Source organism: Oncorhynchus mykiss, chromosome 22 (genome assembly GCF_013265735.2).
Source record: "Oncorhynchus mykiss isolate Arlee chromosome 22, USDA_OmykA_1.1, whole genome shotgun sequence".
Classification (NCBI taxonomy): domain Eukaryota; kingdom Metazoa; phylum Chordata; class Actinopteri; order Salmoniformes; family Salmonidae; genus Oncorhynchus; species Oncorhynchus mykiss.
The window spans coordinates 7,062,561-7,206,739 of record NC_048586.1 but is presented as its reverse complement, the minus strand read 5'-3'; the positions used below and the strand labels follow the sequence as shown (position 1 = coordinate 7,206,739).

At 42.0% G+C, this 144,179-nt stretch overlaps 1 protein-coding gene across 5 annotated transcripts; it reads left to right on the top strand.

The window, feature by feature from the left end:
* The first annotated feature begins 38,357 nt into the window (after window positions 1-38,357).
* slc39a10 (solute carrier family 39 member 10) lies at window positions 38,358-103,163 on the top strand. 5 transcript variants are annotated; one of them, XM_021578737.2, is made up of 12 exons: window positions 38,358-38,514; window positions 56,465-56,545; window positions 57,204-57,232; window positions 64,993-66,204; window positions 66,362-66,539; window positions 72,143-72,318; window positions 79,322-79,501; window positions 89,348-89,468; window positions 89,753-90,064; window positions 90,220-90,300; window positions 98,523-98,713; window positions 99,849-103,163. In XM_021578737.2, the coding sequence occupies exons 3-12, from the start codon at window positions 57,230-57,232 to the stop codon at window positions 99,999-100,001; spliced, it is 2,607 nt and encodes an 868-aa protein (XP_021434412.1). In that variant the 5' UTR covers window positions 38,358-38,514; window positions 56,465-56,545; window positions 57,204-57,229; the 3' UTR covers window positions 100,002-103,163. The 5 variants fall into 5 exon arrangements, with proteins under 5 accessions (XP_021434412.1, XP_036814464.1, XP_021434415.1 ...); XM_036958568.1 differs by lacking the exon at window positions 38,358-38,514 and adding an exon at window positions 40,698-40,747; XM_036958567.1 differs by lacking the exon at window positions 38,358-38,514 and adding an exon at window positions 48,765-48,967.
* Window positions 103,164-144,179: the final 41,016 nt, after the last annotated feature.

The window sequence follows — 144,179 nt, the reverse complement described above, 5'->3', positions numbered from 1 at the left end:
TTCAAAATAAAAGCCTGAAACTATGTATTGTGACACTAGACACATTAGGGAAGCCATAGAAAAAGGAATCTGGTTGATATCTCATTCACTGCTCAAAAGGGACGCAGAGCCTTCTAAATAAGAGTCCCTTCCTGTTTGGATTTTTCTCAGGCTTTCGCCTGCAACATCAGTTCTGTTATACTCACAGACAATATTTTTACAGTTTTGGAAACTTTAGTGTTTTCTATCCTAAGCTGTCAATTATATGCATATTCTAGCATCTTGTCCTGACAAAATATCCCATTTACTACGGGAACGTTATTTTTCCAAAAATGAAAATACTGCCCCCTAGTCACAAGGTTTTAAGCCATTTGAGAGACCAAGATGCCTATGCAATAAAATGTTGGACAACATCATGCAAATTGTTTTTACAAATTGAAAACCTTTCTCAAATAAAAGGATAAAGAACAAGGAGTTGGCTTACTTTGTGAAGGGTCGTCCTCACTGTCATTACTTGGTGGCCTGTTTTAGTCTTTTGCTTCTTGGTAGCAGTGGCACTGGTTTTCTAGTGATTTGGGGCATATTTTGGTGGGGGCTTAGGGAGACCTTTGCCTGAAAATAGTGTAAAATAACATCCAGACCTTTTCTACACACAATGTGTTTAATTTTTATTGAAGTGGAAGAAGACTTAAACTTTAAACCAAAATTCTCCCAAACGATTACCCCTTAGCCTCAGACTCAGTTTCACATTTGTTTCACTGCACTAACAATGGTGAAACATGGAGTGATTCCATCTGGGTTGAGGCTACGATTTGCTAGATTTTGCACGCCCAATTTTTCAGTTTTTGATTTGTTAAAAAAGTTTGAAATATCCAATAAATGTCGTTCCACTTCATGATTGTGTCCCACTTGTTGTTGATTCTTCACAAAAAAATACAGTTTTATATCTTTATGTTTGAAGCCTGAAATGTGGCAAAAGGTCGCAAAGTTCAAGGGGGCCGAATACTTTCGCAAGGCACTGTATATATATAGAGAGAGAGAGTTGAAGGTTGAATATATTAGGTTTAATATATTATTACCTGCTAGATCTACTGTGTCTTTTATATTATGACATATCAGCTAGATCTACTGTCTCTATTATGTTATGACAGACCCGCAAGATATACTGTCTTTCTATTACAACAGACCAGCTGTATCTACTGTCTCCATTTCACTTTGGCCATTGATGTGGTCCTGCCCTCTCCTCAACAGCCTCAAATAGGCTATTTCATGTGGGTTGGGGTAGGGCGGCAGACACACGCATCACACATTTCATGACATTACATGTTTATATATTGCTTCTAAAATTAAAAAAAAATCAAATATTTTATATTATTAATTTCAAACAAGGGCATTAGCATGATAAGAACTTACCAGTCCAAAACGATGTCCTCTCCCGTTCAAAAAATATTCCTCCACAATCACTAAATGAAGCGTCCTACAACAATCTCTGTCTCACCTTCCCAATCAATTTATTCTAAAATTGTGTGTACATCTGTATATCTAGACTTAGATTTAGCTTTCCCTGACTTAGTCGCCATAATGATTGATATATAAACAGCTGAATCTGCACGTTCACCAAACAATGCAGTGCATAATATGTGCTTCTCCTTCCAGGATGAAACTTCAATATCGAATAACTCTCGTTACGCTGGAGCTTACTACATGGGTTGGTCTTGCAACCCATAAACATGGCGTATTGCCGTTTAGCTCAGCTCATTGGCTATCTACCCAGCTAGATTTAAAGACGATCAGTGGTCATTGGGTTAAAAGACAGTCAATCAACGAAACAGCGGGCAAATCATTGGTGCACAATGATGTCATGACTTGTCTTCAAATCGGTTTCTTTCAGTCAATACGTCCCACGACATGGCCCATCACGTTTGATTGTGTTACAAACAAACCAGTTGATTCCAGTGAATCCAAACATGACTGGAAAAGTCACGTTCTGTGTGGGTTATTTACCTGGAATGAGACGGAATTCACGACACAAGCGGTTCACAAAATGTTTTGTGTTAGGCTATAAAAACGGATTTTACCAAACAAAAGATCATTCATTGTGTAACAACGAGCATTGGAATTGCAAACAGACGAAGATTGTCAAAGGTAAACTATTTATTTTAACCTTTTGTAACTAGGGGGCAGTATTTTCATTTTTGGATAAAAAACTTTCCCGTTTTAAACAAGATATTTTGTCACGAAAAGATGCTCGACTATGCATATAATTCAAATCAAATCAAATCAAATGTATTTATATAGCCCTTCGTACATCAACTGATATCCCAAAGTGCTGTACAGAAACCCAGCCTAAAAACCCAAACAGCAAGCAATGCAGGTGTAGAAGCACGGTGGCTAGGAAAAACTCCCTAGAAAGGCCAAAACCTAGGAAGAAACCTAGAGAGGAACCAGGCTATGTGGGGTGGCCAGTCCTCTTCTGGCTGTGCCGGGTGGAGATTATAACAGAACATGGCCAAGATGTTCAAATGTTCATAAATGACCAGCATGGTCCAATAATAATAAGGCAGAACAGTTGAAACTGGAGCAGCAGCATGGCCAGGTGGACTGGGGACAGCAAGGAGTCATCATGTCAGGTAGTCCTGAGGCATGATCCTAGCGCTCAGGTCCTCCGAGAGAGAGAAAGAAAGAGAGAATTAGAGAGAGCACACTTAAATTCACACAGGACGCCGAATAGGACAGGAGAAGTACTCCAGATATAACAAACTGATCCTAGCCCCCCGACACATAAACTACTGCAGCATAAATACTGGAGGCTGAGACAGGAGACACTGTGGCCCCATCCGAGGACACCCCCGGACAGGGCCAAACAGGAAGGGTATAACCCCACCCACTTTGCCAAAGCACAGCCCCCACACCACTAGAGGGATGTCTTCAACCACCAACCTACCATCCTGAGACAAGGCCGAGTATAGCCCACAAAGATCTCCGCCACGGCACAACCCAAGGGGGGGGCGCCAACCCAGACAGGAAGATCACATCAGTGACTCAACCCACTCAAGTGACGCACCCCTCCTAGGGACAGTATGAAAGATCCCCAGTAAGCCAGTGACTCAGCCCCTGTAATAGGGTTAGAGCCAGAGAATCTCAGTGGAAAGAGGGGAACCGGCCAGGCAGAGACAGCAAGGGCGGTTTGTTGCTCCAGAGCCTTTCCGTTCACCTTCCCACTCCTGGGCCAGACTACACTCAATCATATGACCCACTGAAGAGATGAGTCTTCAGTAAAGACTTAAAGGTTGAGACCGAGTTTGCGTCTCTTACATGGGTAGGCAGACCATTCCATAAAAATGGAGCTCTATAGGAGAAAGCCCTGCCTCCAGCTGTTTGCTTAGAAATTCTAGGGACAATTAGGAGGCCTGCGTCTTGTGACCGTAATGTACGTGTAGGTATGCACGGCAGGACCAAATCAGAGAGATAGGTAGGAGCAAGCCCATGTAATGCTTTGTAGGTTAGCAGTAAAACCATGAAATCAGCCCTTGCCTTGACAGAAAGCCAGTGTAGGGAGGCTAGCACTGGAGTAATATGATAATTTTTTTTTGGTTCTAGTCAGGATTCTAGCAGCTGTATTTAGCACTAATTGAAGTTTATTTAGTGCTTTATCCGGGTAGCCGGAAAGTAGAGCATTGCAGTAGTCTAACCTAGAAGTGACAGCTTCTATGTAATTGACAGCTTTGGATAGAAAACACTCTGACGTTTCCAAAACTGCAAAGATATTGTCTGTGAGTGCAACAGAACTGTTGTTACAGGCGAAACCCAGATAAAAATCCAATCAGGAAGTGCCGCATGTTTTGAAACCGCCTCATGCCAATGACTCCTTATATGGCTGTGAATGAGCTACGAATGAGCTTACGTTTTCTACGTATTCCCCAAGGTGTCTACAGCATTGTGACGTCTTTTTACGCATTTATGTTGAAGAATAGCCTTAAGGGACCACATTTAGCAAGTGGTCACATGATGGCTCCCGCAGAAAAGTACGCAAGTAGCCATTTTTCCAATCGCTTCTTATGAGAAACCAATTGTCCCGACGGATATATTATCGATGTGAAAAACCTTGAGGATTGATTCTAAACAACGTTTGCCATGTTTATGTCAATATTATGGAGCTAATTTGGAAAAAAGTTTGGCGTTGTAGTGACCGCATTTTCCGGTCGATTTCTCAGCCAAACGTGACGAACAAACGGGAGCTATTTCGCCTACAAAAATAATATTTTTGGAAAAAAGGAACATTTGCTATCTAACTGGGAGTCTCCTGAGTGAAAACATCTGAAGTTCTTCAAAGGTAAATTATTTAATTTGATTGCTTTTCTTATTTTCGTGAAAATGTTGCCTGCTGCCAGCAGAGCCTAGCATAGCATTATGCCATGATAAACTTACACAAATGCTTGTCTAGCGTTGGCTGTAAAGCATATTTAGAAAATCTGAGATGACAGTGTGATTAACAAAATGCTATGCTGTGTCTCAATATATTTCATTTGTGATTTTCATGAATAGGAAGATTTTGTAGGAAGATTTATGTCCGCTGTGTTATGCTAATTCATTTGAGGCTATTACGCTCCCGGATCCAGGTTTGATAGTCGCAAGAAGTTAATGCATTTTGTGATTATGTTACGCCTGTGCTGGTTAAAAAACATTTTTTTAAGGGGCTCTATGCTCAGATAATCGCATCGTATTCTTTCGCAGTAAATCCTTTTTAAAATCTGACAATGCAGTTGGATTAGCAAGATTCTAGGCTTTCGATACATGTGAGACACATCTATTTTCATGAGTGTTTAATATGACTATTTATGTAGCGATCACCGTATGTTGTGGAATTTCAGCCCGCTAGTGGGTTCCGTGCGCAGAGAGGTTAAATGAAGACGTTCTGACGAAAATATTGTAACTTGAAGAGTTTTCATAATGTGTATATGATGTTTACATACTTTACATTGTGGAGAAAATATCCAGATTAAAGATAATGTTTTTGTGATGATGAGACTGTGATTTCAGTTATCTAAATGAGATCATAGTAAATTGTGATACCTTGCCTCATAACGAACTATGCCCCTGGGAACTCAGAATGTGTCATAAAGACAGAAACGCCCCCTTTCTACCAGAGGATGAGTTATGTGAGTTAAGAATTAACATATCAGACTAGGATGACCACTCGCTGCTGCCAAGGTCTATGGACAGTCGTAAACCCGAAATGCAACACGAGGTTGAAGAAGACAAAGAAACCTCTTAACAATCAATGCTACGATTGAGTAGCTGTTCTAAAGCACTGTATCTAAGGTGAATTTAAGCAGAACCATTTGGTTATTCTCTTCAAGTTATCGTTTGTCTACACTGTTTTCATTCCCACGCTGAGATCATCCACAGTTAGCCGTCCTCAGAAGATGACTCCTCCAGAACTAGTATAAGTAAACAGACAACCAAGAGAATGGACATTGTCACATCTTGTGGACAATCAGAGACTTACACCTGAGAACGAAAGAACAGGCCATTCGAAGAAGGCCCAACAGAGATACCCAACGAAGACCTTCAACACGAAAATACATGCATTGCACATCTCACCCATAAGAGTGGCAGTTCGGGGCCAGTTCGGGGTATTAGGGCTAAATGAAGAGTAGTTTACAAATGTATCCAAGTTCTGTTTCGCTTTCTCTCTTGCTCTCTCTCTCTTTAAATCTCCATCTTATGTAACACGTGTCATATTGTGTTGGTCTGCTAGGGACCTGTTGTCATCGTATTAAGTTTCTAATCAATAACCTTTACCGTGTATGTGTATCTTAAGTTATCATTAAGCTTGTTAGTAAATAAATAATCAGATCTATTTGGGTTTCTGCAGATTTACGGATTATACAATGTTCAGAATGAGCCTGATATGAGGAAATAATTTATTATTGACTGTTATGATATCAAGATAGTCTGATATATTCTTGAGTTAAATTGAGAAATGGTAACTCATTAAACAAACTTTTACTGTGGTGCACCAAATTACTAATGAGTTAATTGTTACGTGATTAATTTAATCACGTAATAATTAAACATATTTGATAAATAGCATGTCATCACATTAATGATAGTCATGTCATAATGTAGCGTGGTTCGTTCTGCATTGTGTACTTTTAATTAGGACGCTGCCACAACTGGAGGTCTGCTAGTTGAATTATTTTTATTTGACCTGCACACGAAGAGACAACACACAATATGTTAGCCCTTGGCGCAGTCATAGCTCTCAGGCACCTTGCTATGCCGAAGGTCAGGCAAAAGTGAACGTCAAAAGGAAATAACAGGTGCTGCGTGCACACATTCAGTGCACAACAGCACACCATACAATACAAGTAAAATGATACAGAACATAATTAAGACAAAATAAAAGACATACCTGCACACGAAGAGACAAAACACAATATGTTAGCCCTTGGCACAGTCATAGCTCTCAGGCACCTGCGCAAGCACATGGACACTCACTCAAACACTGTCCCAAGTACTCACAAATTACAATAGATACCTAGTTAGCGAGCTTGGTGAAACTTGTTAACATAAATCTTTATCTTGTCCACATTGTATCAAACTTATGGTTGCATAACAGCACATTGTGTAACATTACCACGGTTTTATATTGAACAATTTCGGAGCCAAGGACAACATACCTTGCTATGCCGAAGGTCAAGCAAAAGAGAACAAAAGGGGGGGTGCGGAAATACAGATAACCCGCGATGGGCCAAACCAAAATATACAAAACTTTTACAATCACATGTATGTACAATGTACACCAAATAATAACATTAGCTATGCAGCTGTAAGTAAATAAAAAACACACTGAATAATCATTATTATTATCAAATTATTAACATCCCTTCTTGACCTGGCCTATTTGAATTGGTCCTTGTGTGCAACTTGGTGCATAATCTTGGGGAACAACTGCTACAATGACACAATCTTAAAAATATTCTTATTATAACCAGACTAGTAGAGTGATGTGTTGAGTTCTGTGTGAATTCCTTAGCGGGAAATCAAAGTGTTTGGAGTGGGTGAGTGACTGGCTGAGCAAGGACCTTTATTTAAAGCTTGTAAGTGAGACTTGCAAAGTTGCTCCGATGTGTTTCTGAGAGGGTGTCACATTAAATCTGTGTGAGGAAAGAAGGTATGTCTCATCAGTTCCTTGAGTAAATGTGGGTATATGAGGTATTTATTAGTTCCACCCTGTGTCACAGGAGGACTGGTATTTTATTAACTTCTTGCACTTCCTGCACGTCCGTGACAGAGTTTTTTTATCACTTCAAAATGTATGCCAAACAAAAACTATTGATATCAAATTAAAATATCCCTTCGTTTTTTATGTGACCAATTTCTCCAAAAACTCTGCTTCAAATTAACAATTAAATATCTGCTTAGAGAGAGAGAGAGAGAGAGAGAGAGAGAGAGGTTCTCAATTTGCATTAATTATTTAGTAAATTGGATGCAACCAGCAAAGTTACATCTATATACAGATGATACAGTCATATATTCATGTGCTCCTTCTCTGGTTCGGGCTGTTTAAGAGCTCCAGACTGATTTTCAGTCACTGCAGGCCTCGTTTCAAAATTCATAAATTTTACAGGAGCTCGAACTCTGCCAGAGAAGGTTAGCATTGACACATCTGGTGGCTTATTCATTGAAAAAGTGTCATCCTACCAATACCTAGGTATATGGTTCGATGACAAGTTGTCCTTTTAAAGTTCATATGGATTATATTGTGTGGAAGCTTAAATTGGCTAGAAAGAAGCTTGTTCAGGCTACTTTTCAAACTGTAATTGATTATGGTGACATGTTGTATATACATGCAACCTACTCCGTCTTACAGAGTCTGGACTCTGTTTATCATGCATCCTTGCACTTTATTACAAATGCCAAGTCAATCACCCACCATTGCACCTTGTACCAAATGATAGGTTAGACCTCACTTTATGTGCGCAGAAAGCTACATTTGTATGTACACATCTACAAAGCCCTTTTGGGTAAACTCCCTCTTTACCGCTGTAGTCTGGTCTCCTTCACCAGTTACCATACCTGGTCTGCTAGGTGGTTGCTACTTAAAATCCCCAGGACATTCACAGTATTAGGCAAGACTGGCTTCTCTTCTTGCACACCAAAGGCATGGAATAGTCTACAATCCGTGCTTCATCTAGATTTCTTAGTACAAATGAATGAATTTAAAATATTGATGGGAGACTTGGTAACAGAGGAGTGTAAATGCTTTTTTTAGGCTGGATCATGTTGTTGTATGTTTTAATTCTGTAATGTATTGATGGTTGCTGCTGCCTTGGTCAGGTCTCCCTTGAAAAGAGACTGGGTCTCTGTAACGGTTTTCTTCCGTTGAAGGAGAGGAGGACCAAAATGCAGTGTGGTTAGTGTTCAACATGTTTAATAAGGACAATAAACGTGAACACTACAAAATACAAAACAACAAATGTGAAAAAAACTAAACAGTCCCATCTGGTGCATAGACACAAAGACAGAAGACAACCACCCACAAAACCCAACACAAAACAGGCTACGTAAATATGGTTCCCAATCAGAGAAAATGACTAACTGATTGAGAACCATATCAGGCCAAACATAGAAATAGACAAACTAGACATACAACATAGAATGCCAACTCAGCTCACGTCCTGACCAACACTAAAACAAAGAAAACACAAAAGAACTATGGTCAGAACGTGACAGTCTCAATGGGCTTTTCCTGGTTAAATAAAGGTTAAATAATAAAATAATGTTTTACGGTCTTGCTTTAACCACCAGACGCCAGAAAGAGAAAAAACGGTTATGATCTGAACATAACAGTATGCCAGTGGAAGGGAGGACAGTAGCAGGTGACCCAACTGTGGTTGTGACTACTATGATTTCCCATTGTAGCCAATTCAATTGCAGTAATTTCTTTGAAACATTTTTGGTAATTCCTTTCCATATTTTCCACTGTCCAACTGCACCAACAACCAGTGAAAAATTAAAGAAAACATCAAGGCCAACTGTATACTTTCCAGTGTATATGATCGTTATAATAACTTGACCACATCTTTATAAGCAAAACAAAACAAAACAAAACAATAAACGAACAGAACAAACTGCTACAATAGTGCTCAAGGGCAACTAAACATAGTCAAGATCCCACAAAGCACAATGGGGAAATGGCTGCCTAAACATGATCCCCAATCAGAGAAAACGATAAACAGCTGCCTCTGATTGGGAACCATACCAGGCCAACATAAATCATTAATCACCTAGATAACCCACCCTAGTCAATGTCACGCCCCAACCAACATAGAGAATAAACAGCTCTCTATGGTCAGGGCATGACACTGGGTGTATGTCCGTTTGTGCGCACATCACAACAAAATAAAATCAATTGTATTTGTCACATACGCCGAATACAACCTTACCGTGAAATGCTTACTTACACACTCTTTAACCAACAATGACATTTTAAGAAAATAGAGTTATTTACTAAATATTATTATTTACTAAATATACTAAAATAAAAAAATACAAATAATAATTATTTACTAAATATACCGGGATACCGGTATTGAGTCAATGTGCGGGGGTACAGGTTAGTCGAGGTAATTTGTACATGTAGGTAGGGGTAAAGTGACTATGCATAGATAATAAACAGCGAGAAGCAGCAGTGTAAAAACAAAGGGGGGGGGGGGGGGGGGGGGTCAATGCAAATAGCCCGGCAGGCCACGTGTGCATTTGAATGCGAGTGTGGATATATGCATGTGTACAAGCACCCGTGCGGCATCAGTCTCAGGCAAATAGGCATTGGGTGTAACAGAGTTGCCCCTCAGTGTCATTCAAACTTACTTTTGTGTTGTTGTTTATTTTGACTTTATTTTTTACTTTTATCTTTGACCATTATTCTGTTCCCTGCCCAGCAACTCCACTCCCGCTTGTCTCCAGTTCCACATCCCAACCTTCAGCCCATCCCAATTGTCACGACTTCCGCCGAGGTCGGTCCCTCTCCTTGTTCGGGCGGCGTTCGGCGGTCGATGTCACCGGTCTTCTAGCCATCGCCGATCCACCTTTCATTTTCCATTTGTTTTGTCTTGTTTTCCCGCACACCTGGTTTGCATTCCCTCATTACTCATTGCATATAACCCTCTGTTTCCCCCCATGTCTGTGTGTGGAATTGTTATGTGTAAATGTATGTGTACTCCAGGCTGGTTTGCACCGGGTTATTGTAACCTGTCTGTGTTTAGTTTTCTGAGTGCCGTGTTTTGTTTGCCTCAATAAAGGGCTCTGTTTGCTACCCATTTCTGCTCTCATGCGCCTGACTTCCCTGCAGCCAGTTACGCACTCCATTACACCAATTATCTCTGCTGTTCACCCTTTTCAGATTTATATGCACCATATTTCTTTCAAATATGTTTTGATGTTTAACATACAATTTGAACCTATCTTATGGAATAGAATCCAATGATAGCGAGTTGAAGATAAATACTTTTACTGAGAGTTTTAGTATATTAGCAATTGACTGATGAGTTCTCTCCAGATCTCCCAACAACACTACTTCTAGGGTAAATTTTAGATTAATTTTATGCTTTGTCAGCCATTCCTGAACTTGAGACCAAAAACAGACTAACAGAGGGCAATACCAGAACAAATGGTCTATTCATTCTGTATCCTCACAACAAAATCTGCTAAGCTGCAATGATTGTATGCCCACAAATATTCAACCTTTTGTTGGTGGCAAGAATTCTGTACAATAATTGTAGCTGAAAAGCACGAAGTCTTGAATCTTGCGTCATTTTATATATCAACTCATACACCCTGTGCCATGGAATCGGCACATCAAACATCTCTTCCGAGCTATTTTGTAATCTGTAAGACACAGCTGTCAACATCCTGGTCCTCAAATGAAACTGGTGTACTTTCCTATTTATGCTATTTTTGTTCCTCCACGATAACTCCATGAAAGGCATAACTGTACCATTCTCATTTACAATATAATTTAAAAATAAAATATCCTTTTCAAACAGATTTTCCATAAATACAGGTATTTTATCAACCAGCACATTTGAGTACAACTATAATATTTTTTTGTAATATTTGTTCTATCTTATAAGGGGGATGACATTGAAATTGTAACCAGCATGTTTGAAAAAGAGAGATACTTTGAACAAGGTTTCATTTTCAATTAATCGAAAATTAAATATGGCAATCTGCACAAAGGCAAAAAGGACATTTTTAAACAATGGATGAGCTTTTCTTAGTCATCTACTTGAGAACCATTTTGGTTTCAAGTAAAACTTTTGTATAAATGAAGCTTTTAGAAAGAGGTTTAGTACTTTTATATTTAATAATCTCAACCCACCCAGTTCCTATTCATTATATAGATAGGCATGCTTTATCTTGTCTGGTTTAGCATCCCAGATAAAGCTAAATATTTTTTGCTCATATGATTTGAAAACTAATCATCAGAAGTAGGGGGCACCATAAGTAAGTGAGTAAACTGAGATGACTTAGGAGTTAATCAATGTAATTTCCCCATAAATAGACAGGTATTTTCATCTCCATGTTTGCAGGATCTTGTCTATTATTCTATTGAAATTCATTGTGGAGAGCTCATTTACATATTTTGTGATATGAATACCAAGTATGTACATGTTCCCTTTTGGCAAAGTCCAAGCCAAGTCTTTTTCACACACATGAATACGTGCACGCACCCGTGCACACACTATTCGTTCCAGATGGTTGACGATCACTCAAGGGCAAACTTTTCCTCTCTTTATTCTCCCCTACTCACTATGTCCTTACCTTTTCACTGCTCTCTTCAGCTATCTTGTCTCTAACAAATTCCCAGACTGTAAGTGGCCCGTCACTCAGTAATTACCCAGGCTCAACTTGACCTTTGGAGGAATAACTCTGGGTTATCTCCTCCACTTCTTGTTTTGGACTTTTATTAATGGACTCAAGCAGAAAGCCTTTTCTTCCAATCCAAATGTCAACTGACATCATGAAACACTTAATGCAGCACTTTTATCCAGCTAAATGTCCTTGCAGGTGTACATACTGTGGTGAATATGTTATAGATGCTAAATGAGATATTAACTTCCCCTACAAATGAGTTGTCTGTTTTGGTGTGTAACCTTATGTTGTCGATGTGAAATAGGTAGCTAGTTAGCGGTACACTAGTTGCGTTCAATCGGTGACATCACACGATGTGAGACTTACAAATAGTTGTTTCCATTGCTCAGCAAGGGCCTTAGCTTTTGTGGCACAACTGGTAATGCTACATGATGTGTTCCGAAGGTCCCTGGTTTGATCCCAGGATAGGGTAAGAAGAGGGATGGAAGAAACACTGTTACACTTACATCTGGTTATTTTGTTGTCATCCTCAATGTGAATTTTGTTTGTATTTGGTGTAAGAATGGCTACTTCAGTTTTTTATATTTCTCATTGCCCGACCTGCTTACTTAAGAAGAGGGATGGAAGAAACACTGTTACACTTACATCGGAGTCTTGGAGCTCGAGGGTTACAAACAGGGGTTCAGGTCAATGGACGTACGTCTCCAGGATTTGTTTCTTTCCTATCAGTTTTTTTGCGGTGTACTTTTTGTGTCCAGTGACTAATGTATTGTTATCTGTGTATGAGGAGGAATAATAATGACGGTTTATGCCCTGCTATTGTTTTAATTTGGATTTTATTTTTGTACCCAAATATACTTTATTATTTTTGGTACAGTTATGCCCTGGTTCTTTTCATATTTGTGTGTACCATCAGGACCACCAATATCTAGTCAGGTCATGTGGGAAAATTCAGAGGGGCTGTCTTCACAAATCAGTCTGGATTTGGCCGTATAAGCTCAAGAAATATTGATTGGCAGTGATCAGGGTTGCAAAGGGAGGGTATATTCCTGAGAAACAGTGGGGCAAAAAAGTATTTAGTCAGTCACCAGTTGTGCAAGTTCTCCCACTTAAAAAGATGAGAGAGGCTTGTAATTTTCATCATAGGTACACTTCAACTATGACAGACAAAAGGATAAAAAAAATCCAGAAAATCACATTGTAGGATTTTTAATGAATTTATTAGCAAATTATGGTGGAAAATAAGTATTTGGTCACCTACAAACAAGCAAGATTTCTGGCTCTCACAGACATGTAACTTCTTCTTTAAGAGGCTCCTCTGTCCTCCACTCGTTACCTGTATTAATGGCACCTGTTTGAACTTGTTATCAGTATAAAAGACAACTGTCCACAACCTCAGTCACACTCCAAACTCCACTATGGCCAAGACCAAAGAGCTGTCAAAGGACACCAGAAACAAAATTGTAGACATGCACCAGGCTGGGAAGACTGAATCTGCAATAGGTAAGCAGCTTGGTTTGAAGAAATCAACTGTGGGAGCAATTATTAGGAAATTATAAGACATACAAGACCACTGATTATCTCCCTTGATCTGGGGCTCCATGCAAGATCTCACCCCGTGGGGTCAAAATGATCACAAGAACGGTGAGCAAAAATCCCAGAACCACACGGGGGGATCTAGTGAATGACCTGCAGAGAGCTGGGACCAATGTAACAAAGCCTACCAATGCAAGGGCATTGAAGATGAAACGTGGCTGGGTCTTTCAGCATGACAATGATCCCAAACACACCACCCGGGCAACGAAGGAGTGGCTTCGTGAGAAGCATTTCAAGGTCCTGGAGTGGCCTAGCCAGTCTCCAGATCTCAACCCCATAGAAAATCTTTGGAGGGAGTTGAAAGTCCGTGTTGCCCAGCAACAGCCCCAAAACATCACTGCTCTAGAGGAGATCTGCATGGAGGAATGGGCCAAAATACCAGCAACAGTGTGAAAACCTTGTGAAGACTTACAGAAAACGTTTGACCTCTGTCATTGCCAACAAAGGGTATATAACAGATTATTGAGATAAACTTTTGTTATTGACCAAATACTTATTTTCCACCATAATTTATAAATAAATTCATTAAAAATCCTACAATGTGATTTTCTGGATTTTCTTTCTCATTTTGTCTGTCATAGTTGCAGTGTACCTATGATGAAAATTACAGGCCTCTCTCATCTTTTTAAGTGGGAGAACTTGTACAATTGGTGGCTGACTAAATACTTTGTTGCCCCACTGTATGTCTAAGTTTACCAGTTAACTACCAGAGTTTATGTAACTTTCAAGGTTTTTTGGAACAACGTCATGTTTTTGTACAATAAGAGTGTATAGAATAAGATTATTTAAAAATGTAAAATAGAATGATATATCTGTAAAACATTATCCTTAATATGAACCTTCAACATAGTGAATACCATTGGTGTTTATTTTAGGGTTTCAGCAAGAAATATCCTTTATATGTATATTTTCAAAAATTACACACTTGGATTTATTTTAACATGTGTCTTTGTTGTAAATGTGTCTCAATATGTCTTTGTTGTAAATGTTATGCCCCCAAACTGATTGCAGCTGTGAAAAAAGTCAATAGTTGGGAGAGTTGCCATTGTTGATTAGATGCTTTTTCTTTTACTGATTTGCCTGTTTTCTCTTGAACCATATGAGCTATCCACCAAAAACTAATTGACAATATGGACACACATACTGTATACAAATTATTATTCAAGTATAAATTACTAAAGTTACCATAGACTGCCTTAGATTACCTATGAATTAAAAAAATTACAGAACATTCCGGTACTAGCTTTGCAACCATAGTACTGATGCATAATGGAGAGGAAGTGGAAATGGTCCCTCTCTCTTTACTCAGCCTCAGGCAAACTCAAAAACACTTTTTTCTATTCCGTCTTTCTCATTTGAGGCTTGAGTAACACATGCAAAACATCTGGTCTCTCTTGGTATATCATAAGACACATGATCGGTGAACGAGATCAATTGACCTTGAATCTTTAATGCTATAAAGATTATCTTAAATCTTTTGACCACTTCAACTTGTATCCATACATTTCCTTGTGAAGTGGCACGTCCACGAGCTGCCTGTGTTGGAAGACATATTCCTTGTTTGTCGGGTCATCCCTGCTCCACGATAGCACCACTGACAGATAATGACGAGGCATCGCCTGCTTATTGAATAACGCTGCCATTGCTCGTGGCTAAGCAGGCTTGTGATCGTTCAAATTTAAATTGATGGATCATGACGGAAGGTGGAAAAATGGATTTGGTGTGTTGGGAGATGGGGCCCTCTGAAAAGAGATTTCCATAACAAATGTGACAGAAAACTCATGAAATTATGATAATGATTGTAGCGTAATGAAATCTGTATATATCAAATGAGCTTTATATCGCTGTGCTGTGGGCCAAGGATGGCTTCTGAGGAGCCTGGTTGAAAGAAGAGAAATTTAGTCTAAATTAAATCTGAGAGTAAGGGTTTAATTGGATAATTTTTTTAATAAGAAATGGATTTTTGATGCAAGTGAAATAGAAATCTTACCTAAAAACCTCATCACGTAGATTCATAATATGTGTATATACTGTATTTTTTGAAAATGTAATCCATCCTACTTTGGATATGAATCAGTTCTTAAATCAGTATAATAAGAATATGATTTTCCAGACATGTGAGTATTATACATAATATACACTCCCAGGCAAGCTTATTAGGTATACCCATCTAGTACGTTGTCGGACCCCCCTTTTTCTCCAGAACAACCTGGATTCTTCAGGCATGGATTCTACAAGTCAGAAACATTCCACAGAGATGTTGGTCCATGCTGACGCGATAGCATCATGCAGTTGCTGCAGATTGGACGGCGGTACAGTTGGCACCAGGCAGGATGGGACCAAGGACTCATGCTGCCTAAGCCAAATCCTGACTCTGCCATCAGCGTGATGCAACAGGAACCGGGATTCGTAGTACCAGGCAACGCTTTTCCAGTCCTCAATTGTCCACTGTTGATGATCGCGTGCCCACTGTAGCCGCTTCTTCTTGTTTTTAGCTGATAGTTGTGGAACCCGATGTGGTTGTCTGCTGCAAGAGCCTATCAGTGACAAGGATCGACGAGTTTTGCATTCTGAGATGCCGTTCTGCACACCACTGTTGTACTGCACCATTACTTGTCTGTTTATGGCACGTCTTTTAGCTTGCACAATTATTGCCATTCTCCTTCGGTCTCGCTCATCAACGAGCCGTTTTCACCCATAGGACTGCCACTGACAGGATGTTTTTGTTTTGTTGCACAATTCTCAAGAAACTCTACAGTGTCGTGCGTGAAAAGCACAGGAGGGCTGCCGTTTCTGAGATACTGAATCCGGCATTCCCGGCATCGATGATCATATCACCCTCAATGTCACTTAGGTCACTTGTTTTGCCCATTCTAACCTTCAATCGAACAGTAACTGAATGACTCAATGCCTGTCTACCTGCTTCATATAGAAAAACACAACCATGTGACTCAGTTGCGGTACATTTTCTTGAACAGAGTGGTGTACCTAATAAACTACTGGTGAGTGTATATGTGGCACATTAAATGCATTATGTGTTCAGTGAAAATGTATTGTTACATGGTGTGTGTCAACACACGCTGCAGAGAGAGAGAGAGAGAGAGAGGATGGGAGCATGAAGAATGACAGGACAAATTCTTCCACTGAGTGACAGATCTCATAAAAAAAAATTGTGTGTGATCTCCAGGGAAACCACAGCTTTGCAGGTGTCTTATAGAAAAATGAGTGCTGGAGAGAGAGGGAGGGAGCAGAGGAAGATTTGCCGCATGGCTTCTGCTTTCTTTGTGATAAATATGGCCTTATCTGTGTATCTAATCGACCAATTTTTTTCTTTTTTGTTTAACCTGTATTTAGCTAGGCAAATGTTCTTGTTTTCTGTTTAGTGTCTGTGCCTGACAGAACTGTTCGCTTTCGTTTTGTTATTTTGTTTGAGTGTTTTTTGATAATAAAATCATGAACACTTTCCACGCTGCACTTTGGTCCACTCCTTTCGACGAGAGCCGTTACATCCACAGATATCTCAAGTTTTGGGGGAGCATGCAATTGGCATGCTGACTGCAGGAATGTCCAACAGAGCTGTTGCCAACCATTGTTTTAGAGAATTTGGCAGAACAGCCAACCGGCCGCACAACCGCAGACCATGTGTAACCATGCCAGCCCAGGACCTCCACATTCGGCTTCTTCACCTGCGGGATCGTCTAAGGAGCGGCGGGTGCTGCTGAGGAATATTTCTGTCTGTCATAAAGTACTTTTGGGGAAAAACTAATTCTGATTGGCTGGGCCTGGCTCCCCAGTGGGTGGGCCTATGCCCCCCAAGGCCCACCCATGGCTGCCCAGTCAGGTGAAATCCATAAATTAGGGCCTGATAAATGTATTTCAAATGACTGATTTTCTTCTATGAACTGTAACTCAGTATAATATTTGAAATTGTTGCATTTATATTTTTGTTCAGTATAGTTACACAAGTATGAGGAAAAATACATCAACAAAGAAGCAGTATTTAGTGTGTGACCTCCACCACCAAAATATTTCTTCCCACAGACTGGCACATCATGCACATAGCACATTTGGTACATGGGAGTACTTAGCTCCGTGCTTAGAATAAAAAATAATTAAATTTTTCCTGAGACTGTATTCCCTGCTCATTATGCTATCATCAAAAGTAAGTGGAGCATATTTCAGCGAGATCGGCTTTAACCTCTCTAGGGTAGGGGGCAGCATTCGGAATTTTGGATGAAAGCATGCCCAAATTAAACGGCCTGCTACTCTGGCCCAGAAGATATGATGTGCATATAACTGGTAGATTTGGATAGAAAACTCTAAAGTTTCCAAAATTGTTAAAATAATGTCTGTGAGTATAACAGAACTGATTTAGCAGGTGAAAACATGAGAAAAATCCATTCAGGAAGTAGTTTTTTGTTTTGTAGTTTCCATTCAATGTCATTACAGTATCCATTGACTTAGGACTCCATTTGCGGTTCCTATGCCTTCCACTAGATGTCAACAGCCTTTAGAAATCGTTTCATGCTTGTATTCTTATAAATGAGGGAGTAAGACCTGTCTGAACGAGTGGACCCTAACGTGATGCAGAGTTTTTTCAGATGCATGTGCATTTCTTGTTTACCTTTTATATTGACAATGTTATTGTCCGGTTGAAATATTATAGATAATTTAGGCAAAAAAAACTACCTGAGGATTGAATATAAACATCATTTGACATGTTTCTATGAACTTTACAGATTCAATTATGATTTTTTGGTCTGATTGTTTTGACTGAGTTTGAGCCTGTGGATTACTGAAGAAAATGCGCTAACAAAACTGAGGTTTTTAATATAAAGAGACTTCATCGAACAAAAGGAACATTTATTGAGTAAATGAATGGCTTCTGATTGCCACCATATGAAGATCATACCTTAAGGGAACATTTTGACATTTGCCATATAGTTAGTGAGAAAGTCCACATTGCAAATGTAAACTAGACGTCCAACAATGTTTCTAAAATTTGCGGACGGCGTCGGGCCGTGCGGCAGGGCCGCATCTTCCAGGAAGTCATCAAACGAACTCTCGGACATTCGGTTTCCATTTTATACAATTTTCACATTTTGGTCATTTTTCCGCTCTCCCGGTATATCCCACAAGAGGGCGAATGGAATCATATTGCAAATGTACAAAACGTCACCAATCACGACGTGGCCTTATCTCCTAAACGGAAAAGATTTCAAAGACGAAACTTGGTGAGCATAGGTTTGGCATAATTGGCCACGAACAAGATGGTGTCTAGGCCTCAACGTTTTTTGAGTTATGGCCATTTTTCTGGGATTAAAGGTCAATGTTACGAATCCCTTTTGGCCCGAAAGTCTAGGGGAGGATGGTAATGAGGCCCGTAACATAACTCATGCAATTTATAATAGTGACAAAGTAAAGTGAGAATGAAATAACCACGACAACCGAAATCTACCGTCAAACTCAGGGTTTATTGGAAAACACACGGTAATGGGGGGGAGCAGGAAAAGGGGCTGAGCTGGACCCAAGGAAAGAAACAATAAGTATTCAAAAACACCCCTAAGCTAGACTAGCCTACTTTAACAACAGCTAACTAACTAACCAAAAATACAGTGGGTGGTCCGCCCAGTTCTGACTGGGGTATTTAACAAAGTTTACCTACGGGTAGTGTATGCCCATGGGCGACTTGTCTTGGTTCCCCCTTTTCCCACCAGCAAACAAACAAACACCATAACCAAAAACAATACTCACAGGTGATGAAAGTGCTAAGTGCAAACAAAAGATAGCTCAATACACAAAGAGAGTGAAACAGAGAGATCTACAGACATGGCATTTTCAGAGAGAGCTCTACAGCAAACAACTGACAGGGTTTTTAAACAAAGGGAAAGGAACGGTGATTGGGTAGGAAACAGGAGGAGGTGTGTCTTCTGATTGATGATTGATGACTGATTGGGGAGTGATGATTTTCACCTGTGAGGGGAGAAGGAGAGAAAAGAAACACACACACAGGATACACACACACAGGATACTTGTATCCGTAACAGTCAACAATGAAAATAGAGCAATAATATTTCCGCTTCACGTCAAAGTAAATGAACCTACGGTGTCAATAAAAAAAGAACAAGCCATTTATCTATCGTCCTTTAAGAGAAATCGTACAATGTCAAATTGGCGATGTTCAAACATATTTTAAAATATAAAATATTTAAAAAATATATATATATTTTTTTAAAGTTACAGATCCAGTCTTTTTAAAGTGTGCTTCGGAGCTCTGCGAGATTTCTGTGATTTTCTGAAATAACACACACTCACTAAACTCTCCGTAAATAAGTCAGTTCTTAACCTGTTGCGTCGAGCAATCCCGTATCCGGGAGCGTAATTATAGCCTCAAGCTCATTACCATAACGCAACGTTAACTATTCATGAAAATCGCAAACGAAATGAAATAAATATATTGGCTCACAAGCTTAGCCTTTTGTTAACAACACTGTCATCTCAGATTTGCAAAATATGCTTTTCAACCATAGCTACACAAGCATTTGTGTAAGAGTATAGCTAGCATAGCATTAAGCTTAGCATTCAGCAGGCAACATTTTCACAAAAACAAGAAAAGCATTCAAATAAAATCATTTACCTTTGAAGAACTTCGGATGTTTTCAACGAGGAGACTCTCAGTTAGATAGCAAATGTTCAGTTTTTCCAAAAATATTATTTGTGTAGGAGAAATCGCTCCGTTTTGTTCATCACGTTTGGCTAAGAAAAAACCCAGAAAATTCAGTCATTACAACGCCGAAGTTTTTTCCAAATTAACTCCATAATATCGACAGAAACATGGCAAACGTTGTTTAGAATCAATCCTCAAGGTGTTTTTCACATATCTATTCGATGATAAGCCATTCCTGGCAGTTTGGTTTCTCCTCTGAAAAATGCACGCACCTGGAGATTACGCAATAGTTTCGACGGAGGACACCGAGCGGACACCTGGTAAATGTAGTCTCTTATGGTCAATTTTCCAATGATATGCCTACAAATACGTCACAATGCTGCAAACACCTTGGGGAAACGACAGAAAGTGTAGGCTCATTCCTTGCGCATTCACAGCCATATAAGGAGACATTGGAAAACAGCGCCTTCAAAATCTGGGGCATTTCCGGTTTGAAATTTTATCTTGGTTTCGCCTGTAGCATCAGTTCTGTGGCACTCACGGGTAATATCTTTGCAGATTTGGAAACGTCAGTGTTTTCTTTCCAAAGCTGTCCACATTTTCGTGAAAAAATATCGCGCTTAAAACGGGAATGTTTTTTTTATCCAAAAATTAAAAGAGCTATATTAAAGAAGTTAAATCTGGAGTATTTATTCTGTCTTATCCAGTGTCCTGTGTGAATGTAAGTATGCTCTCTCTTAATTCTCTCTTTCTTTCTCTCTCTCTCTCGGAGGACCTGAGCCATAGGGCCATGCCTCAGGACTACCTGGCATGATGACTCCTTGCTGTCCCCAGTCCACCTGGCCGTGCTGCTGCTCCAGTTTCAACTGTTCTGCCTGCGGCTATGGAACCCTTACCTGTTCACCGGATGTGCTAACTGTCCCAGACCTGCTGTTTTCAACTCTCTAGAGACAGCAGGAGCAGTAGAGATACTCTCAATGATTGACTATGAAAAGCCAACTGACATTTACTCCTGAGGTGCTGTGATTATTATTATTTGACCATGCTGGTCATTTATGAACATTTGAACATCTTGGCCATGTTCTGTTATCTCCACCCGGCACAGCCAGAAGAGGACTGGTCCACCCCTCATAGCCTGGTTCCTCTCTAGGTTTCTTCCTAGGTTTTGGCCTTTCTAGGGAGTTTTTTTAAGCCACCATGCTTCTACACCTGCATTGCTTGCTGTTTGGGTTTTTAGGCTGGGTCTATGTTCAGCACTTTGATATACTGTATCAGCTGTTGTAAGAAGGGCTATATAAATACATTTGATTTCAACTGTAAAGTTTGGTGGAGGATGAATAATGGTCTGGGGCTGTTTTTCATGGTTCGGGCTTGGCCCCTTAGTTCTAGTGAAGGGAAATCTTAATTATACAGCATACACTGACATTCTAGACAATTCTATACTTCCAACATCGTGGCAACAGTTTAGGGAAGGCCCTTTCCTGTTTCATCATGACAATGCCCCTGTGCACAAAGCGAGGTCCATACAGGAATGGTTTATTGAGATTGGTGTGGAAGAACTTGACTGGCCTGCACAGAGCCCTGACCTCAACCCCATAGAACACCTTTGGGATGAATTGGAATGCCGACTGCGAGCCAGGCCATATTGCCCAATATCAGTGCTCTTGTGGCACTAATGCTCACGTGGCTGAATGGAAGAGTGGAGGCTGTTATGGCAGCAAAGGGGGGACTAACTCCATATTAAGGCCCATGATTTTGGAATGAGATGTTTGACAAGCAGGTGGTGACCACATACTTTTGGTCATGTAGTGTATATAGGGTTTATACATCACAGAGTCTTCATAAGCACATAGATGCTTCACACATTATCTACAAGTTTATGGCATACTGTATAACGGGTGTATAAAGGATGTAGGGCGCATCGAAGAGGAGTCTCTGGAGTAGAGGTCTTCACGGGTCTGGGTGGACCCAAATAGCAGAGACCTGGGCCCGATCTGACAATGCTGTTTGATTGAGTGGACCTGAATCCACCCGACCACGACTCTGCATAGCCTATAGCGTATTTATTTTACACTAATAACACTGCATTTATTGACATATAGAATGCCTAGCCGACATATAAAAACCTATTTGTTAACCAGAAGAGCAAAATTGCTGATAAAGATCAAATCGGGTCTAGGACGAGTTGGAGAGGTTTGTCCGTATTTTCAGAGCACGCCCCCATCCTAAGGTAAGTGCTGTGTGTGAAGAGGGTGGCTGTCATCAGTTGTGATAGTGTCCATTTCTCCATTTCTCAAGCACACCACAACCCTCAGCTCTTAAAAACTGCCTGTGACAACCATAGGCCTGTGGATTAATGCAGGGGTTTCCCGGTGATGAAGCACCTGGTGGGCCCAAATGTCAGAATAAACAAAACAAAAAAAAATATATATACAGTTTCAGTCAAAAGTTGACACGCCAACTCATTCGAAGGTTTTTCTTTATTTTTGGTATTTTCTACATTGCAAAATAGTAGTGAAGACATCAAAACTATGAAATAACACATGGAATCATGTAATAACCAAAAAAAAATGTTAAATAAATCAAAATATATTTTGTATGTGAGATTCTTCAAGTAGCCATCCTTTGCCTCGATGACAGCTTTGCACACTGTTGGTATTCTCTCAACCATCTTCACCTGGAATGCTTTTCCAACAGTCTTGAAGGAGTTCCCACAAATGCTGAGCACACATAATAACCTATAATGACGAAGCGAAAACAGGTTTAGAACTTTTGGCAAACTTAGAAAACATAAAAAAACAAAATACATTTGTTACATAAGTTCAGACCCTTTTCTATGAGACTCGAAATTAAGCTCAGGTGCGTCCTGTTTCCATTAATCATCCTTGAGATGTTTCTACAACTTGGTTGGAGTCCACCTGTGGTAAATTCAATTTATTGGACATGATTTCAAAAATATATGTATTTTACCTTTCTTTAACTAGGCAAGTCAGTTAAGAACAAATTCTTATTTACAAAGACGGCCTTGGAACAGTGGGTTAACTGCCTTGTTCAGAGGCACAACAACAGATTTTTATCTTGTTAGCTCGGGGATTCGATCTAGCAAACTTTCAGTTACTGGCCCAATGCTGTAACCACTAGGCTATCTGCCACACCTGAGCTTGAGAGGCACACACCTGTCTATATAAGGTCCCACAGTTGACAGTGAATTTCAGAGCAAAATTCTGTCTGCAATAAAGCCTTTTTGTGGGAAAAACTCATTCTGATTGGCCGGGACTGGCTCCCCAGTGGGTGGGCCAATGCCCTCCCTGGCTGTGCCCCTGCCCAGTCATGTGAAATCCATAGATTAGGGCCTAACAAATTCATTTCAATTGACTGATTTCCTTCTATGAACTGTAACTCAGTAAAATTTGTGAAATTGTTGCATGTTGTGTTTATATTCTTGTTCAGTTTAAATCTCTATTGTAGCCTAATACCTCTGAACAGCTCACATACAGAATCCATTTCTCAATTGTCTGAAGGCTTAAAAATCCTTCTTTAACTTGCCTCCTACACTTTATTTACACCGATTGAAGTGGATTTAACAAGTATGCAGGTGTCCATAATGTTTTGTACACTCTGTGCAATATACACCATCTGTGTGTCGCTTCACTGTCCTGGGCTATTGTTTGTTTGAATTCAAGACCAGATTGATCTCAGTTCGTCAGTGTCTGAGCAGCCACTTATTTCAGTCATTTGTGTGGTATTAAAAAAAGATTCAGCTACTTCCTTCTGTCATGTAAATTCCGTAGAATTGCATGAAATGCATTTTTAAAAGGCAAACAAAATTTCAGGACCTTGGTAAAAAAAAAAATCCCCATGTGTGGAAATCCTATAAGCGACACTGCTTAACTGTAACGCATGCCACATCGCAAATTGGGGGGGGGGGGGCTAGTTTGCAGACAGAATTAGCATGACAGTTTGTATTTTTACCATCATATCAAAAAGAGGAAGATCAAGGAGTGAGTAATGTAACAGATTTCAAGAGCTCATTTTAGACCCGAGAACATAGGAGCTGACCTTGACATACCTCTTGTTATAGCAGGTACGGTTTCGCTTACTGTGTCCTTTTGTCACATGTAACTAAAAAGCAGCGAAAGTTCCTCCCATTTGACAGATGTGTGTTTCTCATAGCCTTTGGGAGATAATGTTTTACCTCTTGTCATTTGGTACTCTGCAACTTATAGTTGACAACTTTATCTAGCAGCAAAGTAATTTCCCTAACAACAATATATGGGTTACAAATAACTAAAACACTACCTTAATCTCAAGAAAGCACATTTTACACAGGGTACCCACTGAAAGGTCTGTGCACAGCCCTGGCTGTAGGCTATCGCTGGTGGTGGAGTTGCTGGTGGGACTGCTGTGTTTGTGGGTGGCTGGGTGCGAGCAAGCATTTTGAACTGACATTTATTCTGTATCCGGTATTGTTTTTGATAAATTAGAGATAATAGTCAAGTTCACGTGTCACAGCATTAAGACAGGAGGTACCCAGCGATTGTGAGACAGCTAACTGTCCCCAGTTTTCTCTTTCACCAATTCTTATGTGGACATTGTCAGCACCCTTGACACGACTTCCCTAGAATGCTGAACCCCCCCCCAGAGGCCGCTTCTTGGAGGACAGCCATTACCAACAGCACTCCTTGGGCCGACTGGACACCAGTCGGGGAGTGATGAACAGCTCAGGACTTTTCATTCTTGGTTTTGTACCACAGACCTTTAGGGACATTCACATACTGGAGTAAAATACCAATTAAAATGTATCAGCCTCGTCTGGGTTACTTGCTCCCACCAGAATTAAATAACCTGTGTATTTAGTGAGAGTATTGCGTAAGAGTCCTAAACTCTATAAACTTGGTTGCTGACAGTATCAGGTATAGTGAGGTTAGCTGGTTAGTTGAGAGCCAGCGTGAGCATCGTGCGGTGACATCACCCAGCCTGACTTGAAGTAGTGTCGCCCCGTGGCTCTCGTTCAATTAAGAAGTCTGGTTTTGACTAGGGATAGATCTCAATTGCATACTCCTCACATCCTCTTATCTTTCTCCTTCTCAAAACCCATTGGATGAGAAAGCCAGAGATCACCCCCCTCTGACCTCCTCCAATGTGTTTTGAGGAGACGAGGATGCTAGGTTTTTTGACAAGAAGGAAAAGATGGCGGAATTGGACACTGATGTGGATCATCTAATGGCGGTAGAATCATGAAGAATTGGACTATTGTCTAAAATAATGGAGCAAAGTAGCATACAGTGGTGAGAATGTCCCTTGTTTTATAGGGTTATGGTTTGTTAATGAGGAACAGCTGATTGGTAATCCTATCTTGAAGAATCCATTTGAGATCTCAAAACTGTTGGAGAGCATACGGGGTAAAGTGAAGGCTGTGAGGATCACGAGAGGCGGGCTTGTTAAGATCTTTTGTACTTCTGAGGATCAGGCTGAATGTGTTGCGTCTCAACCGATTTGAAAACTTTGACGTGCCGTGTGTGTCTCTTCAGGAACAGGGCAACGCCAAAGGGGGTAATATCTGGTCGATGTTGCAGAGATGAAATATTATTGGATGGATTGATGCATGTCGGATGACTCGTGTGGTGAATAAAGAAAAAGTGATGAGTATCTGTTATTTTGTTTTCTAATATGGAGTCTCTCCCTCAAGTGCAGTTGGTTGTATAAACTAGAGTGTAAGCATTTATCCAAAGACCAATGCAGTGGGATCACTGTAAAGCTTTTGGACATGTTCCAAGTGTTTACAGAAGGGGGAAGCCGAGATCATATGTGTTTTAAAAGTGATGAAAATGTGACATGTTGCAATTGTGGTGGGAAACATGAAGCCATGTTTTTGGAATGCCCAACAAGGGTGAAAGAGAATGAGGTGGCCAAAGTCAGGGCTGCCCAGAGCATTTCCATTTTCAGCAGCTGTTAAAAAGGTTGAGGGTTGAATGGTGCTCCTGAAGAGTCCATGATGGTGGATAGTCCTTCACTGCAGGCTGCTGAGGTTGCCTTTCCATATCAGGACCCAGTTATTTTAAAGGTGGACTTTGTGGCCTTTATAGCTATGGTGATTAATTGCACTGCCAAGGTGGAGAGGAAGTCCAGGAAAATAGAGATCGTTGATGCGGCAGAAAGGTTTCTGGGACTGAAAGACTTCACGGTGGAGGAGTTGCACAGAGTATTGTCACAAGCCGTACCACACTCTCAGGCCCTAGAACAGGCCTTGAGAAGAGAGATATGGAGATTTGAAGGATGGAAGAAGTGGGAGTTTTGTTTTTGTCAGTGTACTATTTTATTTGGGGTGGATTAAGTTCGTTTTCCCTATCACGTATAGATTTTATTTTAATATTTTTAACTCCGTCCAGTTGGTGGTGGCAATAAACCCACAGAAGAGAGGATGTGAGGAGTACGCAATTGAGATCTTCCTAAAGTCTTCAATCACAAAACAGACTGGGAAATCCTTGAGCACCCTATAATTTCCAAAAGATAGCATTGGCTCCTCGAGCGCTGCTGAGGTCAATGGGTCACATGGCCATCCCCACCAGATATTTTTGTGGTGTTAAGCAACATCTTCCACACTTGTAAATCAGGTATTGCGTGAATTCCGTAGACCAGCATAAACCATTCCGTTGACCCCTACAGAAGATTTGCAAAGTGCATTGGTGAATGGTATTTGCACATACCCATCACTGAGCTATAATAAGAACTAGACAACCTCCAACTGTTTTCATCGTAATCTACTCATGGTCGCATACGCCAATCTTGCTAGTTCCAGTTTTACTGGGACTACTCTGCCTGCGCACTAGTACCGGAGCAGTGCGTGCATGAGCAGCAACATCATCACAGGCATGAGTGCAGGAAGCTTTTGGCCATTCTGCCATTGTTTCTGGATGTGAATCTGTGTGGATGTGACAAGTTGGGGAGGGGAAATCTGCTTTTGCAGCACCATTGGTGGGGACCACAACCATGCACTCTAAACATACAAGTTGTATGCAAGTAACTTATTGAGGACTAAATCAAACTTACTCTAGCTAGCTCTATATGTGCACTTCAGGAGCCCTTGCATTTGTATATGTTCTATTCATCACAATGCAATCACAACAATAGATACTTGTTACACAATGAAACATTTGTGAAAGGTTTCTGCAAAAGTTCTGCAGTGACGATTTGCCTGTTAATAATTTGATCTGTGTCCCAACTAATCAATAAGGTTACCTAGTCTATAACATGTACACAAATTCAAAATTATACAGTATTTGATAAAAGTTTTATGTACAAGAAGTATAATATACAAACTCCAGGATTCTAGAAGATGATGACAACATGATATATTTACAGAGCCACTGACATGGTGAGTTATGGCAAACAAATATTAGGAGTGAAATCAGATATACTGCCTTTTCAACATGAGTACGGCACGAGGTCCTTTATTTCTGTTCTGCTATTCAAAAACAAGTGCTGCATCAGAGTAAAAAGGACAAGATAAAGAACCCCTTACAGAAGTGAAAGGTTGTGCACCCTGATGTAAACTACATGCTAATCTGCTTCTACACGTTATCAGTAAATAGTTCAATAAAGTTTTATACTTGTACTGGTCACCTGATTGTTTTCTTTCTTGTTCTACACAAATGCCATCAAGACCTCACAGTGGGGTCAGGTTACTTACCGACTGCTGCTGGTCCGGTCAGTTGATATAAGAGAATGGAGTTGGACGTTTAACATTGCAGCCCTGAGGGATTGGTGGAGGAGGAACTCCACTTCACATGACTACAGGAGATTGTTTAGTAACTCTCCGACCAATCATAATAGAGTGAAATTCCACAGATAATCTATTCATATGTAATAAATAACCAATTATGAGCAGATATTAAACAATGAAAATGTTTAAACTTCAAAACAGCCCGCCAACTAACCTGCCAGCTTCTACGAAACACACACAAAATGTAAAAATACAACAGCTAAAGGATTTGTGCATAAAAACTTTAATCCGTTCGGCTGGGTAGCAAACAGGCCAAATCAAGGGAAAATTGAGCAATGTCTGTTGTCCCTTCCAGAGATTTGACAGTTTGATGAGCTGAACTGGTGATGGCTCTTCTCTGTATCTGGGGGCATAGTGTCCATCAACAGGGCACGGATATGAGAAGCCAGAAGGAGGAGGAGTTAAGGGCTTCCCCAGGCATGCGTGTAAAAAATATACTGGATGGAAATTATAGTGAGCAGACTACGTCATTGTAAGTAAGACATTTGTGCAACTAGAAATATATCACACATCTAAACAGCTGAAGTTGGAAGTTTACATACACCTTAGCCAAATATATTTTCATAATTTTCACAATTCCTGAACTTTAATCCTAGTAAAACTTCACTGTCTTAGATCAGTTAGGATCACCACTTTATTGTAAGAATGTGAAATAATATGTGAAATAATATTAGAGGGAAGGATTTATTTCAGCTTTTATTTCTTTCATCACAATCCCAGTGGGTCACAAGTTTACATACACACAATTAGTATTTGGTAGCATTGCATTTAAATTGTTTAACTTGGGTCAAACGTTTTGGGTAGCCTTCCACAAGCTTCCCACAATAAGTTTGAAGAATTTTGGACATTCCTCCTGACAGAGCTGGTGTAACTGAGTCAGGTTTGTAAGGCCTCCTTGCTCGCACACGCTTTTTCAGTTCTGCCCAAAAATGTTCTATTGGGTTAAGGTCAGGGCTTTGTGATGGCCAGTCCAATACCTTGACTCTGTTGTCCTTAAGTCCTTTTGCCACAACTTTGGAAGTATACTTGGGATCACTGTCCATTTGGAAGACCCATTTGCGACCAAGCTTCAACTTCCTGGCTGATGTCTTGAGATGTTGCTTCAATATATCCACATAATTTTATTTTCTCATGATGCCATCTATTTTGTGAAGTGGACCAGTCCCACCTGCAGCAAAGCAACCCCACAACATGATGATGCCACCCCCGTGCTTCACGGTTGGGATGGTGTTCTTCAGTTTGCAAGCCTCCACCTTTTTCCTCCAAATATAACAAGGGTCATTATGGCCAAACAGTTCTATCAGACCAGAGGACATTTCTCCAAAAAGTACGATCTTTCTCCACATGTGCAGTTGCAAACCGTAGTCTGGCTTTTTTTATGGCAGTGGCTTCTTCCTTGTTGAGCAGCCTTTCAGGTTATGTCAATATAGAACTCGTTTAACTGTGGATATAGATACTTTTGTACCTGTTTCCTCCAGCATCTTCACAAGGTCATTTGCTGTTGTTCTGGGATTGATTTGCACTTTTCGCACCAAAGTACGTTAATCTCTAGGAGACAGAATGCGTCTCCTTCCTGAGCGCTATGACGGCTGTGTGGTCCCATGGTGTTTTTAATTAGATACTATTGTTTAGATTAATGTGGTACCTTCAGGCGTTTGGAAATTGCTCCCAAGGATGAACCAGACTTGTGGAGGTCTACAATATGCGTTTGAAGGTAGGCCTTGAAATACATCCACAGGTACACCTCCAATTGACTCGAATGATGTCAATTAGCCAATCAGAGGCTTCTAACACCATGACATAATTTTCTGGCATTTTCCAAGCTGTTTAAAGGCACAGTCAACTTAGCGTAGGTAAACTTCTGACCAACTGAAATTGTGATACAGTGAAATAATCTGTCTATAAACAATTGTTGGAAAAAATTACTTGTGTCATGCACAAAGTAATGTCCTAACCGACTTGCCAAAACTATAGTTCGTTAACAAGAAATTTGTGGAGTGGTTGAAAAAGTTTTAATGACTCCAACCTAAGTATGTAATCTTCCGACTTAAACTGTATATCCACCATATCTACCATTATGAGCAAAAATCATGTTAAGAATCATCAGAGAATACTGAACACTTTTAACTTGATCAGGAGGGCTGCAATATCCACGTCCTGTAGAGTCTTATTACATACAGCCGGGAGGAATTATTGGATATAAGAGCAACGTCAACTTACCAACATTACGACCAGGAATACAACTTTCCTGAAGCGGATTCTCTGTTTGGACCACCACCCAGGACAATGGATCGGATCCCAGTAGGCGACCCAAAACAACGGCTCAGAAGGGGCAGACGGAGAGGGGCAGACGGAGAGGTCTACTGGTCAGGCTCGATAGACAGGCACATCGCTCACCGCTCCTGAGTATGCTACTCGCCAATGTCCAGTCTCTTGACTACAAGGTATACGAAATTCGAGCAAGGGTTCCCTTCCAGAGAGACGTCAGAGATTGTAACATTCTCTGTTTGTCACGATTGTCGTATGGAGTAGACCAAAGCGCGGCGTGGTTAGAATACATTCTTCTTTATTGAAGGAAGAACACGAAGAACACTTAAACAAAACGATAAGACGAACGTGACCGCTAACGAAACACTGAGCTAACGGGCAACATAACATAGACAATAACCCACGAAATACCCAAAGAAGATGGCTGCCTAAATATGGTTCCCAATCAGAGACAACGATTAACACCTGCCTCTAATTGAGAACCAATCTAGGCAACCTTTGGCATATATAAACACCTAGATGGTAAACAACCCCATAAACCTACAAAACCCTCAGACAGTACAAAAAACACATACATCACCCATGTCACACCCTGACCTAACCAAAACAATAAAGAAAACAAAGAATACTAAGGTCAGGGCGTGACACTGTTTCACTGAAACATGGCTCAATCGGGATATGTGATCAGAGTAGCTACAGCCACCTGGTTTCTTCAGGCATCACGCCGACAGCAACAAACATCTCTCTGGTAAGAAGAAGGGCAGGGGTGAATACCTTATGATTAACGAGTCGTGGTGTGATCATAACAACATACAGGAACTCAAGTCCTTTTGTTCACCTGACCTAAATTCCTTACAATCAAATGCCGACCACATTATCTACCAAGAGAATTCTCTTCGATTATAATCACAGCCGTGTATATCCCCCCAAGCAGACACATCAACGGCCGTGAAAGAACTTCATTTGATTCTATGTAAACGGGAAACAACATACAGTGAGGGAAAAAAGTATTTGATCCCCTGCTGATTTAATGACTTGGAGAAAATCTGCAAAGAGGAAGTGGGACAAAATCCCTCCTGAGATGTGTGCAAAACTGGTAGCCAACTACAAGAAACGTCTGACCTCTGTGATTGTCAACAAGGGTTTTGCCACCAAGTACTAAGTCATGTTTTGCAGGGGGGTCAAATACTTATTTCCCTCATTAAAATGCAAATCAATTTATAACATTTTTGACATGCGTTTTTCAGGATTTTGTTGTTGTTATTCTGTCTCTCACTGTTCAATTAAACCTACCATTAAAATTATAGACGGATGATTTCTTTGTCAGTGGGCAAACGTACAAAATCAGCAGGGGATCAAATACTTTTTTCCCTCACTGTATCCTGAGGCTGCATTTATTGAACCTGGGGATTTTAACAAGGCTAATCTGAAAACATGGCTCCCTAAATTTTATCAGCATATCGAATGCTCGACCCGGGCTGGCAAAATTCTGGATCAATGCTACACTAACTTCCGCGACGCATACAAAGCACTCCCTTGCCCTCCTTTCGGCAAATCTGACCACGACTCCATTTTGTTGCTCCCAGCCTATAGACAGAAACTAAAACAGGAAATGCCCTTGCTCAGGTCTGTTCAACGCTGGTCCGAACAATCTGATTCCACGCTTCAAAATTGCGTTGATCACGTGGACTGGGATATGTTCCGGATCGCCTCAGACAACAACATTGATGTATATGCGGATTCGGTGATCGAGTTTATTAGCAAGTGCATCGGTGATGTTGTACCGACAGTGACTATTAAAACCTTCCCAACCAGAAACCTGGATTGATGGCAGCATTCGAGTAAAACTGAAAGCGCGAACCACTGCTTTTAATCATGGCAAGGCAACTGGAAACATGACCGAATACAAACAGTGTAGCTATTCCCTCTCCAAGGCAATCAAACAAGCTAAGCGTCAGTATAGAGACAAAGTAGAGTCGCAATTCAACGGCTCAGGCAGTGTCTACAGTGAATTGCGGATTACAAAAAGAAAACCAGCCCCGTCACGGACCAGGATGTCTTGCTCCCAGACAAACTAAACAACTTCTTTACTTCTTTGCTCGCTTTGAGGACAATACAGTGCCACTGACACGGCCCGCTACCAAAACCTGCGGGCTCTCCTTCACCGCAGCCAACGTAATTAAAACATTTAAACGTGTTAACCCTCGCAAGGCTGCCGGCCTAGACGGCATCCCTAGCAGCATCCTCAGAGCATGCACAGACCAGCTGGCTGGTGTGTTTATGGACATATTCAATCAACCCTTATCCCAGTCTGCTGTTCTCACATGCTTCAAGAGGGCGACCATTGTTCCTGTTCACAAGAAAGCTAAGGTAACTGAGCTAACTGAGCTAAATGACTCACTTCCGTCAACATTAAGTGCTTTGAGAGACTAGTCAAGGATCATATCACCTCCTCCCTACCTGACACCCTAGACCCACTCCAATTTGCTTACCACCAAAATACGTCCACAGACGACGCAATCACACTGCCCTAACCCATCTGGACAAGAAGAATACCTATGTAAGAATGCTGTTCAGCGATTACAGCTCAGCATTTAACACCATAGTACCCTCCAAACTCGTTATTAAGTTCGAGACCCTGGGTATCGACCCCACCCTGTGGAACTGGGTCATGGACTTTCTGAAGGGGCGCCCCCAGGTGGTGAAGGTAGGAAACAACATCTCCACCCCGCTGATCCTCAACGCTGGGGCCCCACAAGGGTGCGTTCTCAGCCTTCTCCTGTACTCCCTGTTCACCCATGACTGCGTGGCCATGGCAACTCAATCATCAAGTTTGCAGACGACACTACAGTGGTAGGCTTGATTACCAACAACGACGATACGGCCTACAGGGAGGAGGTTTGGGCCCTCGAAGTGTGGTGTCAGGAAAATAACCTCACACTCAATGTCAACAAAACAAAGGAGATGATCGTGGACTTCAGGAAACAGCAGAGGCAGCACCCCCTTATACACATTGACGGGACAGTAGTGGAAAAGGTTTAAGTTCCTCAGTGTACACATCACGGACAAACTGAAATGGTCCACCCACACAGACAGCGTGGTGAAGAAGGAGCAACAGCGCCTCTTCAACCTCAGGAGGCTATAGAAATTTGGCTTGTTAACAAAAACACTCACAAACTTTTACAGATGCACAATCGAGAGCATCCTGTCGGGCTGTATCACCGCCTGGTACGCAACTGCACTGCCATCAACTGCAAGGCTCTCCAGAGGGTGGTCCCGTCTGCACAACGCATCACCAGGGGCAAACTACCTGCCCTCCAGGACACCTACACCACCCGATGTCACAGGAAGGTCAAAAAGATTGTCAAGGACAACAACCACCGAGCCATTGCCTTTTCACCCCATTATCATCCAGAAGGCGAGGTCAGTACAGGTGCATTAAAGCTGGGACCGAGAGACTGAAAAACAACTTCTATCGCAAAGCCATCAGACTGTTAAACAGCCATCACTAACATTGAGTAGCTGCTGCCAACATACTGACTCAAATCACTAGCCACTTTAATAATAAAAAATGGGATGTAATAAATGTATCAATAGTCACTTTAAACAATGCCACATTATATAATGTTCACATACTCTACATTACTCATCTCATATGGATATACTGCACTCTACCATCTACTGCATCTTGCCTATGCCATTCAGCCATAGCTCATCCATATATTTACATGTACATATTCTTATTCATTCCTTTACACTTGTGTGTTTAAGGTAGTTGTTGTGAAATTGTTAGATTACTTGTTAGATATTACTGCATGGTCGGAACTAGAAGCACAAGCATTTCGCTACACTCGCATTAACATCTGCTAACCATGTGTATGTGGCCAATAAAATTTGATTTGATTTGAGGAGACAGGGGAGAGCACAGAAGAGAGAGAGAGGAGAGGGGTGACAGAGAGGATAGGAGTGAGAAAGACAAGAGGACATCATTTAACCTCATCATGACTTGCCCAAAAGTCTGATGACATCCAAGCTATTCCATATCTAGGCTTTCCACAAAGGTCACTTAGATCACAGTGTGGGTGTTTTGACAGAAACCGGTAGTCCAATTCAGTTTCGAGATGGATTATTTCCTGCAGGAAAGGGACCAACACAGTTTTAAAATAACTTTCAGAAAACAGTATGTAAGATTTATGGCTAGCATGATGAAAAGTTTCTGTGTTGTACTTCTAAACCCATATGATGATGGCTCTCATCAAAGATCATAAAACATTTTAGATGCACACAAGCACCATTGTCAATCCAACTGTAGAGAGTAAAAGAGAATCTTCGTATTTAACCAAGAAGCTGTACTACTGTGCCATTGAAGATCTCCAGCATGGTTTGTCGGTATTGGATCCTTTGCTCAGCTGAGGTGTGGGAACATTGCCTGGTGACATCAGCTGTAGTCAGCCAGGTAGCTCTCTAGTAGAGGCAAGGAATCAGCAGCAGCTGGCCTGGAACTGGCATGCGATTACCAATTTTAGCTGGAACACACTCAGTTAAGTGGCATGTGAAAACAAAAGGTAAATGACACCCATGCAATAAAGAAGCATGGAAAAAAAAAAAAAATCACAGCCAAATGAGATGGAGAGCAATGGTTTGTCGTCATTGGATCCACTGAGGTGTGGGAACATCGCCTAGTGACGTCAGAGGCCTGCAGCACCACTGTAATAAGCCATGTAGTTCTCTGGTAGAGGCAAGAAAACAGCAGCGACGGCAGTGTTACTTTGAGACTGAAACACACAGGAGGACCTCGGGTGAGTGGCATGTGAACACAACTGACACTCACAACAATGAAAAATCTTCCCTCTGCAGGGCTTCCTCCTCGGCGGTGTCCTGCCAAGGCAGACACCAGTCAATTCCAGGGCACCTGACTATAACAAAAGTACCTCAGCTTCATCTACGCTACTTACACAGTAAGTGCGATCCTGTGCAGCAGATGATTTTGCATGATCAATGTAGCTACTTACCTCTGTACCTACTGTATTCCTTGTCTTTCCCTGGGGAATTGTGACCACTCAGCGAAGGAAAAAAAATGGTGGGCACAGCAATCGGGATGAGGTAGAATTTTCTCTTGTTATCATGCCCAAAACATTCCTCTTCAAAGTGATGGGCAGAGAGCAGAGTGTTGGGTTGGTTTCCAATTCATCCACCTGACATTTGCTACCAACTGCTGCACCCTGGGATGGTCATTAAATGGGAACCTGTGGAAAAATATTATGTATTTAATAGCAGGCTAGTTCTTAGCCAAGTGTAAACAGTAAATGACAAATATACTAAATATTCCCTATGAACATCATCCCAAGGAACAAATTAAACCACCATCCACTTTTCCTCATAGGGGAGTTTTGTGTAGGCTTTTACCGGGGGGGGGGGGGGCTCTATTTACTATCTACTCTGATTAGAAAAATAGCATCAATGTAGACCTCATGCAAAACTACAAATCCCTGCAAGCTCCTGCCCATTATCGCTAGCTGACACCTGACACCAACAGGTATTGTGTTTATTATATAACTTGCAAGAGGCAGTTCACAGAATTGTCCATTTAAAGAAATGTAGCCAATTTATTAATTACTACATTTAGCTAACAGATAGTTATCCAAAGATTCTTACCTTTGCCTCGATTCGGCAGTCTCGTCCAGATTATCATGGCATTTGTAGTTCTTTATGATAGCCACATCAGCATTTAATTGTTGAGGTAAATACATACAGTGCCTTGCGAAAGTATTCGGCCCCCTTGAACTTTGCGACCTTTTGCCACATTTCAGGCTTCAAACATAAAGATATAAAACTGTATTTTTTTGTGTAGAATCAACAACAAGTGGGACACAATCATGAAGTGGAACGACATTTATTGGATATTTCAAACTTTTTTAACAAATCAAAAACTGAAAAATTGGGCGTGCAAAATTATTCAGCCCCCTTAAGTTAATACTTTGTAGCGCCACCTTTTGCTGCGATTACAGCTGTAAGTCGCTTGGGGTATGTCTCTATCAGTTTTGCACATCGAGAGACTGAAAATTTTTCCCATTCCTCCTTGCAAAACAGCTCGAGCTCAGTGAGGTTGGATGGAGAGCATTTGTGAACAGCAGTTTTCAGTTCTTTCCACAGATTGTCGATTGGATTCAGGTCTGGACTTTGACTTGGCCATTCTAACACTTGGATATGTTTATTATTGAACCATTCCATTGTAGATTTTGCTTTATGTTTTGGATCATTGTCTTGTTGGAAGACAAATCTCCGTCCCAGTCTCAGGTCTTTTGCAGACTCCATCAGGTTTTCTTCCAGAATGGTCCTGTATTTGGCTCCATCCATCTTCCCATCAATTTTAACCATCTTCCCTGTCCCTGCTGAAGAAAAGCAGGCCCAAACCATGATGCTGCCACCACCATGTTTGACAGTGAGGATGGTGCGTTCAGCTGTGTTGCTTTTACGCCAAACATAACGTTTTGCATTGTTGCCAAAAAGTTCCATTTTGGTTTCATCTGACCAGAGCACCTTCTTCCACATGTTTGGTGTGTCTCCCAGGTGGCTTGTGGCAAACTTTAAACAACACTTTTTATGGATATCTTTAAGAAATGGCTTTCTTCTTGCCACTCTTCCATAAAGGCCAGATTTGTGCAATATACGACTGATTGTTGTCCTATGGACAGAGTCTCCCACCTCAGCTGTAGATCTCTGCAGTTCATCCAGAGTGATCATGGGCCTCTTGGCTGCATCTCTGATCAGTCTTCTCCTTGTATGAGCTGAAAGTTTAGAGGGACGGCCAGGTCTTGGTAGATTTGCAGTGGTCTGATACTCCTTCCATTTCAATATTATCGCTTGCACAGTGCTCCTTGGGATGTTTAAAGCTTGGGAAATCTTTTTGTATCCAAATCCGGCTTTAAACTTCTTCACAACAGTATCTCGGACCTGGCTGGTGTGTTCCTTGTTCTTCATGATGCTCTCTGCGCTTTTGATGGACCTCTGACACTATCACAGTGCAGGTGCATTTATACGGAGACTTGATTACACACAGGTGGATTGTATTTATCATCATTAGTCATTTAGGTCAACATTGGATCATTCAGAGATCCTCACTGAACTTCTGGAGAGAGTTTGCTGCACTGAAAGTAAAGGGGCTGAATAATTTTGCACGCCCAATTTTTCAGTTTTTTGATTTGTTAAAAAAGTTTGAAATATCCAATAAATGTCGTTCCACTTCATGATTGTGTCCCACTTGTTGTTGATTCTTCACAAAAAAATACAGTTTTATATCTTTATGTTTGAAGCCTGAAATGTGTCAAAAGGTCGCAAAGTTCAAGGGGGCCGAATACTTTCGCAAGGCACTGTATGAGTTTTCAGTGTGTTTATCTTATTCCGCCACCCTGGTGGGGGTTTCCCGTGCAGTTAGTATATTGAGAAACAGAGAGATGGGGAAGGTATAACACAGAGTACAAGCCAAAATTGCATGGTTAAGCCCAGGCAGACAACAGTCAGTGAATGCGTCATTACATGTTTTAATATGTTATTACAACAGCTGTGCCACCACCAGTCATGCCGCCTGTTTGGTTGCTTATTGACAGCATTTGAATAGTCACTTAGATAATGTCATAATTATCTTATCAAGCATTGTGTTTATAACTACAATAGCACATATTACAAGTAAAACAACCATGAGCGTTTTCAAGATGCCTTGTCAAGATGCTAAAGCTAGCTAACACAAACCACCCATCGATCTTAAAACAGATGCATGACAACATTCATAATAACAAAAAATGCGATCACCAATTTGTGTGTAGATTTTAGACTGAAGTTGAAAGCTGAACATGACAGTACATTCAGGTTTTTGCTGCTTCTCTTCCTATTGCTTTATATTCTTCTGGCAATGTTCAACAGGTGCAAAGAATCCCTCCTCACGAGAACGCGTGAATGATTTCCCTTCAGCGTGTTCATGTGACAGAAGATCGCAACTTCACAGCATGAATCTAAAATGTTAATAACTTAGTCTGTGAATGATGGGGTAAAACCTGCCTCTGAGACAATTACTTGAATAATTCAATTAATGTTTTGTTCACAAAGTTGATGACTAAAGTGTCTTATTTGGAATTAAAAAACGTGACTTCTCTTTCGGGCGGTCTATAAGAATTGTCTTTCTAGGCCTGTAAACTGCAGTACCGAAAAGGCCCTCTTGATTGTCGTGGGAAGCAGGCCCCCTTGGAAACCCATTGGCTGTTTGTGCGTCGCTGCTCAGTGAACGGGTAGCTTTTTTTTTTAGTACGGGGCTGAGAGGAGATGCACACGGCACTCGAGTGAGGTAACTATATAAAAAAAACATTTGTTTTCTTTCACTCCCACAACATGGAACCGGACAGAATTTGCTACAACATGCAGATGTAGCTAGTTGGCTAGCTACATTCATTTATATGTTAAATTAAATAACGTAGCAGAAGTCTTAAACGCCCAGCTTTGTTTAAATGGCTAACGTTAGCTAGCACATTTCATGTGCGTTGTCTGCTAGCTAACCTTAGTTAGCTATTTGGAATTTTGCCTATTGTAGTACTTTGACGTCTTGAAACTAAAATGGCTAGCTTGCTAGCTAACGTTGTCAACTAGGTACATTCATTTACCCAGTGCCACTACGGTATGAGTAGCAACATATTGTGAAAGTAGCTAGCTACGTCTTGTAAAAATATTTAACAGCAAGCTAACTTAGGCACGCTGTGTTGCATGCAGCCATTGCCGGGACCAGACTACGCGTGGTGCACCATAGCTAATGTTAGCTAGCTATTTTACCGGCCTAACTGGTTCCGCTTGGGAGATTAACGCAACTAGCTGGTTAACTAACCACCACAAACTACGTTTCAAACTTTCACCGACCTATGATGGGAAGCCGAGAAACTAAAACGGCAACTAACGTAAACTAGCAACCTACGTTGGTGGCTTGTTTAACGTTATGCAGTCCATGTGTACGGCTGTGCTTGTCTGAACGATAACATTTCCGTTAAATTAAAACGTCGAATAATTTGTTGGTAGGTAAATCAGTCCTTGTTAAAGTAGCTAAGCTAGTGTGCCATAAGCCTGTGTTGTGATTCAGTATTAGCAATGCGCGATAGTTCTATTTGGCTGGCAGCCTAATTTATTAAATGTAGCTCATTTGGTGAGAAATTACAATAGTATCTACGAACTATTAACTGCAGGTAAGTATTGGGCCTGGTAGACAGGCACTGAATCAATGTTTGCCTTGCATCTAGACCACTGCAGTGGCTCACAGCCTTTTTCTGAACCGCGGCACAATGATGGGATAAATTGTGGCACACACACTTTTCTTAATTTAGTTAGTGGCAATGACCTCATTCGAATCCGTACTTTGTCATAGATTAAGTATGGTTTAAACTATTTGTTTCCTTACTCGTGATGGTTAATTTGTGTGTACCCGTTTAAAACTGTCCCGCTAAAGGTGCACATCTCTAATAAAAATATATGTAGCGCAGGTAAAATAGGTCGGGATGGTCTAGATTTGAGCATTGTAAAGGTGCTACCACAGATACAAGACAAACTTCTTTTTTTTTTTTTTCTGTAGCAGAGGCTGTGCCCAAGCACAGCGGGTTTCAGACTAAGAAAAATGATAATTACTTTGTTCATGATGCACACCCCTCAAATGTAAGAACTGCTTCAGTGCACTGAACTTGAAACAACAATACAGATGTACATTTTATTTTACTAGGCAAGTCTACACATTCTTATTTTCAATGATGGCCTAGGAACAGTGGGGTAACTACCTTGTTCAGGGGCAGAACACTTTTTTCCCCCTACACCTTGTCAGCTCAGGGATTTGATCTTGCAACCTTTCTAGTTACTAGTCCAATGCTCTAACCACTAGGCTACCTGTCGCTCATCTGCATAATCATATGTTATTCAATGTATTATCTGATTGATTTTCTTTCTTGCTGCGCTGGTGCTCAAGTCAAAATCCCACGTTCATTCTACAGGCCACTTTTTTTTAAATGAGTGTTCCGAAGTTGAACCATTTGTCTAGACACAGGTCTAGTGGCTATTTAAGTCTGTTACAAGGTCACACTCAATACCCCACATTTAACTGAAAATGTTCCCAGAAATGTTAAAGGTTCAATGCAGTGTTTTTTTTACTCAATATCAATTAATTTCTGGGTGACAATTAAGTCTCTTACTGTGATTGTTTGAAATTAAAATGGTCATACAGACACAGCTTCTTAGCAATGAACAATTTTGCTAGGGTTGTTGGTTTACGTGGGATGGGGGTAAACTGAAAATTAGCTGTTATTGGCCAAGCGGTTTGGAACTCTCTAATTGGTCTAACTTATTTACAGCATGGCAACAACACCATGGAATACCAAAACTGGCAGAAATGTCAGGCAGTCTTTTCAATCCGCTCTTACATTGAAATGGCATTATCATCACCATTTCACAATTTCATTGTATTTTTTTCCCCAACCTCGTAGTGTGAAAATATACTCTGCGTGTACAAAACATTAGGAACACCTGCTCTTTCCATGACATCAACTGACCAGGTAAAAGCTATGATCCTTTATTGGCGTCACCTGTTAAATCCACTTCAATCATTGTAGATGAAGGGTGGGGGACGGGTTAAAAGATTTTCAAGCCTTGAGACAACAGACATGGATTGTGTATGTGTGACATTCCGAGGGTGAATGGGCAAGACAAAATATTTCAGTGCCTTTGAACGGGGTATGGTAGTAGGTGCCAGGCACACCGGTTTGCGTCGAGGACTGCAACACTGCTGGGCTTTTCACGTTCAAGTTTTCCACGTGTATCAAGAATGGTCCACCACCCATAGGACATCCAGCAAATTTGGCACAACTGTGGGAAGCATTGGAGTCAACATGTGCCAGCATCCTTGTGCAAGGATTTTGACACCTTGTAGAGTCCATGCTCTGATTACATTGAGGCTGTTCTGGGGGCACAAGGAGTTGCAACTAAATACTATTATTTAGTTTCCAATGTATTCCCAATGTTATGTACACTCGGTGTGTGTATATAGAACAAAGTTAAATCACATTTTTGACTCCACTATGCCTTTAAAAGCAAAGCCATACGTGCATTACCATTATCTACATAAGGAGATAGCCCGATCAAAAGGTGTAAGGCTACCGTACAGGTGTCGTTAAATTTCAATGAAAGCCATTATGTTGAAATTTCAGTTGTTTGTGGGAATATGTCTTCTAAAGTCTTAAACCTTGGAAGCCGATAAGCCTACCGTACCCTCCCAAGACCTATGCGTTATGGAACATTCCAGTAGTTTTGCAACCCTACACCGGAGCCATCTCTGTGGTTATTTGTGAATGTGAACATATTTGTTCTGGTATTGACGCTACCGACTAATGTATTTCGTACAAATGGCACCCAGAATGTTCTGTTAATTTGCCCTATAGCTTAGAAAATGCTTCAAAACACAAATACTGCCTTAAATTGTTGTAGTAAAATGGTCTATTTTGTTTCAAATTACATTTACATTTTGTGCTTACTGAACATTACCCGGCCGGGTGGTGATCTCGCCACAGAGTCATCCTAAGCATGTCAGGTGCTTGCACTGTACATGGAGGGTCCATGCTTAATGGTTGCGTAATACATATTTTCTTAACACTCGGCACATTTATTTTTGTGTGGATTTGGAAATCCCACAAGCTTAGGCCTATGTAATGACAAGGTGGGGTATTGGCAAACATTTCCACCATGTCTAGGCCTATGTTTTTGTTATTAACAGCAACTTTTTACCTAGCCCTATATAACATGAATATATATATTATGACTTTCATAACTTGCATTTTGTGCAGTGTCTGTATTGTACTTCTTACGGCTGAATGCAAATTTCCTTCAACAGTGGCAAACGCGCATGTACACTGACCGGCCTGGTAACTAGATGCAATAGAATTAATGGCAGAAGTGATGTCAGGTTCAGTTTTACAGAATAGCCTTATTCAGAATTACTGTAACACTGCAAATCAGGTGCAGCTGGACAAAGTATTGTAAAATGCACAAGCAGCAGCTCTAATGTTAATCATGGCTTGTAAACATAATTTCCTTCCTCTTTTAGTATGTCTGAGGGATTGTATAGGGGGAAATATCTATGTGTAGCCTGTGTAATGTGGATATCATATTGGGCCAGTATATTTGACTTTTGAGTCTAATTTCAGAATGTGTTCTATGGATATTGTCATTCCAGTCGGTTTCTTAAAAAAGTACACCAATGCGAAACGGCACAATTCCAAAGGTCAACTTTGAAAACGAGTCTTTGACGAAACTGTGAACAGGACATGAGTAAGCAGTCCAAGCTTCCTCTAGCCACAAATATTTTCCACGAAGATTCACAGTATGCCTAATGACATATCCGGTTTTCCAGACGCCAATATAAAACCCCATATCCCTGGACTGGGCCTTAGACATGAGCCTCTTTGCCCATAAGAGTTTTGCACACAAACCCCAAAATGCAGTCTGTTTCCTCCATATATATCACCTCAAAAGGTTCTCACAGACTAGCCCCCCCCCCCCCCCCCATTTTAATTCTGACTCGTTCTCGTGTTCAGTTAGGCAGTTCTCAACTTTTTTTAAATTCCCTGTTTAGGTGGTCGATCAGGCGCCCACATCTCCTATGACCCTATGGCGATGTCTCATGATTAATGCTGTGACGGTCTTGGAATTTGAGGTTACAGTAATTGGCCAAGCCAATATACACGGTCACTGACACCCATTCAGTGGGGGTCACAATTTGGTTTGTACACTTGTTTACATGGATATGCTTCCTTAGTAAAAACCTATTTGAAACAAGCCATTCCACTGCGTTATTATCATGGCATTTCATTATTATTCAGGTTATTACTTATAAATATTAAGAAACAAATTAAGAAATGCCAGGTTGGAGAGGATCTGTTGCATTTTAGTATTGACACACAATATTAACAGAGTCAAAATAAAGATGTGTATATACAGTGCCTTGCGAAAGTATTCGGCCCCCTTGAACTTTGCAACCTTTTGCCACATTTCAGGCTTCAAACATAAAGATATAAAACTGTATTTTTTTGTGAAGAATCAACAACAAGTGGGACACAATCATGAAGTGGAATGACATTTATTGGATATTTCAAACTTTTTTAACAAATCAAAAACTGAAAAATTGGGCGTGCAAAATTATTCAGCCCCCTTAAGTTAATACTTTGTAGCGCCACCTTTTGCTGCGATTACAGCTGTAAGTCGCTTTGGGTATGTCTCTATCAGTTTTGCACATCGAGAGACTGACATTTTTTCCCATTCCTCCTTGCAAAACAGCTCGAGCTCAGTGAGGTTGGATGGAGAGCATTTGTGAACAGCAGTTTTCAGTTCTTTCCACAGATTCTCGATTGGATTCAGGTCTGGACTTTGACTTGGCCATTCTAACACCTGGATATGTTTATTTTTGAACCATTCCATTGTAGATTTTGCTTTATGTTTTGGATCATTGTCTTGTTGGAAGACAAATCTCCGTCCCAGTCTCAGGTCTTTTGCAGACTCCATCAGGTTTTCTTCCAGAATGGTCCTGTATTTGGCTCCATCCATCTTCCCATCAATTTTAACCATCTTCCCTGTCCCTGCTGAAGAAAAGCAGGCCCAAACCATGATGCTGCCACCACCATGTTTGACAGTGGGGATGGTGTGTTCAGCTGTGTTGCTTTTACGCCAAACATAACGTTTTGCATTGTTGCCAAAAAGTTCAATTTTGGTTTCATCTGACCAGAGCACCTTCTTCCACATGTTTGGTGTGTCTCCCAGGTGGCCTGTGGCAAACTTTAAACGACACTTTTTTTATGGATATCTTTAAGAAATGGCTTTCTTCTTGCCACTCTTCCATAAAGGCCAGATTTGTGCAATATACGACTGATTGTTGTTCTATGGACAGAGTCTCCCACCTCAGCTGTAGATCTCTGCAGTTCATCCAGAGTGATCATGGGCCTCTTGGCTGCATCTCTGATCAGTCTTCTCCATGTATGAGCTGGAAGTTTAGAGGGACGGCCAGGTCTTGGTAGATTTGCAGTGGTCTGATACTCCTTCCATTTCAATATTATCGCTTGCACAGTGCTCCTTGGGATGTTTAAAGCTTGGGAAATCTTTTTGTATCCAAATCCAGCTTTAAACTTCTTCACAACAGTATCTCAGACCTGCCTGGTGTGTTCCTTGTTCTTCATGATGCTCTCTGCGCTTTTAACGGACCTCTGAGACTATCACAGTGCAGGTGCATTTATACGGAGACTTGATTACACACAGGTGGATTGTATTTATCATCATTAGTCATTTAGGTCAACATTGGATCATTCAGAGATCCTCACTGAACTTCTGGAGAGTTTGCTGCACTGAAAGTAAAGGGGCTGAATAATTTTGCATGCCCAATTTTTCAGTTTTTGATTTGTTAAAGAAGTTTGAAATATCCAATAAATGTCGTTCCACTTCATGATTGTGTCCCACTTGTTGTTGATTCTTCACAAAAAAATACAGTTTTATATCTTTATGTTTGAAGCCTGAAATGTGGCAAAAGGTCGCAAAGTTCAAGGGGGCCGAATACTTTCGCAAGGCACTATATATATATATATATATATATATATATATATATATATGCCTACCTTGTCTGTTGGCTTTTCTGTATATATATATATATATATATATATACACACACACACAGATCCTATTTTCTGCATATACGGTACAGGTCAAACATTTGGACACTTACTCATTCAATGGTTTTCTTTATTTTTACTATTTTCTATATTGTAGAATAATAGTGAAGACCAACTATTAAATAACATGTAGGAACCAAAAAAGTGTTAAACAAATCAGAATATATTTTAGATTCTTCAAAGTAGCCACCCTTTGCCTTGACAGCTTTGCAAACTCTTGGTATTCTCTCAACCAGCTCATTTGGAATGCTTTTACGGCAGGCTTGAAGGAGTTCCCACATAGAATGAGCACTTGTTGGCTGCTTTTCCTTCACTCTGTGGTCCAACTTATCCCAACCCAATTGAGATGGGTTGGGATAACTCTCCTTCTTGGTCAAATAGCCCTTACACAGCCTGGAGGTGTGTTTTGGGTCATTGTCCTGTTGAAAAAGAAATGATAGTCCCATTAAGCGCAAACCAGATGTGATGACATATAGCTGCAGAATGCTGTGGTAGGAATGCTGGTTAAGTGTGCCTTGAATTCTAAATAAATCGCAGACCGTGTCACCAGCAAAGCACCATCACACCACCACCTCCGTGCTTCACGGTGGGAAATGTACACGTGGAGATCATCCTTTCACCTTCTGTGTCTCACAAAGACAGTGGTTGGAACCCCAAAATCTGGACTCATCAGATCAAAGGACAGATTTCCACTTGGCCCAAGCAAGTCTCTTCTTACTGGTGTCACTTAGTTGTGGTTTCTTTGCAGCAGTTAGACTACAAAGGCCTGCTTCATGCAGTCTCTGAACAACAGAGGTAACTCTGGGTCTTCCTTTCCTGTGGTGGTCCTCATGAGAGCCAGTTTCATCATAGTGCTTGATGTTTTTTGCGACTGCAATTGAAGAAACTTGGTTAATTTTCCTCATTGACTGACCTTCATGTCTTTAAAGTAAGGATGGCCTGTCGTTTCTCTTTGCTTATGTTAACTGTTCTTGCCGTAATATGGACTTGGTCTTTTACCAAATAGGATTATCTTCTGTATACCACCCCTACCATGTCACAACACAACTGGCTCCAATGCATTAAGAAGGAAAGAAATTCCACAAATTAACTTTTAACAAGACACCTGGTTAATTGAAATGCATTCCAGGTGTCTACCTCATGAAGCTGGTTGAAAGAATTACAAGTGTGCAAAGATGTTATGAAGAATCTCAATATATTTGGTTTGTTTAACACTTTTTTTTTTTGGGGGGGGGGGGGGGGTACTACATGATTTCATAGTTTTGATGTCTTCACTATTATTCTACAATGTTGAAATAAAGAAAAACCCTGGACTGAGTAGGTGTCCAAACTTTTGACTGGTACTGTGTGTGTGTGTTTAGATATAATACTAATCCTATTTCGACCCACAAAACCATTCAAATGAAGTTTGCAGGGTTTTCTCCCACTTCACAAAATATTTGCATAACATCACAAACCCTGCTGCTGCGGTCATTCGATGACCGTGGCATTTACACTTTATGTACACAAGTATGTATGTATGTATGTGGACACCTTCAAATTACACGTAGCTTTTTCTGCGACAACCGTTGCTGACAGGTGTAGAAAATGTAGTCAAATCTCTTCCCTGCTAGCGATGCCCCGGTCAACTAAGTGCTGTTTCCACTTCACAATAACATCATCTAGGATCAACAACCGCGGTAGACCACACAAACTCACAGAACAGGACCGCCGACACGTGTAAAAATTGTCATTTGCAACACTCGCTACCGAGTTCTAAACTGCCTTTGGAAGCAATGTCAGCGCAAGAACTGTTTGTCAGGAGCTTCATGAAATGGGTTTCCATTGCTGAGCAGCGGCACACAAGCATAAGATCATCATGCGCAATGCCAATCGTTGGCTGTAAAGCTTGTTGACATTGGATTCTGGAGTAGTGGAAATTTGTTCTCTGAATGATAATTTACGCTTTGCCGTCTGGCAGGCTGACGGATTAATCTGTGTTTGGCGGATGCCAGGAGAATGCTACCTGCCCGACTGCATAGTGCCAGAAGAGGAATACTGGTCCTGGGCTGTTTTTCATTGTTCAGGCTTGGCCCCCTAGTTCCAGTGAAAGGAAATCTTAACGCTACAGCATATAATGATATTCTAGATGATTCTGTACATCCAAGAGAATTCAGTGCCTGACCTCCCTAATGCTCTTGTGGTTGAAGCAAGTTCCCGACTGCAACATTCCAACATCTACTTGTAAGCCTTCCCAGAAGAGTGGAGGTTGTTATAGCGGCAAAGGGTGGACCAACTCCATATTAAAGCCCATGATTTTGGAATGAGATGTTCATTGAGCAGATGTCCACATACTTTTAGTCATATAGTGTATTTTCTTCAAAGGCAGGACACCTTTTAATGATAAATAATGTAGCTTAAATCATGACCAGGACCGTTTGATTCTTATTAAAGCGATTTGTGTCCAGACAGACTACTTAGGAAACTTTCTTAATGGGCCTGTAGAGAGAATCGGCAAACTCAAACAAGCACACCCTCGTAAAAGTGCCCATAAATCAACACCAACCGTGTATGTCAGATGAGCAAACATTCCTCCATTCATTAAACTTTTTTAAAAAATGTATTTTAATTTTTATGCTTACCATAGATTATTTTAAAGTAGATTATATGATATTGGAAGTATGAAGGGGACGAGTATGAAGATGAACTTGGCAATCCTTCAAATAGAAACAAATAGGCTATGGACAAGTTGCGTGTTATTTCAGTGCCACTGATTATTGAGGGGGAGAGTGTTGGAAAGATTTTTCAAATACTGTAAGGAATTATTATATTTTTGAAAGGATACTTTTTTTTTTCCAAAATGTTATTTGCTGACTTAATGTCTGAGGTGAAGAAAAAATGACAGAAGCCCGGCTGGGCACTTTCCTAGATTTGACATTTGCAAGAAGCAGGCCAGGTACTTCTATGTGTGCCCAGGTGCGCACTCTGTCAACATTAACAGGGCAGAGAAACCAGATGCATGCGCATTGCTCACATGGAGCGCGTAAATGATGGGAGCCTATGAAATAAACCAATACTTTTTTTTCTCAAGTGTAGCCGGTTTTGAATTCTGTAAACAAAGTTTCCACTCTGAGAATGAAATGGTAATCTACTGAGCACATGCAAGAAATTAACGTAACCCAATGACTAATAAACGGAAATTGCCTGTTTTACAAACTGTAGGCTACCGCATGGGCATTCATGAAAGTGCATTGCTGGCTGTGCACTAACCTAGGCTACTATTCTACTTTGCATCACCTAGGGCATCATACCGGGCAGGATCATTGCTGATTAGTCGATACATTAAGAATTATACCATGTCAGGTTGGAGAGGAATGGCGCCTTGTCCATTTGACCCAACATCAGCGCATTCTAGCTAAAGCATCAAAGGAAAGTTGGAAAGAGATGTAGAAAGTTTAATAGACAAAGTTGGCTGAACAATTGCATATAATCATTAGTCAACACTCCCACCATTAAACTTTACCTATCTACATGAAAATAAAGTTAATAAAACATTTTAAATGTAATCCTAAAATGAATGTAGGCCTATTTTTAAATGTTTTTTTACAGTTATTTTCACGAGTCTTCATCCATAACCAACCACGGTTATTCAATAACTGTCTACTCATCATATCGTTTGGTTCTCTCTTTCTCTCTGTCAGTTTCCTGGTCTCTTTCTCTCTCTCCCAATGATATGTCAGCATGTTGCCTCACGAATGTGATGCCCATTTTGTGCCCCCAACGAGAGGCCCTCTTGCGTAACTCACCAGACTCTGGCTTCTTGCTCAGTCTGTATACGCACGCACAAATCATCTGGACCCCCACCCCTTCCAGAAAATGTCCGGTTCATTAACTCTGATCCCATCTCCAAGACATGCACACACTTTGTCCCCTCCCTTTGTACACCACGTCCCACACACAAACGAGTTAGCCTACGTCAACTGATTTAAAGACTTTTTAAAACAGCCAACCAGTTCCAATAGTAACCCAGAAGAGCATTGGGTGTGAGAGAGGATTCCTTCTTTTGTTCTTCTAGGTCTTGAGATAAAGGTAAGCTGTACCTTTTTGAGTCCTCCCCAAGTGCTGTTTAGGTTTCAGTCGTCCCTGTTTTGGCATTGTTTGCTAATAAGTTTTTACCTGGTTGCAGGCGTAGCCTCCGTCCGTCCCTCTCATCCTGCGGTTAACTCGTCCCCAGCCTGTAGCATCACACATACGATCAGTTTTAAAGATCTCATGCTGATCTGCACCAGCTTACGGTGGGACTCACGCTAGGAGCCTGAGTCCATCCACCCCTTGTTAAAGTAACCACGGGTCATTGCCGTGTTTCTAACTGGATGGATTGGTTGTGAATGGACGTGCAATACTGTGCGTGGAAAAACTAGCTATCCATGTGACCAATTGCAGTTGATAAGTGAACACGTCAATGTTGAACAAATTTATGTTGCTTCTCCAGTGTATAGTGCATTCGTAAAGTATTCATACCCCTTGAATTTTCCACATTTTCTTAGGTTACAGCCTTATTCCAAAATGGATGAAATAGTTTCCCCCCTCAATCTACACACAATACCCCATAAGTTTTATTTTTTATTTTTAATGTTTGCAAATTTATGAAGAAAAAAACACATTCCCATAATTATTCAGACCCTTTACTCAGTACTTTGTTGAAGCACCCCTGGCAGAGATTCCAGCTTTGAGTCTTCTTGGGTATGACACTGCAAGCTTGGCACACCTGTCTTTGAGGAGTTTTTCACGATCTCCTCTTCAGATCCTCTCAAGCTCTCAGGTTGGATGGGAAGCACAGCTATTTTCAGGTCTTTCCAGAGATGCTCGATCAGGTTCAAGTCCGAGCTGTGGCTGGGCCACTCAAGGACATTCAGAGACTTGTCCAGAAGCCACTCGTGCGTTGTCTTGGCTGTGTGCTTAGGGTTGTTGTCCTATTGGAAGGTAAACCTTCGCCCCAGTCGGAGGACCTAAGTGTTCTGGAGCAGGTTTTCATCAAGGATATCTCTACTTTGCTCTGTTCATCTTTCCCTCGATCCTGACTAGTATCCCAGGCCCTGCAGCTGAAAAACATCCCCACAGCATGCTGCTGCTACCACCATGCTTTACTGTAAGGATGGTGCCAGGGTTCCTCCAGATGTGATGCTTGGCATTCAGGCCAAAGACTTCAATCTTGGTTTAATCAGACCAGAGAATCTTGTTTCTTATGGTCCGAGTCCTTTTGGTGCCTTTTGGCAAACTAAGCGGGCTGTCGTGCCTTTTTTTACTGAGGAATCGCCTTCATTTGGCCCCTCTACCATGAAGGCCTGATTGGTGGAGTGCTGTAGGATGTTTGTCTTTCTGGAAGTTCCTCCCATCTTCACATAGGAACTCTGGAGATCTGTCATTGACCATCGGGTTCTTGGTCACCTCCCTGACCAAGGCCCTTCTCCCCCGATTCCTCAGTGTGGCCGGGCAGCCAGCTCTAGGAAGAGTCTTGGTGGTTCCAAACGTATTCCATTTTAAGAATGATGGAGGCCGCTGTGTTCCTGGGGACCTTCAATGCTGCAGAAATGTTTTGGTACCCATCCCCAGATCTGTGCTGCGACACAATCCTGTCTCGGAGCTCTACGTTCAATTCATTCGATCTCATTGCTTGGTTTTTGCTCTGACGTGCACTGTCAACCGTGGGACCTTATATAGCCACGTGTGTGTGTGACTTTCCAAATCCTGTCCAATCAATTGAATTTACCACAGGTGGACTCCAAGTTGTAGAAACATCAAGGATGATCAGTGGAAACAGGATACTCCTGATCTCAATTTAGAGTCTGCGGGGTCTGAATACCTAAACTACCGTTCAAAAGTTTTGGGTCAATTAGAAATGTCCTTGTTTGTGAAAATCACTTTTTGTCCATTTAAAATAACATCAAATTGATCAGAAATGCAGTGTAGACATTGTTAATGCTGTAAATGACTATTGTAGCTGGAAAGGCTTTAAAAAAATAAATTAATGGAATATCTACACAGGTGTACAGAGGCCCAATATCAGCAACCATCACTTCTGTGTTCCAGTGGCACATTGTGTTAGCCTTTTTTAAATGTCTACATTTGGATTAGCTAATTGATCATTAGAAAACTCTTTTGCAATTATGTTCGCACAGCTCAACTGTTATCCTGATTAAAGAAGCAATACAACTTGCCTTCTTTAGACTAATTGAGTATCTGGAGCATCAGCATTTGGGTTTGATTACAGGCTCAAAATGGCCAGAATCAAGGTACTTTCTTCTGGCAATTTCTCGCATGTGAAGTCTTCATTTCTCTGAACAAGAATAGACTTTGTTTCTGGCCACTTTGAGCCTGTAATCACACCCACAAATGCTTATTGCTTCAATTAGCACAACAGTTTTGAGCTGTGCTGACATAATTGCAAAAGGTTTTTTTAATGATCAATTAGCCTTTTAAAATAATAAACTTGAATTGGCTAACAACATGCCAGTGGAATACAGGAGTGATGGTTGCTGATAATGGGCCTCTGTACGCCTGTGTAGATATTCCATGAAAAAAATCAACTGTTTCCAGCTACAATAGTCATTCACAACATTAACAATGTCTATCAACACTGTATTTTGATCGATTTTAATTTGCATTTGAACGCTAGTGTATGTTTTTAATTAATACATTTGCAAAACATTTCTAAATCTGTTTTCCCTTTGCCATTATTGGGTATTGTATGTAGATTAATGAGGATTTAATTTAATTTAAAAAAACATTTTAGAATGATGCTGTAAATTAACTGTGTAAAAATTCAAGGGGTCTGAATGCTTTCTGACGTCACTGTACCATATCCTCACTGTGCCCACGCAGACCATCTGGTGTGTGTGGTGTCCATGTGGTATCAGACACCTGCCTCTGTCTCTCTGAGCTCTGACTTTTCTAGATAACTGCAACCTTTTACATAGGCGAAGGTAGTTATTTGAATAGTATAAGTACTATACCAGTTTAGTTGCCCTTTCTGCTCTGTAAAGTCTGGCTCACAAACCAGTCAGATATACAGTAGAAAAGTAGCCTAGTTAAAACCACAAACATTTCTTAGTCTCTACTTTTATAGGAGTTAATTTTCTATTGTTGTGGTCTGTTCAATTCAGTTTGACATGACATGTCCACTTTGGCAGACTACATCTTTAAAATGTAAACTGTGAATCTACATCTTATGAAGGCTGAGATGTATTATTAGTAGTGAGAGCTAACCAGGGGCATGATTCCATGACAGGGCACTACCCTTGTCCTGACTTCACCCCCCCCCCCCCCCCCCCCCCACAGTACTGTCTGCAGAAATGCAACAACAGACCTGGACATGTTTCGTACACACACACACACGGTGAAGGGGCTCGAGCACTTCAAGTTCCCCCGTGTCCACATCGTTAAGGAATTATCATGGCCCACACCAACACTGTTGTAAAGAAGGTACAACAAAGCCCTATCCTGCTCAGGAGTCTGAAAAGAGTCGGCATGGGCCCTTACGTCCTCAAAGTTCTTCAGCTGCACCATTGAGAGCATCTTGACTGGCTGAATCACTGCTTGGTATGGCAACTGCTTGGATCCGACCGCAAGGGTAGTGCGTACAGCCCATTACATCATCGGGTCCAAGCTCCCTGCACTTCTGGACCTCTGTACCAGGCGGTGTCAGAGGAAGGCCCTAAAATGTTCAGATTCCAGCCACTTAAATCATAGACCGTTATCCCTGATAACGCACGGCAAGCGGTACCGATGCAGCTAGTCTGGAACCAACAGGACCCTGACCAACTTCTACCCTCAAACCGTAAGACTGCTAAATAGTTAGTCCGGTAGCTATTTGTTAAATAGGTAACCATCTTCTATGACAATTTTTGCCCCAACTCTTTTGACTCCTCACATACAGTGGGGCAAAAAGTATTTAGTCAGCCACCAATCGTGCAAGTTCTCCCACTTAAAAAGATGAGGCCTGTAATTTTCATCCTAGGTAGACTTTAACTATGACAGACAAAATGAGGAGAAAAATCCAGAACATCACATTGTAGGATTTTTTTAAATGAATTTATTTGCAAATTATGGTGGAAAACTTTTGTTATTGACCAAATACGTATTTATCTCAATACTTTGTTATATACCCTTTGTTGGCAATGACAGAGGTCAAACATTTTCTGTAGGTCTTCACAAGGTTTTCACACACTGTTGCTGGTATTTTGGCCCATTCCTCCATGCAGATCTCCTCTAGAGCAGTGATGTTTTGGGGCTGTTGCTGGGCAAACAGACTTTCAACTCCCTCCAAAGATTTTCTATGGGGTTGAGATCTGGAGACTGGCTAGGCCACTCCAGGACCTTGAAATGCTTCTTACTCATTCGTTGCCCGGGTGGTGTGTTTGGGATCATTGTCATGCTGAAAGACCCAGCCACGTTTCATCTTCAATGCCTCTTTGTGCTCCAAACACGACGAGTTGAGTTTTTACCAAAAAGCTATATTTTGGTTTCATCTGACCGTATGACATTCTCCCAATCTTCTTCTGGCTCATCCAAATGCTCTCTAGCAAACTTCCTGGACATGTACTGGCTTAAGCAGGGGGACACGTCTGGCACTGCAGGATTTGAGTCCCTGGCGGCGTAGTGTGTTACTGATGGTAGGCTTTGTTACTTTGGTCTCAGCTCTCTGCAGGTCATTCACTAGGTCCCTCCGTGTGGTTCTTGTGATAATTTTGACCCCACGGGGTGAGATTTTGCGTGGAGCCCCAGATCGAAGGAGATTATCAGTGGTCTTGTATGTCTTCCATTTCCTAATAATTGCTCCCACAGTTGTTTTTCTTCAAACCAAGCTGCTTACCTATTGCAGATTCAGTCTTCCCAGCCTGGTGCAGGGCTACAATTATTTTACTGGTGTCCTTTGACAGCTCTTTGGTCTTGGACATAGTGGAGGTTGGAGTGTGATTGTTTGAGGTTGTGGACAGGTCTCTTTTATACTGATAACAAGGTGCCATTAATACAGGTAAGGAGTGGAGGACAGAGGAGCCTCTTAAAGAAGTTACAGGTCTGTGAGAGCCAGAAATCTTTCTTGTTTGTAGGTGACCAAATACTTATTTTCCACCATAATTTGCAAATAAATAAAAAATCCTACAATGTGATTTTCTGGATTTTTTTTTCTTATTTTGTCTGTCATAGTTGAAGTGTACCTATGATGAAAATTACAGGCCTTGTCTTTTTAAGTGGGAGAACTTGCACAATTGGTGTCTGACTAAATACTTTTTTCCCCACTGTATGCTGCTGCTACTACTGTTTTATGTATCCTGTTGCCTAGTAAATTGATCCTTACCTATATGTACAGATCTACCTCGTACTGGTACCGTGTGTATACACCTAAGTTATCGTTACTTGTGTATTTGTTCCGCATGTTATTATTTTTCTAGTTGTTTTTGTTTTCTTCTGCATTGGTGGGAAGGGCCTGTAAGTAAGCAGTTCACTGTTAGTCTACACCCGGTGTTTTTATTATTTTTATGAAGCATGTGACAAAATTCAATTTGACTCACACACAGAGACTGAGATGAGGAGGAAGCTGTAGCCGTGTGGGAGTCATATGACGCGGCTTAAGGGCTCCCGTCTCCTCTCCCACCGCCTCGTGTCTAAAGATGAGCGATAGAGAAAAAGCCTTGACTGTCTGCACGCCAGGAATGCACCGCTGCTTCTGCCAGGCCCTCTGATAATTTTCACTAGACTGCTAGTTATTGGACCATGTTGTATAAGCCTAGGTCGTGTATAAGTCAAAGCCTGTGAGGCTTAGATGTTTGCATAACCATCAGATAATAAACTGTGCTAGTTTGAATGTGGAGGCCTGTGGATTTGTGCAGAAAGTACAGAAAGTATTCAGACTCCATGAATTTTCCCAAATTGTATGTTTCAGCCTTATTCTAAAATTGATGAGGGGACGAAAACGATTTAATCAATCTATAGACAATACCTCTTAATGATAAAGAACAGTTTTTATTTTTTAGACATTCTTTCTACTTTTTTACATTTACATAAGTTTTGAGACCCTTTACTCAGTACTTTGAAGCACCTCGACTCTTCTTGGGTATGATACTACAAGCTTGGCACACCTGTATTTGGAGTTTCTCTCAAGCTGTGTCGGGTAGGATGGGGAGCGTCACTGCACAGCTATTTTCAGGTCTCCAAAGATGTTCAATCGGGTTCGAGTCCGGGCTCTGGCTGGGCTGCTGAATGACTTTCGGAGACTTGTCCAAAAACCACTCCTGCGTTGACTTGGCTGTGTGCTTAGGGTCATTGTCCTGTTGGAAGGTGAACCGTTGCCCAAATCTGAGGTCCTGAGCGAACTGGAGCAGGTTTTCATCAAGCATATCTCGGTACTTTGCTCCGTTCATCATTCCCTCAATCCTGACAAGTCTCCCAGGCCCTGCCGCTGGAAAACAGGATGATCTGCCACCACCATGCTTCACCTTAAGGATCGTGCCAGGTTTCCTCCATATATGACGCTTGGCATTCAGGCCAATAACTTCTTCCTTTTAAGAATGGAGGCCGCTGTGATCTTTGGGACCTTCAATGCTGCAAACATTTTTTGGTACCCTTTCCCAGATCTGTGCCTTGAGACAATCCTGTCTCAAATTACATTTTATTTGTCACATGCTCTGAATTTAACAGGTGTGAACCTTACAGTGAAGTCCTTAACACATTTTCTTCTTAAAGCATTGTTGGTTAACCTCTCTAGGGTACTTGGGATGCTAACGTCCCACCTGACCAACATCCAGTGAAAGTGCAGGGCGCAAAATTCAAACAAATCTCATAACTAAAATTCCTCAAACATACATGTATTATACACCATTTTTTAAAAGATAAACTTGTTGTTAATTCCACCACAGTGTCCGATTTCAAAAAAGGCGCATAGGTTTTGCCTCCAAAACATCCAGTGATTTTGAAGAGAGCTACGTCAATTTACAGAAATACTCATCATAAATGTTGATGAAAATACAACCATTTTGCATGGAATTAAAGATGTACTTCTCCTTAATGCAACCGCTGTGTCAGATTTCAAAAAAGCTTTATGGAAATAGCACACCATGGAATAATCTGAGTACAGTGCTCCGAGACCAAAATAAGCAATACAGATACCCGCCATGTTGAGTCAACAGAAGTCAGAAATAGCATTATAAATATTCACTTACCTTTGCTGATCTTCATCAGAATGCACTCCCAGGAATCCCAGTTCCACAATAAATGTTAGTTTTTTGTTTGATAAAGTCCATAATTTATGTCCAAATAGCTAGCCTATCCTCCAGCAGGATTTCCACCCCAAAGCTATTCTAACACACTTGCTTCAACTGATCAGCTGCTTCTCTGTGAACTGATTAGCTGATTTAGGTGTGTAGGTGTAGGACTGGAGCAAAGCCTGCATATACCCAGCTCTCAAGGAGGAGATTTGGCCACTCCAGCTGGACATCAAATAAGCCATTTGATATCTGTCAACCCTGCATTTCAGTTGTCATTGACGTTTTTGACAATATGGGCTATTGGTCACACTTCTCTCTTCAGCTCAACAGTTGGTATTTCTGAAGAACTGGAAAAGGCCCTATCACGTCAGGATTGGGGCCAAGGCGGAGCAGTATTACTACAGTAAGTTTAATGTTTCTAAACAGAGTCATTTTATTTTGTTTAATTTGGTTAACTAGGAAATGTGCTTGCTACCAAAGATGGGTTATGTTTAGTCTTTTCTTGGAACCCAGAACCAGATCTCTGGTGCGCTGGCCAGTTATTCAATTTGACTTTGGGGGTTGGTGTTCAAACGTGTACTGAACGGAAGCGGCCAGTCCCCCCCCCCCCCCCCCCCCCCGCAAAGCCAGTCCTCGGCCCTTCTCCTTATGTAAAGTCCACCTGTGTTTACAATCCTTTGCTGTTAAAATCCAACAGCTACCTCTGAAATCACTTTTTTGGTCTAAAATAGCGGATTAACATCATTCAATGTCTGTCACAACAGGCTAGGTATAGCAGAGTCAAAAATCCCTAATTGTTGTGGAAATTATGGTTGAAATTGTATAACTTAAAAGAGTAACATGTGAATTCACGAGCTGGGTTGTAGTGCGTTCGGTTACATCACTCGCTGACCTTTTTCATTGGCCGTCTGAAAAAAAAAAAAAAAAACACTGGTTGTGGTGCCTGACTAAATCCTGAAAATACACTAAGCCTGAGGGGTCTCGAGTTGTGTGTGTGTGTGTGTGTGTGTCAAAGTATATGTGCTTTATACTAAACAGAGAATTGGTCTTTTCATTCACAGTTGAATTGAAGAACGCACCCTTGGATATGGTGAGTTAATGACCCGCTCCCCCTGTACAAGTACAGTATTCTTTGGCTACTGTAACCAAAAGCTTTACCTTTACACACAGCAGGGTATACTATCAATGAGTTAGCTGGCAAACTTTGATAAACAAGAAATAACTATTGATTTTCTTGTTCGTTAAGAAAGCAATACTTGTCTGTTTTGGTTGTTGGGTCATTTAGGTCCTGTCCATTTCAAGCTTTCAATAAAAATAAAAACTTTTCAGAATATTTAGGCAAGTTGGCTAGTGTACCCCTCCCCAAAATATATATATTTTTTAAGGTGTTCTTGTTTGTATCTCATAAACAAGAATGTTTAATTTAGAATAACTAGGTACTTTTTAGTTGCTTGAGTTTAGGGGTCCCTGAAAAACAAGGATATAATGAACAAATTGAAATTAATAGCTGCACAGCCAAAACATCTCACATTTTATGAAACAAAAACAGTTTGACAGATAAAAAAATATTAAGTAATTTCATATTTTGAGTGTCGATTAGAGTAAACTGTTGGCACGATGTTCCTTAGAGGGCCCAGTGGTATCGAAAGGTTTGTCTTGTGTATGTCTCAATAAACCTTTAAGAGGTGTGGATATGACTTATAGGTCATAAGTGTTTTTTTTTTTTTCCCCAGCACATTTTTTTTACAAATTTTGTTTTATTTATTTCACCTTTTATTTAACCAGGTAGGCCAGTTGAGAACAAGTTCTCATTTACAACTACGACCTGGCCAAGACAACAGAGTTACACATGGAATAAATAAATGTACAGTCAACACAATAGAAAAGTCTATATACAGTGTGTGCAAATGAAGTAAGATTAGGGCGGTAAGTAAAAGGCAATAAATAGGCCATAGTGGTGAAATTACAATTTAGCAATTACACTGGAGTGAAATATGTGCAAGTAGAGATACTGCGGTACAAAGGGTAAAAAACAAAATTATAATATGGAGATAGTTGGGTGGGCTATTTACAGATGGGCTATGTACAGGTGCATCTGTAAGCTGCTCTGACAGCTGATGCTTAAAGTTAGTGAGGGAGATATGAGTCTCCAGCTTCAGTGACTTTTGCACTTTGTTCCAGTCATTTGCAGCAGAGAACTGGAAGGAAAGGCGGCCGAAGGAGGAATTTGCTTTGGGGGGGGGACCAGTGAAATATACCTGCTAGAGCACGTGCTACGGGTGGGTGCTGGTTTGGTGACCAGTGAGCTGAGAAGGCAGGGCTTTACCTAGCAAAGACTTATAGATGACCTGGAGCCAGTGGATTTGGCAACGAATATGAAGCGAGGGCCAGCCAACGAGAGTCACAACATACAGGTCGCAGTGGTGGGTAGTATATGGGGCTTTGGTGATAAAGTGGAAATTATTGTAGTTCACATATCTCAAACCTTGTGAAAGCACTCAACAACGAATGTATTCAGTAGACACACACCATGCTCTGTTAGGTTAGTCTTGCCCTATTTTAAGAACACACCTCTATCTCCACGTGGGTTCATAGGTCAGCCCAGACTCATGTTTATAAACAGTGTCTTGTCGGAAGCAGCTGCGACGTAGCCTTGTAATCACATTGCCGTTTGCAACTGAAAAGCTGCACCGCTGTCACACACTCTGCCTTAAATTGATTTCACGCATCGCTTGGGCAAGCAAGGCACTCTGTGGTAAGTAGCCTACTCTGCTTTCCTTGGATTGTTTGACTGGGAAAGGTTAGTGTCACATTGATTTGACTGTACATCATTTTTAGCAGTTCATTCCCACTTTAATTGTTACATGGTTATATAGTGTGCAACAGGCTGCACTTTGGCAATATGTTATTTCAGTGTCTTGAAATAATTGTCAGTATATTGCTTATGTTTGCACAAGTGTATAAAGTCACTCATATACATGTTTTATATTTGGAAGTATCATGCATTAGATGCATATTATTGAGCAGCCCTTTGGTACCACTTAAAGAATGGGTCCTAGTATTTGCACCTCCTTATCCTAAGTCTGGTATAAGGAAGTTAGTCATTGATTAGCTCTGGTATTGGCAGGATTATCGACTGCTTGGGTAGAAGACTAGGGCTCTGTACCAGGTTATCAGAATTGACTGAGATATGCATGGTGATCTGACATCAACACTACCACAAACATATGTTGGCCTAAATATGTTGGTAGTATTGATATAAAGTAGCCTGACGTAATGAAGCATGGGTACCAGACAGTCTTTCTTGCTGTAGAATGTTTACAAATAATTGTATGATGCAGTACTCTACCCTAGGAGGGACAGATTACTCTACCCTAGGAGGGACAGATCATAGCAAAAATAACATGGCCTGTTTAATCTCAGTTACTGATAAATAAAAATGAGAAAAAAAATCTTTATGCACCGGTCCATCAATTTAAGTACCACAATAAAAAAATTAAAATCGGTCAGTTCAAGCTACAGATACCAGTTTCAATTGCAGTCTCCGCATCTGCTTATGTCGCCCTTCTGCATCTGCTGTCAAAAGTGGTAGAACTACAGGTCTGTTTGTCGGACCAGGAAACACCCCGAAAATTGGTCTTCTCACAAACATCTGTAGCAGTTTTGCCTACAAACTAATTTAACCACTCTATAGAAAGGATTATGAACAAGATGTTCTCTGTCTTGCTCTTACAGCTAAACCTACTCTTGTCTCTGCTCAATCTTTTTAAATATACTCGGACTACAGATCTATAGAGCATGGATTGATGAGTCTGTCTCTAGCCTTCTTCATGTCAGTCTCTGTCCTTACACGTGCAATCTGGGATCTGGCAATATGTTAGATGCCTCATGAGATTAGCAAAACTATATTTCAGTGGTTTAGATGGTACAATGATTCTCTACACTATACTTATTTTGTCACATGAACAGAAATATTAGAATTTTAGCAACCAGGAAATAGCAGAGCGATTTATGTGTAGTGCAACGTCAACCTTCATTTTAAGCCCACATGCAGTCTTTATAATTGTATGTTTTAATCACTCTGTCTAATAAAATCAGTGTGTTTATTTCATGAAAATAACTCCAAATATGTTTTTGATCATTTATTTCCCTGAGCCTTTTGTCATCGACATGCTCAGTCTGATCGTGTCAAACAGAATTATATAAATCAAATCAAATTTTATTTGTCACATACACATGGTTAGCAGATGTTAATGCGAGTGTAGCGAAATGCTTGTGCTTCTAGTTCCGACAATGCAGTAATAACAAGTAATCTAACTAACAATTCCAAAACTACTGTCTTGTACACAGTGTAAGGGGATAAAGAATATGTACATAAGGATATATGAATGAGTGATGGTACAGAGCAGTATAGGCAAGATACAGTAGATGGTATCGGGTACAGTATGTACAAATGAGATGAGTATGTAAACAAAGTGGCATAGTATAGTATAAAGTGGCTAGTGATACATGTATTACATAAGGATACCGTCGATGATATAGAGTACAGTATATACGTATGCATATGAGATGAATAATGTAGGGTAAGTAACATTTATATAAGGTAGCATTGTTTAAAGTGGCTAGTGATATATTTACATCATTTCCCATCAATTCCCATTATTAAAGTGGCTGGAGTTGAGTCAGTGTCAGTGTGTTGGCAGCAGCCACTCAGTGTTAGTGGTGGCTGTTTAACAGTCTGATGGCCTTGAGATAGAAGCTGTTTTTCAGTCTCTCGGTCCCAGCTTTGATGCACCTGTACTGACCTCGCCTTCTGGATGATAGCGGGGTGAACAGGCAGTGGCTCGGGTGGTTGATGTCCTTGATGATCTTTATGGCCTTCCTGTGACATCGGGTGGTGTAGGTGTCCTGGAGGGCAGGTAGTTTGCCCCCGGTGATGCGTTGTGCAGACCTCACTACCCTCTGGAGAGCCTTACGGTTGAGGGCGGTGCAGTTGCCATACCAGGTGGTGATACAGCCCGCCAGGATGCTCTCGATTGTGCATCTGTAGAAGTTTGTGAGTGCTTTTGGTGACAAGCCGAATTTCTTCAGCCTCCTGAGGTTGAAGAGGCGCTGCTGCGCCTTCTTCACGATGCTGTCTGTGTGAGTGGACCAATTCAGTTTGTCTGTGATGTGTATGCCGAGGAACTTAAAACTTGCTACCCTCTCCACTACTGTTCCATCGATGTGGATAGGGGGGTGTTCCCTCTGCTGTTTCCTGAAGTCCACAATCATCTCCTTAGTTTTGTTGACGTTGAGTGTGAGGTTGTTTTCCTGACACCACACTCCGAGGGCCCTCACCTCCTCCCTGTAGGCCGTCTCATCGTTGTTGGTAATCAAGCCTACCACTGTTGTGTCGTCCGCAAATTTGATGATTGAGTTGGAGGCGTGCGTGGCCACGCAGTCGTGGGTGAACAGGGAGTACAGGAGAGGGCTCAGAACGCAACCTTGTGGGGCCCCAGTGTTGAGGATCAGCGGGGAGGAGATGTTGTTGCCTACCCTCACCACCTGGGGGCGGCCCGTCAGGAAGTCCAGTACCCAGTTGCACAGGGCGGGGTCGAGACCCAGGGTCTCGAGCTTGATGACGAGCTTGGAGGGTACTATGGTGTTGAATGCCGAGCTGTAGTCGATGAACAGCATTCTCACATAGGTATTCCTCTTGTCCAGATGGGTTAGGGCAGTGTGCAGTGTGGTTGAGATTGCATCGTCTGTGGACCTATTTGGGCGGTAAGCAAATTGGAGTGGGTCTAGGGTGTCAGGTAGGGTGGAGGTGATATGGTCCTTGACTAGTCTCTCAAAGCACTTCATGATGACGGATGTGAGTGCTACGGGGCGGTAGTCATTTAGCCCAGTTACCTTAGCTTTCTTGGGAACAGGAACAATGGTGGCCCTCTTGAAGCATGTGGGAACAGCAGACTGGTATAGGGATTGATTGAATATGTCCGTAAACACACCGGCCAGCTGGTCTGCGCATGCTCTGAGGGCGCGGCTGGGGATGCCATCTGGGCCTGCAGCCTTGCAAGGGTTAACACGTTTAAATGTCTTACTCACCTCGGCTGCAGTGAAGGAGAGACCGCGTGTTTTCGTTGCAGGCCGTGTCAGTGGCACTGTATTGTCCTCAAAGCGGGCAAAAAAGTTATTTAGTCTGCCTGGGAGCAAGACATCCTGGTCCGTGACTGGGCTGGGTTTCTTCCTGTAGTCCGTGATTGACTGTAGACCCTGCCACATGCCTCTTGTGTCTGAGCCGTTGAATTGAGATTCTACTTTGTCTCTGTACTGGCGCTTAGCTTGTTTGATAGCCTTGCGGAGGGAATAGCTGCACTGTTTGTATTCGGTCATGTTACCAGACACCTTGCCCTGATTAAAAGCAGTGGTTCGCGCTTTCAGTTTCACACGAATGCTGCCATCAATCCATGGTTTCTGGTTAGGGAATGTTTTAATCGTTGCTATGGGAACGACATCTTCAACGCACGTTCTAATGAACTCGCACACCGAATCAGCGTATTCGTCAATGTTGTTATCTGACGCAATACGAAACATCTCCCAGTCCACGTGATGGAAGCAGTCTTGGAGTGTGGAGTCAGCTTGGTCGGACCAGCGTTGGACAGACCTCAGCGTGGGAGCCTCTTGTTTTAGTTTCTGTCTGTAGGCAGGGATCAACAAAATGGAGTCGTGGTCAGCTTTTCCGAAAGGGGGGCGGGGCAGGGCCTTATATGCGTCGCGGAAGTTAGAGTAACAATGGTCCAAGGTCTTTCCTCCCCTGGTTGCGCAATCGATATGCTGATAAAATTTGGGGAGTCTTGTTTTCAGATTAGCCTTGTTAAAATCCCCAGCTACAATGAATGCAGCCTCCGGATAAATTGTTTCCAGTTTGCAGAGAGTTAAATAAAGTTCGTTCAGAGCCATCGATGTGTCTGCTTGGGGGGGGATATATACGGCTGTGATTATAATCGAAGAGAATTCTCTTGGTAGATAATGCGGTCTACATTTGATTGTGAAGAATTCTAAATCAGGTGAACAGAAGGATTTGAGTTCCTGTATGTTTCTTTCATTGCACCATGTCACGTTAGTCATAAGGCATACGCCCCCGCCCCTCTTTTTACCAGAAAGATGTTTTTTCCTGTCTGCGCGATGCGTGGAGAAACCTGTTGGCTGCACCGCTTCGGATAGCGTCTCTCCAGTAAGCCACGTTTCCGTGAAGCAAAGGACGTTACAGTCTCTGATGTCCCTCTGGAATGCTACCCTTGCTCGGATTTCATCAACCTTGTTGTCAAGAGACTGGACATTGGCAAGAAGAATGCTAGGGAGTGGTGCGCGCTGTGCCCGTCTCCGGAGTCTGACCAGAAGACCGCCTCGTTTCCCTCTCTTTCGGAGTCGTTTTTTTGGGTCGCTGCATAGGATCCACTCCGTTGTCCTGTTTGTAAGGCAGAACACAGGATCCGCGTCGCGAAAAACATATTCTTGGTCGTACTGATGGTGAGTTGATGCTGATCTTATATTCAGTAGTTCTTCTCGACTGTATGTAATGAAACCTAAGATGACCTGGGGTACTAATGTAAGAAATAACACGTAAAAAAACAAAACTGCATAGTTTCCTAGGAACGCGAAGCGAGGCGGCCATCTCTGTTGGCGCCGGAAGTAGTCATGATTGGCATACAGGATCCTCTAGACCAGGGATGGGCAATTGGCGGCCTTTTACAGGCCATCGGATCAATTTCCCCCCCAAAAAACATACTGTTAAAGAGTGAGAAGAGTTAGAATGCACAAGGGGAAATTTTTCAATTTGGTTGTGTATAAGCGGTTTCTCTCGTTATGTCAGTAACTGAAAGGCACTCAACTAGCTTGTGTCAGCTAAAATTTTTTTAGATTCAAGGGAGCCCTGCATGACAAGATCAGCAGCAAGTTACCTGTATCGAATACATTTAATGTATTTAGCATTGGTTATTGCTAGGCTACTTATCTACAGATTCAAAGTGTGGGAACTCCTTCAAGAATGTTGGAAAAGCATTACTGAAGCTGGTTGAGAGAATGCCAAGAGTGTGTCAAGGCAAAGGGTGGCTACTTTGAAGAATCTAAAATGTTTCTTTTTTTTTGGGTTCTGCATGATTTCATAGTTTTGATGTGTTCACTTTTTCTACAGTGTAGAAAATAGTAAAAATAAAGAAACCCTTGAATGAGTAGGTCCAAACTTTTGACTGGTAAAAAGTGTAAATATATGAATTCTGTATAAAAGACATAGAACACAGCCCACTACCAATGTTTTGAAAATGTAATAAAAATAAGTGATTGGGTAGTGTTGTGTACTTTCAATCTGTGTCTTCAATATGGTTGCTGGTCTACGGGTTTCAATGCTCTGTAGTTTGGCTTCTTCAGTTTGTCTGGGGTCTGTCCCAAGCACTGTCTGTGTGTCTAGCATCAAAGCAAAGGTACCCTTGCTAACAATCCCCATTGCCTTACCCTCTTTCTAACTCTGGTCTTTGCAGTTAGTTATTCCCATTCAACTCCCTAGCATCCCCCTTACCCCCAGGCCTCTCTGGAGATCTTATGAAGATCATTTGACTGGAATGCTATGTCTGCCTCTGGCTAAAAAACATGAGGGGGAAAAAAAGCAAATTTCTCACTTTCTCCGGCTAGCTCTTTGGGGAGCTTATTGTGCTCAGGCTGCAATTAGATGAAAGCCCATTTGTCCAGTCTTTTTTATTTTAAATCAGATTGGTTATTATTAGATCAGTTGGGTAGCTACTTCATCAATTTCTAGGCTTATAACAAAGTTTCTTACAGGTGTGTGTGTGTGCTCTTTACCCATTTTAGGGGTGTCATAGCGGGGAGACGATGCGGGTCCACACTCACACCAAGTTCTGCTTCCTATGTGTGCTCACCTTCCTGTTCCACCAGTGCAGCCACTGCCACGGCGACAGCCAGCACCATCACCACGGCCATCACCAAGGCGACCATAGCGGCGCTGGCGACCATGATGGTCATGAACACGCCCACAGCGACCTGCAGATCTCCCAGGCTCCTTACGTGGGCGGAGGAGGGTCTGGTGGGGAAATAGATGCGCAGAACAAGGGTCCTGGCGAGGTGCTAGAGCTGGAGCAGCGCTTCTACATCCACCAACTGTTCCGGCGTTACGGCCAGCGCGGCCAGCTGGACTTCCGTGGCTTCCAGAGCCTGCTGCTCAGCCTGGGTCTGGGGAAGGTGAAGGTGGTGGGCTTGGAGCATGAGGAGCTGGGCCACGATCACGTTGCCCACCTGGACCTGCTGGAGGTCCAGGAGGGGCTCCACTCACACTCGCCCACCCACGAAGAGCCAGGGCATGGCCATGGGCATAGACACCAGCATACACGGGGGAGGCCCCACGTACACTACCACCCACACACAGATCCAGGGCCAACTCATTCCCCCTGCAACCAACTGGCGACCGGTGCCAGTCCCACTGTAGATGATGGTCCATTGGAGGATCACGACCACAAACATGACCACGGCCCAGTAAAAGACAGTGATGATCATAAACCAAATCATGACCACGAACAAGACAAAGAGCACAAACGCAAAGAGAGCCAACAGCTCAACCATGAAGACCACAGCAACAAGACTCAGCCTCATCATGATCATGAACACTATCATGATCATGACCTCAAATCCCACACACACCCCCATCACTCACAAAACAACACGGACAGTCCTCAAGCACATCAAGAGCAGCCATCCACAGCCCCGGCACAGGCCCGCCAGGAGCAGCAACCAGGGGCCGAGGCTTCAGAGGTCCCTATTTCCAAGCCCTCTGCCCCACTTACCCTACCTCCAGAATCCAAGCCCAAGAGGCCAAGGAAACCCAAAGGCCAGTGGGCACGAAACCAAGACCACCATAACCACAGTCAGGAACATGACCACGTGCATGGTCACAGTCTTAGTTATGCGCCTAGGGGGAAGAGGGCGGCAGGTGAGCCCCACTTGAGCCCCATGTTACCGGTGCCAGCCCTGCCCAGGCATCAAGAGGACGTGGTTCATCAGCATGAGGAGGTGGGGGTTATTTATGTTATGTATGATGAATACACAATGTTATATATGAAATGGATTTGCATAAACTGAGTAGTAAAGAATGTGTAATGACATGGTACTGTTTGAACCTTTTCACCCATGTCCACCATCTCTTCCTCCCTCCTTCCTCAATCGCCAGTGTCTGAATCTGACCCAGCTCCTCAACTACTATGGCCTGAGTCCAGACTCCCGCATCTCGCCCAGCCAGTTCACCTACCTGTGCCCGGCCCTGCTCTACCAGATTGACAGCCGCGTCTGCATCCGCCACTATCACCAGGTGGACTTGGGGCAGGCCGCCCTGGAGCCAGCCAACTCCGGTAAGACCCTGTGATTTCACTCGGTGACAGTAATGCATTTATGTATCTTACCTCATCCACTAACAAGGTGCCCATTGTGACTTTTGTGTCAATAATGTGACAATTGCGGTACTCATGTCCAAAAGCCTAGATAATATTATTGGATTGTTCTGTGGATGTAAGGCTTTGAATCTGTTTTGAATGGTGCAACTCACACATGGGTGGCAGTATTAGGGCCTATTTACACAATAGATGTGTCAGTCACACCCTTCTGTACACACTTAGCTTCTGTTGCACGCAAACAAAATGAGCACTGCAAACAAACTACAGTATTTTCTTTTCAGCAAATACAACCCTGCTTTAGGTAGCACATAGTGAGCTTGAAGGCTCTTCTGTGTCGAGTGAGAACACATGCGCAGAAACATGTCAATAGCTTTGTGACAGTCTCGTGATTTGACGTGTGCCTTAAAATTTGGCATAAAAGTTATTTGCCATCAGCATTTCCCAAGGCTCTGCAGAACTTTGCCAAAACATAAGGGCTGCACAAAGGTTGATCTTACTTATGTTTTTGTCCTTTTATTGGTGTGGTGAATTGATACTACTTGGAGCTGGATAGGCCTAAGTGTTTTTCTGTTTTGACATGCGTATGATGCAATGGCACTCTCAGTACTGCAATTTAGCTTTTAGCTGCCAAGTACTACTACTAAAGTGTTCTTACCCATGACAATACATTTAAATGGAAAAGGCATTGGACAACAACATTTAGCAAAACTGCCAATCAGGGAATACTTCCCGTCGAACGTCATTTGAAACTGTGAAGAATTATCTTCCAACTGGCTTAATCATATCACATGGTCTCCATTGGTCATTTCACAGTAGCTCCATCATTTTATGTTTGAATATTAAAAGAAAAACATTTTGAAGAGTGAGCATAGCCAAAATATTATTAAAATCAGCAAGGCCAATTCAGTTGTATGTCTCAATGTTCTTTAAATGGCAGGGTTCCAAACTGTTTCATGAGGGATTGGAAAAGGCTGTCAAACCACCACACTGAAGTGCAAAGGGTGTCCCATTTTTTTTTTTTTTTTTTTGTTGTTGCTCATATTACATAGTTTATACATTCTGAAAATACCTCCATCTTTTGACTACTTAGCATGTCACACCTAAGCATGTAACTGTGTTGACAGTCATTGTTCTAAAAGTAATTTTGCATGGTGAAAAACTCCAGGCAATATCAGTAGCATACTGTAATCAAACTGCACACTGTGCCCAGCTTTTGAGCGATGACCAGCGAGCGGTAGATGGCCTGTTCTTGCACATCTGCGAGGCACCTTCATCATTCAAATGCAAAAATGGTTTGTGATATTAGGCTTTATTAGTTGAGTGACAACCTACAGTATGTAATTTGCTAGGTTATTGTTGTCTATGCACGGTTGAAAATGTGTGTTTTACTGGAATGAAAGTAAGCTCTCATCTGGCTACACAGTGCCTTCAAAGTATTCATACCCTTGACTTATTCCACTGCCTGAATTACCCATCTACCCATCAGCCATCTACACACAAACCCAATAATGACAAAAATGATCATGACATATTTTTAGTACGTTTACTGAAAATGTAATACAGAAATACACTGCTCAAAAAATAAAGGGAACACTAAAATAACACATCCTAGATCTGAATGAATGAAATATTCTTATTAAATACTTTTTAAGTGGAAAACTACACTACAGGCTGATGTAATGTCCTTAAAACAAGTCAAAATAAGGCTCAGTAGTGTGTGTGGCCTCCACGTGCCTGTATGACCTCCCTACAACGCCTGGGCATGCTCCTGATGAGGTGGCGGATGGTCTCCTGAGGGATCTCCTCCCAGACCTGGACTAAAGCATCCGCCAACTCCTGGACAGTCTGTGGTGCAACGTGGCGTTGGTGGATGGAGCGAGACATGATGTCCCACATGTGCTCAATTGGATTCAGGTCTGGGGAACGGGCGGGCCAGTCCATAGCACCAATGCCTTCCTCTTGCAGGAACTGCTGACACACTCCAGCCACATGAGGTCTAGCATTGTCTTGCATTAGGAGGAACCCAGGGCCAACCGCAGCAGCATATGGTCTCACAAGGGGTCTGAGGATCTCATCTCGGTACCTAATGGCAGTCAGGCTACCTCTGGCGACAACATGGAGGGCTGTGACTGACCCACCGCCAAACCGGTCATGCTGGAGGATGTTGCAGGCAGCAGAACGTTATCCACGGCGTCTCTAGACTGTCACGTCTGTCGCGTGCTCAGTGTGAACCTGCTTTCATCTGTGAAGAGCACAGGGCGCCAGTGGCGAATTTGCCAATCTTGGTGTTCTCTGGCAAATGCCAAACGTCCTACACAGTGTTGGGCTGTAAGCACAACCCCCCCCCACCTGTGGACGTCGGGCCCTCCCACCTGTTGTCTATTCCATTTGCACAACAGCATGTGAAATTTATTATCAATCAGTGTTGCTTCCTAAGTGGACAGTTTGATTTCACAGAAGTGTGATTGACTTGGAGTTACATTGTGGTGTTTAAGTGTTCCCTTTATTTTTTTGAGCCGTGTATATCATTGCATAAGTGTTCACACTTCTGAGTCAATACTTTGTAGAAGCACCTTTGGCAGCGAATAGAGCTTTTAATCTTTCATGGTAGTTCTTTAAGAACTTTCCACACCTGGATTGTGCAACATTTGCCCATTTTTATTATTTAAAAAAAATCTTCAAGCTCTGTCAAATTGATCATTGCTAGACAACCATTTTCAGGTCTTGCCATAGATTATCAAGTAGATTTAAGTCAAAACTAACTATGCCCCTCAGGAACATTCACTGTCTTTTTGGTAAGCAACTCCAGTGTAGATTTGGCCTTGCTTTAGGTTATTGTCCTTCTGAAAGGTGAATTCATCCCCCAGTGTCTGGTGTAAAGCATACTGAACCAGGTTTTCCTCTATGATTTTGCCTGTCCTTGGATTTATTTATTTATTTTACCCTGAAACTATTTTTTATCAGTTTTACTTTAGTGCCTTGTTGCGAACAGGATGCATGTTTTGTATTTTGTAAAGATCAAATCTTTCAAAAAAAAGTTAGCAGAATGTTGGTCAAAATCCATCTCATTCCATCCTCTCCCACTGCTGGCCGCTTCCTCATCACCATATTTGGGAGTGAGTGGAAACGCCAACCGTATGCTTCACGTTTATACATCCGGTGAAATATCTGGATTATAGGGGGTTTTGCCGGATGTGACAAGTAAGATATTACTCAACAGTAGCAACTGCCTCTGTGGCAAGAGGATACATTTCAAAACAATAGACATGTTGCAAGAGTATGAAGAAAAAAACACTTCTCCAGGAAAAACATCAGGGACTGACTGATATTCTGCAAAAGGTACAGGGATTGGACTGCTGAGGACTGGGGTAAAGTCATTTTCTCTGAATCCCCTTTCCGATTGTTTGGGGCATCCGGAAAAAAGCTTGGCCGGAGAAGACAAGGTGAGCGCTACCATCAGTCCTGTGTCATGCCTACAGTAAAGCATCCTGAGACCATTCATGTGTGGGGTTGCTTCTCGGCCAAGGGAGTGGGCTCACTCACAACTTTGCCTAAGAACACAGCCATGAATAAAGAATGGTACCAACACATCCTCAGAGAGCAACTTCTCCCAACCATCTAGGAACAGTTTGGTGACGAACAATACCTTTTCCAGCACGATGGAGCCCCTTGCCATAAGGCAAAAGTGATAACTAAGTGGCTCGGGGAACAGAACATCGATATTTTGGATCCTTGGCCAGGAAACTCCCCAGACCTTAATCCCATTGAGAACTTGTGGTCAATCCTCAAGAGGCAGGTGGACAAACAAAAACCCAAATTCTGACAACCTCTAAGCATTGATTATGCAAGAATGGGCTGCCATCAGTGCCATGTGGCTCAAAAGTTAATTGACAGCATGCCAAGGCGGATTGCAGAGGTTTTGAAAAAGAAGGGTCAGCACTGGAAATATTGACTTTTTGCATCAACTTCATGTAATTGTCAATAAAAGCCTTTGACACTTATGAAATGCTTGTAATTATACTTCAGTATTCCATAGTAACATCAAAAATATCTAAAGACACCTGAAGCGGCAAACTTTGTGGAAATTCATGTGTCATTCTCAAACTTTTGGCCACGACTATATACCGACTATGTCCACATCCCCCCCATCAGACTATTTTATTGGTAAACTACACAGTAATGTAAAAGTTTGATTTAAAAAAAATAATATGGTCCAATACGTAATATAGTACACGTCGTCATTTCCTTTTAATCCAGAAAATTAAAAGTTAGAAAAAGTAGGAGGGATACTAAGAGTGGATTTAAAAGAGAACATGAATCAGCGTACAATGACACATTTTTGTTTTTAAGCCCTGGATTTCTAATCCCTTCATATTGTTGCATCTGTTTTTAACAACTAACATTTTGATGGCAATAATTAATAGATTTGCCCATAGTGGAAAACCCTGTCTTACTACTATTGACTTTATTATTATTACTATTTTTTATTTTATTTTTTTACTTTCTGAGATGCAGTTTGCCAAAAGGCACCTACAAGTGGGCTGTCATGTGGCTTCCATCTAGCCACTCTACCATAAAGGCCTGATTGGTGGAGTGCTGCAGAGATGGTTGTCCTTCTGGAAGATTCTCACATATCTGCAGAGGAACTCTAGAGCTCTGTCAAGGTGACCATCGGGTTCTTGGTCTCCTCCCTGACCAAGGTCCTTCTCCCCTGGTTGCTCAGTTTTGCTCTAGGAAGAGTGTGGTTCCAAGTGTTTTCCATTTAAGAATGATAGAGACCACTGTGTTCTAGGGGACCTTCAATGCTGTAGTAATTTGGTACCCTTCCCCAGTGCTGTGCCTCGACACAATCCTGTCTCGGAGCTCAATGTACAATTCATGGCAAGAAAGACTTGGCAAGAAAGGACTGTCGCAGTCCACCCTTGACATCAATTGTCTGGATGATGAGCCTGCATTTTCAGTCTTCGACACCTGCCAGATCTGAATGCTGGTGGCAGAAGCTAGTATCAGTCTAGCGAATGCGGCACACGTTTGTGACATTGAATTTCACACTACATTAAACATCTAAATTGTTCTTTAGTTTCTCAGTTTTCTAGAGCCCTGGCCCCAACTATGACTGTCAAACTGATCCTGTCATGACCATATACTTTTATGACCTTTTTGATACATTATGTTTCTGTTTTAATTATGGGCCTCTGTTTTGAATAAATGTTCGAGGAGCAAGGACAAAATGAACTCCTAATGACATCTACCAACGTGGCTCTGTGTGTAGCTATTGCTTTCAACAGCGATGGAAGTGGTTGTTACAAAATCTCACTCAAGAAAGTAAGCCTATGAGTAAGCCTATGCCATCAGCTTGTGGACAGTAGACATTTTTCTCTGCAGGGCGACAGGTTTCTGACTATGGTGTCACCCCCCCTTCACAATATTTTTGGCAGTCGATGCATAATGCTCCTTCCCTTACGAGTTGTGGTATGACTCTTTCGGTCTTTCTCTTTCTTCACTCTCTCTCTCACCATCTTTGTCTCTCTCACCCCCTTTCTCTGTTTGTGTGTGTGTAGTGTGGGTCTGGATGTGGGGCTTTGTCTCCATCACCATTATCAGCCTGCTGTCCCTACTGGGTGTAATACTGGTGCCCATCCTCAACCAGGGCTGCTTCAAGTTCCTGCTCACATTCCTGGTTGCCCTGGCTGTGGGCACGCTCAGCGGAGACGCCCTGCTCCACCTGCTGCCACATGTGAGTACTTCTGGCTCCACTGACCCTGTGACACCTCAGTTTCTCAGCCACCCAATCTACACACATCCACCAACAAGTTCAGAGACTTGTTTGGGTTGGTGCATTTTTTGCTTTGTCATTAAGGGGTACTGTGGACGGATTGATGAAGGGGGAAAAAACATTTTAATCCATTTTAGAATAAGGCTGTAATGTAACAATGTGGAAAAGGGCACTGTTAGTACCTTACTGTAATAGATTCCATTTAAATGGATTTTTGCTGTGACTTTCTGGGAGTGGTCTGAGTGGGGAGGGGAAACTGAAAACTAGCTGTTACTAGCAGAGAGGTTTGGATCTCTCTTGTTATTGGTCTATCTATTTACCGCATGGTGATTTCACCTTGGAAAGCTGAACCCCCCCCCCCCCATGCAAACCTGCTGATTAGGGCCTGTGTAGATTGTATTTTCAACCAGCAACTTTGAGGAAATACCACTGATTTTAACTTTAAAAAAAAAATACTTCTACAGTGTTTGTTTCATCAGCTGTACAATATGTTATAATACACAGGAAACGCTATACGTGGAAGAGGGGAGCGGGGCATCCCCACAACAAGAATGGAAATATCTATGCGGGCCCCCCAAAAATAAAGATATTAACATCCGGCACCCCCAAGAGTCAATGTCAGGGCCTAAAACTTTTTAATGACTACCAGACACTGGCATGTAGATTAATACATCTACCAGCCACTTCACCAACCAAAATATTTGTTTTGCGTTACACTAAAAAACTGAAAACAAAATGGATGAGCATGCTTAGTAACATTTCTAAAACAAGATATGTATTACTAGAAAGAAGTAATGTGGTATCTTTCTCAGTTTAATGTAATATTTTGTGACCCGAGTCTTTTAACCAAATATCACAGATTTTGCTGCCCCTTTAAGGTTACTGTGGAATTTCGGCTCTTTTTGCTGACTGATCTTTGACTCGTTCAGTCATAACAAGTCATCTTTTGACTAATTTAGTTAATTTGAGTCAGTCATGCCCAGAGCATTCAGGACCCTCTACTGGGCATCGATGAACTGAACTCTCGAAGTCGTGAACCAGAGTCTTAAGAATCAAATGTCGTTCACCATGGGTTGCTCATTGGAGCTGTCATTTGTGACTGAAACTTGTACATTGTTTAAAGTACGTGTTTACATGTGTGTATTGCTGGGCATGCAAACATAATATTATTTATTGATGCGTTTATTACAAGGTCTAGACTAGTTGTGGCTGCAACTGGACTAGATTTTGAGCAACTCTTGGCGAAATGCATTCCTTGACTGCCGTGAGGGTGATGAGCACAATGTTTGCGAGCTGCAGCGCTCCAAATGTTTCATTCTCGAGTTTGAATTTGTTGAGCTGTGTATGTTTTGGTTCTACAAAGCTGTTTCCAGCATTACATTCAATAATCAATTAATGGCGTTCATTAATGCACCATGCAATCAATTGTCAGTTCCTCCACACATATGCCAGACAGTTGGTGGTCGGAGCACGTCTCTGGAGTCGCTGTGCCGAGGAACGTGTATTAATCGTGCTTTAGGACTCATTACGGCCGGCACGAGCAGATCAAACGAACGACTTAAATTAACAAGTCACTCATGAAAAACAATTCATGACTCTTGAGTCAGTAAAAATAGTAGTTCAAAAATAATAAAAACATTTGCGAATCACATCACTAGTGTGCCTGAAAGAATCTGACTAGTAGAGGCTGACGACATCTCTTTGTTTTTGCTTCCACTGCAGGCAATGTAAATATCCAAGAAACACAAGTCTCACTTTACTAGTTAGACCAACTGTGTGCAGCCCCCCAGACAGGCAGTGTTGCTACGCGAGGTGGGGCACAACGTTTGGATTAAATTGTGCATTAACATGTATGAAACAGAATGGCATAAATACAGTGCCTTGCGAAAGTATTCGGCCCCCTTGAACTTTGCGACCTTTTGCCACATTTCAGGCTTCTAACATAAAGATATAAAACTGTATTTTTTTTGTGAAGAATCAACAACAAGTGGGACACAATCATGAAGTGGAACGACATTTATTGGATATTTCAAACTTTTTTTAACAACTCAAAAACTGAAAAATTGGGCGTGCAAAATTATTCAACCCCCTTAAGTTAATACTTTGTAGCGCCACCTTTTGCTGCGATTACAGCTGTAAGTCGCTTGGGGTATGTCTCTATCAGTTTTGGACATCGAGAGACTGACATTTTTTCCCATTTCTCCTTGCAAAACAGCTCGAGCTCAATGAGGTTGGATGGAGAGCATTTGTGAACAGCAGTTTTCAGTTCTTTCCACAGATTCTCAATTGGATTCAGGTCTGGACTTTGACTTTGCCATTCTAACACCTGGATATGTTTATTTTTGAACCATTCCATTGTAGATTTTGCTTTATGTTTTGGATCATTGTCTTGTTGGAAGACAAATCTCCGTCCCAGTCTCAGGTCTTTTGCAGACTCCATCAGGTTTTCTTCCAGAATGGTCCTGTATTTGGCTCCATCCATCTTCCCATCAATTTTAACCATCTTCCCTGTCCCTGCTGAAGAAAAGCAGGCCCAAACCATGATGCTGCCACCACCATGTTTGACAGTGGGGATGGTGTGTTCAGCTGTGTTGCTTTTACGCCAAACATAACGTTTTGCATTGTTGCCAAAAAGTTCAATTTTGGTTTCATCTGACCAGAGCACCTTCTTCCACATGTTTGGTGTGTCTCCCAGGTGGCTTGTGGCAAACTTTAAACAACCCTTTTTATGGATATCTTTAAGAAATGGCTTTCTTCTTGCCACTCTTCCATAAAGGCCAGATTTGTGCAATATACGACTGATTGTTGTCCTATGGACAGAGTCTCCCACCTCAGCTGTAGATCTCTGCAGTTCATCCAGAGTGATCATGGGCCTCTTGGCTGCATCTCTGATCAGTCTTCTCCTTGTATGAGCTGAAAGTTTAGAGGGACGGCCAGGTCTTGGTAGATTTGCAGTGGTCTGATACTCCTTCCATTTCAATATTATCGCTTGCACAGTGCTCCTTGGGATGTTTAAAGCTTGGGAAATCTTTTTGTATCCAAATCCGGCTTTAAACTTCTTCACAACAGTATCTCGGACCTGCCTGGTGTGTTCCTTGTTCTTCATGATGCTCTCTGCGCTTTTGATGGACCTCTGACACTATCACAGTGCAGGTGCATTTATACGGAGACTTGATTACACACAGGTGGATTGTATTTATCATCATTAGTCATTTAGGTCAACATTGGATCATTCAGAGATCCTCACTGAACTTCTGGAGAGAGTTTGCTGCACTGAAAGTAAAGGGGCTGAATAATTTTGCATGCCCAATTTTTCAGTTTTTGATTTGTTAAAAAAGTTTGAAATATCCAATAAATGTCATTCCACTTCATGATTGTGTCCCACTTGTTGATTCTTCACAAAAAAAATACAGTTTTATATCTTTATGTTTGAAGCCTGAAATGTGGCAAAAGGTCGCACAGTTCAAGGGGGCCGAATACTTTCGCAAGGCACTGTACATAGAAAAATAAATGCTCAGTATCAGTTTTCTATTAATCACAACTCGCATGTGCCCATACTTGACTTGTGACTATTTTTATAAAATTGCCGCACTGTAGAGCCCTGAGGAACTACCCGCCAAAACCTACCTGCATTTGGTGTGTGGCGGGTGTTTCATTTTAGGCCTTGATCCATATGCAATTCGAACACTGAGTAGATCAACTTCTCTGCCCTGTACCACCCACACATCCACCTTGCATGCCATCTGTTCCCGCGTAGCCATGGCACCCAATCCACACACACCCACTTACCACATTCTGGCCCAACGTTAGAGCGTTCAGATAGAAGTGGATTGCGTAGAGCAGACATTATTTAGTTTTCTTGCAGAATAAGAAATACGGTGTTGATTCTTCATGACGTTTTCAGCTGCAAAGTTCTAAACATTGCACCCCACTGCGTAAACCCCTGCCATTGCCAGACCAACTCATTCACTATAAGATCCTGTTCCCTTACCACTGGTGCCCTCGGTGGAATGCCAATATAGTGCCACACATACAGTGCCAAATCCCCTCACAGCCCGCAGCCTGACAGCTCCTTGTGAAGTTTCACACACATGACTCATTCAGATTTTTTTTTCTATCTGTGTAATATCAGACTGCTTTAGTTGAGTTAGCCTTTTGCATTATCCCAGATAATCGTTCTCCACAACCTGCATTCAGACCACCCCAGAAAATCAGCTCCCTGCAAACTATTCCATCCAGACTTCCTCACCTCTGAGTTTCATGCCAGTCATCAACCCATCACCCCTAGTAGCGATGAAATAATTGCCTTGACATTTCATACTGTTATCAAGTTCAGGAATCCTGGCCATGAAATTAAAAAAAGTTACTAGCTAAGCATTTTCTAAAGTTTCTCTGTTATTTTAAAGAAACAGTACGTTTGTTGCTAAATGGCACTATGCTTATCCTTGTAATTCCAATCATAACTATTTTATTAACATTCTTTTGGCCAAATATTATATTCACAAATGTAAATTGAGTTTATTTCACTGTTACAATTTTATAAGTCCCTCAAACCTCAAAGTATTAGAAGTCATGTCTGTTAATGTCTCACTGCCTTGTCACATCTAAAAATGTCCCGAATTGGTGTTTTTATTTTTTCATTGTATACAAAGAAATGTCTCTGTCTTGATGTGTAATATTGATATTATTTTTGCAATAAACACACAAGTTTTTCAGCACTATGCTAAAATAGTTATATTCATTGAATTTCGAAAAAAAGTACACCGCATCTAGTCTGGTACCAACCTTTTTTAGCCAACATTCCACGTTCAGCATGCAGCTGGATGTCCGGCGGGGTTGCTAATTGGTTTTTGGAAATTACATTCATATTTTCCATGACAACGTGCAGCTTCAAAATTAGAATTATACAAAGTCAAAAACAACAAATTAGCTGTTAGCTAGGCAAGTTGTTGCATTTTAAAATCAAAGCTACAATGTTTTGTTTGAATTGCAGTATATCTTTAGTTTGAGAATTTAATCAAATCAAGCTTTATTTATACAGGCAGCACATTTCAGACATGGAATGCAACACAATGTGCTTCACATGATTTTATTATTTTTTTATTTTTTTTATGAAAAAAATGTAAATAATAGCTTAAATATTTACTACACAACAAACATGTGGTGATAACACTGAAGGAGCGAAACTGAATGACTAAAGATGCGTTTTTAAGTTCTCTTTTAAACAGGTCTACAGGTTCGGCCCCTCTGGTTCTCTGGCAGGCTATTCCAGAGATTGGGGGCATAATAACTAAAGGCTGCTTCTCCATGCCTCTTGTTCCTAGGATATGGGATAGTTAACAGGCTGCCAGAGGACCTGAAGGACCTACTGGGTACATACATGAAATGTATTGGGGTGCACAATCATGGATTGATTTTAAAACAATAGAAGAATCTTAATGTATTATATTTTATTAGAAAAATTCTGCAGAGACCTTAACCAATGTAACGTGTGCTCCATCTGGTCTTGGTCATTACCTGTGCTCCAGCATTCTATGTTTTGCAGTTGACTAATGGCTTTTTTTGGGTAGACCAGACAGGAGAGCATTACAGTACTCAACCCTGCTTGTCCTAAATGCATGGATGAGTCTCTGTATCAGCCTGAGAGAGAAACGGCCACACCTTGCCAATGTTCCTCATGTGGTAAAAAAGCTATTTTAGTCACATTCCTAATGTGTGATTTGAAATTTAGATCCGACTCTAAAATAACATGTAGGTTTTTCAACCTGGTGTTCTTTATTACCTGTGAATTAAAATGTGAGGCCAGATTCTTTCTGTCCGTCCCGTCCGCAAGTACCTTGGCCTTTGTCTTGATTTAGCTGGAGAAGTTGTGAGCCATCCAAGTATTTATCACTAATACAGTCTAATAATTTATCTGTGAAGTTGAAATCTTCTGACACTCTAATGTAAAGTATGCGTAGCAGTGAAAATCGTGTGTGAGAGTAAAAACTGACCGGTACCATTTTTTTTTTTTCTCAGTTGCTGTATGTTCACCAAGGGTGACAAACTTTATACTGGTTCAATAGGTTCTAAACTAATTTACTTCTCCAGTATGTCCAGAAGGACATCATGGTCAAAAATGTAGACATGAGCTAGCAACTTTTCAGACAAAAACGCCACAGAACAATGAGCCATATGTTTCACCGAATGTATACATCTGAAGCATCTGGTTGGCATTTCCACTCACCACGGAATATAGTGGCCGACAGTCGGAGAAGATGGAGCGAGACGCATTTTTTTTTTTACCGTTTTGGAGCGTAGGCTATATCACCTGTTTTAAGTTCATTCGCACATTTTTCATGCCTCTGACATACGGTAATGATGATTAAAAAGTGGTGTAATAGCCTACAGTTTTCTTGACCTTTTGTTTTAATTAATGTGATAGGCTCATGTTTTACCGCTACGCCGTACCACACTTTCTTTTGCCGTGACACTGTAGCGGACCGCCTTATTTTAACCCATGGTTATTGCACATGTGTACTTCAGAGTAGGCATTTGCCAATAGGTTTGTGCTTGGCTCTGCCCACCTCGATTGTTCTGCCCACTGATTCATTTTCTTCCATTGGAAACGACAGGATGTGGTCTCTTGTGTTAGTTATAAAAGTCTTTGCTTACGTGATCTGTGAAGAAAATAAATGTTTATGTAGTTCCAATATTTGCATAACTTTTGTGATTTGGAGTACAGCTATGAGGGTTATCGACTCAGGATCAAATCCTCATCTCCTCGGTCATTAATGAGAATGTTCATATTTGAAGATTGAAGAAAGGCCAGTCTCTTTGACAAATGACAGGAGAGGCGAGGAGTGGAATGTTAGCTAAAAAGACTGGTACTCTGGCTACACTATACCACAATTTCCTATTACATACCAGTGGAAACAAGACTGTAAAATAGTGCAACCAATGTTTTTTTGTTTTCATCTCGCAGGCTCAAGGGGAGCACGACCACAGCCACGGTGAGTCAGGAAACAAGAGCAACACTAAAGAGGTGGACATGCTCACTGCCTTTGACGGGGTCTGGAAGGGCCTGACAGCGCTGGCTGGAATCTACTTCCTCTTTATTATTGAGCACTGCCTCGGCATGTTCAAACACTACAAAGACGCAGGGGTAAGGAGAAGCCATGCACCCATACCTGATTGAATGCTATGGAAATAACTTCATAACTAGGTGTTTACCAGAGGTGGGACCAAGTCATTGTTTTAGAAGTCACAATTAAGTCTCCAGTCTTAGCACTCAAGTCCCAAGTCTAGACAGTCAAGTCCGAGTCAAGTTTCAAGTCCTAAACAAGTCATGTGCTCTTCACCAAATGTAATACAATTTCATATTTATAACAAGAGTAATAGTTAGTATATTACATTTACAAATCATGAATGACTTAAAATATGTATCCCCCCCCCCCTAATCGGGCGATGTAGGCCCGGTTACAAACTCAGGTCTCCGGTGTGAGAAAATCACTTAGCAAACTGAGCCACTAATAGTCGGAGAACCCAGAAGATGAGGCAGACACAGCAGTTCTTGAGACGGTGTTTTAATAAAGTTAAAAGGAAAGTTCTTCAGGCAAAAATATAAATCCACAACGTCAAAAGTAATTCCAAGAGAAAAAGGTAATCCTCCAAGTCGAAAGGTAAATCCACAAGGTGGTAGGTACAGCAGACAAAAGCCTCAAAAGATAATCAAAAATAAATAAACGAGAACAAAAACCGAGTACCACGAGAGTCCAACTGGAGCAACAAATGTTCACAGCATCGCCGGGGCTGGGTGCTAACATTCAAACACAGAGCAAAGAACTGAGGAAAACTAAGGGTTTAAATACATTCAAGGGAAACGAGGCACAGGTGCAAATAATAACTGGAAACAAGGGAAAACAAAAGGGTCAAAAAACACTGAGTGCATCTAGTGTCCAAAACCGGAACAATCCTGACACCACGTGCAACTTTTTCTCAGCTGGCACAATTTGATTGGCTGCTGTCTAATTCAAACTGTAATCCGTTAAATGAAGAGTTTATGCGCTGCACACTTTTTCCTTTTATTATTAGGTTGGGTTTGTGTAGCGTGTCAAGTCAAAAGGCTCAAGTCCAAGTTAAGTCTCGAGTCATTGGTGTCAAAGTCGAGTTGCAAGTCACCATATTTGTGACTCGAGTGCACACCACTGGTGTTTACTATTGTGAACTGGTATTCAGAATACCTGGTAAGTAAGACATACCTTATGACGTGAAAGAGTAGATTGTAGGAAATACCGTGCCTTAAAGTATTCACCCCCCCCCCCCCCATGACAGTTTCCACATTTTGTTGTTAGTCTGAATTTAAAATTGATTCAGTTTTGATTTTTGTATCAATGATCTACACATAATGTCAAAGTGTAATTATGATTTCAGAAATGTTTACAAATTAATAACAAATGAAACGCTGAAATGTGCTTAACAAGTCACGGATTCACTGTGTTTAACATGATTTTTAAATGATTACCCTGTACAGTTGAAGTCGGAAGTTTACATCACTTAGGTTGGAGTCATTAAAACTTGTTTTTCAACCACTCCACAAATTTCTTGTTAACAAACTATAGTTTTGGCAAGTTGGTTAGCCTCTCTGGGATATGTGGGACAGTAGCGTCCCACTTGGCCAAAAGCTAGAGAAAATGCAGAGCGCCAAATTCGAATAAATTCCTATAAAAATCTAACTTTCATGAAATCACACAGGTAAGATACCAAATTACAGCTACACGTGTTGTGAATCCAGCCAACATGTCAGATTTAAAAAAGGCTTTTCGGTGAAAGCAAACGATGCTATTATCTGAGGATAGCACCTCCGTAAACAAAAGAGAACATTTCAACCCTGCAGGCATTTCAACAAAACGCAGGAATAAAAATATAAATCATGCCTTACGAGCTTCTTCTGTTGGCACTCCAATATGTCCCATAAACATCACAAATAGTCCTTTCGTTCAATTAATTCCGTCCATACATATCCAAAATGTCCATTTTATTTGGCGCGTTTGAGCCAGAAAAACACCGGTTCCAATTTGCGAGAAATGCAACCACTCAGACAGTCATGGCCACAGACCGACCATCCACTGGACCAAAAATAAAGTTTACAATGCTTTAAAATATAAATATATATATTTATATGAGAAACATTTAAATATTAATTCCCAGAAACCTGACAGTTTGACAGCCCCAAAACATATGCAACAGTGTGGCTGGTTCCACTTTACATCTGACACAGGTAGGATCAAAATCAGAGAATATTCTTCCAAGTTTGGCCCCCGACCAGTGGATACGGTGAACCACCTTGAATTGAATGAGGCTGTGTCTAGTGCTAAAGTTCCTCCCCCAAATCCTTTTCCCATCAAGTCTTTAAAGGCACCAAAGAAGGGTTCTTCTGTAAGTCATTAATGATTGCATATACATCTGAAATTGCGCCCCTAGGAAGCTTGTTCAACTCCAAGATGCTCTCTATAGCTGTATTCTCAGGCCTATTGGGAAATCCAGGTGTGTTAGCTCTGACAAAGTTTCTAGTCTGGAGATAGCGGAAAAAGTGGGATTTTTCGGAGATTGAACTTTTCCTGCAGCTGAGAAAGAGGCAAATGTATCATCAAAGAATAATTGGGCTAGCGAGGAGAGTGCCTAGTGAGTGCCAAATGCCAAAAGCCCCATCATTCAAAGATGGAGGAAATAAAATGTTCTGATTGATTGGGCCTGATAGAGAAAAGCCTCGGAGGCTAAAGGCTAAACGGAACTGATTCCGCATTTTAAGAGACTGCTTTACAATTGGGTTGACACACCTTTTGCCTAGGGACACTGGGAGAGACGAGCACAACACAGAGGAAAGTGCTGCAGGTTTACACGATTCAGACTCCATCTGGACCCAGAGTGGTCTAGGGCCAGTAGGATCAGTCTGCCGCCAGTACAGAACGGCTCTGAATTTTGCAGCCCAGTAGTATGTCTGAAAATTTGGTAGAGCTAAAGTAAAAGTGGCAAGGAAATATTCAGGGAAATATTCAAATTTGTTTCAGGAAAACTTTGACCTAGGCTTCTGTAAATGTTTTCTACTAATCTGTGGTACCTTGCCATCCCAAATAAAATGCATGAATGTTTGATCCAGTGAAATAAAAAAAGATTTTGGAATAAAAATGGGTAAACATTGAAATAAAAATTTAAATTTGGGCAACACATTCATTTTAATGACATTAATCCTTCCGATAAGAGAAAGGGGTAGCGAATTCCAAAAATTAAAAGATTGTTTCAAGCTGTCTGCTAGAGCAACAAAGTTTTCCTGAAACAAATTTGAATATTTCCTTGCCACTTTTACTCCCAAGTAAGTGAATTGATCCCGGACAATCCTAAACTGAGAACTTGTAAAAGAGCACTTTAAAGCAGCCTTGTTTACCGGAAAAAGCTCACTCTTGCCTAGATTCAGCTTGTACCCTGAGATTGATCCAAACTTTTTAAGAACAGATAGGGCACGTGGCAATGAGGTATCGGGGTTGGAGATAAACAAAAGGAGGTCGTCAGCATATAGCGAGACTTTCTGCTCCCAGCCCGCACTGATTATACCTTGAATGGCATCATTAGAGCGTAGTGCAATGGCGAGAGGCTCGATTGCCAAAGCAAACAACAAGGGGGAGAGTGGACAACCCTGTCTGGATCTGCGGTGCAAGGGAAAATAGTCAGAGGACAAGTTATTAGTCCGTACCGAAGCCATGGGGGGAAAAATAAAGAATCTTTATCCACGCAATGAATTTGGGGCCAAAGCCAAATCTGTAAAGGGCAGCGGTTAGGTAATCCCACTCAACGCGGTCAAACGCTTTTTCGGCACCAAGTGAGACCACCACCTCCGGGTCCTCCGGCGCTGGGGAGTACAGTATATTCATGAGGCGCCTAATATTGAAAAATAAATGCCTATTTCTCACAATGCCAGTCTGGTCAGAGTGTATTACTTGGTGCAGCAAGCCTTCCATACGGATGGCTAAAAGCTTAGCTAGGATTTTGTAATCACAGTTTAAAAGCGAGATTGGGCGATAGGATCCACATTCCAGGGGGTCTTTGTTTTTCTTTAGTAGTAATGAAATTGAAGCCTGATAAAGACTAGGCGGCAGCTTTGAAGTATTGAGGCACTCTGCAAATAGTTGAGACAAGAATGGGCAAAGCAGACCAGAAAACGTCCTGTAAAATTCGGTTGGAAAACCGTCCCGACCCGGTGATTTACGACTTTGCAACAGCAGTGTCCGCAATGAAATCTCCTCTAGCGTAAATTCTTCTTCTAGACAGTCATGGGAGTCTATCAATTGAAGGCATATTCAAGCCTTTAAAGAAGGAGTCAATCAGCAAAGGGTCTTGAGGGGATTGAGGTGTATAGCGCAGAGTAAAATTGTTTAAATTGATCTCTTTATGAATAACTGTGGTGGCACCAGACGGGGTCCTTATTTGTGGGATTAAATGTGAGGCCTCAGATTTACAGATCTGATGCGCAAGGAGTTTACTGGCCTTGTCGCCTTGTTCATAGACTTTGGTATCGAGCTCGCAAGAGTAACTGTTCAGCTTGCCTGGTAGAAAGCTCATCAAATTCAGATTGGAGTAGTTGCCGCTCTTTATGCAGATCAGAGGAAGGATCCGTTGCATACTTCTCATCCAATGTGGCTATGGACTCGCTCAGGTCCCGAAGTCGCTGGGAGCGAACTCTGTTTTGGTTGGCTGTATAAGAAATAATTTGGCCACGTAGGTATGCTTTGAGACTCCCATATGGTAGAGCAGGACATACCTGGTGTTGAATTCGTTTCTAGGAATAAGGTGATTTCAGAAGAAATGAAATTGACAAACTCCTTATCTGAGAGTAAAATGGGGTTGAGACGCCATTGATAACACCTAGGAGGTCGCTGGGGAAACTCTAGTTCAAGCACTAATGGTGAATGGTCAGAGAACAATACTCTCGTAAGTACACTGCCGAAGGTTAGGCAGAAGTTTTTTGTCCAAAAAGAAGTAGTCAATCCGGGAGTATGTTTGATGAACATGAGAATAAGTTCGCCAACTATACAAGACTAGCCTGTTATATCTAAACATAATTGTACCACAGGTGGGTTACTTGCTATCCACAGTTTGCAAGCAACGGTTGCTGAACTGTGAGCATGTTCAAGACTTCTGAATGTGACGTTGAATGTGAGCCATAGCCTCATCTGGAGATTCAAATGTGTAGTCTTTACCCTCATGAGATATCCATAAACGGGCCGGGAATCGCAGTCCATACTTCACACTTGGATGGTCCCGAAGTACTCATTTGGCCTGTCCGAAAGCTGCGCGCTGCCTGGAAACAGTGGGGGAGTAGTCCTGGTAGATGGAGAAGCTCTGTCCTTGAAAGCTCAGAGTGGTATTGCGGGCTCGTCGGAGGATCTCCATCTTCTCATGAAAAAAGTGCACTCAAAGAATTATGTCACGGGGCCTCCCGGGGCTTTGAGCGCAGCGACCGGTGGGCTCGATCAATCAGGGGCTTTTCATCTAAGGCAAGAACATCCTTCAGCAGCCCTGAAACGAAATCCGTGGCGCAATGCATTTCCGCTGACTCTGGGAACGATACAAGTCTCAGATTATTGCGGTGAGAGAATCGCTCTAAACTCACACAGCTCTCCTTCACCTTTTTCAAATCCGCAGTTAGGCGTTTAACTTCAGCCTCCAGGGATGTAGTTAAGTCGGAGACATTAGTAGCGGAGGTCTCCAGTTCTGCAATCGTTGTAGTGTGTGACGCAGTTGTTTTGAGTAATGTGATTGCTGGCAGTCTCGTTCCGCAGGATGGTTAAATGTGCTTTTAAAGTATCAGAAACCTCCTGTATTCTGGCCTCAATCGTAGCAACCACCTGTGTTTTCATTTCAACTATCTCAGAGCGTAGTAGTTTGATGGCCTCGAATGTTCATTTCAGCGCCGCCAGGCCAAGCCGCACCCCCGGGTAAAGTGTGCGTCCCCGGGCCCTCAGACTCAGGAGAGGGCGGTGATGAGAGCGGGTCTTGTAGGCCAGGTTTTCTCAAAGTCATGCTTTTGGCCTTATGCTTGGTCGACATGCTGACATTCGGAAGCAAAGTAGTCTTGGTTTTTACAGAAAGGGATCACCAAATTAATATTTGAAAATAAATATGGTTCTGCTGCAAAATTCACAAACTTTAAGAATACCACGGGAGCAAACGGAAAACACGTCAGTCGCACATGGCGTCCCTCCTATCCCCCCGACTGTGCCTTTTTAAACCGCTTGGAAAATTCCAGAAAATTGTCATGGCTTTAGAAGCTTCTGATAGGCTAATTGACATAATTTGAGTCAATTGGAGGTATACCTGTGGATGTATTTCAAGGCCTACCTTCAAACTCAGTACCTCTTTGCTTGACGTCATGGGAAAATCAAAAGAAATAAGCCATGACCTCAGGAAAAAGAATTGTAGACCTCTACAAGTCTGGTTCATCCTTTGGAGCAATTTCCAAACACCTGAAGGTACCATGTTCATCTGTACAAACAATAGTATGCAAGTATAAACACCATGGTACCATGCAGCCATCATACCTCTTAGGAAGGTGACGCGTTCTGTCTCCTAGAGATGAACGTACTTTGGTGCGAAAAGTGCAAATCAATCGCAAAACAACTGCAAAGGACCTTGTTAAGATGCTGGAGGAAACCGGTACAAAAGTATCTATATCCACAGTAAAACGAGTCCTATATCGACAACCTGAACGGCCGCTCAGCAAGGAAGAAGCCATTGCTCCAAAACCGCCATTTAAAAAAGCCAGACTATGGTTTGCAACTGCACATGGAGACAAAAAGCGTACCTTTTGGAGAAATGTCCTCTGGTCTGATGAAACAAAAATAGAACTGTTTGGCCATAATGACCATCATTATGTTTGGAGGAAAAAGGGGGAGGCTTGCAAGCCGAAGAACACCATCCCAACTGTGAAGCACGGGGGTGGCAGCATCATGTTGTGGGGGTGCTTTGCCCGCAGGAGGAAATGGTGCACTTCAAAAAATAGATGGCATTATGAGTTAGAAAAATTATTTTGAGACATTGAAGCAACATCTCAAGACATCAGTCAGGAAGTTAAAGCTTGGTCACAAATGGATCTTCCAAATGGATAATGACCCCAAGCATACTTCCAAAGTTGTGGAAAAATGGCTTAAGGACAACCAAGTCAAGGTATTGGAGTGGCCATCACAAAGCCCTGACCTCAATCCCATAGAAAATTTGTGGGCAGAACTGAAAAAGAGTGGGCGAGCAAGGACGCATACCCACCTGACTCAGTTACACCAGCTCTGTCAGCAGGAATGGTCCAGAAATCACTCAACCTAAGGCTACCTGAAGTTTGACAATTTAAAGGCAATGCTACCAAATACTAATTGAGTGTATATAAACTTCTGACCCACTGGGAATGTGATGTAATAAATAATAGCTGAAATAAATAATTCTCTCTATTATTATTCTGACATTTCACATTTTTACAATAAAGTGGTGATCCTAACTGGCCTAAAACAGGGATTTTTTTACTGGGATTAAATGTCATGTTTGTGAAACAGAGTTCAAATATATTTGGCTCAGGTGTATGCAAATTTCCGACTTCAACTGTACATTGGATTTGCTTACCAAGACAACCTCGAATGTCCTAATTACAGTTTTATGCGGAAATCGCTCCAACATTTCCTGGTTGTTAAAATTCTAATAGTTTGACTTTCAGTTTGTGACAAAAGATTGTACAATGATTCTCTATAATATAATATAATAATATATATAATAATATATAATATAATCTAAATCACTTTGAAATATATTTTCAATAACCAAAAATATTGTATTTTCAGCATTTTGAAGCTGGTGTACAAAACCAAAAGTAAAAGATGCAAATAACAAACTTAAGCACGGGAAATGTAGTAATAGCGCACATTAAACAGATCTACCGCTTCTTAGTCTTGCTTTCATTGAGTGACAGATCTGTATGTCATTATGACCGGGTTGCTCAAAAAGTTACATATTGCAGCAGAGCTTCAAGATTTAAAAATAATAATGGGCTAATATTGTGTCTCAGCTGTAAGAGCTGCCAAAGGTGATTTTAACATGTATTGTGTCAGGTGGTTGAATACATATCCTCTTGATACTAGCCATCCCGGACCCGGGATCGTAAATACAGCCTCAAGCCCATCACCATAACGCAACGTTAACTATTCATGAAAATCGCAAATGAAATGAAATAAATATGCTAGCTCTCAAGCTTAGCCTTTTGTTAACAACACTGTCATCTCAGATTTTCAAAATATGCTTTTCAACCATAGCAAAACAAGCATTTGTGTAAGAGTATTGATAGCTAGCGTAGCATTTAGCGTAGCATTCAGCGGGCAACATTTTCACAACACGAAAAGCATTCAAATAAAATAATTTACCTTTGAAGAACTTTGGATGTTTTCAATGAGGAGACTCTCAGTTAGATAGCAAATGTTCAGTTTTTCCAAAAAGATTATTTGTGTAGGAGAAATCGCTCTGTTTTGTTCATCGCGTTTGGCTACCAGAAAAAAACAATATTATGCCTTCAAATACGTCACAATGCTGCAAACGCCTTGGGGAAAGGACAGAAAGTGTAGGCTCGTTCCTTGCGCATTCACAGCCATGTAAGGAGACAATGGAAAACAGCACCTCAAATTTTGCTCACTTCCTGTTTGAAGTTTCATCTTGGTTTCGCCTGTAGCATCAGTTCTGTGGCACTCACAGATAATATCTTCGCAGTTTTGGAAACGTCAGCGTTTTCTTTCCAAAGCTGTCAATTATATGCATAGTCGAGCATCTTTTCGTGACAAAATATCTTGTTTAAAATGGGAACGTTTTTCATCAAAAAATGAAATATTGCCCCTAGAGTTTCAACAGGATATCTAATCAATATTTATTCGTTTTTTTTATTTTCGATTAATTACAAAAAAGTTAATTTGTTCTTCCTCTTTGACAGAGTAGTTTGTCGATCGTTGACAAAAAAATGACAATCCATTTCTCATTTCCTCTTTGTAACAACAAAATATGGAAAATAAATAAATACTTTCTAAAGGCACTGTAGTAGTACATTTACAAAGGGGGCTGAATAATTTTGCACGCCCAATTTTTCAGTTTTTGATTTGTTAAAAAAGTTTGAAATATCCAATAAATGTCGTTCCACTTCATGATTGTGTCCCACTTGTTGTTGATTCTTCACAAAAAAATACAGTTTTATATCTTTATGTTAGAAGCCTGAAATGTGGCAAAAGGTCGCAAAGTTCAAGGGGGCCGAATACTTTCGCAAGGCACTGTACAAGTAGCTGCCAAAATAAAGGAAACGCCAGCATAGCATCTTTGGGCCGTTGGGCCACCAGAACAGCTTCAATGCGCCTTGGCATAGAAGTGTCTGAAACTTTATTGGAGGGGTGGACACCGTTCTTTCATGAGAAAATCCTGGAGTCGCCTCTTCACTGTTGACGTTGAGACTGGTGTTTTGCAGTTACTATTTAATGAAGCTGCCAGTTGAGGACTTGAGGCGTCTGTTTCTCAAGCAAGACACTTATGTACTTGTCCTCTTGCTCAGTTGTGCACTGGGGCCTCCCACTCTCTTTTCTGGTGGGTCTAATCCTGGACGCTGATTGGTTAAAACCGCATTCCAGCCTGTCTATTCCACAAGTTACCACTGGCTGCAGAACAAAAAAACTGAACGACTGGGTCATGTCTCTGGCAACCAATAGAACAAACAACCAGCTGGCTTGGGTAGCAACCCTAGATTTGTGTCGGGACTATCTTGTGGAAGGATGAAATAGTATGAATAAATTCATCAAAATAAAATGTATGAAAATATGTCAATTATTTTAGTATGTTTGTAACCCAGTTTCTCAGGAATTGTCACTTAAGTGTGGGTGAATTGCTATACTTGAGCTAGCAAACAAGTCTGTCTTTCTATTAATGTGTCTGTTCTTTCTTCCTTCAGGGAACCTTCTGTCGTAGGAAGAAGAGGGGTGAGGAGGCCAAGATTGGCAGGAAGCTGTCCGATCACAAGCTGAATCGACGCTCGGACGCAGAGTGGCTTCACCTCAAGCCTCTCACAGAGGGTGAGAGAGTTCACTTTAGGACAGGACACCCTAACACAAGAGTAGGATTGTTACCACACTTAAAATGCACCTGAGTGGAAGATTTGTGTGAGATGTGTGTAGCTTGGAATTTTGTGTGTAGGAGGATGATTATACTATGCATGACAAAAGTACCAGGTGTGTTTTTTACTTTTTATATATATGCAGGGCTGTATTGCCAGCTTGTGTTTTGTAGGACATGCCATGTACAGTATATCCTGAACTTGGCATTTAGTAACAGCTTTCTACTCCTTTCCCCCCTCAAGGTCTGGACAGCACGGCCATTTCCTGCGACAACGGCCACAATGACACCCAGCTTACAGAGCTGCAGCCACCTGACTCGCCCAGCAACAAGACGCCACTGGCCCCTGCAGACTTGCTTACCAAGGAGAATGGCCGTCGGCCCAAGAAACACGGGCACAACCACGGCGGGCATTCTCACGGAGGTGGGCATGGGCACTCACATGGCAGGAACTGCCACTCGGACCAGGAGATGAAGGACGCGGGCATCGCCAGCATCGCCTGGATGGTAATCATGGGTGATGGCATGCACAACTTCAGCGACGGCCTGGCCATAGGTGAGCAGTAAGCCACCACGTTGTAAAATATTTTGTTGTCAGTTATCTGGCTAGGTAAAGGTTGAATTAATAAAGATTAGACTGTATTATACTGTTCTGTAACATAATTAAGTCTGTGTCAATGTTCTTGTTGTTGAATGTTGTTTCTTTGACAGGTGCTGCCTTCAGTGCAAATATTACCGGTGGCATCAGTACATCTGTTGCCGTGTTCTGCCATGAATTGCCTCACGAACTGGGTAAGTGCACCATTCCTGGTCCGAGAAGCGCTTCAGAGCCATCAATCGTCAAACAACATCCATTATTTTGCCAAAACTCATTTCACAATTGACTCAAAAAGCTTGGATAATTATCCTATCCCCAAGGACAATGTGTTGGGCAATGGAGAGAATGCACAGTGCCTTCTATCTGTTAAACAGACACTAGCCCTGATCCAGTCAAACCCCCACGCTATCAACACTCGGACCAGTCATCTACTCCTAATAAATGACGCCAGCGCATTTGCAAAGTGAGCCTCTCCTCTCCCGTCGCTCCAAAGACAAATGCCTCCTCCAGGCTCTTTAACACCCCGCCGAGAAGTTCATTGGCAGTGATGGGTGTGTTAATTGCATGCAGCAACACGGTCAAGATGGGCGGCTTTGAGTGCGTGACGACAGATCAGAACCGACCGAACCATGGTCCTCAGTAAAACCCCAGAGGAAGCAAAGTGGAGACTGGATAGTGGTAATGGTGTGAGACCACCGCTCGGCGCTCTCTTTTTTTATTTGATGGATACGAGGAGACCGGAGTGATAATATATTCATTGTGGTAATTAGCCGGGAAAAGGGAACACTTGGTATGGCGTGGAGTAAATGTAGGTCAGCGTCTATTCATTTCTCACTGAATCGAGGGCTTTTCCGCTGAGAGTTGGGCTTTCTTCCCACAGCCGTGCTGCGCTGGCAGTGAGTGAGGAGGATGGTGTATGTGCATATGTTATCCTAGGTGATTTCAACATTCACATTGATTCAACAAAATGTTACTCTGTTACGGATTCCTGAACATGCTTGACTGTCTCAACCTGGTACAGCATGTCAATGTCTCCACACAATCGTGGGCATACACTAGTCCTCATCATTGAAGAAGTCCCTGCCTCAGACCTGGATGAACATGAGCTAGGTGTATCTGACCATAGGGCCATGACAATGTCTGAGTACTCCTGCAGGTGAGCTTCGCCCGAAGCGCACTATTAAATTCAGAAAAGTCACTTGACACATCCCTCTTCCAGGAATCTGTTCATCCTACCCTACAAGCTGACTTGAGTCCACCCCTGACGAAAGGGTCGACCTGTATAATATCACCCTAAGCAACATCTTAAACAGCCTTGCCCCTGAAAAACACATCAAGTATCCTTCCAACTATCAAATCACATTTTATTTGTCACGTGCGCAAAATACAACTGGTGTAGACCTTAGTGAAATGCTTACTTACAAGCCCTTAACCAACAATACTTTAAGAAGTTAAGAAAAAATGAGTGGTAAGTAAAAAATAGAAAATAAGTCACAAATAATTGAACAGCAGCAGTAAAATAACAATAGTGATGCTTTATACAGGGGGTACCGGTACATGTGTGGGGGCACCTGTTAGTCGAAGTAATTGAGGTAATATGTACATGTAGGTAGAGTTATTAAAATGACTATGCATAGATAATCAGAGTAGCAGCAGCAGCATAAAAGAGGGGTCTGAGTTGCCCTTTGATTAGCTGTTCAGTAGTCTTATGGCTTGGGGGTAGAAGCTGTTAAGATGCCTCTTGGACCTGGACTTGGCACTCCGGAACCGCTTGCCGTGCGGTCGCAGAGAGAAGAGTCTATAACTAGGGTGGCTGGAGTCTTTGACAATTTTTAGGGCCATCCTCTGACACTGCCTTGTGTAGAGGTCCTAGATGGCAGGAAGCTTGGCCCCAGTGACGTACTGGGCCGTGCACACTACCATCTGTATTGCCTTGCGGTCGGAGGCCCAGCAGTTGCCATACCAGGCAGTGATGCAATTACTCCGGATGCTCTCGATGGTGCAGCTGTGGAACCTTTGAGGATCTGCGGATCCATGCAAATCTTTTCAGTCTCCTGAGGGGGAATAGGCTTTGTCGTGCCCTCTTCACGACTGTCTGTGTGCTTGGACCATGATAGTTTGTTGATGAGGACGCCAAGGAACTTGATGCTCTCAACCTGCTCCACTACAGCCCCGTTGATGAGAATGGGGGCATGATCGGTCCTCCTTTTCCTGTAGTCCACAATCATCGCCTTTGTCTTGATCATGTGGAGGGAGGTTGTTGTCCTGGCACCACACAACCAGGTCTGACCTCCTCCTTATAGGCTGTCTTATCATTGTTGGTGATCAGGCCTAGCACTGTTGGGTCATCGGCGAACTTAATGATGGAGTCGTGCCTGGCCGTGCAGTCATGAGTGAACAGGGAGTACAGAGGAAATCCCAGGATCTTGTTTTCCACCATCAGTCGCCGCCTCCACCTATAGACTTTTGCACTCCCACAGCAACTCTTGAACAATGCAACCGAGTATCTGAGTTCTTCAAGGCTAAAATCAACACCATCCGAAAGGATATTGTATCCACCCCACCCCCCTTTAAGTGACTTTGCTCTGGTTTCACCTGATGCTGTTTTAGAAATCCTCAAATGTATACTATCAGTGACCCCTAAACCCTATTCCAACTCGGTTGGTCTCATCCAATTTGTAGCCAACCTGTTCAAGTCCCTCCACATTGGGAAGGTGCCATCACTGTTCAAAATTGCTATTCACCCCTTTGCTTAAAACATCCCTTGACCAAATCCTCATCTCAAACTACAGGCCTATTTCCAACTTCCCATTTTTACTTAAAGTCCTGGAGAAAGTAGTGCAACTCCGTTTCACTCACACTTCCGTGCTAACTAACTTTGAGGCTCTCCAGTCTGGCTTTAGGACCATGCACAGTACTGAGACAGCCCTGGTGAAGTTTGTAAATTACATGTTCATGGCTGCAGTTACAGGATTCCCCACCATCTTGATTCTTCTGGACCTCTGCTGCTTTTGACACAGTAAATCACACCATTCTACTGCAGTGCCTCCGAGAGCACACTGCCATCTGTGGGACTGCCCTTAACTGGTTCTCATCCGACCTCCAACCGCAAGCAATTTTAATCTACCATAAACTGCTCTCTCACACAAGGGTCTGTGTTAGTACCTATCCTCTTCCCACTTTACATACTCCCACTTGGCCAGATCTTCAGGCAGCAATTCCACTGCTATGCAGACGACACACAGTTGCTCTGTCAACATTGTCCAACTGGATGCAGAACAACTCAAGTGGCAAGACCGAGGCAATGCACATAGGCACCCCCCACAAGATCCCCAACTCCTGCAACGTCCACCCTGTTATAGATGGCTACATCATCCCCCTCTCCTCAGTCATCACTAATTTGGGTGTGAAATTCGACCCTGCCCTCTTTCAATGCCCACATTAGTTACGTCTGTATACTTCATTTTTTTTCACCTAAGGAACACCTCCCACCTAAGACACTCCTCAAATATTGATGCAGAAAATCGAATCCATGCATTTGTTCTCCAGAATAGATTAAGAAAACGCAGTACTTGGAGGGGCTGCAAATTCAATTAATAAACTACAGCTCTTCCAAAAGAGTGCCGCAAGGATTCTGAAACAAACAAAGAAGTCGGCCCACATCAGCCCTATCCTTACTAATCTCCATTGGCTACCTGTTCCTCAAAGATTTGACTATAATGATCAGCCTTGTCGACAAAGCCCTGCATGGCATCGGACCAGTCTACCTGTCAGACCTGCTCTCTCCCTATTAACCCCCACACACCCTACGACAAGCCACGTTCAAGCCATATATACAGTGCCTTCATAAAGTATTCGTACCCCTTGACTTATTCACATTTTGTTACACCCTGAATTCAAAATGGATTGAATATTTTTTTCTAACTCATCTACACACAGTGCCCCATAATGACAAAGTGGAAATATGTTTTTAGAAATTGTAACTAATTTATTTGAAAATTAAATCCAGAAATCTCATTGACATAAGTATACACACCTTGTCAATTACATGTTAGAATCACCTTTGGCAGTGATTACAGCCGTAAGTCTCGAAGCGCTTTGTACACCAGGATTGTACAATATTTGCACATTCTTTTAAAAATTCTTCAAGCTCTGTCAAGTTGGTAATTGATCATTGCTAGACAGCCATTTTTAAGTCTTGCCATAGATTTAAGACGATTTACAGGGGGGCAAAAAAGTATTTAGTCAGCCACCAATTGTGCACAATTTCTCCTTCGAAATATCAAAGAGATACAAAAGCCACTATTCCTGGAACACACCGGTCTCTAGTGTTTTAACATAATTTGATGTGGACCTTTTCTTATTTTCACTCTCACCGGCCACTGTAACCTCTACTTACTGATTGGGGCAGGATTCAATAAGATTAGCATTAACCTGCTATTAACCGGGTTTTAGCTGTCATTTACAAGCTGCTCCCAGTGTTATACCCATTGCGGACACTGCCATTGGATGCATGGCATGCAAGTAGCATTTGTAGAAATCCCATGCAGTCGTGTTTAAAGTTCAAACACTGGTATGTGTTATGTAATTAATCTATACCTTGATAAACTGATAGAAATCCTTATTTTGTTTAATGACTTAATTTAAGTGCCATTATTTCTATATAGCCTACACTCTCATTCTGAACTCTCTGACATGAGTGGGATTTAAGGATGGGTGTGGTTTTGTGACAATGACCACAAGGGCAGCCACTCACCGACTTGACAGATCCAACACAGGTACACCTCTGGCATAGCCTAAACAAATGCTGCCGTTTATCATGGGTTGACACTGAAATTATTGAAACAAGGTGGATCGATTGAATCCCGGCCTGTGTTGGGTAAGGGTGGAACAACAAATGTTTGGATTGGGATTCTAACTGGTGACCTTGTTGCAAACCGGTTTTTACTCCCTCCACCACCCTCCAACCTAGCCTGTTTTAAATTTGACTCACCTGTAAGCTTTCATCTAACCAATCACATTGGTTCTGCCTTCGAGGTAATTCAGCACAACACTTTGAAAAGTTTAATTCAATGTAAACTGTGGTGTTCTGAACTACCAGTTTACATTTGTCATTTAGCAGATGCTTTTATCCAGAGCGACATACAGGAGCAATTAGAGTTAAGTGCCTTGCTCCAGGGCAGAGATGTTTTACCTAGTCGGCTCAGGGATTTGAACCAGTGACCTTTCAGTTACTGGCCAAAAGCTTTTATCCGCTAGGCTACCAGCCGCACCCAGTTGAAGAATGTTGTGATTTTTGGTGTTTAAGGACCAGAAATGGGTTTAGAATATTTAATGGATGTGACAATGAGGATTCAGGAGAGGAATGAGAATGGACCGGATGAAGCCAAGGGCTGCAGATGAAGGATCCGTGGTAGGGGTGGACTCTGTACAGTTTGGCTTGGAGTCTCAGGTAGACATCATTGTTAGGCCATGGTAGTTATAGGCTGCTGTGGTGATGGCAGTCCCCAAAAAGAGAACTCCAAGTTAGTCGGACCTTGGAGAGGAAATGAGCCGTTCTGGATTGCTAGTGCTGAATGGTTGGCTAAACAGTGGGGCAAAAAAGTATTTAGTCAGCCACCAATTGTGCTAGTTCTCCCACTTAAAAAGATGAGGCCTGTAATTTTCATCATAGGTACACTTCAACTATGACAGAAAAAATGAGAAAAATCCAGAAAATTACATTGTAGGATTTTTAATGAATTTATTTGCAAATTATGGAGGAAAATAAGTATTTGGTCAATAACAGAAGTGTCTCAACACTTTGTTATATACCCTTTGTTGGCAATGACAGAGGTCAAACGTTTTCTGTAAGTCTTCACAAGGTTTTCACACTGTTGCTGGTATTTTGGCCCATTCCACGATGCAGATCTCTAGAGCAGTGATGTTTTGGGGCTGTTGCTGGGCAACACAGACTTTCAACACCCTCCAAAGATTTTCTATGAGGTTGAGATCTTGAGACTGGCTAGGCCACTCCAGGACCTTAATGCTTCTTACGAAGCCACTCCTTCGTTGCCCGGGCGGTGTGTTTAGGATCATTGTCATGCTGAAAGACCCAGCCACATTTCATCTTCAATGCCCTTGCTGATGGAAGGAGGTTCTCACACAAAATCTCACGATACATGGCCCCATTCATTCTTTCCTTTACACGGATCACTCGTCCTGGTCCCTTTGCAGAAAAACAGCCCCAAAAGCATGATGTTTCCACCCCATGCTTCACAGTAGGTATGGTGTTCTTTGGATGCAACTCAGCATTCGTTGTGCTCCAAACTTGACGAGTTGAGTTTTTACCAAAAAGTTATATTTTGGTTTCATCTGACCATATGACATTCTCCCAATCTTCTTCTGGATCATCCAAATGCTCTCTAGCAAACTTCAGACGGGCCTGGACATGTACTGGCTTAAGCAGGGGGACACGTCTGGCACTGCAGGATTTGAGTCCCTGGCGGCGTAGTGTGTTACTGATGGTAGGCTTCGTTACTTTGGTCCCAGCTCTCTGCAGGTCATTCACTAGTTCCCCCCGTGTGGTTCTGGGACTTTTGCTCACCGTTCTTGTAATCATTTTGACCCCACGGGGTGAGATCTTGCGTGGAGCCCCAGATCGAGGAAGATTATCGGTGGTCTTGTATGTCTTCCATTTCCTAATAATTGCTCCCACAGTTGATTTCTTCAAACCAAGCTGCTTACCTATTGCAGATTCAGTGTTCCCAGCCTGGTGCAGGTCTACAATTTTGTTTCTGCTGTCCTTTGACAGCTCTTTGGTCTTGGCCATAGTGGAGTTTGGAGTGTGACTGTACATGTCCAGGCCCGCTTTGTATTGAGGGCATTTAGTTAATTTTTTACAGTTTTACTTTAGTGCCTTATTGCAAGCAGGATGCATGTTTTTTCATCTCTGCCGGATTCCTTCACAGCCATTAAACGCAGTAACTGTTTTAAAGTCACACTTGGCCTCATGGTGAAATCCCTGAGTCTTCCCAGCCGGCAACTGAGTTAAGAAGGACGCCTGTATCTTTATAGTGACTATCTTTATAATACTTTCGGAAGGCACTGTGTGTGTGTGTGGCCTTATAAGCATTCTAGTACAGTTAAATAGTTAGCACACACACGGACGCTGCGGTCTATAGCACTACATTTCAGTGCAAGAGGCGTCACTACAGTCCCTGGTTCGAATCCATGCTGTATCACATCCATGCCGTATCACACAGCCGTGATTGGGGGTCCCATAGGGCAGGGCACAATTGGCCCAGCGTCGTCCCGGTTTGGCCGGGTTAGGCCTTCATTGTAAATAAGAATTTGTTCTTACCTGATTTGCCTAGTTAAATTAAGGTTACACACACCACACTGACCAAAAAGTTATTTTGTTGGCATTTATGTCCCCATTACCAGTAAAACATAATCAAAATCTATTTTTTCACTTACTTGCTGTGCTGTTGTTCATTTGTTCAGTCGTTTCATTCTCAACCAGGATTTCTATGGAACTCCGTTTGTGTCAACAAGCATATTTGACACGTCAAATAGTGTTATATGACACGTCAAATAGTGTTATATAGTGTATTGCTATGTTACGACATTTGGGTCTTTTGCGTATCAAAAAATATACTATATAACACTATTCAAATATGTTTGTTGACCAATCAGGACCTGAATATGACTGCACGTCATATAATAATTTAACACGTTCATACATTTTTTACATAGTTATTACACATTGAAAGTCACAGCTCTTCAGTAAGGTTATTATTTTGCCAATGTTTGTCTATGGAGATTGCATTGCTGTCTGCTATATTTTATACACCCATCAGAAATAGCTGAATCCACTAATTTGAAGGGGTGTCCACATACATGTGTATAAATAGTGGTGATGCAGCCAGTTAAGATGCTCTCAATGCTGCAGCTGTATACAGTTGAGGATCTGGGGTGCCAGGCCAAATCTTTTCAACCTGATTGGGATGAGGCGCTATTGCGCCTTCAAGACTGTTGGTGTGAGAGGACCATATTAAGTCCTTAGTGGTGGACACAGAGGAACTTGAAGCTCTCGACCTGCTACAATGTGGATGTGGGCGTGCTCGCCCTTCCGTTTCCTGTAGGCCACGATCAGCTCCTGTTGTCTTGCAGACGTTGAGGGAGTGGTTATTGTCCTGGCACCACTCTGACCTCTCTGTAAGCTGTCTCATTGTCGTCAGTGATCAGACCCACCATCGTCTTGTCGTCAGCAAACTTGATGATCAGCGAGTAACACCATTTTGTGGGTATTGATGAGTATCAAATGGTTGCATACAGTAAGTGTGAGGTGAGTGACTGAGTGAATACTGTCACATGCGTGTTGGCCAGCCCATGTAATTCTTACCCGGTCATCCTTGTGCTTTTCTGGCTCCAGGTGACTTTGCGGTGCTTCTGAAGGCTGGCATGTCGGTGAAACAGGCCATTGTGTATAACCTACTCTCTGCCCTCATGGCCTACGTGGGCATGATGATCGGCACAGCCGTGGGCCAGTACACACACAACGTCACCAGCTGGATCTTCGCCGTCACCGCTGGCATGTTCCTCTATGTGGCTCTGGTGGACATGGTGAGTTTGTTTCACTGTACAACTATCTCAACCATTTCACAAAACCTGTTTTAACATGGGCAGTGCCATAGAAGGCTTTCGCCATTCTAAAGTAAGTCGGCAGGGTGGGACCTCGTGGTTTAATTACAAAATTCCATACTGGTTAGCAGGAAGGATCAGCCAATTCATTATTTATGTCCTGAGCAAATTGCAGCACTCCAGGTGGCATGAAATGACCAAACCTTGGCTTTGTGCCTTTTCAGACTAAACACATCCCAGCACCGTAGATGGTGGTAAGCACCTTTTCAGTTTGTTTACGGACCACCAATAAACTTGTAGAAGAAGAAATTGACAACTACTGTAAAATAGTGACAGCCCTTGATGGTGCTTCCCACTCAGTCACAGAAGCAAAACTCGGGGGTGGGCTCTTTCCACCCCCTAACGCAGAGATTACCAAACTGGGGGTTCTGATTTGAAAATGGGGCTGCAAGAAAAAAAATATACAATCTGTAGTCAACTGAATTTGCTGCTTAATCCATAGAACCGCAGTTACGTGAAAGCTATTAGCGGTTGGGATAAACGGAGCGGTTACAGTTTTTTCTACAAATGTGGCTTTTCATTGGTTGGAGCTTTAACCTATTATGACCTGGTTCCTGAAAGTTAAGACTTAACAACACGTACTATGCTCACAAGCGCAGGACTTATTAGAACAGTGAACGAGACTAGGCATCAAATCAGAACAAAATGACTTGGGGTGGGATTTTCCACATACAGAATTATTGCCTAATGATCTTCCCTGATGTTTTCCTTAACTTCTCAATACCTCTCTGGTGCATTTGTCACTTCAAACCATACTTCCTTCAGATTGAAATTCTGTCTGACTGACTGAAATTGTAATTGACTGTCATAGCCCCAAATAGAAAAGTAAACGCTGGCTGTTGATTACGTAACTATTTTGTCATGGTGGGGTCACAATTGTCTAAAATCAAAATGGCATCACGGGCATAAGGTTTGGTAACACCTCACCTAATGTCGAAGTCCAGTACAGTTGAATGGCCTCTATCGCCTCTAGTGTCTAACGTTAATACAGTGTAGTCCCCTCTTAATTTTCCTGTATTGTGTCTGACTACATTGTGACCTCTTGCTCCCTCTCTAGTTACCAGAGATGCTCCATGGCGATAGCGAGGAACACAAGCGCTGTCAGCTGGGCCACTTTGTCCTGCAGAACCTTGGCCTGCTCACCGGTTTCTCCATCATGCTGCTCATTGCCATCTTCGAAGACCAGATAGTTTTTGATTTTGGCTTCTAGCGGTGGAGGGTGGGGCCGGTTGGTACGAGGGAAGGCGAATGTGAGGTTGTCGCTACTTGTACTTTTTTGGCCTTTAAAAAGTGCTTTGTTTGTTCTGTGGTGGTCCAGTGTCCTGCATGCATAGTGATCGAGCTCTCATTCATGCTCCCTGTGCCTCTCCATTCCGTAGCTCAAAGCAGTGGCTTATACATATTCCCCCATTCTGTTGCCTTTCTCTGTCCCATTGAGTTATTCCTTTCAGCTCCTAAGTTCTATCCTATGCTCCTTCCCATGTAGCTTAGATGCTGTATTGAAGGTACACCTCAAGGTTACACACTCACCAACAAACACCTCTTTAGTTGATATTGATAAGGCCACCTTCCTTTCGGAGACTAGCTTATGCAAGCAACACTTTGATTACTCTCCCCATTCCTCTGAAACCCATTGTAGCAAATCAAAAGGAATGTCACATTCCAATTGGTCTAAATACATTTGTCGACAAGATAAGTTCACATATCGGCGGCTCGCCTCAGTATCAGCAGGTGTGCTCCACAACCTTTGAGCTTCTCTCTCAGATAGTGGGCAAAGTTCCTCACCCGACTGTGTAAGATGGATAACCTCCTACCCTGGAGATTTCTCCAGATTGCTTCCCACCGGGCCTCCCCTACAGAGAGGAAGCTGTCATGGCCCAGCAGCCCTCTGCTCATCCATCATAACCCTGTGCAGTGTGTCGTCTTATGTCGTTCCCACTCCCTTTATCTGTTATCAACCCTGTGGCTTATCCCATTATCCATGCCTAGTGCACCTATGGTGCCTTCCCATTGCCCCCATCCATCGTAAACTTGTGAAATCTGTCCCGCTGTGTATCAACATTTATTGTCTAAAGCCGTGGCTGTGCCAAGTCCATTGTGGTGGCTTTGCCAATGAACACACTGTAATAGAGTAGCTAGGAGCTAGCTAGTCCGTAGACTCGGAAGTGTTAAAGGAAAGTGGTGCTAAAGCCCAAATTTGTCCCCAGGCATTGCATGAGTCAACAGGTCTGTATTGAAGGTCTTCGCCCTGTTGCTCTGCAAAACAATTGAACCACAGCTTAGCTATGCATTTTGCCAAAAAATGTGAATGCTACTACCCCAACCTTAAAAGAGCGATTGAGTGTCTAATTATAATGTCTCGGTGTTCATTTGCAGCAGTCTCCATATTTATATATTTTTTGGTCTTGTTTTTATGGCTAATTTGAGAAGCATTGTGGGTATTGAGGGTACGGTAAAAAAATCAGGTACGACTTTAGGTACTCACTTGGATGTAGGCTCCAGTCCGTTTCATTTCATTATGAGTGTTCAAGACCGATGTTAAATGTAGACTCAGCGACGCACAAAGTAAACAGAATATTAACTCAATTTCCACAACAACTAAGAGTGTTAAAGCATGGGCCTCAAGTTCTCCACTGCTTTGGTCCTGTAGCTACCATGTTATAGTGGTGTAAAGTGCACCCGAGCACATGCTCAGATACTCTGTGTGACTATTGGAGAGCAGTCTAGCATCGCGCTCATCTCAATATCTGCGGTACTGATTCATAGCGCTGAGTCGATCTCTGAAATGATATGGGAGAAAAAAAGTTGGATTACCTAGATATATATTAAGAACCAAGAAATATTGCCCAGCTGCTTTTGGAGGACTGATGATAGTCTGTAAACAAACATTTGACATTTTACAAAATGAAACTTTGCATGCCCTAAGTCCTATGTGAATTTAAGATAGAAGAAAATACTATGTCGAAGAAACAGTGTTACTTTGCATTTACTCCATTATTGAGGGCACTAGCTTGTTTTTGTAGCCAAATACATGACCCATGCATTGTGTTGTGGTATTTTCTTATTTTTAAATGGGTTACTGTAAGTCTTGATTACCCCCATCGCAATCGGGCAAAGTCAGAAGTCAATTAGATTGAGAGCGAATTAAGTATATTAACTTTGCTTATTACATGGGGGTTACACTAGTTACCTTACCAAAATACCCAAGTTAAGACTGTTTTCAGCATCATATAAGCACAGGAACCGTGCAAATCTAAAGAGTGTCACTTGTATTGTTAAACCCTGAGATGTTTGGATACTGTGTTGTGTATCATTTCTCCCAAATCAGTTTAAGAAAGTACTTGTGTCAAATAATACATTTTCCTGTGTCATTTTGAAATTGTCAGAGAACAATCTGGAAAAGAACAAGCATGTCAATGGCCTTTTTATCACTGCTAAAAATATGCTTTGTCTATATATTTGAATATGTTCAAATTAGCACACTTTGCACTTGTGTAATTGATATTCGACTTGTAATCAAACCGTATAACTATAAGGTTATCAGATGTTCCTTTGATTTGTTTATTTTTATTTTTTATCAATCATTAGTTGTATATCTTTGGTTAAATGGGTGTATGAGATATGACACCACGCCGACTGTGCCAAAAGTGGCCCATTTGGGTTTTCTTTACCATAATTCTGTGCTTGCCGTCGCCTCCTGACATTCCATTGGCTGTCTGCTGCTCGAGTGCTAAGCTAGCCAGCCTGGCTGCTTCACCTGCTGGATCACATTGAAATGTGCAACCTCCATTTATCCTGTCACTGTGTGACATCCATCGTCTTGTCTTATTGGCTGTGAATCATCGTCAATCACATTAAACTAATGTACTTGATTGGATCGAATCATGCATGAGGCATGAGTGAAATGGAACAGGAAAATGTTTTGGATGTAATTGTTTCTCTGCTTTTGTATAGAAAAATGTAAATTAAAAAGACTAGTCAAATGTTTTGTTTATTTTTTAAATAAACCAATCAACTGTAGCGATGAGGACTTCTTTGGGGCCTGCTGAGCCTACTGGTAGAGCTTTAGTGTTTTAGAACATTAATGTTAATTCATTTTCATAGTCAGTTTTTCAACATGAGAAAACAAATAGAAATATGTTCTTCATGGGCTGAATAGGTGCCTGCAATGTCGCTATATTCTTTTAACAATACATTTTTCATGCAATGGAGATGGTTACAAGTGTCTAGCCACCATTTAGATTACCATGCCCCAAGGAATATCAGAATCTCTTTACTGGACTAGGAGCAGCAAATACAAAATAATATGAAGGTCCATGGTTAATTAATTTGATACATTGTTTACAAAAGGAAAATAAAGTTTGCAAAGAGCCCCTTTTGTGTGACCTTTTTGCAATAACCAGGAATTCTGGAATTTCTAAAAATGAAATTGCTTGATTTTAGAATAATATATCTTCCTGAGACTACAACAGTCTTCAAGAGAACTTACAATGTCATTGTTGCTCAGTTGAACTTTCTTGTTCTAAGGGCAAGGGTGTGTTCCGTTCATTAAACGCTTTGCTATGTTGCGTGATCGTTTGTACTGAACAGCACGATACCCGTGTACATCGTTCTTCAACCGTCTTCAAGGTAGGTTTGCTCCTGTTGATGGTGTTATGAATCAACACTAGTTCAGGAGAGAGGACCTGGGGGACCATCAAACGGCTGCTATGAAACCCTTAACAAGGAGTTGCAGTCAGTTTTGGAATGGGTGGCCAGTCATAAACTGGCCCTGAACATCTAAAACAAAGACCATTGTATTTGGCACAAATCATTCCCTAAGCTCTACACCTCAGCCCGATCTGGTAATGAATGTTGTGGCTGTCGGTCAAGTTGAGACCAAATTACTTGGTGTGACAAGATTGTAAACTCATGTTCAACACCTATAGATTCAAAGTTGTAAACATGTCCATAATAAAGAGATGCTCTGCTTATTTGACACCACACTCCAAAAAGCAAGTCATGCATGCTTTTTTTTTTTTTGTTGCCTTATCTTCATTTATGTCCAGTCATGTGCTCAAGTGTTGTAAAAAGACCCAGTTCAACTGCAGCTGGCCCAGGACCGAGCAGCATGTCTTGCTCTTCATTGTAATCAGAGGGCTAATATACATGCTTTGTAGACCAGTCTTTCTTGGTTAAGTTGAGGAGACACTTTTTATAAGAAACAATGTGTTGAAAATTCCAAATTGTTTGCATAGTCAACTTACACACAGCTCTGACCCCACCAGACATGCCACCAAGGGTCTTCACAGTCCCCAAATCCAGAACAAATTCATGAGAGCCATTATTGCATGGAACTTCCATCTCATATTGCTCAAATGAACAGCAAACCTGGTTTCAAAAAATGGATAAAGCCACACGTCACGGCACAACGTCTCTACCCTATTTGACCTAGATATTGTGTGTATGTATTGATATGTTGGCTGTTTGTGCTGATTTTAACTATGTCGTTCTGTTCTTGCCTATTAATGTTCTGTATTATGTCGTGTTTTGTGTGTACCCCAGGAAGAGAAGCTGCTGCTTTCACAACAGCTAATGGAATCCTAATACAATACCTAAAATACCAAATGCACAAAAAAGCTTATTTCTCTCATTTTGTGCACAAATTTGTTTACATCCCTGGTAGTGAGCGTTTTTCCTTTGCCAAGATATTCCATTCACCTGACAGGTGTGGCATATCAAGAAACTGATTATGAAACAGCATGATCATTACACAGTTGCACATTGTGCTGGGGAGAATAAAAAGCCACTCTAAAATGTGCAGTTGTGTCACACAACGCAACTGATGTCTCAAGTTGAGGGAGCGTGCAATTGGCATGCTGGCTGCAGGAATGTCCACCAGAGTTGTTGCCAGAGAATTGAATGTTCATTTCTCTACAATAAGCCACCTCCATTGTTTTAGAGAATTTAGTATGTCACGTGTATGGCGTTGTGTGGGCGAGCGGTTTGTTGATGTCAACGTTGTGAACAGAGTGCCCCATGGTGGCAGTGGGGTTTTGGTATGGGCAGGCATAAGCTACGGAGAATGAACACAATTGCATTTTATCAATGGTAATTTGAATGCACAGAGATACCGTGACTAGATCAAGGGGCCAATTGTCGTGCCATTCATCCGCCGCCATCACCTCATGTTTCAGTATGATAATGCAAGCCAAGACTCCAAGCCAAACTGTACAGAGTCCACCCCTACCACGGATTCTTCATCTGCAGCCCTTGGCTTCATCCGGTCCATTCTCATTCCCCTCCTGAATCCTCATTTTCACACAATTAAATATTCTAAACCCATTTCCCATGTCTGGTCCTTAAACACCAAAAATCACAACATTCTTCAACTGGGTGCGGCTGGTAGCCTAGCGGATAAAAGCTTTTGGCCAGTAACTGAAAGGTCACTGGTTCAAATCCCTGAGCCGACTAGGTAAAACATCTCTGCCCTGGAGCAAGGCACTTAACTCTAATTGCTCCTGTATGTCGCTCTGGATAAAAGCATCTGCTAAATGACAAATGTAAACTGGTAGTTCAGAACACCACAGTTTACATTGAATTAAACTTTCAAAGTGTTGTGCTGAATTACCTCGAAGGCAGAACCAAAGTGATTGGTTGGATGAAAGCTTACAGGTGAGTCAAATTTAAAACAGGCTAGGTTGGAGGGTGGTGGAGGGAGTAAAAACCGGTTTGCAACAAGGTCGCCAGTTAGAATCCCAATCCAAACATTTGTTGTTCCACCCTTACCCAACATAGGCCGGGATTCAATCGATCCACCTTGTTTCAATAATTTCAGTGTCAACCCATGATAAACGGCAGCATTTGTTTAGGCTATGCCAGAGGTGTACCTGTGTTGGATCTGTCAAGTCGGTGAGTGGCTGCCCTTGTGGTCATTGTCACAAAACCACACCCAACCTTAAATCCCACTCATGTCAGAGAGTTCAGAATGAGAGTGTAGGCTATATAGAAATAATGCCACTTAAATTAAGTCATTAAACAAAATAAGGATTTCTATCAGTTTATCAAGGTATAGATTAATTACATAACACATACCAGTGTTTGAACTTTAAACACGACTGCATGGGATTTCTACAAATGCTACTTGCATGCCATGCATCAAATGGCAGTGTCCGCAATGGGTATAACACTGGGAGCAGCTTGTAAATGACAGCTAAAACCCGGTTAATAGCAGGTTAATGCTAATCTTATTGAATCCTGCCCCAATCAGTAAGTAGAGGTTACAGTGGCCGGTGAGAGTGAAAATAAGAAAAGATCCACATCAAATTATGTTAAAACACTAGAGACCGGTGTGTTCCAGGAATAGAGTGGCGTTTGTATCTCTTTAAAATTTTGAAGGAGAAATTGTGCACCAATATTGTATTTTAAAGGCCTGTTATAAAAAATGAACTACCCTTTAATATAGACCACATAAAAAAATTATATAAAATCAGACTTGTTCTATGAATAAAGACTTGCAAGTGTCAACAATAAGCATTTTTTTCAACTTCTATGTAGATTTTAACCAACTTTTAACCCCAACATTTCCCAAAGTTTCACCATTATTGTAAAGGGCTGGATTCGATCCCAATCGCTGAAGACCCGTGTAAAAATATAAAGGTAATTTCCGATTGAGCCGTCATATCCATCTTTTACCGTGAATGCAGTCTCCGCGAACGTGGGAACGTAGCCTTTAAATTTCAATCTTGCGCTGTAGTGCAGGTCTTCAGCTCTACAGATTGAATTGAGCCCCAAGTTACTTTGTTCCAGTAACAAAGAACTGCATTAAATCCGTAGCGCCGAAGATCAGCGTTGTAGCGTGGTTGAAATTTAAAGGCAATGTTCCAGTATTAGCGGAGACTGCACTCACAGAAAAACGCTGCATATGCCAGCTCAATCGGAAATTACCTTGAATTTCAATCACGCAATCTAATGCTTCAGCGATACATTGAATTGAGCCCAAAGTAATATTTTAAGATTATTTATTTCACATCATTAGTGATTCATTTACGTTTGTCCCTCATTTTAATGTAAACACTGTTACGGGAACTGAACACTCATTTTAATATGGTGAAACTATTCCTTTTTTTAATGTTTTTTTTTTATATATATATATATATATATATATATATATATATATATATATATATATATATTGTATAATAATCAAATCCTAGTGTAAAAGCAGGTGGCTGGTTCTAATCTCTTAGGCCGTTTTCTGGTGTTTTGTGCTGAAAAACGGAGCGGGTCGAGCAAAACCGATTTGTGTTTTTGGTTTGTTTATCTGCGTTGTTTATCTTTTTTTTTTTTACTCTTTTTGTACATAATGTTGCTGCTACCGTCTCTTATGACCGAAAATAACTTCTAGACTTTGGTTACTCACCACGGACTAGCAGAATCCTTTTTCTTCTTTCACGATTCTGACGAGGCAGAGGATATACGGCTCCCTCGGGAACAGGCCCCGACCCCAGGGATCTGCGAGAAGAGGATGCCGAGAAAGAGAAGCCGGAGAGCAGGCTGCCTTCTGAGAAGTAGGAGTTGATCGAATAAATCCCCACTTCCCTCAATTCTGCTAGCAAACATGCAGTCTTTGGACAATAAAATGGACGAGTTACTGGGAAGATTAAACAACCAGCGGGTCATTAAAAACTAACATCTTATGCTTCACAGAGTCGTGGCTGAACGATGACAATATCAACATACATCTGGCTGGTTATACGATGTACCGGCAGGATAGAACAGCGGCGTCTGGTAAGACAAGGGGAAACGGTCTATATATTTTTGTAAACAACAGCTGGTGCACAATATCTAAGGAAGTCTCAAGGTTTTTCTAGCCTGAGGTAGAGTTTCTCACGATAACCTGCAGACCACATAATGTACCGAGAGAGTTTTCATCTATAGTCTTTGTAGCTGTTTACATACCACCACAGTCAGAGGCTGGCACTAAGAGCATTGAATGAGCTGTGTTCCGCGATAAGCAAACAAGAAAATGCTCACCCAGAGGTGGCGCTCCTAGTAGCCAGGGACTTTAATGCAGGGAGATTTCTATCAGCAAGTTAAATATGCAACCAGAGGGAAAAGAACTCTGGACCACCTATCTCCACACACAGCGATGCATACAAAGCTCTCCCTCGCCCTCCATTTGGCAAATCTGACCATAATTCCATCCTCCTGATCCCTGCTTACAAGCAAAAATTAAAGTCTGGTCAGATGAAGCAGATGCTAAGCTACAAGGCTTTGTTTCTAGCACAGACAGGAATATGTTCCGGGATTCCTTCAATGGCATTGAGGAGTACATCACATCTGTCATTGGCTTCATCAATAAGTGCATCGATGACGTCGTCCCCACAGTGACCGAACGTACATGCCCCAACCAGAAGCCATGGATTACAGGCAGCATCTGCACTGAGCCAAAGGCTAGAGCTGCCGCTTTCAAGGAGCGGGAATCTAACTCGGAAGCTTATAAGAAATCCCACTATGCCCTCCGCCGAACCATGAAACAGGCAAAGAGTCAATACAGGAATAAGATCGAGTCATCCTACACCGGCTCTGATGCTCGTTAGATGTGGCAGGGCCTGCAAACCATTACAGACTACAAAGGGAAGCACAGCCGAGAGCTGCCCAGTGACACAAGCCCACCGGACGGGCTAAACTACTTCTATGCTCGCTTCGAGGCAAATAACACTGAAACATGCGTAAGAGCACCAGCTGTACCGGAAGACTGTGTGATCACGCTCTCCGCAGCCGATGTGAGTAAGACCTTTAGACAGGTCAACATTCATAAGGCCACAGGGCCAGACAGATTACCAGGACGTGTACTGCGAGCATGCGCTGACCAACTAGCAAGTGTCTTCACTGACATTTTCAACCTCTCCCTGTCCGAGTCTGTAATACCAACATTTTTTAAGCAGACCACCATAGTGCCTGTGCCCAAGAACACTAAGGTAACCTACCTAAATGACTACCAACCATAGCACTGACGTCTGCAGCCATGAAGTGCTTTGAAAGGCTGGTCATGGCTCACATCAACACCATTATCCCAGAAACCCTAGACCAACTCCAATTTGCATACCGCCCCAACAGATCCACAGATGATGCAGTCACTATTGCACTCCACAACACCCTATCCCACCTGGACAAAAGGAACACCAATGTAAAAATGTTATTCATTGACTCAGCTCAGCATTGCCATAGTGCCCTCAAAGCTCATCAATAAGCTAGGACTATACACCTCTCTCTGCAACTGGATCCTGGACTTCTTGACGGGCTGTCCCCAGGTGGTAAAGGTTGGTAACAGCACATCAGCCACGCTGACCCTCAACATGGGGGCCCCTCAGGGGTGCGTGCTCAGCCCCCTCCTGTGCCTCCTGTTCACTCATGACTGCATGGACAGGCATGACTCCAACACCGTCATTACATTTGCTGATGATACAACAGTGGTAGGCCTGATCACCGACAACAATGAAACAGCCTATAGAGAGGTCAGAGACCTGGCCGTGTGGTACCAGAACAACAACCTCTCCCTCAACGGGATCAAGACAAAGGAGATGATTGTGGAAAAAGAGGACCGAGCACACCCCCATTCTCATCGACGGGGTTGCAGTGGAGCAGGTTGAGAGCTTCAAGTTCCGTGGTGTCCACATCTCCAACAAACTAACATGGTCCAGGCATGGCCCAAATCTATTCCCCCTCAGGAGACTGAAAAGATTTGGCATGGGTCCTCGGATCCTCTAAAAGTCCTACACCTGCACCATCGAGAGCATCCTGACTGGTTGCATCACTGCCTGGTATGGCAACTGCTCGGCCTCCGACCGCAAGGCACGACAGAGGGTTGTGCGAACGGCCCAGTACATCACTGGGACCAAACTTCATGCCTACCAGGACCTTTATACCTGGTGGTGTCAGAGGAAGGCCCTAAAAATTGTCGAAGACTCCAGCCACCCTAATCATAGACTGCTACCACATGGCAAGCAGTACCGAATTGCCAAGTCTAGGTCCAAGAGGCTTCTCGACAGCCAAGCCATAAGACTCCTGAACATCTAGTCAAATGGCTACCCAGACTATTTGAATTGCACTCCCCCCTCTCCACACCAACGCCACTCTGTTGTCATCTATGCATAGTCACTTTAATTAACTCTACCTACATGTACATACTACCTCAACTAACCGGTGCCCCCACACATTAACCCTGTACCTGCACCCCCCTGTTTATATTGTTATTTTTCACGGCTTACTTTTATCTCTTATTCTTATCCGTATTTTTTTTTAAACTGCACTGTTGGTTAGGGGCTCGTAAGTAAGCAATTCACTTTAAGGTTGTATTCGGCGCATGTGACTAATAACATTTGATTTGGTAACACATCAACCCTGTTACCCATAGATAGATAGGCAAAAAAATGTGGGAAGCTTGCATTTTATTGCCATTCTCTGTTCCATTCCTCGTGTCACAATGGGAGTTATGGCTGATTTAAGATGACAACTTCAATGCTGTTACTTTAATTGGCTCTTAAAGGGCGACTGCACTTCCTGATTTGGCATTGTTATACATTTGGTTCATTAAGAGACGCTAACTGCCATGACTGAATTCAAACGTGAGTTGGTTTTGGGGTGTGGTTTGATGTGGGTGTCGTGTGTGTGTGTGTGTGTGTGTGTGTGTGTGTGTGTGTGTGTGTGTGTGTGTGTGTGTGTGTGTGTGTGTGTGTGTGTGTGTGTGTGTGTGTGTGTGTGTGTGTGTGTGTGTGTGTGTGTGTGTGTGTGTGTGTGTGTGTGTGTGTGTGTGTGTGTGTGTGTGTGTGTGTGTTCGCAGGCGGGAAGAGTTGGATAAATTATTTAGCAAATGTATCTCTCTTCAGCCAGCTTGTGTGCGACCGTGGCAAAGTTGGTTTCTTTGGATTGCCTATCTCCGGAGCTACAGAGGGGAGAATGGATGGAGGACAATAATGGAGAGAGGAGGGGGGTACAAGCAGAGAGGGAGTTATGGCTGATTTAAGATGACAACTTCAATGCTGTTACTTTAATTAACACAAGGAGTAGACATGAGGAAAATGATGAGAAGAATATAAAAGGTGGGATATCGGTTTTAGTAAAGAGGGAAAAATTAAGGTGGGGAAGGAAGTTGGGACAATAGCAGAGGATGAAACAGTTAGGTAATTGTACTTCATGTCATTTTACTGTCCAAATGTTGAGTCGCTGTAACGTTTGTCGTCCTCGTCTGAGGAGTATGAAGGATCGGAGGACCAATGCGCAACGTGGTACGTGTTCATGATGATATTTATTAAACTCAGAACACTAAAACAGAAATAACAAAGAGAATGACACGAAATGAAACAGTCCTGTCTGGTGAAGACACAAAACAGAAAACAATCACCCACCCCACACAGGTGGGAAAAGGCTACCTAAGTATGATTCTCAATCAGAGACAACGAACGACACCTGCCTCTGATTGAGAACCATACCAGGCCAAACACAAAACCACAACATAGAAAACCGAACATAGACTACCCACCCAACTCACGCCCTGACCATATTAAAAGAAAGACATAACAAAAGAACTAAGGTCAGAACGTGACAGTCACCAGTAGGAAATTTGGGGACATAAAATGTGATACAATAGCAGTGAGTGAGCAAGTCCCCAGGGCCCATTAGCAGGCCTGGTAAAACAAAAGGGATAAACTGGGACACTGAACTTCTCACAAAGCGAGTTTGTTGAGTTCCAAAAAATAAACCCTCATTCATTTCAATAGCGGGAGCTGCCGGTTAGATTAGCATTTCAAAGCTGACTGTGTTGTGTTTTCCCCCACAAATAATAAACACATTTTTAATTAAGTTCCGCTCTTGTCAAGAACTGATTTTGTTAATAAGATTGCCCTGAAATGTCTGAATATTAAAAACAGAAAGCTTGTGCATTATTCAACAGTCTGCATTGTGAGAGTAAAGAAAAAATCAACTGAGAACTTACAAAGCAATCAGTTATACTGTGTGTGGGAGCTTCTTGCGTGAATCTGCCACTAGCAATCTACTTTAATCTCTTACTTAATACACTATTCATACACCATATCAAGTTGTAATTAAGAAGCCCCCTAGAAAACTAAGGGAGGATGAGAGTGAACAAACTTAGTTATTGCACACGCCGAGTTTGGGCTGAATTTGGTGCAACTGCATGAGAGCCTGAGATAGAACTTTGAGTACAAAGCTGGGAACAATCTCCTGGGTTGAACTGCGCAGAATCATTTATTCTGCTGTTTGTTGTTGTTTGTACTCTCCTCGGCACCTATAGGGTATTGTAGTCTGATAAAAAGAGCTGCCTCGTAGGAGTAAAAAGAGCTGCCTCGTAGGAATTAAGACACAGAATATAGATAGAATGTGCTCTGTTTTTCTGCATTCAGATCCACTGATACATGGGAAGATATTATCCGTCGCTCTTTCTGCCCGGTGGAATTAATGGGAAAAGGAACCATGATTCTTTATCCCCTCAAACCACTGTGAGTCATATGTCAGTATGCTATATACACAAGTATGCTGACACCCCTTCAAATGAGTGGATTTGGCTATTTCAGCCACACCCGTTGCGGACAGGTGTATAAAATCGAGCACCCAGCCATGCAATCTCCATAGACAAACATTGGCAGTAGAATGGCCTTCTTGAAGAGCTCAGTGACTTTCAACATGGCACCATCATAGGATACCACCTTTCCAGTTTGTCAAATTTCTGCCCTGTTAGAGCTGCCCCCAACTGTAAGTGCTATAATTTTGAAGTGGAAACATCTAGTAGTAACAACGGCTCAGCCACGAAGTTGTAGGCCACACAAGCACACAGAATGGGACCGACGGGTAACAATCATCTGTCCTCGGTTGCAACACTCACTACCGAGTTCCAAACTGCCTCTAGAAGCAATGTCAGCACAATAACTGTTTCGTCGGGAGCTTCATAAAATGGGTTTCCATGGCAGAGGAGCCGCACACAAGCCTAAGATGACCATGCGCAATGCCAAGCGTCGAATGGAGTGTAAAGCTCGCGAGCATTGGACTGGAGCAGTGGAAACGCGTCCTCTGGAATGATGAAGAACGCTCCACCATCTGGCAATCCGACGGACAAATCTGGGTTTGGTGAATGCCAAGAGAACGCCACCTGCCCAAATGCATAGTGCTAACTGTAAAGTTTGGTGGAGGATGAATAATGGTCTAGGGTTGTTTTTCATTGTTCGGGCTAGGCTCCTTATTTCCAGTGAAGTGAAATCTTAACGCTACGGCATACAATGACATTATAGACGATTATGTGCTTCCAACTTTGTGGCAACAGTTTGGGGAAGGCCCTTTCCTGTTTCAGCATGACAATGACCCCATGCACAAAGCGAGGTCCATGCAGAAATGGTTTGTTGAGATCGGTGTGGAAGAACTTGACTGGCCTGCACAGAGCACTGACCTCAACCCCATGGAACACCTTGGGGATGAATTGGAACTCTGACTGCCAGCTAGGCCTAATCGCCCAACATCAGTGGCCGACCTCACTAATGCTCGTGGCTGAATGGAAGCAAGTCCCTGCACCAATGTTCCAACGTCTAGTGGAAAGCCTTCCCAAAAGAGTGGAGGCTGTTATTGCAGCAAAGGGTGATCCATCGCCATATTAATGCCCATGGTTTTAGAATGAGATGTTTGATGTGCAGGTGTCTATATACTTCTTGTCATGTAGTGTATATTATTTTTTAACATTTTATTTAACTAGGCAAGTCAGTTAAGAGCAAGTTCTTATTTACAATGACGGCCTACCCCGGCCAAACCTAGACGACGCTGGGCCAATTGTGTTCCGTCTTATGGGACTCTCAATCACGGCTGGTTGTGATACAGTCTGGAATCGAACCAGGGTGTCTGTAGTGATGCCTCAAGCACTGAGTTGCAGTGCCTTAGACCGCTGCCCCACTCGGGAGCCCAACAACAAGGGAAGAAAGAGACATTGTCCTGACTTGCAGTGGGAACTCAGCTGACACCGAATCATTTGCAGGAAACATCAGGATGACAAGACTGAGGCCAGGATTCAAACACACTAATACCTTATAAAACAGATATTTACTGATAAGCTCCCTCTTTAAATTAACAACAACTTATAAAGGCTTCATATAGCACACATAAAGTCTTAATAAGCACATAACACTTATTTCAAACTGTATAAATGGATGCATATGTCACGACTTCCACTGAAATCTGTTCCTCTCCTTGTTCAGGAGGCGTTCGGCGGTCGGCGTCACCGGTCTTCTAGCCATCGTCAATACACTTTTCATTTTCCACTTGTTTTCCTACACACCTGGTTCTCATTTCCCTCATTTAGTGTTGTGTATTTAACCCTCTGTTCCCCCCATGTCTTTGTGTGGAATTGTTTGTTGTAAGTGCTTGTGCACATGGTTACTGGTGCACGTCGGGTTTTGTACCCATGTTGTTATTTTCTTTATGCTGTTTCGTTTTGAAATTAAACTGCTCCGGCTATTACCTAGTTCTGCTCTCCTGCGTCTGACTTCACTGCCACCAGTTACGCACCCCTTACAGTATAAAGTGTGACATTCCCCAAAAAGCTGTGCTTTATAGTGTGAAAGATTGTGTTCTTGTCTGGAGCAGTGCAGGTGTTACTTTCACATGAGGCCTATAGCATGTTTCATGCTAAGCTCAACCAATAACACCAGTCGGTTATTTCACATTTTGCACCCTCCCCTCAAGTTTTCAGACAACATACCTAAAGTAAACTGTGTGAAACTCGTGATCCAACTGCCATACCTGGCCTAGAGTGTGTTCTTGCCTGGAGAATCTGTTATGACACACTAGAACTGTACCCGTCATGTACTGGGCACATGTGAATATAACATTAGTGTATATATAGACAGCTTTCGAAAGACAGCATTAGTGTATATAAAGAATATTACTTTATTTATTCACTACTGTCTTTATTCACACAAATGTTCTTTATTAGTTACTTGCCTAATGATGGAACATTGACTGTAGATGGGAATCCAATTTTATACAAACTGGTGTTGGGTAGGTTTAGCCTATTAGTAACAACATTATGTCATAAAATAATGTTATGTCACCCTTTATAAAGCACAGCGTTTTTGGGAATTGACATAGTGATTTATGCACCATACATAAGGAACTGTTATATCACACTTTACTGTATGCTAGTTAAAACTTGAACACAGGATGGTGCACACCAGTCAAACTGTTTTTATATATATACAGTACCAGTCAAAAGTTTGGACATACCTACCCATTCAAAGGTTTTTCTTTATTTTTACTATTTTCTACATTGTGGAATAATAGTAAAGACATCAACACTTTGAAATAACACAAATGGAGTCATGTAGTAGCCAAAAAAGTGTTAAATAAATATTTTATATTTGAGATTCTTCAAAGTAGCCACCCTTTGCCATGATGACAGCTCTTGGAATTCTCTAAACCAGCTTCACCTGGAATGTTTTTTAAACAGTCTTGAAGGAGTTCCCAAGAGCTGAGCACTTGTTGACTGCTTTTCCTTCACTCTGCTGTCCAACTCATCCCAAACCATCTCAATTGGGTTGAGGTCGGGTGATTGTGGAGGCCAGGTCATCTGATGCAGCTCTCCGTCACTCTCTTTCTCGGTCAAATAACCCTTACATAGCCTGGAGATGTGTTGGGTCATTGTCCTGTTGAAAAACAAATGATAGTCCCACCAAGCGCCAACCAGAATGCTGTGGTAGCCGTGCTGGTTAAGTGTGCCTTGAATTCTAAATAAATCACTGACAGTGTCACCAGCAAAGCACATCACACCTCCATGCTTCACGCTGGGAACCTGTGTTCAAGATACCATTAAAAATCAGGATTTTGACTAGGGAACAGTTCAGTTTCAATGAATGGAGGATTGTGTCAGAAAAGCAGAATTCCTGATTAATCATGAGAAATCTCATCCTTCATCTCTTTTTAAACTTCACCCCTTTACTTCTTCCTGCCCTCTCTCACCCACTCTTCCCTCCCTCCCCCTCTGTCTGTCTCACCATCTTTGGGGGGCTGGCGGTACTCTTTGTCATGGAGCACCTCAAGGTCGATGGAATAGTGTGTTTGCTGGAGCAGTTCTGCTGGCCACCCATCAGGAAGCCCTGGGTGAAAAAGAAGCCTGACATCCAGAAGACCACCAGCATCCTGTCATCGTATCAGTCCTGCAGAGGGCCAGACAGAGCACAGCACAAAGGGTTAATGCAGAGAGAATTGGTGTGTGTGTGTGTGTGCAAAAGACGAAAGGCTGCAATATTAGGGCAATTAACATCTACATGTGAGAAACCTGGTTTCTAATGGACTTTCTTAGCATCTGGACCTTTCAGGCAAAGCTGGGCAGAGACATGTTGGTGAAACTTTTTTGATTGATTGTATTACTTTTTATTGATTGGATTTTGTAAAAGAGACCTGGGTCTCAATAGGAGTTCCTGTTGAAATAAAGGTTGAATAAATAAACGCAATAAATGTTTTAACTGTTGTGGGTGACACTGTACAGTCGTGGCCAAAAGTTTTGAGAATGACACAAATATGAATTTTCACAAAGTCTGCTACCTCAGTTTGTATGATGGCAATTTGCAGATACTCCAGAATGTTATGAAGAGTGATAAGATGAATTGCAATTTTTTGCCAAGTCTCTCTTTGCCATGCAAATGAACTGATCCCCCCCCCCCAAAAAAAAAATTCCACTGCATTTTAGCCCTGCCACAAAAGGACTGCTGACATCATGTCAGTGATTCTCTCGTTAACACTGGTGTGAGTGTTGATGAGGACAAGGCTGGAGATCACTCTGTCATGCTGATTAAGTTTGAATAACAGAAAGGAAGCTTCAAAATTAGGGTGGTGCTTGGAATCATTGTTCTTCCTCTGTCAACCATGGTTACCTGCGAGGAAACACGTGCCGTCATCATTGCTTTGCACAAAAAGGGCTTCACAGGCAAGGATATTGCTGACAGTAAGATTGCACCTAAATCAACCATTTATTGGATCATCAAGAACTTCAAGGAGAGTGGTTCAATTGTTGTGAAGGCGGCTTCAGGGCGCCCTAAATCAACCATTTATCGGATCATCAAGAACTTCAAGGAGAGCGGTTCAATTGTTGTGAAGAAGGCTTCAGGGCACCCAAGAATGTCCAGCAAGCGCCAGGATCGTCTCCTAAAGTTAATTCAGCTGCGGATCGGGGCACCACCAGTCCAGAGCTTGCTCAGGAATGGCATCAAGCAGGTGTGAGGCGTCTTCCCAGCCTGGTGCAGGTCTACAATTTTGTTTCTGGTGTCCTTTGACAGCTCTTTTGGTCTTGGCCATAGTGGAGTTTGGAGTGTGACTGTTTGAAGTTGTGGACAGGTGTCTTTTATACTGATAACAAGTTCAAACAGGTGCCATTAATACAGGTAACGAGTGGAGGACAGAGGAGCCTCTTAAAGAAGAAGTTACAGGTCTGTGAGAGCCAGAAATCTTGCTTGTTTGTAGGTGACCAAATACTTATTTTCCATCATAATTTGCAAATAAATTCATAAAAAATCCTACAATGTGATTTTCTTTCCTCATTTTGTCTGTCATAGTTGAAGTGTACCTATGATGAACATTACAGGCCTCTCTCATCTTTTTAAGTGGGAGAACTAGCGCAATTGGTGGCTGACTAAATACCTTTTTGCCCCACTGTAGCTGGCCGGTGCCTGATACAAAAAAGTTTGAGAACACTTATGGGAACTTAGTTTGATGTGTTTTTTGGGACTACATACTGCTCTGTATCCAGTATGTATTTGACCGTACTGAATGTTCAACCTCTCTAGGGTTGGCCATCTGGCCAACATCCAGTGAGGTTGCAGAGCGCCAAATCCAATTACAGAAATGCTCATTATAAAAATTCAGAAAACAAAACATATTTTACATAGGTTTAAAGATTAACTTCTTGTTAAACCAACCACAGTGTCATATTTATAAAATGCTTTTCGGCGAAAGCATACCTAGCCCAGAACATACCTAGCCCAGAACATAGCCCAGTTGACAATTTATTACAAACAGTAACCAGCCAAGCAGAAGCATTACAAAACTCAAAAATAGAGATCAATTTAATCCCTTACCTTTGATGATCTTCATATGGTGGCAATCAGAAGACATTCATTTACTCAATAAATGTTCCGTTTGTTCGATGAAGTCTCTTTAAAAACCTTGCGTTTTCTTCAGTAACCCCACAGGCTCAAACTCAGTCAAAACAATCAAACAAAAAAATCAAAATTGTATCCGTAAAGTTCATAGAAACATGTCAATGCACTCACTTGTGCAAGACATCTGACCAGCCCCTGGGATATTTCCCACGATCTCTCATTGTTAGTGTGCGTGTGTGAGTGATTTGGGAGTAAGTTGATCCTGTGCAGTAATGAACACCAACTGCCTTTATCCACACATGACCGAGCAGCACCATGAAGGGTATTTCCCCTACTCATAAGTGCCAAATTTAGAAGATTTGCTCTTTTACCACAGATAAAGCATTTTCCATATGGTGGCCTTTGTCTATTCTGTTCCATTTTGAAGTACGGAATCAATCTTATTCCATCTATTGTCCTTTCACATGGAACTTGAGTGAGATGGTACAGGAATGTACACCTACAGCAATACTGCCAAAAGCAGAAGCAACCCAAGAGCCTCCTCTTAATTAAAACTACTTAGGGATGTATTCTGACTTCAGGGATGTATTCTGCATTTGTAGACAGAACTCAAACTTCAGTGCAAATCTTGTACATTACAATGCTGCACGGTTTATGTTTTATATTTTCTTTTTAACTGTTTCTAAGAAAGCAGCAATTAAAGTTGAACCCAAACAAGGGGTTAAAAAAAAACGACGTTGTAAATCTCCAGCTGTAACATTTGGAACTCACAAAGAATAATTTGCCATCCTGTCTGTTTAAAAAAGTGAGCCATTCTGCTTATTGGGTTGTAGTTTGCATGTCAAACAGTGGGGGCTGCTGAGGGGAGAACGGTGCAAATGGAATGGCATCAAACACCTGGAAACCATGTGTTTAGTGTATTTGATACAATTCCACTGATTCCCCTCCAGTCATTACCACAAGCCCGTTCTCCCCAATTGAGATGCCACCAACCTCCTGTGGTGTCAAATGGGTTTTTGGAGGGGTTCATTGGACTAGGGGTTCATTTGGAATTGGGCATGAATATGTGAACTGTGAAGCATGCTGTTTACCAGCTAACTCTATATGGGCCAAAGTAGCTAGCTAGCCAATTAGCTAAAGCCAGGAAGTGGCTTTAGAGTCCAAATAGGACTTGTCAACAAGCAGTACTTCCTGTTTATTTGGGAGTAGGGTGAAGCTGCTCCTAGACGCTGATCTTGGGTAGGTTTAGCATTTTCCACACTAAGGTGAGGTGAGGGATGGGGGAGGGGAAGATGATCTTAGATCTGTACCTAGGGGAAACTATGCCCGGAACATGTTCCTGTAGGAACTTGAGCCTATCTAGGAAATCATTGACGTAGCTACTCAGGGGTTTGAGGCTGTGGTAGGACTTCTTCCTCCACATGCCAGGGGCACTGCCTTTCAGAATGCTGTTCACCACCTCCTCCAGCTCAGCAGACATCACCACCAGGTCCTGACACACACACACAGACACACACATAGACTCACACAGAAAGACAGACAGGCGCACGCACAACGCGTGCACAAAAACAAACAGACAGACATATGCACACACACACAAACACACAATTAAGACGAGAGTTATGGCAAAACATTGCATCTGTAGTGTGCCAGCCTATAAACTGAATAAATCATAATACCCTCACATATACACACAGAGAAGAATTCATTCATTAGGCTCATTCATATGCAGGTATGCTGAACAGTAAACACTATAGCCCATCTCAGAACTTGGAATAGAGTCACAGACTGTGGAGTGTAGCTGCCATGAAGAGATCCAGGCTTGTCCCTTTGGAACATCCCTCCAGAGACATTTGACAGACAAATAATGTGTATTCTTATCATAGATGGGTCCATTTGATAAGGGCTATGCAAGAGGCTCCACTCTACTTGAATCACTGCCACCTCCTGATAACCCTACTCGTCATACAGTTCCTTTTTGAAACCCACAGGACTAGAGCTTCATCTGAATAGTCGACTCAGACAGGGACTTAGTTCAAAAACCCCTACTTAACAGATTAGAAGGCTTTAGTATGGGAGCTCTACAGTGGCAGTACCCTAGGGAGGCTCCCTAGAGCTAGTGTCTGTCTCTGAATGGATTACTAGGCCCCACTTAGACACGGAGGGAGCACTACTGACGCCCACCACCCCTCTCAAGTACCACATCAGTGCAGAGGCGTTCACACGAAGTAGGATCCATGCAGAGATTAGTCCGGCGTTTGAATAGAAGAATGAAGAACACTCTGAGAGGCGTTGGATGGATGCAGAGCTCCGAAAGTACTTTATGGGACGCATAGGATGCATTGTTTACATCTTTCTTGTTTACATTTGTGCCGGTGGCCCATGCTTTGAGGGTATACGTAATGGAGTGCGAGTGTGGTTTAATCTAGTCAATAGAGAATTTCCCACTTGAACTCTTTTAGTCGACAAGAATCTTAAAGCTTTTGAGCCTAGCTCTGCTTTTCAGTGGGGTAGAACAGTGGCTAGCCCTTCGCATTCAAAATCAACTTTTCATCATGTCCATTTCAACCAGTTCACTTAAAACAAGCCCTATTCATAGATTGCATATCCGTGAATCTGCATTGTTCTGAACATTTTAAAGACGTCTCAGCCATAGTGACTACCAAAAGTAGAGTGGTGGAAAGTCATTCTAATGACATTATGATTGTTTAGTCTAAATTACACTATAGTGGCTTGACAATACGATGACATTGCTAAAGTAGACCAAAACAAATTCAGCGATACACTTAAAATAAGAATAAAGACTTTCTATCGCTGGATTCATATATGCAACCTTTGGGCACCAGAGGCAGATGCTTACAGTTAGAGTTAAGGTTTGGCACTAGAGGCACATGCTTACGCCCCTCCGCCATCCCCTTCCACAACGCCTTAGCAAAACCGAAACCTGCTTGACGGTAATAGCTCTCACTGTTGCAACTAGTGGCAGGTTTCCACGTCTTCTCCCGACGTCTTAAGACATGGATGGACCTCGAATACTGACTTGTATCATGGGTGACCTGGCTGAAAAATTTTAGGAAACAACTTTAACATTATAATGTTGTAAACATGTTTTATTTATTTAACCTTTTATTTACAAAGACGGCCTACCAAAAGACAAAAGGCCTCCTGCAGGGACGGGGGCTGGGATAAAATAATATATATTTCAAGGAAATATACAAAACACACATCACGACAGAGAAAGCTTGTTGGACACTAAGAAAGCTTTGTTGTACAGTCTTTAACACAAAATCCAGGGAGGGGCCAGCTGAGTATAATTCTGTATCATCTGCATAAAAATGGATAAAAGAGCTTCCTACTGCTTGAGCTATGTTTTTGATGTCAATTGAGAAGTGCGTGGGACCTAGGATCGAGCCTTGGTGTACTCCCATGGTGACAGGCAGTGGCTGAGACATCCGTTCTGACTTTATACACTGCACTCTTTGAGAGAGGTAGTTAAGAAACCAGGCCAAAGGCCCCTCAGAGACCCCAATATTCCTTAAAATACTCCTTAATTTACTTTAGACAGATGGCAATGTTGATATTAGCTAGACAAGCTCATCAAAAATACCTGCTACTAATGAAAATGCTACTAACATGAACTAAAATCATGTGCTCTCCCCTCACTCTTAGCTAGCTAGCAAACATTATCTAAAGGCCCTTTCTTACCAAGTCTGTTTTTTTCATCCAAATAATTTGAAAGCAAGAAAACTGCAGCAGCAGTGTCTGTGACGTTATGTCAATATTTCGGGGAAAGTGGGAAAATGCATCAGACTTGGTGTGAATGGGTTTGTGCGTCAAAATCATTTTTTTCAGAATTCGTAAGAAAAGTCAAGAGTTGCATGTTTCCTCTGCTGATGCCATAGAAATGTTTGAGAATTATAAACCCACCTCATCTTCTGGCGCTACCAATGTGTCAGGTTGCTGAGGATGTCCACTATCACATCGTACACCATGTCATCTGACAACTTGGCATCAACACCTGAGGAGCGAGACTGACATGACACGATGTGCAAATTTGGACAACAAATCACATTTTGTGCTACTTAGTGTATGTTCAAGCTGAAAACATTGTTAGATATTACATTTACTTTACGAGTGTAAGTCTCTTCCAAGGTCCTATCATGTAAATCCCACTATAACCTTAAAAAACACAAGATTCTGACTACCCACTTGAAACTCTCTACTTATGCCTCTACTTACCTCTATTTGCAGGTACTGTATCTATCTGCCTGTACTTAGTGTTGTTTCTCCCTTGAGTCTAAGCCATATCACTGAGGTCCAAGGCCTGAGCTGTACTGACTGTTAACTCTCCCTGCAAATACGCAGGCACGCGAATGCACACACTCACGCACAGACAAAAGAGGACAAGTTACCAGTGTCATCATGAACTTTGACATCCCTCTCGCTCGTAATTCTGGAGTGCCAGGAAGACAATTAAAAAACAATTCCTTAGACTTTTTAAAATTCATTCATTCTAAAGAACGGTTACTTCCCTGCTTGCCATATTTAGGGGCGGCAGGGTAGCCTAGTGGTTAGAGCGTTGAGGAAGGTTGCAAGTTGAAACCCCCAAATCTGTCATTCTGCCCCAGAACAGGCAGTTAACCCACTGTTCCTAGGCCGTCATTGAAAATAAGAATTAGTTCTTAACTGACTTGCCTAGTTAAAGAAAGATAAATAAAATAATTTAACCGCTGGTGGCTCTGTCATGACCCAGCGGTAATCGATGATATGTGAGTTTACAGTAGTAATGACAAATAGTTGCTTCATTCCGTTTGGAGCTTCTTCCTGTTTATCGGCAATTCAGGGTAATGGTCCTGTATTAGCTGCAAATAAAGTTCACACTTGACTGCAACTATTATTAATCTTAGTGAAGACAAAGTATATCCAATTGTACTCGCAACATCTAAGTAGCGATGCCTCGGCTGGGACAATTTGTCTTGTTGAGTTTTTCTCAACAGTTGACTTCTGTATCTGTCTTTAAATGTGTTGATTTAAATGTGCATTTAAAATGTGTGTCTGTGAGTATCTGATGTGTGTATGTGAGTGTGTGTCTACTTGTGCGACACTATGCCCATTCTTAAGTTCAGAAATCTCTTATGGGAGCAGATAGCCTTAAACTTTTGGCTGTCAAACTTTTAGCAAAGCTACCAGTGCATTAAACTCTGTGGAGAGAAAAACAACAACTCTTCTCGCTGTAGATTCTAAAAGTCTCTCCACTTCTGTCACATCATTTTGTTTGATCTTCACTCCTTTAGAGTTCTACGCGAGAGGTTGTGATATATATAAGCTAAGTTTCTGCGAGCGAGTAACCTGGGCTGACTCAAAGAAGAGAGCTTTAATGGAGTACGAACTAGGATCACAGAGTTTCTCCAAAGCCAGTGATAGTCAAACCATGTTCTCGTTCTTCGTCAAAGGCAGACAACCCAGCACATTTACACTGAAGGGAGTTTGGGTTTTCGGTGGGAGATATCCCTGTACAAACAACTTCAATATTAATGGAGTTTTTTTCTCTTCTTAATTAATGTTACATGGTACATTTTAATGGAAGTTAATAAAATATTAAAGTCTGTCAAAGATACTGATAAAATAGGTTTGAAACCGAAGGGAAGAGGGCGTTGGACGTGTGTGTGCATGCATACATGCAAGGCACCACACGCACGCATGGACACACACACACACACTTGGATGAGAATTAATTACGTAAAAAGTTATGTGACATCTGGGATATGGGCCAAGAGGTTTGGTTTATGATGTACCACCAAACTCACTGCCAACAGAAAGAAAAGGCTGTGCTAACTTTAGCCAATGTTTCAATAGATCCCGAGCCAAAGAACACTGCTATTGAGTGTCACTTGAGTGAGTTCACAGTTGAATGGATGTGGACCATATTGCTAGCATTTTTCTCTAAGTAGCTGTCATAAAACAGAGTGGGGTAAGTTGAGCCTTTTTGTACATTCAGCAACACTAGTATTCTATAGTATTATTTCTAACAAAGATACTTACATATATTTCAGGATGTTGTGCATCCCTGGAATTAATCAGAATTCATCTGAACAATACAGTTTTCAAAAACATAGATTGTCAAACAAATCTCACATTTGGCGTCATCAGACGAAAGGAGAGATTTCCATCGATCTAATGTCCATTGCCCGTGTTTCTTGGCACAAGCAAGTCTCTTCTTATTGATGTCCCTTAGTAGTTTCATGTTGTTGCAGCAATCAACCATGAAGGCCTGATTTATGCAGTCTCCTCTGAACAGTTGATGTTGAGATGTGTCTGTAACTCTGAGAAGCATTTATTTGGGCTTTAATATGAGGTGCAATTAACTCTAATGAACTTATCCTCTGCAGCAGGACTCTGGGTCTTCCTTTCCTGTGGCGGTCCTCATGAGAGCCAGTTTCATCATAACACTTGATGCTTTTTGCGACTGCACTTGAAGAAACGTTCAAAGTTCTTGAACTTTTCCGTATTGACTGACCTTCATGTCTTAAATTAATTATGGACTGTCATTTCCCTTTGCTTCTTTGAGCTGTTGTTGCAATAATATGGACTTGGTCTTTTACCAAATAGGGCTCTCTTCTGTATACCACCCATACCTTGTTACAACACAACTGATTGGCTCGAATGCATTAAGAAAGACATAAATTCCACAAATTATCTTTTAACAAGGCACACCATGTTAATTGAAATGCATTCCAGGTGACTACCTCAAGAATCTGGTTGAGAGAATACCAACAGTGTGCAATGCTGTCATCAAGGTAAAGGGTGGCTACTTTGAAGAATCTCAATTATAAAATATATTTTGATTTGTTGAACACTTTTTTGGTTACTACCTGATTCCATATGTGTTATTTCATAGTTGTTATGTCTTCACAATTATTCTACAATGTAGAAAATAGTAAGAACAGAGAAAAACCCTTGAAGGAGCAGTTGACAGGTACTGTATATACACTACCTTTCAAAAGTTTGGGGGTCACTTAGAAATGTCCTTGTTTTCCATGAAAACATAAATGAAATGAGATGCAAAATGAATAGGAAATATAGTCAAGATGTTCGCAAGGTCCCCCCAAGCAGACACATCGACGGCCCTGAAAGAACTTCATTTGACTCTATGTAAACTGGAAACCACATATCCTGAGGCTGCATTCATTGTAGCTGGGGATTTTAACAACGCTAATCTGAAAACAAGGCTCCCTAAATTTGATCAGCATATCGAATGCGCGACCCGGACTGGCAAAACTCTGGATCATTGTTATTCTAACTTCCGTGACGCATATAAAGCCCTCCCCCGCCCTCCTTTCGGAAAATCTGACCACGTCTCCATTTTGTTGCTCCCAGCCTATAGACAGAAACTAAAACAAGATGCACCCGTGCTCAGGTCTGTTCAACTCTGGTCTGACCAATCGGATTCCACGCTACAAGATTGCTTCGATCACGTGGACTGGGATATGTTCCGCATAGCGTCGGACAATAACATTGATGAATACGCTGATTCGGTGAGCGAGTTTATTAGCAAGTGCATCGGTGATGTTGTACCCACAGCGTCTATTAAAACATTCCCCAACCAGAAACCGTGGGTTGAGGGCAGCATTCGCGCAAAACTGAAAGCGCAAACCATTGCTTTTATTCATGGCAAGGCGACCGGAAACACGACCGAAAACAAACAGTGTAGCTATTCCCTCCGCAAGGCAATCAAACAAGCTAAGCATCAGTATAGAGACAAAGTAGAGTCGCAATTCAACAGCTCAGACACGAGAGGTATGTGGCAGGGTCTACAGTCAATCACAGACTATAAAAGGAAAACCAGCCCTGTCGCGGACCACGATGTCTTGCTCCCAGACAAACTAAACAACTTCTTTGCTCGCTTTAAGGACAATACAGTGCCACTGACACGGCCTGCTACCAAAACCTGCGGGCTCTCCTTCACTGCAGCCAACATGAGTAAAACATTTAAACGTGTTAACCCTCGCAGGCTGCCGGCCCAGAAGGCATCACCAGCCGCGTCCTCAGAGCATGCGCAGACCAGCTGGCTGGTGTGTTTACGGACATATTCAATCAATCCTTCTCCCAGTCTGCTGTTCCCACATGCTTCAAGAGGGCCACCATGGTTCCTGTTCCCAAGAAAACTAAGGTAACTGACCTAAATGACTATCGCCCCGTAGCACTCACTTCTGTCATCATGAAGTGCTTTGAGAGACTAGTCAAGGACCATATCATCTCCACCCTACCTGACACTCTAGACCGACTCCAATTTGCTTACCGCCCAAATAGGTCCACAGACGAATCACACTGCACACTGCTCTAACCCATCTGGACAAGAAGAATACCTATGTGAGAATGCTGTTCATTGATTACAGCTCAGCATTTAACACCATAGTACCCTCCAAACTCGTCATCAAGCTTGAGACCCTGGGTCTCGACCCCGCCCTGTACAACTGGGTCCTGGACTTCCTGACAGGCCACCCCCAGGTGGTGAGGGTAGGTAACAACATCTCCACCTCGCTGATCCTCAACACTGGGGCCCCACAAGAGTGCGTTTTCAGCCCTCTCCTGTACTCTCTTCACCCATGACTGTACCTCTTCACCCATGACTGCGTGACCGTGCACGCCTCTAACTCAATCATCAAGTTTGCAGACGACACTACAGCGGTTGACTTGATTATCAACCACAACGAGACGGACTACTTGGAGGAGGTGAGGGCCCTCGGAGTGTGGTGTCAGAAAAATAACCTCACACTCAATGTCAACAAAACAAAGGAGATTATCCTGGACTTCAGGAAACAGCAGAGGGAGCAGCCCCCTATCCACATCGACGGGACAGCAGTGGAGACGGTGGAAAGTTTTAAGTTCCTCTGCGTACACATCCTGGACAAACTGAAATCGTCCACCCACACAGACTAGTGAAGTAGGCGCAGCAGCACCTCTTCAACCTCAGGAGGCTGAAAAATTTGGCTTGTCACCAAAAACACTCACAAACTTTTACAGATGCACAATCGAGAGCATCCTGTCGGGGTGTATCACCGCCTGGTACGGCAACTGCTCCACCCACAACCGTAAGGCTCTCCAGAGGGTAGTGAGGTCTGCACAACGCATCACCGGTGGCAAAGTACCTGCCCTCCAGGACACCTACACCACCCGATGTCACAGGAAGGCCAAGAAGATCATCAAGGACAACAACCACCCGAGCCACTGCCTGTTCACCCTGTTATCACCCAGAAGGCGACGTCAGTACAGGTGCATCAAAGCGGGAGACTGAAAAACAGCTTCTACCTCAAGGCCATCAGACTGTTAAACAGCCATCACTAACGTTGAGTGGCTGCGGCCAACATACTGACTCATCTCTAGACACTTTAATAATGAAAATATAGATGTAATAAATGTATCACTAGCCACTTTAAACAATACCACACTACATTTCTTATCTCATATGTACAGTGGGGCAAAAAAGTATTTAGTCAGCCACCAATTGTGCAAGTTCTCCCACTTAAAAAGATGAGAGAGACCTGTAATTTTCATCATAGGTACACTTCAACTATGACAGACAAAATTAGAAAAAAAACCAAGCAAGATTTCTACAAACAAGCAAGATTTCTGGCTCTTACAGACCTTTAACTTTTTCTTTAAGAGGCTCCTCTGTCCTCCACTCGTTACCTGTATTAATGGCACCTGTTTGAACTTGTTATCAGTATAAAAGACACCTGTCCACAACCTCAAACAGTCACACTCCAAACTCCACTATGGCCAAGACCAAAGAGCTGTCAAAGGACACCAGAAACAAAATTGTAGACCTGCACCAGGCTGGGAAGACTGAATCTGCAATAGGTAAGCAGCTTGGTTTGAAGAAATCAACTGTGGGAGCAATTATTAGGAAATGGAAGACATACAAGACCACTGATAATCTCCCTCATTCTAGGGCTCCACGCAAGATCTCACACCGTGGGGTCAAAATGATCACAAGAACGATGAGCAAAAATCCCAGAACCACATGGGGGGACATAGTTTGGGGCGGCAGGGTAGCCTAGTGGTTAGAGCGTTGGACTAGTAACCGGAAGGTTGCGAGTTCAAACCCCCGAGCTGACAAGGTACAAATCTGTCGTTCTGCCCCTGAACAGGCAGTTAACCCACTGTTCCCAGGCCGTCATTGAAAATAAGAATTTGTTCTTAACTGACTTGCCTGGTTAAATAAAGGTAAAATAAAAATAAAATAAACATAGTGAATGACCTGCAGAGAGTTGGGACCAAAGTAACAAAGCCTACCAGCCTATCAGTAACACACTACGCCGCCAGGGACTCAAATCCTGCAGTGCCAGACGTGTCCCCCTGCTTAAGCCAGTACATGTCCAGGTCCGTCTGAAGTTTGTTAGAGAGCATTTGGATGATCCAGAAGAAGATTGGAAGAATGTCATATGGTCAGATGAAACCAAAATATAACTTTTTGGTAAAAACTCAACTCGCCGTGTTTGGAGGACAAAGAATGCTGAGTTGCATCCAAAGAACTCCATACCTACTGTGAAGCATGGGGGTGGAAACATCATGCGTTGGTGCTGTTTTCTGCAAAGGGACCAGGACGACTGATCCGTGTAAAGGAAAGAATGAATGGGGCCATATATCGTGAGATTTTGAGTGAAAACCTCCTTCCATCAGCAAGGGCATTGAAGATGAAACCTGGCTGGGTCTTTCAGCATGACAATGATCCCAAACACACTGCCCGGGCAACGAAGGAGTGGCTTCGTAAGAAGCATTTCAAGGTCCTGGAGTAACCTAGCCAGTCTCCAGATCTCAACCCCATAGAAAATCTTTGGAGGGAGTTGAAAGTCCGTGTTGCCCAGCAACAGCCCCAAAACATCACTGCTCTAGAGGAGATCTGCATGGAGGAATGGGCCAAAATACTAGCAACAGTGTGAAAAGTATTGAGATAAACTATTGTTATTGACCAAATACTTATTTTCCACCATAATTTGCAAATAAATTCATTAAAAATCCTACAATGTGATTTTCTGATTTTTTTTTCTCATTTTGTCTGTCATAGTTGAAGTGTACATAAGATGAAAATTACAGGCCCTCTCTCATCTTTGTAAGTGGGAGAACTTGCACACTGTATGGTGCGGCAGGGTAGCCTAGTGGTTAGAGTGTTGGACTAGTAACCGAAAGGTTGCAAGTTTGAATCCCTGAGCTGACAAGGTACAAATCTGTCATTCTGCCCCTGAACAGGCAGTTAACCCACTGTTCCTAGGCCGTCATTGAAAATAAGAATTTGTTCTTAACTGACTTGCCTAGTAAAAATAATATTTAAAATGATGTATAGGCACAAAACTACCTCCATACTTCCATTCATTTTTTTCAACTGGTAGTTAACAAGTGTCAAGGGAGATGAGTCCCATGACACTTGTGGGGGTCGTAGGGCAAAATAGAGAACACCATCATGTTTGGACGCTACAGATGTTTTCATGAGACGCAGCCCATGCAAAATCTTAAACAGACATATTTTGATGATGATTTTTTTAATTTAAGTTACTTAGACTCTGGGACATATTCGGCATATTTTAACAAAGGTGTAACACCTAACAAACACTTAGCACCTTTTGTTACACTTTTAAAATAGGCCAGGCCCTCTTGTTACCTCATATCCCAGCAATAATGCCATTGGCCCAACTTACCCCAAGGCAAACATTTTGACTATATTAGCCCACACAGCTACAAGGATGCACTTTCATGCTAGGTTTAGGACCTCATTATTGAAAGGAAAGGGGATACCTAATCTGTTACACAACTGAATGCATTCAACCATATAGGTGCGGGAGTTTACCTTAATCAATATCCACGTCATCGGCACCCGGGGAGCAGTTGTTGGAGTTTAACTGCATTGCTCATGGGCAGAATGGCAGATTTTTTACCTAACTTGCTTACCACTTTTTCCATGTGGTTTATTCCTTGACAGACTTAAATTAAATGACGACCTCTTCCTAAATATTTGGTCCAATTATACATTTTGGATATGGTTTCCTAGAAACAAGGGGGCTCAACTTACCATTTTGGCACAACTTAACCCATTTCCCCATTACTGTCACTTGAAAACGGCCATCAGAGAGCATGGCACATAACACTGCCATGAGAATCCCATATGAGGACATGGCAGATTATGACAACAATCATTATACTTCTGACAACTGGGATTCACTGTGTCAAAAAGTTGAAGGTGAGCTCACTTTGTAAGTTGAGCAGGAGGGTGTAATGTATGTATTCCATATCTTTGCATGACTATGATAAATATGTGTGTGTGTGTTTCAGTAAAGGCACTATAATTGCGGTGTATGGTGTGTATTTTTAAAGAGTGTGCCGGCCATACCTGTGTGAACAGGCTGTTATCAAAAAGCAGCTGGTGATGGCATGGTTGGCGTTCATATCTCAGGAGACGGATTCAGAGGCAGAACCTTGGTGTTGTGTAGTTTATGTAACTGTTATACTGCATAAAACAGAGAGGGGGCACATTTTAACACAACACCACAAGACAGGAACATAGTAATTCATAATGCTCATTGAAAATCAGTCTATTCTTGAGATTGCTGACATTTATAATAATGACTATGTAAATGAAGGTTCATGAATAAAAGATAGCAGTGAGGAAAATGGCAAATAAAATTGTGCATATATTATACTTGTGCGCACAAATTAAATGGCACGATTGGCAGCGGCCCGCTGTGTCTCGTTACTGGAGTGCTATCTCTTAATGACTTTTTAAAGGTACCTCCAAAAGTGAACTTTGCTCAAACAAGTTAATGTACTGCTTAACTAAATCATTCATTAACAAATGTCATCTATAAGGAGCGAAGACAAAAGACATCATGTCACAGGCTAGGATGAATACATAATGTCTTCACATTATATTGAGTGGGAGCAATGTACATGTTTCATGCACAAATGGGCATTAATAGTAAATATGAACATGCCTGTGTGGATTAACCCCAGGCTAACCCATACTCTACTTTGACTTTTATCTCAATTGGGCTCACCTGGATAAATAAAGGATAGACTAAAAAAAGGAAATGTCCTTGAAGGGACTTTAAAAAAAAAATTAAACCTGTGCGAAAATGGGGTGTTTCTATGTTTTGTAGTAAAGAAGACACAGGAAGATGTGTTTCCAATGAACTCATCGGTGTGCGTCATGTGATTTTAACCAATTATGAGTTGGCACTAATTGAAGGCTCCCGAGTAGCGCAGCGGTCCAAGGCACTGCATCTCTGTGCTGGAGGCATCACTACAGACCCTGATTTGATCCCTGTCTGTATCACAACCGGCCATAATTAGGAGTCCCATAGGGCGGCGCACAATTGGCCCAGCGTTGTCCGGGATAGGGGAGGGTTTGGCCGGGGTAGGCCGTCATTGTAAAATAAGAATTTGTTGTGATCTGACTCCCTAGTTAAATACAAATAATTGTCTACTAATTGGTTGATGATGTAATTGGAAACACACCATTTTCACATATGTTGTTGTTGGGGGAAGTTGAACAATTTTGTAATTTCTCTTCAAGTGTTTAAAATCTAAACCATTTTGGAGTTACAGCAATTGGAATAATCATTAATATGTGGGAATTTTAGAGTGTTCTTGCTTCCAGCAAGCACACTTATACATTTCAACCACATAAGAAGTTATTCCTTACATCGCCTTGTATTGATGAATAGTACAGGCTGCTGGGGTCAAACTTGTATTCAGGGTCTTGAAACTTGGGGGTGTAGAAGATCATCAGGATGGTGTGCAGTGTCCGCCGGTCCAGATCGTCTGTCACGCATCCACCGTAGTTACATTCACCTGTCATATAGTGGATTTCTTCAAATGGCACTTTCTGTGTAGGGTGGGCAGAGGGATGTCATTAACTATATCTGACATGACGTCCTATTCCCTATATAGTGCACTACTTTTGACCAGGACTCGCAAAGGGTAAAAATGTGTGCTCTACAGTGCATTCGTAAAGTATTCAGACCCCTGACTTTTTCCACATTTGTTACGTTACAGCCTTATTCTGACATGGATTAAATCGTTTTTCCCCCTCATCAACCTACACACAAAACCCCATAATGACGAAGCAAAAACACGTTTTTAGAAATGTTTGCACATGTATTAGATATAAAAAACTGAAATATCAAATTTACATACACTACCGGTCAAAGGTTTTAGAACACCTATGGATTAAAGGGTTTTTCTTTATTTGGACTATTTTCTACATTGAAGAATAATAGTGAAGGAATCAAAACTACACTACCGTTCAAAAGTTTGGGGTCACTTAGAAATTACCTTGTTTTTGAAAGAAAATCACTTTTTTTTACCATTAAAATAACATCAAATTGATCAGAAATACAGTGTAGATATTGCTAATGTTGTAAATGACTATTGTAGCTGGAAAAGGCAGATTTTTATTGAAATATCTACATATCTACATTCTCAGCAACCATCACTCTTGTGTTCCAATGGCACGTTGTGTTAGCTAATCCAAGTTTCGAATTGAGCATTAGAAAACCCTTTTGCAATTATGTTAGAACAGTTGAAAACTGTTGTTCTGATTAAAGAAGCAATAAAACTGGCCTCCTTTAGACTAGTTGAGTATCTGGAGCGTCAGCATTTGTGGGTGGCTAGAAACAAAGGACTTTCTTCTGAAACTTGTCAGTCTATTCTTGTTCAGAGAAATGAAGGCTATTCCATGCGAGAAATTGCCAAGAAACTGAAGATCTCGTTCAACCCTGTGCACTACTCCATTCACAGAACAGTGCAAACTGGCTCTAACCAGAATAGAAAGAGGAGTGGGAGGCCCCGGTGCACAACTAAGCAAGAGGACAAGTACATTAGAGTGTCTAGTATGAGAAACAGACGCCTCACAAGTCCTCAACTGGAAGCTTCATTAAATAGTACCCGCAAAACACCAGTCTCAACTTAAACAGTGAAGAGGCGACTCCGGGATGCTGGCCTTCTAGGCAGAGTTGCAAAGAAAAAGCCATATCTCAGACTGGCCAATACAATTAAAAGATTAAGATGGGCAAAAGAACACACACTGGACAGAGGAACTCTGCCTAGACAGACAGAATCCCGGAGTCGCCTCTTCACTGTTGATGTTGAGACTGGTGTTTTGTGGGTATTTTTTTTATTGAAGCTGCCAGTTGAGGACTTGTGATGCAGTTACCAAAAAAGTGTTAAACACATTGTAGTGGAAATTCAGTACTGAGAGAGATTTGGTCATTTCTTCAAACAAACAATCATCTTTATTTAATATCGATTAATGATTGTAATAATGAGGCTGGTCAACCCCCCCATCCTTGAGTGTTGGACCGAGTAATCTAACCTTAACACAAATGCAGAGTACTATATGTAGCTGAAACTAACAATGCTCAATCATGATTGGTTCAACCCCCCTCAGGCGGACCAAGGAGCATCATACGCCACTCTGGGTTCATCCTGTCGTTATCTGCACGTGGGTTGTTGCCTTAACCCCACCCTGGCTTAGTTTCAAAGATGCAAGGATGATTTTGAGACAATGAGGGATTGTTCTACTCCTAAGCTATCTCTAGTAAAACACATTTGTGTCTATGTAATGCAGTATTTAACCCATTTGTCAGCTCAAGCCATCTCCAGTGACCATACACCCAAATTAGCTGCAGGGAACTTCAGTGGAGACCATAAAAATACAGACACTAGTACAGTGGTTCTTAACCTGGGTTCGATCGAACCCCAGGGGTTCGGTGAGTCAGTCTCAGGGGTTCGGCGGAGGTCAAGACACACATTCGATTAATATGATTCGTGATGACACGCTCCGCTTGGCCATCATTGGCTGCAGGTGATCACGCTACATCGCTTGGCCTATCTGTGCTGCAGGGAATTTGGTGCGCTCAGTAGTCGACTTGTGATTTCTTTCTTAATATTTTAATCCCTTCATACTTACTATGTCGAGCAAAAAAAAGAAAGTAGTATGTACAATATGGATTTACATGTATAACCGAACGTGATGGGAGTCAGTGTCCTAACTGCATGATTTGCAATGCCAAGTTGAGCAATTCTAGTCTAGCACCGGCAAAACTAAGAGAACACTTCCTTAAGCTGCATGGAGATGGAAAATACAAGAACACAACGCTCGCTGACTTCAAGATGAAGAGAGCCAGATTCGATGAAAAGGCTACTCTGCCTGTTCTCGGCTTTGTACCCATCAACAAACCGATCCTCACAGCATTGTACGAAGTTGCTTACCTGATCGCAAAGCAGGGCAAACCACACACCATTGGTGAAACACTCATAAAACCAGCTGCGTTGAAGATGGCGAATATCATGCTGGGAAAAGAGGCCGAAGTTAAGTTATCCCAAATTCCTCTTTCAAATGACACCATCAGCGACAGAATAGAGGACATGAGCAAAGACATCTTGGCTCAAGTAGTTGCAGATCTGATTTCAAGCCCGGCAAAATTCAGCCTTCAACTCGACGAGACCACAGACGTTTCCAATCTAAGCCAGCTTGCTGTATTCGTGCGCTATGTGAAAGACGACGTGATAAAGGAAGAATTTTTATTTTGTAAGCCTCTTACAACAACAACTAAGGCAGCCGATGTGAAGAAACTTGTGGATGACTTCTTCAAAGACAACAATCTTTCGTGGGATATGGTTTCTGCAGTTTGTTCGGACGGAGCTCCAGTCATGCTGGGAAGAAAGTCTGGTTTTGGTGCGCTAGTGAAAGCCGATGCACCACACATCATTGTTACGCATTGTATTCTACACAGGCATGCGTTGGCAACAAAAACCTTGCCTCCAAAACTGGCAGAAGTATTAAAAATTGTAGTGGAATGCGTGAACTATGTGCGAACTAGTGCTCTGCGGCATCGCATCTTCAGTGAGCTGTGTAAAGAAATGGGCTCTGAATTCGAGGTACTTCTGTACCATTCTAACGTTAGGTGGTTATCCCGGGGACAGGTGCTGAATCGTGTTTTTGCCGTGCGTGTGGAATTAGCCCTGTTTTTGCAAGAGCACCAACATTGTCATGCAGATTGCTTAAAAAATTGTGAGTTCATTCTCATTTTAGCGTACATGGCTGATATCTTCGCAGCTCTCAATCATCTCAATCAAAAGATGCAGGGCGGTGGAGTCAACATCATCGAAGCGGAGGAAAACCTGAAGGCTTTTCAAAAAAAGCTACCGTTATGGAAACGACGAACAGAGAACAATAACTTCGCAAACTTTCCCCTGCTGGACGACTGTGTAAGTAAGATCGAAGATGTATCTGGAATCGGAGACATTTCTGTACCCGCTGAACTGAAGCAAGCAATTGCCACGCACTTAGATGAGCTTGCAAATTCTCTCGACGGATACTTCCCTACAAGAGAGTCATATCTCTCTTGAGACAACAGATGTCAATGATGAATACCTCGATGAAATCATTGAAATTCAGCAGAGCCAGGTTCAACAGCAACTCTTCAGAACAACAACGCTTTCAACGTTTTGGTGTCAACAAATGGTAACGTACCCTGTTATTGCTAGGAAAGCTCTGGAGATTTTCATACCATTTGTTACAACATATCTTTGCGAGCAATCCTTTTCGAGGATGCTGGACATAAAAACGAAGAAAAAGAACAGACTTTGTTGCGAAAATGACATGAGAGTGGCACTTGCCAAGGTGAAGCCGCGCATTTCTGAACTGGTCTCTGAAAGGCAACAGCAGAAGTCACACTGATTTGCAGTAAATATTCATCATTATGTTTTTGTTTTTGTGTGAAAATGATCATCTGTGTGAAAATGTTTTGATGATTTTGTTCTTTGAACACAGTGATGTTGATGCACGGTTAATTTTGTGCACCAGTCAAATATATACCTGTGTTTTGAATTAGATTTTTTTTTTCAATTAAGAAGGGTTCGGTGAATGCGCATATGAAACTGGTGGGGTTCAGTACCTCCAACAGGGTTAAGAACCACTGCACTAGTAGGACAGAAATGTCTTACTATTAGTTACATATTAATTGTTAACCATTCATAATATCAAATAAAGCAGGTAAATACAGTGCCTTGCGAAAGTATTCGGCCCCCTTGAACTTTGCGACCTTTTGCCACATTTCAGGCTTCAAACATAAAGATATAAAACTGTTTTTTTTGTGAAGAATCAACAACAAGTGGGACACAATCATGAAGTGGAACGACATTTATTGGATATTTCAAACTTTTTTAACAAATCAAAAACTGAAAAATTGGGCGTGCAAAATTATTCAGCTCCCTTAAGTTAATACTTTGTAGCGCCACCTTTTGCTGCGATTACAGCTGTAAGTCGCTTGGGGTATGTCTCTATCAGTTTTGCACATCGAGAGACTGACATTTTTTCCCATTCCTCCTTGCAAAACAGCTCGAGCTCAGTGAGGTTGGATGGAGAGCATTTGTGAACAGCAGTTTTCAGTTCTTTCCACAGATTCTCGATTGGATTCAGGTCTGGACTTTGACTTGGCCATTCTGAACACCTGGATATGTTTATTTTTGAACCATTCCATTGTAGATTTTGCTTTATGTTTTGGATCATTGTCTTGTTGGAAGACAAATCTCCGTCCCAGTCTCAGGTCTTTTGCAGACTCCATCAGGTTTTCTTCCAGAATGGTCCTGTATTTGGCTCCATCCATCTTCCCATCAATTTTAACCATCTTCCCTGTCCCTGCTGAAGAAAAGCAGGCCCAAACCATGATGCTGCCACCACCATGTTTGACAGTGGGGATGGTGTTTTCAGGGTGATGGGCTGTGTTGCTTTTACGCCAAACATAACGTTTTGCATTGTTGCCAAAAAGTTCCATTTTGGTTTCATCTGACCAGAGCACCTTCTTCCACATGTTTGGTGTGTCTCCCAGGTGGCTTGTGGCAAACTTTAAACAACACTTTTTATGGATATCTTTAAGAAATGGCTTTCTTCTTGCCACTCTTCCATAAAGGCCAGATTTGTGCAATATACGACTGATTGTTGTCCTATGGACAGAGTCTCCCACCTCAGCTGTAGATCTCTGCAGTTCATCCAGAGTGATCCTGGGCCTCTTGGCTGCATCTCTGATCAGTCTTCTCCTTGTATGAGCTGAAAGTTTAGAGGGACGGCCAGGTCTTGGTAGATTTGCAGTGGTCTGATACTCCTTCCATTTCAATATTATCTATCGCTTGCACAGTGCTCCTTGGGATGTTTAAAGCTTGGGAAATCTTTTTGTATCCAAATCCGGCTTTAAACTTCTTCACAACGGTATCTCGGACCTGCCTGGTGTGTTCCTTGTTCTTCATGATGCTCTCTGCGCTTTTAACGGACCTCTGAGACTATCACAGTGCAGGTGCATTTATACGGAGACTTGATTACACACAGGTGGATTGTATTTATCATCATTAGTCATTTAGGTCAACATTGGATCATTCAGAGATCCTCATTGAACTTCTGGAGAGAGTTTGCTGCACTGAAAGTAAAGGGGCTGAATAATTTTGCACGCCCATTTTTTCAGTTTTTGATTTGTTAAAAAAGTTTGAAATATCCAATAAATGTCGTTCCACTTCATGATTGTGTCCCACTTGTTGTTGATTCTTCATAAAAAATACAGTTTTATATCTTTATGTTTGAAGCGTGAAATGTGGCAAAAGGTCGCAAAGTTCAAGGGGGCCGAATACTTTCGCAAGGCACTGTAAGTAATTTTTCTATGACAACATCAAAATATGCTTTAAAATTTCAGATTCTTCAAATAGCCACCCTTTGCCTTGATGACAACTTTGCACACTCTTGGCACACTCAATCCCTCGTCCTTTTGGAAGGTGAACCTTCACCCTGGTCTGAGGTCCTGAGCGCTCTGGAGTAGGTTTTCATCAAGGATTTCTCTGTACTTTGCTCTGTTCATCTTTCCCTTGATCCTGCTTTGTCTACCAGTCCCTGCCACTGAAAAACATCCCCACAGCATGATGCGCCACCACTATGCATCACCGTGGAGATGGTCCAAAGTTTCCTCCAGACATGACGCTTGGCATTCAGGCCAAAGAGTCAATATTGGTTTCATCAAACCAGAGAATCTTGTTTCTCATGGTCTGACATTCCTTTAGGTGCCTTTTGGAAAACTCCAAGAGGGCTGTCATGTGCCTTTTACTGAGTAGTGGCTTCCGTCTGGCCAGTCTACCATAAAGGCATGATTGATGGAGTGCTGCAGAGAAGGTGTTCCTTCTGGAAGGTTCTCCCATCTCCACATAGGTACTCTGGAGTTCTATCAGAATGACCATCAGGTTCTTGGTCACCTCCCTGACCAAGGCTTTTCCCCCGATTTCTCCGTTTGGCCAGGCGGTCAGCTCTAGGAAGAGTCTTGGTGGTTCCAAACTTCTTCCATTTAAGAATGATGGAGGCCACTGTGTTCTTGTGGATCTTCAATGCTGCAGACATTTTTTCCCTTTCCCCAGATCTGTGCTTTGACACAATCCTGTCTTGGAGCTCTATGAGAATTCATGCACTGTTAACTGTGGGACCTTGTAGAAACATCTCAAGGATGATCAATTGAAACAGGATGCACATGAGCTCAATTTCGAGTCTCCCAAGTGTTTCAGAGGACGCGTGGCTCTTGACCTTCGCCTCTCCCGAGTCCGTACTCGAGTTGCAGTGATGGGACAAGATTCTAACTACCAATTGGGGAGGAAAAGGGGTAGCAGCAATTACAGCTGTGAGTCTTTCAAACCTGGATTTTTCAATATTTTCTATTTTTTTAAGTAAATTTAAGTCATAACTGTAGCTCGGCCACTCAGGAACATTCAATGTCGCGTTGGTAAGCAACTCTGGTGTATATTTGTGTTCTAGGTTATTGTCCTGCTGAAAGGTAAATTTGTCTTCCAGTGTCTGTTGGAAAGTAGATTAAACTAGGTTTTCCTCTAGGATTTTTCCTGTGCTTAGCTCCATTATGTTTCTTTTTATCATAGAAAACTCCTTAATCCTTGTGAATGACAAGCGTACCCATAACATGATGTAGCAGCCACCATGCTTGAAAATATGAAGAGTGCTACTCAGTGACATAACGCTTTGTACTCAGAACATAATGTTAATTTCTTTGCAATTTTTTTGCAGTTTTACTTTAGTACTTTATTGCAAACAGAATGCATGTTTTATTCTGTACAGACTTCCTTCTTTTCACTCTGTCATTGTTGATCCATGGAGAATGGATCAACAATGCTGTTGATCCATCCTCCATTTTCTCATATCACAACCATTAAACTGTTTAAAATCACCACTGGCCTCATGGTGAAATCGCTGAGCGATTTCCTTCTTCTCTGAAAAATGAGTTAGGAAGGACGCCTGTATCTCTGTAATGACTTGGATTATTGATACACCATCCAAAGTGTAATTAAGAAGTTAACCATGATCAAAGGGATATTCAATGTCTGCTTTTTTATTTTTTAACCATCTACCAATAGGTGCCCTTCTTTGCGAAGCATTGGAAAACCTCCCTGGTCTTTGTGGTTGAATCTGTGTTTGAAATTCACTGCTCCACTGAGGGACCTTACATACATTTTGTTGTGTGGGGTAGAGATGAGGTAGTCATTCAAAGATAATTTAAAACACTATTATTGCACAAAGAGTCCATGCATCTTATTATGTGACTTGTTAAGACTTGAATTTATTTAGGCTTGCCATAACAAAGAGGTTGAACACTTATTGACTGAAGACATTTCAGGAGGAGCTCGCAGCTCCTCAAGCGGATGCTGCTTGGTGTGAAATGTGTTCTTGTAAGCCCAGGGGTTGCAAAAACTTGAAGAAAAAAAACTTGGAAACCTAGACATTTTGCTTCATATTAGGAGGAATGTCTTACCTTGCTTCAAAGTAACCTAGCTAAAACCCAGCCATAGAAACATTGAGGCAAATATTTTATAAGGACTTCCTCATATGCCCTTGAAACATTTCTCTTCTGTTCTATTGGTTTTCATGTCAAATTACTTTTATTGTCCAGATGCCAAACGCACAATCTGAATCAAATCAGAAACCCATCCTAGTTGTTGCATGTTTAGTTTCTAACAGAGATCTCTGTCACATGAAACCGCTTGCTTCTGGTAGGCTTTTCAGAACAGTGTTTTTCATTGATGTTTTACATTGTCTGCTTTATTACAATTAATTTGGGCTCTCGAGTGGCACAGCGGTCTAAGGCACTGCATCTCAGTGCAAGAAGCATCACTACAGTCCCTGGTTCAAATCCAGTCTGTATCACATCCAGCTGTGATTGGGAGTCCCATAGGATGGTGCACAATTGGCCCAGTGTTGTCCAGGTTAGGCAGTCATTGTAAATAAGAATTTTTTCTTACCTGACTTGCCTAGTTAAATAAAGGTTGCATGTTTAATAATATCTTGGCTGTGAAACGATAGGCCTGCTATTCTCACATTTTTCAAATAAGCTCTTCATAAGAAATTTCTGTTCCTTGTAAGCATTCATAATATTTTCTGTTTTTCATGTCATTTTAGTGTTTGGAACTAATTGAACTGGTTGTTAACTGGTTAACCAACAACACAGAGTCCACCTGCAGAGACAAATGTCTACTGCCCACAAGATGTTGGCAAACTTTATTTCACAATCACCAATTTCATTACTGTACATTCTGAGGTCAGTTTGTTTGAGAGAGTGGAAGTGAGACAGCAAGATCTGAACCTAGAGATGAGATAGAGCTGAGGGAATTATGTTTTCAGAACAAACAATCTGAACTTAGATGGGGAACTAACCAGTATCAAAGAAAGGCATCAAAGTACATTCTAGTCATGCCAGGGTCATCTTGGTAGTAGGGGCCTAATTAAGGGCATATGCTCTCTAAAACTTTGAGAAACTAATGTTTTTAGCACTTTTGAGAGAAAGGATAGATGTTTAATTCATTGTGAAATGAATTTCATAGAAATGATACATGAGGGCCAATGACACAAAAGTGTGTGTGATTGCGTAACAAGCAAGTGCATGTGTGTGAATGTTTATTTGGAGCCGGCAAAGTCAAGAAGTGTGTGTGTGTGTACTAGAGTGTACCTCTTACTGCTCCAGGAACATATGGAGGTGCTGGATGAAGATCCTTAGGTCGGACTCGTTGAACTCATATGGGATGTTCCAGCCCATGGGAACAAACTTCTTCCTCTCCTGGATCAATACCTGGAAAGGCCATACAGCAGCCTCTTAAACACAACCTGAAGGAAACACACAATCACACACACATCTAGTCCACCATCTTACAAAGAGTCTAAAATATGTACAACACATCAGTCCAAGTGTCTAGGAGAAACAATACACATCTGAGACAAACCAATATTGTAATATCCATTATGTATTCCTTAAAATGGTTTTGCCCACATTAATAACAGCCACGGTAACTTAATTGATTGCAACCACTCTGGGCACGTAATGATAAAGTTTTGTATATCGTTATAGATTTAAAGGGACACCCTGACATATAAACATGTACTGTACACACACATATAGGCAGGCAGGCAGACACACACACCGGCTTGCTGCTGTTGTAGAAGAACTCAAGGTCGGAGATGAGGAAGGCGTGGGCAATGTTGGTGCGGAGGCTCATTGGTCATCTTCACCCCATTCTGAAACACTGCCACGGGGAAGTGGGCAAGGTGTAGCTGGTTAGCCACAGACGGGAGTCTGGGTGGTGTCAGGGTTCATCTCCTATCAGAAGCACACAGGGTAGAGACATTGGGGTACACTAACAGACAAATGTATATGGGAGTATTATAGACCCCTTATACAGTTTAGATATTGAACAGTATAGGCTCTGACTTAAAGGTGAAATTTGAAGTTTAAACAATAACAAAGCGGCCACCCCACCACCTTCTTGGGTAAATAGCTTAGGGATGGGGCTAGAGAAATGTAACATTCTCAAAATCATAGACAGACCAATGAATCTATATTAACCTAATAAAAACAGTTATGTAGAAATGAGGTTTGTGCAGTAGGCCTAATAGCCTAAATTATCAGAGGATATTGGCTATCCTTGGCCTGCCAGTATTGTTCTGCTCAGACCGTATTATTTTTCAAAACTCTAGCTATAATAATAAAATAGATCAGTCGTTGTATTACTTACAAGGGACAGCTGAGCATGAATTTAAATAATTCGCTTTTTTATTTTACTGGACTGATGGTCCATCTGATGGTCAGTCTCAGAGGCAGGGAGAGAACAGCAGTGGGTCTATCTCTCACAGTCCCTGCTCTCTCCTTTCCTCCAGTGAGACTGACCGGAAAAAGGGGACACCATCTTCCACCTGATGGCAAAACTTGAGTCACACCGCATTACTTGCTGTCTCTGCCTGGCTCTGCCTGCCTGGCCTTGCTGTCTCTGCCTGGCCGGTTCCCCTCTATCCACTGGGATTCTTTGCCTCTAACCCTATTACAGGGGCTGAGTCACTGGCTTACTGGTGCTCTTCCATGCCGTCACTTGAGTGGGTTGAGTCACTGACGTGATCTTCGTGTCCGGGTTGTGCCGTGGCGGAGATCTTTGTGGGCTATACTCGGCCTTGTCTCTGTAAGTTGGTGGCTGAAGATATCCCTCTAGTGGTGTTTGGGCTGTGCTTTGGCAAAGTGGGTGGGGTTATATCCTGCCTGTTTGGCCCTGTCTGGGGGTATTGTCAGATGGAGCCACAGTGTCTCCCGAACCCTCCTGTCTCAACCTCCAGTATTTATGCTGCAGTAGTTTATGTGTTGGGGGGCTAGGGTCAGTCTGTTAAATCTGGAGAATTTCTCCTGTCTTATCCGGTGTCCTATGTGAATTTAAGTATGCTCTCTCTAATTCTGTCTCTCTCTCTTTCTCTCTTTCTGTCTTTCTTTCTCTCTCTCGGAGGACCTGAGCCCTAGGACCATGCCTCAGGACTACCTGGCCTGATGACTCCTTGCTGTCCCCAGTCCACCTGGCCGTGATGCTGCTCCAGTTTCAACTGTTCTGTTTGCGGCTATGGAACCCTGACCTGTTAGCTGAACGTGCTACCTGTCCCAGACCTTCTGTTTTCAACTCTCTGGAGACAGCAGGAGCAGTAGAGATACTCTGAATGATCAGCTATGAAAAGCCAACTGACATTTACTCCTGAGGTGCTGACCTGTTGCACCCTCGACAACCACTGTGATCATTATTATTTGACCCTGCTGGTCAGATGACCATCTTGGCCATGTTCTGTTATAATCTCCACCCGGCACAGCCAGAAGAGGACTGGCCACCCCTCATAGCCTGGTTCCTCTCTAGGGTTCTTCCTAGGTTCTGGCCTTTCTAGGGAGCAGTATTCGGAAATTCGGATGAATGACGTGCCTGTTACTCAGGCCCAGAAGCCAGGATATGCATATAATTGGTAGTATTGGATAGAAAATACTCTGAGTTACTCTGATACTCAGTTTCTAAAACTGTTAGAATAATGTCTGTGAGTATAACAGAACTGATATGGCAGGCAAACACCTGAAGAGAATCCATCCAGATTTTTTTCTTTTTAGGTCACAGCTCATTCAAATGCTTGTTTATGGGAGATTCAAAGGATACTTCACCAGATTGTAGTTCCTATGGCTTCCACTGGATGTTAACAGTCTTTATAGAAAAGGTTTCAGGCTTGTATTCTGAAAAATGACTTAGAAATTGTAGTTTTTCAAGGTGTCTCTAATTTTTACTGTAGTCTTGTGGCGTGCATGGATGAGGGCGCGCACCTCATTAATTTTCTCCGGTATTGAACATAATACATTCTGTCTTAAATTGTATTGTTTATTTACATATTAGGGTACCTGGGGATTGATTAGAAACATTGTTTGACTTGTTTGGATTAAGTTTATTGGTAACTTTTGGGATTTGTATGCACGTTGAACGAGTGGAACGGGTGGATTACTGAATGAAACGCGCCAACTAAACTGACTTTTTTGGGATATAATGAAGGACTTTATCGAACAAAACAACCATTTGTTGTCTAGCTGGGACCCTTGGGATTACAAACAGAGGATATCTTCAAAGGTAAGTTATTTATTTTATCGCTATTTCGGACTTTTGTGCCTCTGCTGGTTTGGAAAATGGTTTAACATTTAACACACACAAACGGACAAACATGAATGATTGTTTTCTCTTAACAATTGTCATTTAGGCTATACCAAAAGTCCCCACCCTTACAAAAATGTACCATGACACTATTATGGTACTTTCATTCGTACCATGGTACTACTATGGTACTTCACTTACACCATGGTGTAGTCTGAATCATGGAAATATACCATGGTTTT

What these genes read in the sequence shown, in the direction of transcription:
- slc39a10 (XM_021578737.2), top strand. An exon ending in TGCTCCACCTGCTGCCACAT is followed by an intron (nt 72,319 to 79,321) that starts GTGAGTACTTCT and finishes TTCATCTCGCAG; the next exon opens with GCTCAAGGGGAGCACGACCA. An exon ending in CAGCGACGGCCTGGCCATAG is followed by an intron (nt 90,065 to 90,219) that starts GTGAGCAGTAAG and finishes TTTCTTTGACAG; the next exon opens with GTGCTGCCTTCAGTGCAAAT.